This window comes from Salvelinus sp. IW2-2015, linkage group LG35, assembly GCF_002910315.2.
Source record: "Salvelinus sp. IW2-2015 linkage group LG35, ASM291031v2, whole genome shotgun sequence".
Taxonomy (NCBI): Eukaryota; Metazoa; Chordata; class Actinopteri; order Salmoniformes; family Salmonidae; genus Salvelinus; species Salvelinus sp. IW2-2015.
Genome location: NC_036874.1, coordinates 12,036,008 through 12,180,186, shown reverse-complemented (window position 1 = coordinate 12,180,186; position 144,179 = coordinate 12,036,008). Strand labels below are relative to the sequence as shown.

General features: G+C 43.9%; 5 protein-coding genes, 1 long non-coding RNA gene and 1 pseudogene across 17 annotated transcripts in view; 4 read left to right on the top strand and 3 right to left on the bottom strand.

Annotated features, from left to right (window-relative positions):
- The window catches only part of LOC139023685 (protein FAM110B-like), a 43,279-nt gene extending 40,093 nt beyond the window's left edge, over positions 1-3,186 (top strand). Inside the window, exon 2 of the transcript XR_011474830.1 lies at positions 3,126-3,186. The gene's annotated coding sequence lies outside the window, so the exon portion shown is untranslated. The remainder of the gene's footprint in view (positions 1-3,125) is intronic.
- A 24,187-nt stretch (positions 3,187-27,373) lies between these two features.
- LOC139023705 (putative transmembrane protein ZNF593OS) lies at positions 27,374-43,260 on the bottom strand. Of its 4 annotated transcripts, none has more exons than XR_011474839.1 (3): positions 43,144-43,260; positions 31,667-31,781; positions 27,374-28,617 (listed from the first exon to the last, which is right to left on the bottom strand). XR_011474839.1 is itself a non-coding variant. In XM_070437362.1 (3 exons), exons 1-3 carry the CDS (start codon positions 42,269-42,271, stop codon positions 28,453-28,455), a joined length of 375 nt encoding a protein of 124 aa, XP_070293463.1. In that variant the 5' UTR covers positions 42,272-43,123; the 3' UTR covers positions 27,374-28,452. The 4 variants fall into 4 exon arrangements, 1 of the variants encoding a protein (XP_070293463.1); XR_011474840.1 differs by lacking the exon at positions 43,144-43,260 and adding an exon at positions 32,863-33,179; XR_011474841.1 differs by lacking the exon at positions 43,144-43,260 and adding an exon at positions 31,957-32,854.
- Positions 43,261-48,459: 5,199 nt separating this feature from the next.
- On the bottom strand, positions 48,460-52,215 carry LOC111959154 (uncharacterized). Its single transcript, XR_002876622.2, has 6 exons — positions 52,047-52,215; positions 50,677-50,697; positions 50,242-50,271; positions 50,089-50,139; positions 49,715-49,765; positions 48,460-49,120 (listed from the first exon to the last, which is right to left on the bottom strand). It is a non-coding gene; the product is annotated as an uncharacterized lncRNA (long non-coding RNA).
- A 691-nt stretch (positions 52,216-52,906) lies between these two features.
- LOC111959143 (dehydrodolichyl diphosphate synthase complex subunit DHDDS) lies at positions 52,907-65,672 on the bottom strand. 3 transcript variants are annotated; one of them, XM_070437361.1, is made up of 9 exons: positions 65,281-65,672; positions 62,146-62,215; positions 61,897-62,013; positions 61,506-61,648; positions 57,214-57,330; positions 56,841-56,942; positions 56,563-56,677; positions 56,161-56,268; positions 52,907-55,931 (listed from the first exon to the last, which is right to left on the bottom strand). In XM_070437361.1, the coding sequence occupies exons 2-9, from the start codon at positions 62,206-62,208 to the stop codon at positions 55,692-55,694; spliced, it is 1,005 nt and encodes a 334-aa protein (XP_070293462.1). In that variant the 5' UTR covers positions 62,209-62,215; positions 65,281-65,672; the 3' UTR covers positions 52,907-55,691. The 3 variants fall into 3 exon arrangements, with proteins under 3 accessions (XP_070293462.1, XP_023836378.1, XP_023836377.1); XM_023980610.2 differs by having other exon boundaries at positions 62,146-62,226; positions 65,306-65,672; XM_023980609.2 differs by having other exon boundaries at positions 62,146-62,226; positions 65,294-65,671.
- A 240-nt stretch (positions 65,673-65,912) lies between these two features.
- Positions 65,913-85,096, top strand: LOC111959134 (protein argonaute-1). 6 transcript variants are annotated; one of them, XM_023980593.2, is made up of 19 exons: positions 65,913-66,330; positions 70,648-70,834; positions 71,934-72,054; positions 72,225-72,406; positions 72,995-73,131; positions 73,619-73,753; positions 74,680-74,767; positions 75,089-75,236; positions 75,363-75,482; positions 75,764-75,886; positions 77,097-77,230; positions 77,632-77,816; positions 79,262-79,421; positions 79,629-79,719; positions 80,509-80,703; positions 81,023-81,157; positions 81,358-81,459; positions 82,012-82,211; positions 82,446-85,096. In XM_023980593.2, exons 1-19 carry the CDS (start codon positions 66,306-66,308, stop codon positions 82,552-82,554), a joined length of 2,577 nt encoding a protein of 858 aa, XP_023836361.1. In that variant the 5' UTR covers positions 65,913-66,305; the 3' UTR covers positions 82,555-85,096. The 6 variants fall into 6 exon arrangements, with proteins under 6 accessions (XP_023836361.1, XP_023836360.1, XP_023836359.1 ...); XM_023980592.2 differs by having other exon boundaries at positions 82,443-85,096; XM_023980591.3 differs by having other exon boundaries at positions 77,067-77,230.
- Positions 85,097-85,601: 505 nt separating this feature from the next.
- Positions 85,602-121,389, top strand: LOC111958909 (protein argonaute-3). Of its 2 annotated transcripts, none has more exons than XM_023980250.2 (19): positions 85,602-86,636; positions 98,257-98,428; positions 98,671-98,791; positions 98,959-99,167; positions 99,846-99,982; positions 101,477-101,611; positions 101,748-101,835; positions 102,384-102,531; positions 102,709-102,828; positions 105,698-105,820; positions 109,171-109,304; positions 109,802-109,986; positions 110,924-111,083; positions 111,502-111,592; positions 111,921-112,115; positions 112,538-112,672; positions 113,511-113,612; positions 113,991-114,190; positions 116,284-121,389. In XM_023980250.2, exons 1-19 carry the CDS (start codon positions 86,618-86,620, stop codon positions 116,390-116,392), a joined length of 2,583 nt encoding a protein of 860 aa, XP_023836018.1. In that variant the 5' UTR covers positions 85,602-86,617; the 3' UTR covers positions 116,393-121,389. The 2 variants fall into 2 exon arrangements, with proteins under 2 accessions (XP_023836018.1, XP_023836017.1); XM_023980249.2 differs by having other exon boundaries at positions 105,698-105,841.
- An 8,630-nt stretch (positions 121,390-130,019) lies between these two features.
- LOC111958690 (tektin-2-like) lies at positions 130,020-140,383 on the top strand (annotated as a pseudogene).
- The last annotated feature ends 3,796 nt before the right edge of the window (positions 140,384-144,179 follow it).

Here is a 144,179-nt window from a genome sequence, read left to right as displayed (position 1 = left end):
AAATCCTGAGAACTCAATCATCGAAAGACCCATGGATTTTTTTGAACCTGATAGTATGTCTGATAGCGCTGATAGTTTGTCCATCATATTAGCTAACATAGGTTACAGTATGAGGGTGGGGTGAAAGTTCACATGAATAAACCAGTAGCTACTGCAGACAGAGTACTATAGCAGCGATTTGGGTTTCGAATTTGTAATTGAAAGCCTATGCTACAGTGATTAGCATGTTTTGGCCAAAACTATAACAAAGCACAAGAGGAACTGCTCTGTAGTTTCCTCAAAGTTCCAGCAGAAATAAGCCTTTGTGAGTAGAACAAAATGATATAAGTCCAACTTCAACAACAATGAATAAGCAAACCAACAGATCTGTCGCTGTGAGAACCCACAGCAATCCTAAATGAGAGGTTGTGTGTATCAAGCGTCTCAGAGTAGGAGAGCTGATTTAGGATTAGTTGTACCTTTTAGATCACAGAGCAAGACATCTTGCAGGGGAAATCTGCAGATGAAAGATAAGCTTTTTATTCTCTACCTCTTCCTCCGTGTACTCCTCTAGGTCCGGGTTCAGGGTCTTCAGCACTTTGCTCTTGTACACGTTCCATATGGGATTCATGCTTGTTCACCCTAAAAGACCTCTAGAACTGTTGCAACAACTCTCAGTAAGGCCTCAAAGCTTCTTGAGGCAGACCACCCTCCACCAAAGTCCCCTCTGCAGGTCTTCTCAGTTTGACTAATGCCCTTTTCCCATTCGTACACTTCCAGCTCTTAGACAACGACTCAGCCTTGACGGAACTTTGACCTGACTCACTCTAGGCCTGTCTAGAGTGTTGTAGGCCTGTGCTGTTTCATGTTGTATCCCGATTAGATTGTCAATGTCTCTTGTCAGGAACACGGGTTGCTGGTAACATCCCTATGAAGCATCTGATCAGTTAGAGGAATCAAGCAGTTGCCAATGTGAACACACACACACACACACACACACACACAACCCCATGCATGTACGCAACCACACACACGCACACACATCGTCACGGTTCAGGATTCAGGCTGCATCGGTTACCTGGAAACAGGTATGGGTTTCCTCATGTATTTTTCAGCAGGGCTCTTTTCCAGAGGTAGTGGGCCATTGTCGGCTGGCACCGCAAGACTGGCCACTGTAACCCTAACCCAGTGGGCGCTGGCTCCACACTGGTGCCATGTTTAGATGCCCGTTACACTCTGATACTGATTAGAGTGTATGTCCCATTTGGCCAACATTATGAGAAGACAGGCCCAAAGCCCAATGATGCTCCTGTTCAGTAGATCAGTACACAGTGCCTAATTGATTGTTGTTCATTTCTGTCACACGTTGTCATGTGGTAGACGACAAGCAAGATCAGCTCATTATAAAATGTGGCACAATTATGGCAGAAAGTTCAGGGCAGACTACTGCTACCAAATTGAGTTGTACCGTCGCAACATGTACGTCGATACACTTATAGTTTTGTTTAGGGTGGGGTGACTAAAGAGTAGAGTACTTATTGGACTCCAGATGCATTTGAAAAGTGTCGAGTGACAACACTGTAACATGTCTTTCTTGTTTCTTTTTTGTCATCTACCTAATTTACTTTTAGTGCATTTGTACAAAAACTGCAAACTCCAATCCTTACCTGTTCACTTCCTTGGAGAGCTGGTTTCCAAGTACTGGTTTGTTGGCAACCTGAGGAGGGCTTGCCAGTGTAATGTAGATGGAGACAGATATCATAAAGCTTTGATGACCTATACGGTTTCATTGAATACTGAGCACAATACAACCAGATATTTAAAGAAAATATGTTTCTGACAGATTTTAATAAACTCTTCTAACAGTTTTTCAAAGTTTCATGATCTATTATCTAATAAAATGTTTTTCGAATTTTCTTTCTAATTTATTACAAAAAAAGTGTTATATAGTTTTGCATACACCAATCATAATCTTAGTAAACATTGCCTCAATCCTAACAGCGCCTCTTCAACCTCAGGAGGCTGAAGAAATTTGGCTTGTCACCTAAAACCCTCACAAACTTTTACAGATGCACAATTGAGAGCATCCTGTCTGGCTGTATCACCGCCTGGTACAGCGACTGCACCGCCCACAACCACAGGGCTCTCCAGAGGGTGGTGCAGTCTGCAAAACGCATCACCGGGGGCAAACTACCTGCCCTCCAGGACACCTACAGCACCCGATGTCACAGGAAGGCCAAAAAGATCATCAAGGACAACAACCACCCGAGCCGCTGCCTGTTCACCCCGCTACCACCCAGAAGGCGAGGTCAGTACAGGTGCATTAAAGCTGGGACAGAGAGACTGAAAAATAGCTTCTATCTCAAGGCCATCAGACTGTTAAACAGCCATCACTAACACAGGGAGGCTGCTGCCTACATACAGACTTGAAATCAGACATTTCGCTACACTTGCAATAACATCTGCTAACCATGTGTATGTGACCAATAAAATTTGATTTGAAATGCAATGGTGTTGTTTTACCAATGTTATATTGGCAGCCTTTACAATAATCTTGATTATACTACACAGGGGTGTAACCTTAGCATACCTGTAGTTCTCATGTTGCCAGTTTTGATTACCATATAGAGTTCCGCTTTAATGAGGGGATTGCATACTTATAAGATAAACTTCAATAATGTATGTGCTTGTATGTGAGAAGCATCTACGCACGCGCGCACGCACGCACGCACGCACGCACGCACGCACGCACGCACGCACGCACGCACGCACGCACGCACGCACGACTGCACGCCGCACGCTACGCACGCACGCTACGCACGCACGACACACACACACACACAACACACACACACACACACACACACACAATAGGCTTGACTGCTGATGGATGTTTCCTGTTTGAACAGCAGCCCCTGTTCATGGCTGCCCGGGATTGGATTTCCTGCTGAAATATTATCTGGGTCGTATTCATTAGGGCACAAGGTTTTTCACTGCTAACCTGTGCATGTTGTACAGGCCTAAAACTCACTGATCCCCTTCACTCACAGTGTGTTGTTAGTGTTTGCTGCTCCTGATCATCATGCCTCTGTCTGCTGAATGGTTGTGTCCTTCTACATTAAAGTTCCATCTGCATTATTCAACAGGAAGACTACTGGCACAGCAAATCAACTCTTGCAGTTATTATGGACTTTGGATTCAATCCAAAGGTGCGTTATAGAGCAGTGCACTATACACACTATACATCCCTCTACCTTGCACTCAATCTCACATGGGCCCTATTCCATTAGATTTACAATGCATCATTCCTTCTTCCCTTCCTTGAAGTAATGGTGATCTTTAAGTGATTGGATTGGTGTAAGCAAGGTTACCACCGTATTACTTTCACCAATCCAACCAATTTAGATCTGTGATAACAACGAACGATCTTACATGTGTAGTACATCCTTTGGGCATTGCCTTTCATGGCCACTAGATGACTCAGGAAGTCTAAACTTTTCTATTTCACACTTGTTTTTTTGTTTGACTTTATGGATAAGAATGTATTGATTTACCTTATCCGGTTTTACCTCTGCTCCTTGACTCAGGATGCTTTACCCTTTATGTTATTACATATGGGGCATGAAACCAGTTGAAACCGGTGTATCTGTATGAGGCTACCAAACAAAAATAAATTGTGGTGGGCTAGGAATTTTGAGGAGAAGAAACACCAAATACTATTTTTGATGATTGTTAAAGGGGATGTTGCATGTGTATGTCGGCTAAATAAGTTAGAAAGGATCCTGCATCGATGAAGTGTGTTACACCTTGACAGTCGCTTACTTTCTGGTACATCTCAGTTTAAAGTGGCAATCAGCAGTTGAAACAATAACAAAACATTTCCCCTGCCCCTGTTTCAGTAAAAAGCTGTGGGGTGGGGTGGGGCTGGAGAAATGTAACCACTCTCAAATGCATAGACAGAGCTATAGTTTTAACCATGTTTTGCGGCCGTATAGTATTTGTTCACGTTTACTTTGTTTACAAACAAAGCTTATATTTTGACAGTTGAACTAAGCTCATGAGGCATTTATAAGTGATATTCTTCAATAGGTACATATCATTAATTTATAAGCCCAAACGTGTAGCAACTGCTGATTGCCTCTTTAAGGAAAAGTCTAAAGTAATTGAAGGAAAGGTGTCGGGGTGACATTATTAGTATGGAGAGTATCATATCAAGCTTTGTGAGTAAATGTTCACAAATCAATGATTATGGAACAATGCCTGCCTCTCCATATGTAGACAAGTAAAGTCCAACCACATAGCAGTAATCGTAATAGGTCATCTAATTCCTGGGACTAGGAACATCAGTAAATGTATAACATACTGCATGTGTGTGTGTGCACGTGTGTGCCTGCCTGCCTTTTTGTGTACGTATGTGTACATATGTGTGTATGTTCAGTATGTACAGTACATTTTAACCTCGAGGGCTCAGGGCAGATGCATTTCCACATCCAACCACCAGCTGGCGACAGGGAGCCATGTCACTCCTCTTAGCTCTGGGCATGAAGCGCTACCCTAAATGTAGAACAAAATGTACAGAACACAGAGTTCCATCCACACACACACACATCCCAGAGCTTCCCTCCTACCTCGTCTTCCTCCAGACACGCACATGTCGCAGTGTGGATGCGTATGTGTTCAATGTAATCACAGAGAGGGAGAAAGCCTCTGCCCTCTGCTCTCATCATGGCAAGCAGAGCCACCTTTAACATAGATCCATAGGGCTTTGTGATGTAAACATTAGTTGTTCTTAGATTGTTTTACTTGAAATGAAAATGAACAATTCAGTCATGAAAATCAGTCTTTTGATTGGCCCAGGATGGCATTTTGGAACGATATACAATGTGTGTATGTATATACAGTACCAGTCATAAGGGGCGGCAGGTTGCCTAGTGGTTAGAGCATTGGGCCAGTAACCGAAAGGTTGCTGGATCGAATTCCCGAGCTGACGAGGTAAAAATCTGTCGTTCTGCCCCTGAATCAAATCAAATGTATTTATATAGCCCTTCTTACATCAGCTGATATATCAAAGTGCTGTACAGAAACCCAGCATAAAACCCCAAACAGCATGCAATGCAGGTGTAGATGCACAGTGGCTAGGAAAAACTCCCTAGAAAGGCCAAAACCTAGGAAGAAACCTAGAGAGGAACCAGGCTATGAGGGGTGGCCAGTCCTCTTCTGGCTGTGCCGGGTGGAGATTATAATAGAACATGGCCAAGATGTTCAAATGTTCATAAATGACAAGCATGGTCAAATAATAGTAATCACAGTGAACAGGTCAGGGTTCCATAGCCGCAGGCAGAACAGTTGAAACAGGAGCAGCAGCACGGCCAGGTGGACTGGGGACAACAAGGAGTCATCATGCCAGGTAATCCTGAGGCATGGTCCTAGGGCTCAGGTCCTCCGAGAGAGAGAAAGAATGAAAGAGAGAATTAAAGAGAGCATACTTAAATTCACAGAGGATACCGGATAAGACAGGAGAAATACTCCAGATATAACAGACCCCGACACATAAACTACTGCCTGACCAAGGCAGTTAACCCATTGTTAACCGTCATTGTAAATAAGAATTTGTTCTTAACTGACTTGCCTAGTTAAATAAAAGTACATTTGGACACACCTACTCATTCAAGGTATTTTTCTTTATTTTGCTATTGTCTACATTGTATAATAATAGTAAAGACATCAAAACTATGAAATAACACATATGGAATCATGTAGTAACAAATCAAAATATATTTTAGATTTTAGATTCTTCAAAGTAGCCACCCTTTGCCTTGATGACAGCTTTGCACACTCTTGGCATTCTCTCAACCAGCTTCACCTGGAATGCTTTTCCAACAGTCTTGAAGGAGTTCCAACATATGCTGAGCATTTGTTGGCTGCTTTTCCTTCACTCTGTGATCCAACTCATCCCAAACCATCTCAACTGGATTGAGGTTGAGTGATTATGGAGGCCAGGTAATCTGATGCAGCACTCCATCACTCTCCTTCTTGGTCAAATAGCCCTTACACAGCCTGGAGGTGTGTTTTGGATCATTGTCCTGTTGAAAAACAAATGGTAATCCCACTAAGCACAAACCAGATGGGATGGTGTATCGCTGCAGAATGATGTGGTAGCCATGCTGGTGAAGAGTGCCTTGAATTCTAAATTAATCACTGACAGTGTCATAAGGAAAGCATCCCCACGCCGTCACACCTCTTCCTCCATGCTTCACGGTGGGAACCACACATATTGAGCTGTTCTTGCCATAATATGGACTTGGTCTTTTACCAAATAGGGCTATCTTCTGTATACCACCCCTACCTTGTCACAACACAACTGATTGGCTCAAACCCATTAAGAAGGAAAGAAATTCCACAAATTAACTTTTAACAAGGCACACCTGTTAATTTAAATTAATTCCAGGTGACTACAGCTCTACCCTTTAGCTCAGTGCGAATGCTGCCTGTAATCCATGGCTTCTGGTTGGGGTATGTACGTATGGTCACTGTGGGTACGACGTCATCGATGCACTTATTGATGAAGCCAATGACAGATGTGGTGTACTCCTCAATGCCATTGGAGTAATCCCAGAACATATTTCTGTCTGTGCTAGCAAAACAGTCCTGTAGCTTAGCATCTGCTTCATCTGACCAATGTCGCACATTTAACATGCTGATAGAAATTTGGTAAAAATGATTTAAGTTTCCCAGCATTAAAGTCCCCAGCTACTAGGAGTGCCGCCTCTAGGTGAGCATTTACTTGTTTGCTTATGGTGGAATACAGCTCATTCAATGCTATCTGACTGAGGTGTAATGTAATGTGGTGGCATTATTCTGCTTTACCAAATGAGGAGAGTTACAAACTACACACCAGTCAGAGTTATACTTAAATTACATTTTTAATAATAATAAGAGCTTTGCATTAACTTTTTTTGACTTTCAATGATGCGCTATCTCTAATGAACCATTGAAAAGTACCAACAGAAAAGTACAAAGATCTTTTATAGCCAAGATACACCCCTCTCAACTTACATGACGAATCACAGATCTTAGGAACAGTTCACAAAGGTTAAGTTTTGTATGAAAGATATCTATAAAACATAGCAGACAGTTACTGCTGTGTCAACAGTTCTCATTGTAAAAACCAGTGTCTGGCCCCCTCCTACTCCAAAAGGGAACCGTCTCTCCCTGATACGGTATAGAACAGAACCATTTGCTCATGTTATCTGGAATGCTCTTTAGGCTTTATTACCCAAAGACATCGTAAATCTCCTCGGTCAGTGCTATCTCATAGAGGCCCATCCTCAGTGGAACACACACACAATACTCTATTCTGTCGAATGTAACAACTATTATAATGTAATACAAACATTATAACATAATCTTACAATTTTCCACGACAGTAAACAGCTACGAAGAATACAGATGAGAACTCTCTCGGTAGGTAGTGTGGTCTACAGCTTATCATGAACCAGGAGCTGTGCTGAGGTTTCTGAGGAGTCACTGCCAAGAACGGCAGGGGGAGTGGGCCCGATTCCTTCACTGGGCAGAGTATGCCTAGAATTCATTGCGTCACTCCTCCACTGGGCTGACTCCCTTCCAGTGTGTTCTTGGTTCAGCCAGGCCTGGCTCCGTGGACCCCGAACCAGACCAAAGCTCCTGCAGTGTACGAGTGGTTCAGGCGAGCAGAAGAAGTTTGGAACAATGCCCACGTGAGGCTCCAACGCACCGTCTGCCACCTAAAGGAGCAGGCAGATTCGCCAATGCAGTAAGGCTCCCTTGTTCCATCCTGGTGAACGCGTCTGGCTCTCCACCAGGAACCTCCCACTTCGCCTGCCATGTAAGAAGCTGAGCCCCCGGGGTTGTGGTGCCGTTCAAGGTCCTCAGGAGGGTCAACGAGGTGACATATAGATTACAGCTCCACACTAACTACCAGATATTACCCTCTTTTCATGTTTCCCTCCTCAGGCCGGTGGTTCCTGGTGCCCTGGCTGAAGCCATCCCACATCACACCCCTCCATCTCTCCTCCAGGGAAGCCCCGCCTGCACCAGGGGGTCGGCTTCATTACCTGGTGGACGACATTCTAGATCCCAACATCATCCGAGATTTCCTCCTTCACCGTCTGGACCGGCCCGCTCCTCACCCTCTGGGCCGTCCCCCTGGCCGACGTCGTCCTGCAGCTGGAGCTGCGCGGGGGGGGGGGGGGGGGGGGGCAACCCTAGTCCTGGCAACCCTAGTCCTGGCAACCCATCATTACGCACACCTGCGCCCCATCATTAGGCACACTTGGACTTCATCACTACCCTGATTACTCCCCCTTTATCTAGCACTCCCTAGCACTACTCTTCAGGCAGTATTGATTCTGTATTCATGTCCAGAAGCTTCTCTTGATTTGTGTCGCTCCATGTTCTTTATTATTAAACTCACCAACTGCACCTGCTTCCTGACTCCCAGCGTCATTGTTACACACCGCTGCTGGGTTTTTCATGCTCAACAGTTTCCTGTGTGTATCAAGAATGGCCCACCAACCAAAGGACATCCAGCCAACTTGACACAACTGACCTTGTAGAGTCCATGCCTCGACGAATTGATGCTATTCTGAGGGCAAAAGGGGGAGGGGGACTCAATATTAGGACGGTCTTCCTAATGTTTTGTACGCTCAGTGTATATAGATAATAGGCTTCTTGTGTTTGGATTCTTTATCAAGACAGGACAAAAAATGCTTACAGAGGAAAGTGAACCAAACAGAATGGGTGGCATGTTGGTGACTGATGGTTGTCCTTGGTGGTCTGTGGTGGGTCACCTTAGCCTGCTGGGGGTCTGTGACCCTAGACATTAGGGCATCTCTGTTTCTCTCTACTAGGCTTTATTCAGTAAGATACACAGTCACCCCATGACGAACGTGACTAACGATTTGTAGACTGAAGAGACAGTGAGACAATTTAAGAGCATTGGAGTCCTGGGTTGGGGTTAGAAATCCCCACTAGGACAATGTACCGTATAGCCTTGAGAAAAGCACATTGTCGCCTCAAATATGTTATATGAAGAGTATATTGATATACAAGCCCATTTTTGTGTTGGTATCATCTCTCGAACAGCTGGTGTGTCCCTGGACGATAATGACTAACAGATCAACACATCTTTGAGGAACTTTATCCCAAACCCATCTCTTTATCCATGCACAGGTGGATCCTCAGACTACCGATGTATGGTGTGTTTCGCTCATCACCTCGAAACCAAAAAACTCCAACCAAACTGAAGTCATCTGATGACTCACCGTGCACTCACATACACCATGGTCCATTACCCAGAATACATCTCAGAGTTAGCAGAATACCCACACACCATGGGCTACTGTAAAACCAGTCGTTGTTTATGGCTGTGCGCAAAGTATCCACTTCCATACACCTCATAGCATTTCTAAATTGGTATGAGGACCTTTGCAGATGTCAATACATCTGCGCTTGTCCCTTTTCCCTTTCGTTATCTGAATCCCTAATCAAACCCCAGCTCCTTTCTAGTCTCTAGGTCCTAATGGACCACCATCAGTCACCAACATGCCACCCATTCTGTTTGGTTCACTCTCCGTAGCCGACGTGAGAAAGACCTTTAAACAGGTCAACATTCACAAGGCCGCGAGGCCAGATGGATTACCAGGACGTGTGCTCCGGGCATGTGCTGACCAACTGGCAGGTGTCTTCACTGACATTTTCAACATGTCCCTGATTGAGTCTGTAATACCAACATGTTTCAAGCAAACCACCATAGTCCCTGTGCCCAAGAACACTAAGGCAACCTTCCCAAATGACTACAGACCCGTAGCACTCACGTCCGTAGCCATGAAGTGYTTTGAAAGGCTGGTAATGGCTCACATCAACACCATTATCCCAAAAACCCGAGACCCACTCCATATTTGCATATGCCCAAACACATCCAAAGATGACGCAATCTCTATTGCACTCCATTGTGCCCTTTCCCACCTGGACAAAAGGAACACCTACGTGAGAATGCTATTCATTGACTACAGCTCAGCGTTCAACACTATAGTACCCTCAAAGCTCATCACTAAGCTAAGGATCCTGGGACTAAACACCTCCTTCTGCAACTGGATCCTGGACTTCCTGACGGGCCGCCCCCAGATGGTGAGGGTAGGTACAACACATCTGCCACGCTGATCCTCAACACTGGAGCCCCTCGGGGGTGCGTGCTCAGTCCCCTCGTGTACTCCCTGTTCACCCACGACAGCGTAGCCAAGCACGACTCCAACACCATCATTAAGTTTGCAGATGATCACCGACAGCGACGAGACAGCCTATAGGGAGGAGGTCAAAGACCTGGCTGGGTGGTGCTAGAGTAACAACCTATCCCTCACCGTAACCAAGACTAAGGAGATGTTGTGGACTACAGGAAAAGGAGGCCGAGCACTCCCCCATTCTCATCGACTGGGCTGTAGTGAAGCAGGTTGAGAGCTTCAAGTTCCTTGGTGTCCACATTACTAACAAACTAGAATGGTCCAAACACACCAAGACAGTCGTAAAGAGGGCACGACAAAGCCTATTCCCCCTCAGGAAACTAAAAAGATTTGGCATGGGTCCTSAGATCCTCAAAAGGTTCTACAGCTGCAACATCGAGAGCATCCTGACTGGTTGCATCACTGCCTGGTACGGCATTTGAATTAAWGGGGATCTGAAGGGATTGGATAGGGGCAAGCAATATGGCCAAATTCCACACAGTCTAATAAGGTGAAGCAAGGGTGTGGGGTGAAGTTTCCCCTAGATCTTGAGTCAGTTTAGCATTTTCCAATTAACGGATAAGGTTGGGATTGCGGGAGCTCGTGTGAGGTGTGTTACCAGTCGGAGCCACACGAGAAGCTAGCTATTCGCTGGCACCGGTGGGCACACTTCAGGCTGAGGACCACGTTTCACATCCCCATAAGCTACACCTTCACCTTTAGATCTAGGAGTGCCTAGGGAGCTGGAGCTGGAGGATGATTTGGTATTCAGCTTCTCTCTCCCTGTCTCCACTCCATCCCATATGTGTGCATTCTGTGATGTCGCTTTGACACTGTCCCACAGACCCTGTTATTGGTCCCCTGGCTGTCACTGGGATGTACATGCGGTACGTGCACTATCAGTACGTGCACAAAATGTTCCCCATCGAAATAGCACCTTATGTAAGGAGATCAACCCTGGGAGGATTCCAACTGGCTGACCCTCTTCTTCATACCGAAAACAGTATGGTTCCTATAGTCAAGGCCTAGTGGCTSGATTGGACTGGACTGATATCTTCCCAGGGGGTCCTTTATGACAGGGTGAGTCCCACATTGCACCCTAATCCTTTTATAGTGCATTACTTTTGACCAGGGCCCATAGGACTACCAAATCATCCTCCAAAAACACTCCCACAATCCATAAATCAGGAGGCAAAAATAAGCCTGGATGAAAGGTAAAGAGATTGAGGGAGTAARCAATTCTGGGTGAGAGCCTAAATGGCTGACATTAGTGCCCTTTCCATCACAATAATGACCACTCACATAGTCACTACAAACACAGGATACATTCCTCAAGGCCCCAGCTACTGATCTGTGGAGGTATACTCAAACACTGGCCAGCCTTCCTGCCCCTCCCCCTTTAGGGCCCCTGTGAGTTACATTATTAACCGTCCCCGATCTCGTCGACATTGACGTGAAATGTATGTAGCCTACAGTTGAAGTCGGAAGTTTACATACACTTAGGTTGGAGTCATTAAAACTTGTTTTTCAACCACTCCACACATTTCTTGTTAACAAACTATAGTTTTGGCAAGTCGGTTAGGGCATCTACTTTGTGCATGACACAAGTCATTCTTCCAACAATTGTTTACAGACAGATTATTTCACTTACAATACACTGCATCACAATTCCAGTGGGTCAGAAGTTTGCATACACTAATTTGACTGTGCCTTTAAACAGCTTGGAAAATTCCAGAAAATGATGTCATGGCTTTAGAAGCTAATTGACATCATTTGAGTCAATTGGTGTACCTGTGGATGTATTTCAAGGCCTACCTTCAAACTCAGTGTCTCTTTGCTTGACATCATGGGAAAATCAAAAGAAATCAGCCAAGACCTCAGAAAAAAAATTGTAGACCTCCACAAGTCTGGTTCATCCTTGGGAGCAATTTCAAAAGCCTGAAGGTACCACATTCATCTGTACAAACAATAGTACGCAAGTGTAAACACCATGGGACCACGCAGCCATCACACCGCTCAGGAAGGAGACGCATTCTGTCTCCTAGAGATGAACGTACTTTGGTGCAGTAAGTGCAAATCAATCCCATAACAACAGCAAAGGACATTGTGAGGATGCTGGAGGAAACAGGTACAAAAGTATCTATATCCACAGTAAAAACGAGTCCTATATCGACATAACCTGAGAGGACGCTCAGCGAGAAATAAGCCACTGCTCCAAAACCACCATTAAAAAGTCAGACTACGGTTTGCAACTGCACATGGGGACAAAGATCGTACTTTTTGGAGAAAATGTCCTCTGGTCTGATGAAACAAAAATAGAACTGTTTGGCCATAATGACCATCATTATGTTTGGAGGAAAAGGGGGAGGCTTGCAAGCCGAAGAACACCATCTCAACCGTGAAGTACGGGGGTGGCAGCATCATGTTGTGGGGGTGCTTTGCTGCAGGAGGAACTGGTGCGCTTCACAAAATAGATGACATCATGAGGAAGGATAATGATGTGATATATTGAAGCAACATCTAAAGACATCAGTCAGGATGTTAAAGCTTTGTCGCAATGGGTCTTCCAAATGGACAGTGGCCCCAAGCATACTTCCAAAGTTGTGGCAAAATGGCTGAAGGACAACAAACAACAAAGTCAAGGATTGGAGTGGCCATCAAAGCCCTGACTCAATCCCATAGAACTGAAAAAGCGTGTGCGAGCAAGGAGGCCTACAAACCTGACTCAGTTACACCAGCTCTGTCAGGAGGAAATGGGCCAAAATCCACCCAACTTATTTTGTGAAGCTTGTGGAAGGCTTCCCGAAACGTTTGACCATGTTAAACAATTTAAAGGCAATGGTACCAAATACTAATTGAGTGTAAGTAAACTTCTGACCCACTGGGAATGTGATGAAAGAAATAAAAGCTGAAATAAATCATCTCTTCTACTATTATAGAGAATGATTATACTATTATACTATTATACTATAACTATTGTATACTATATAATTACCACCTTCCGGAGACACCTGAAACCCCACCTCTTAAGGAATACCTAGGAAAGGATAAAGTAATCCTTCTAACCCCCCCCCCCTTAAAAGAGTTAGATGCACTATTGTAAAGTGTTTTGTTCCACTGGATATCATAAGGTGAATGCACCAATTTGTAAGTCGCTCTGGATAAGAGCGTCTGCTAAATGACTTAAATGTAAATGTAAATGTAATTATTCTGACATTTCACCTTCTTAAAATAAAGTGGTGATCCTAACTGACCTAAGAACAGGGAATTTTTACTGGATTAAATGTCAGGAAATTGGTAAAAAAAAAACGGAGTTTAAATGCATTTGGCTAATGTGTATGTAAACGTCCGACTTCAACTGTATATGTGAACTTGTTGACATGCAAGGGAAAAGTCTGCATAATGAAATCCTAGCCAGTCTCCATAGGCATGAGGCATGCAGCGACTTGCACCTTAACCTCCTCGAGTCCAGGCTGCAARCTGGAGCATTTCTCATACTCCTGGTAAAATTGTCACTTAAAGTCAAGCTCCTGAGTAACTTTCACCCCTCTTACATAAAACTACGAACACTTGGGAGAGCTTGTAAAAAGCACTCCGATTTGCCAGTGCTTGTAAAAAGCACTATATCGATGTATTTTTTACCTTTACTCTCTTTCTAGATGCAATGCAATAGAAGTTCTCTCGTTGGCCTTCTAGGAGAACTAATAGTCCTTCAGGGATTGCTCCTCTGTCAGAACTGGCATACATACATATCACCATAATGTTTCTGGCAGGTCAAAAGAGAACATTGGCATCAGGTTTGGCTGGGGAAAGCAGCTCAACCTTTGTGGGGGTGTTTATTTCGGTGGAGTTTACTGGGGTGCACACATGTGTCCCTGTGTTCCTGGGCAAGTTGGAATGACCTTTGCACTAATTTGCCAGCTTGTTGAGGGAAACAACGGGGGGAGATTCGGGGGTCGCAGTTGCAAAATAGCCCACAGTGAACTGAGAGACTCTGTGTTGGCATCTCTTCGTGCTCTAGCCCCCCTCCCCCCCACCCTCCTCTGCTCTGTTTTTCACTTTCGGGGAAAACTCGTTCAAACTGGTTGAGGAGGAGTGGGTTACACAGGAAGTTTTCCTGCGTAGTTACACGTACATACCCTACACTGGACCCTCTGTCTATGTCTCAGCACGGTTAACGTCTCAGTGGCCGTTATCGAAAAGAACACATACGTACTGCATTGTACTGTGCAGGCGGGCAGATACACGCACAAACACATATGTGTACAGTGAGTTATGACCGCAGCCTTGGCCAAACTGTTTACAGTAWTGTATGTTTCAAGGTGCCCAATGCCAGCTGAATMAAGGCGCTCTCCACACAGCACGCATACCGCAAATGAGCCCGGCTCCCCTGTCCATGTAGAACCCTTSCTCTACATACATACGTGTCTGAGGGTAATATTACCCTCACATGGATGTAGAATAAGGGTCGTACATGCGGGCAGTGACGTGTGTTATATTATAGACTGCATGCACAAAACATGAATTGGATTGAATATCTTGATATCCAATTCTAGAAAATGATTATCTGACCAGCCCTCTTGAGATTGAAGAGCACAAAAGGGCTATAKACAGAAACAACTATACTATATAGTTAAATTCAACCTATTTTGTGTTATGTAAGGCTTGTGACCTTTGGCRTTTGGGTGACACACTTAAAGCGAGCGTTCTTAGAAACMATCCAMGCCCTTTTRCTATGTTGGTATGCCTGAGGGCACTGGCTTACGCTTGTAATGYCATCACGTTATTCACTTTGATCCTTTGAAGGGATTGCACAAAGAATTTGGTTGTCCAACCTTTTTCTTCGTAGGTGACCTATCCATAACAAAATAAATAGTTTGTTAGAGAGACACTTGCTTTGGCAATGTTAACATATGTTTCCCATGCCAATAAAGCCCCTTGAATTGAATTGAATTGAACTGAACTGAACTGAGAGAGAGAGAGCGAGAGAGCGAGAGAGATCAGAGCCATGATAAAGAGACAAACCGGTGCAGACAATTCAACATCATTATTTACATACAAGACAGAGCCATAGATCAGATTAAGCAACACAACCATGTGATTCAACTCAACCAATCAAAGACCTCCTCTCCAGTCACACTGCATGTTTTCAACTGTTGTTGGCACAACGGAGCACATGCAAACACCAATTCCCTTCTATTCCCAGCCAGCCAATCCTGACAGGTCTGCTTTTAAACATATTCACGATTGACAGCTCTCTGGACCAATAAGGAGGCAACTCGGCCAACAACATAGGTATCGGCATCCAGTGAATGGCTGTAAATCCTTTGGGCCCACGTTTAGAGATCCCTGCTGCTGCTACTGCTGGCTGTCACATTTGGCTACTCTCCCCGGGTGAACACCAACTGCATCTCTGCCTCTCCCTCGGCATGCCTTCCCTACACACGGGTCTGATCCGATGTCTCTCAGATGGCCATCTGCGCCTGTCCCCTTCAAATGTGCTTTCTTAAATAAACCAGCGCTGGTGTGGAATAAATCACTCAATGGAGAAGTGCCAGGGTGGAGAAAGGGCTAATATGTGCCTTTCAACTCTTCATCCTCATCATTGTACCTGCATCTGCAGTTTTTTCAGGAGGGGGTTACTGTGTTGCATATTCAGGTCTTTGTAGAATGACCAGGTGCTATGGAAGTGGATGACATGATAGGAAATTGCAGGAAACAATATACTTGCACGCAAACACACACACACACAGTTAAAGATCTACACCCTAGAATCACAGTATGCTGTAGTAATTACACTCCACAATACAAAACCCACCCAATCCCGGCGGACTATGTGCCTTTGTTTTCCCCTTTGTCAGCAGTGAGGAAACCAGAGTACTCAGCAATGTCAGTCTATGTCACTCATTATGGGGAAAAGACTGACTGGCCTGGGGAGTGCTATATACTGCAMAATGGTCATACAATGATCACTGCTTACTGCTGTCCTTCATTTTTATACAGAGGGGAATGTTGTTGTAGCGATGGATGTTGTTAAGTGAGAAAAATCCTCAGTTTATGAAGCAATGTGAGTATTGCCACCCCAATGAAAGACTGTAATGGCATAATGAGGGGTTATGGCAAGTTGTGCTAACCACAACCACCTCAGYCATACAGTAATAAAAGGCATTGGTGCCACAGCCCAAAAAGGCCCAGCCTCCCAGGGGGTGAAAAGGTTCTAGTATCATTAGTAGAGACTACKGAGTCCCTGAATCTGCAGTTTATCAGTATGTTAGATTCTACCACATKTACAGTATATACAGATGAAGTTCTACTCTATACCGACACCTCTCTGAGCTTAATCTATTGCATGCCTTTGCTCACGATCCAGATCAAATGTCTATTCTAAGTATATGTCCTGCAAGTATAATGTAAACCTTTCTGTAACTAGGCTGACAAGAAGTATAGGGTGTGGTTCCATTTGATCGTATTAAAACAAATATAGGTCACATGTAGCAGGTGTRAGTGAGTGCTACTGTCATCTCATAACCAAATCAACTGGATCCAGATCATTTTTACCCTACTGTAGAAGCTAGGCTGCCTTCCTAAAGGGTATGTGGGCTATGTGTGTACTGTATATGTTAGCTATTGAAAATGACATGTTTTAGTCAAGGGGGAAAGATCCAGGCTGTATAACAACCAACCGTGATTGGGAGTCCCATAGGGTGGCGCACAATTGGCCCTGCGTCGTCCGGGTTTGGCCGGTGTATGCCATCATTGTAAATAAGAATTTGTTCTTAACTGACTTGCCTAGTTAAATAAAGGTTAAATACAAAAATCATTTTTTTAAACTGGCTTCGCTTATCTCCCTGGCAAGCAACTATGAAATAACACATATGGAGTCATGTAGTAACCAAAAAAAAGTGTTAAACAAATCTCTTCAAAGTAGCCACCCTTTGCCTTGATGACAGCTTTGCACACTCTTGGCATTCTCTCAACCAGCTTCATGAGGTAGTTACCTAGAATGCATTTCAATAAACAGGTGTGTCTTGTTAAAAGTTAATTTGTGGAATTTCTTTCCTTCTTAATGCATTGGAGCCAACAGGTTGTGTTTTGACAAGGTAGGGGTGGTATACAGAAGATAGCCCCATTTGGTAAAAGATCAAGTCCATATTATGGCAAGAACAGCTCAAATAAGCAAAAAGAAACGAYAGTCCATCAGTACTTTAAGATATGAAGGTCATTCAATCCGTAAAATGTCAAGAACTTTGAAAGTTTCTTCAAATGCAGTCGCAAAAACCATCAAGCGTTATGATGAAACTGGCTCTCATGAGAACCGCCACAGGAAAGGAAGACCCAGAGTTATTGCAGCCCAAATAAATGATTCACAGTGTTCAAGTAACAGACACATCTCAACATAAACTGTTCAGAGGAGACTGCGTGACTCAGGACTTCATGGTCGAATTGCTGCAAAGAAACCACTACTAAAGGACACCAGTAAGAAAAAGAGACTTGATTGGGCCAAGAAACACGAGCACTGGACATTAGACTAGTGGAAATCTGTCCTTTGGTGTGATGAGTCCAAATTGGAGATTTTTGGTTCCAACCGCAGCGTCTTTGTGAGACACAGAGAAGGTGAACGGATGATCTCCGCACGTGTGGTTCCCACCGTGAAGAATGGAGGAGGAGGTGTGATGGTGTGGGGGTGCTTTGCTGGTGACACTGTCTGTGATTTATTTAGAATTCAAGGCACACTTAACCAGCATGGCTACCACTAGAGATGGCTTGGGATCAGTTGGACCGCAGAGTGCAGCCAACATGTCCTCGGCATATGTGGGAACTCCTCAAGACTGTTGGAAAAACATCCAGGTAAGCTGGTTGAGAAAATGCCAAAGAGTTTGCAAAGCTGTCATCAAGGCAAAGGGTGGCTTACTTGAAGAGATTGTTTAACACTTTTTTTTGGTTACTACATGATTCTATACAGTGGGCAAAAAAGTATTTAGTCAGCCACCAATTGTGCAAGTTCTCCCACTTAAAGATGAGAGAGGCCTGTAATTTTCATCATAGTACACTTCAACTATGACAGAATTTTTAATGAATTTATTTGCAAATTATGTGGGAAAATAAGTGTTTTGGTCACCTCAAAACAAGCAACATTTTTGGCTTCACAGACCTGTAAACTTCTTCTTTAAGAGGCTCCTCTGTCCTCACGCGGTTACCTGTATTAATGGCACCTGTTTGAACTGTTATCAGTATAAAAGACACCTGTCCACAACCTCAACAGTCAACCACTCCAAACTCCACTATTGGCCAAGACAAAGAGCTGTCAAAGGACACCAGAACACAAAATTGTAGACCTGCACCAGGCGGGAAGACTGAATCTGCAATAGGTAAGCAGCTTGGTTTGAAGAAATCAACTGTGGGAGCAATTATTAGGAACATGGAAGACATACAAGACCACTGATAATCTCCCTCGATCTGGGGCTCCACGCAAGATCTCACCCCGTGGGGTCAAAATGATCACAAGAACGGTGAGCAAAAATCCCAGAACCACACGGGGGACCTAGTGAATGACTGCAGAGAGCTGGGACCCAAGTAACAAAGCCTACCATCAGTAACACACTAGCGCGCCAGGGACTCAATCCTGCATGTGGCCAGACGTGTGTCCCCTGCTTAAAGCCAGTACATTCCAGGCCTGCGAAGTTTGGCTAGAGAGCATTTGGATGATCCAGAAGAAGATGTGAGAATGTCATATGGTCAGATGAAACCAAAATATAACTTTTGGTAAAAACTAAACGTCGTGTTTGGAGGACAAAGAATGCTGAGTTGCATCCAAAGAACACCATACCTACTGTGAAGCATGGGGGTGGAAACATCATGCTTGGGGCTGTTTTTCTGCAAAGGGACCAGACGACTGATCCGTGTAAAGGAAAGAATGAATGGGGCCATGTATCGTGAGATTTTGAGTGAAAACCTCTTCCATCAGCAAGGGCATTGAAGATGAAACGTGGCTGGGTCTTTCAGCATGACAATGATCCCAAACACACCGCCCGGGCAACGAAGGAGTGGCTTCGTAAGAAGCATTTCAAGGTCCTGGAGTGGCCTAGCCAGTCTCCAGATCTCAAAACCCCATAGAAATCTTTGGAGGGAGTTGAAAGTCCGTGTTCCAGCAACAGCCCCAAACATCACTGCTTTAGAGGAGATCTGCATGGAGGAATGGGCCAAAATACCAGCAACAGTGTGTGAAAACCTTGTGAAGACTTACAGAAAACGTTTGACCTCTGTCATTGGCCACCTTGCCAACAAAGGGTATATAACAAAGTATTGAGATAAACTTTTGTTATTGACCAAATACTTATTTTCCACCATAATTTGCAAATAAATTCATAAAAAATCCTATAATGTGATTTTCTGGATTTTTCCCCCTCATTTTGTCTGTCATAGTTGAAGTGTACCTATGATGAAAATTACAGGCCTCATCTTTTTAAGTGGGAGAACTTGCACAATTGGTGGCTGACTAAATACTTTTTTGCCCCACTGTATGTGTTATTTCATATTTTTGATGTCTTGACTATTATTCTACAATGTAGAAAATAGTCTAAATAAATAAAAACCCTTGAATGAGTAGGTGTGTCCAAACCTTTGACTGGTACTGTATATCAAATGTGTGTTTGTTAGAAAAAGATAGATAGAGAGAGAGAGAGAGAGGGGGAGAGAGAGGGGGATCGGGAGAACATTTATTAAAATGCTCCTGGCGACCTAGACTCCCCCTATTTAACCAAATAAAAAGTGAAGAGGCTTCTTACACGACCCCATTGAGATTCACACAAAGCCTMCAACATTCCTATCTACAGTGCAATGCTAATGACCCTACTTAGAAACAGGAATATAATTTGACTTAACAAGCATGTCTAAAATAAACGGAATCTTAAAATGACTGCAAGCCACAATGATAAGACCGTGTTGATGCTATACTTAACATCCCTCCACTGGGAACTTGCGGAGAGTAAAATTCTCTAACCACTGTCTATCCCTGGCCCCGGCGTCTATAGCCACAAGTTCTGACAAACAGTATTCCCYAAAAATCTGGCCTGCGAGCCAATCAACTGTTGCTTTAGCTCCTGTCGCTTCCAGCTGTGAAATGACAGGGCTTGTAAAAAAACAAACATGGAATTGACCTACATTTCCTGGTATGGTTTTTATTATTATGGAGAGGTTTTAGTATGAATCAAGGTGTGAGCCCAGGTTTAAGAGAATAGACAGTGTGTACCTGACAGATGATACTCATAACACTTTTACGACACCACCTTTGAGTGTTTCAATATCATTCATAACAACCTTCATATCGCATTTATTCAGCATCATTCATAAGGTATCCTGCCCCAGTAAAGTGTTACGTGTCACCTGCTTAGGGTAGTTTGTAGACACGTGTATCTGAGAACAGCATCAAATGATGAATGATTGACTCTACTCTAAGTTTCCAAACTTTTTATATACTGTATCACTTGTTTATATATGAGCAGTCTAAGATGTCGCACAGTGTTTTTATGTTCCTCTCCAGTTGAGAGGAACTGAAATCTTGTTCTTCGGACAGAATTAAAAGCTGTTGTATCAGATTATAGGGTGTCCGGTGGTTGTGGTTTGTCATGTCAGAACGCTTCCTGATCAGGTTTAGCAACATCTCCTGGCAATGTCTCCCTGCCCCTTGTGTTTTCTCTCATTTCATGACATGTCTGTGGTGAAGGATTTGTCTAAGGTTAGCTAAACCATACACAGATATCTGGGAGGGTAACCCAGATGGTCACTTTTAGTATGCTCATACTTAAATACCTCAGTGCATGAATTCTTACGAAGAAACAGGGAAACATTGTAGGGACATTTCTCAGCCCAACATTGACATAAGATGTTTGTCATGTGGAATATTTTGTTAAGGATGGGGTTATCCGTGCCAAAGATGACAACTGGCAATACCCCATTCTGTCCTTAGGCATATCTGGACTTAGTTTATTGTTGGGGTAGATTTACAGCTAACCAAGAATCACTTTTATAACTCTTAAGGCACTGCATCTCAGATCTTGAGGTGTCACTCCAGGCTGTCTCACAACCAGCCGTGAGTGGGACTCCCATAGGGCGCGCACAATTGGCCCAGCGTCGTCCGGGGTTGCCCGGTGTAGGCCGTCATTGTAAATAAGAATTTGTTCTTAACTGACTTGCTTAGTTAAATTTAAAAAATAATGCCCAGTACGCTTTCTTTTTCTTTTTCCAGTAACAGGTTCCAGACAGTAGCTAACAGTAACAGGTACCAGACAGTAGCTAACAGTAACAGGTACCAGACAGTAGCTAACAGTAACAGGTACCAGACAGTAGCTAACAAGTAACAGTACCAGACAGTAGCTAACAGTAACAGGTTCCAGACAGTAGCTAAAGCAGTAAACAGGCTTACCAGACAGTAAGCTAACAGTTAACAGTTCTCCAGACAGTAGCTAACGTAAAACAGGTTCCAGACAGTAAGCTAACAGGTAAACAGGTTCCAAGACAAGTAGCTAACGGGGTTTAACAGTACCAGGACAGTAGCTAACGGTAAACAGGTTACCAGACAGTAGCTAACGGTTAACAGGTACCAGACAGTAGCTAACGGTAACAGGTACCAGACAGTATAGCTAACAGTAACAGGTACCCAGACAGTAGCTAACAGTAACAAGGTTCCAGACAGTAGCTAACAGTAACAAGTACCAGACAGTAGCTAACAGTAACGGTACCAGACAGTTAGCTTAACAGTAATCAGGTTTACAGACAGTAGCTAACAGTAACAGGTACCAGAGAGTAGCTAACAGTAACAGGTACCAGACAGTAGCTAACAGTAACAGGTACCAGACAGTAGCTAACAGTAACCAGACAGTAGCTAACAGTAACAGGTACCAGACAGTGCTAACAGTAACCAGAGAGTAGCTAACAGTAACAGGTACCAGACAGTAGCTAACAGTAACCAGAGAGTAGCTAACAGTAACAGGTAMCAGACAGTAGCTAACAAGTCTAAAAAGAAAAAGCTAAAAAGATGTATACATTTACATACATGGTTCTAATAAAACCATGGAAAAACCATAACAGGCCATAAATAAACGAGAACACAATGTTTGAGTCCGGAGAGATAAGCAGCTTTCACAAAATCCTGATGAAAAAGTAGTGATAGAGAGATGGTAATAAAACAGATAGATTATGAAGGGGAACATGCTGCCCTACATTAATGGCTCACCAGGCCAAAGGCTGCCATGGCAGAGGGTGGAAATGATCTAAGTGCAGTTTTTGTATTTCMCCAGCTAATGTCAAGATTGGGGAGAGTGCACTGATCCTCGATCTGTGTCTTGGTATTGGAGTAACAGTGGTGGGGATGCCGTCAGGGTCGTATTCATTAGGGCCCACCGTAGCAAAACATTTTGCAATGAAAAACGAAAACGAGCATGTCTTATTGGACTAGTTTAGGTAGTCACTCCCCTTTTCTGTCCCTCTTCTTCACTTGGTGCCTAAAGAATAACATCCTATAAGGACAAAGAAGGGCTCAGTTCAGTATGTTCCAGACAGAGTGGCAGACTGCAGTCACAACACTGGCAAACTGTCAACCGGGCACTGACTAGCCTCACTTCTACCCCAACTCATTACATGCACCAGCCCGACACGTGCATCTCGCCGTCTCTTCAGCTCCACTACACTGCTGCTAGGAGTGGAGGCTGCTGAGGGGAGAACGGCTCATAATAATGGCCGGAATTGAGCAAATGGAATGGCACCAAACACCTGGAAACCATGTGTTTGATGTATTTGATACGATTTCACTGATTCCGCTCATTACCACAAAGCTATTCTCCCCAATTAAGGTGCCATCAACGTGCTGTGGATGCTAGAGACTGACCAGATGGGGCGAGGGTGCATATTTGTGAAATAAAAAGGTCCTTTAAAACATTTATAGAATTAATAAGTACATGTCTGTGAGCAGATACGGTGTCCTTTTGAGTGGTATTCATTTTGCAAGCCTTTTCACTGTCCCAGTAGCTATGAGTTAACTTCATCCATTTGTTTTAGCCAGGTTATAATTTTGAAATAACAAAAACTCAGGACTAGAATCAATGATCACAGATACAGAGGACTAGCAATACAACAAATAATTTAGTAGGAAAAGGGACAGGGGTTGGCCAACCCACTCAGGCACCACAAAGCATTTGCAGAAAACACACACCCTTTCCTCCATCCCATCTTTTGGGGTGGTGTATATGGTGCTTACACACATTGGTGCCAAAGAGGCTGGGCTAACAGAGGAAGACCGATACTTAATGAGCTAGACAGGCCCATTTGACATATTTGTCATTTAGCAGACACGCTTAACCAGAGTGACTTACAATTAGAGACTGCCTAGAGACACCCTTGTGGATTATTCAGTGTTGGCAGTACAAACCAAATTCCCCCAAAACTCTCTCCATACTTCTAATTCAAACTCCACTGCTCTGTTTTATACAACTACAACAGAGAACAAACTTTTGACGTTGCAAACACAACATCTATACCATTCACACATATTTCAATGTCTGGGGATAGTTACTTCATTTAGAAATAGTTCAATGTGTTGGATACAAACATAAGCAGATGCATTTCAATGTGTTGGATACAGACATAAGCGGATGCATTTCAATGATTGGATACAGACATAGGTGGATGCATTTTTCATAATGATCTTTGCATGTTTTTCTTTTACCCCTTGGCTTCATGCGATGGACAGTTTTAGCCAAAGCTAAGCCACTTTTACATGAGTGAAATCGGGGTTGAATTTACATACCTACAAATATCTACAAAGCCATTTCTGGAACCTTATCTTACAAATCCTCTCACTCAAGAATTGTTACAATTAGACCACTTTGTTCTCACTTCTCTCCTAAGTGCCATTCTTTGACCTCCTCCCTCCCCTACGGTTAAAAAGGAAACATGTTGGAGCATAATAGCAGTAGATGTTTCCCCAGCCCTGAATTTCTCCCCCACCAACCTGAACCTCATCCCTTTGTCTCTGCGGCTCATATCTGGGCTGATTTCTGTGACGCATCACCGGATAGCCAATGAGAACGCTTCTTTTAGGTTTGTTGTCCCAGGCTTGCGTCATGGAGACACCAAAGTGGTGTTTTTGCCCAGTGATGGGCGAGACAGGACGTAGGGCGGAGGGGGAGGAGCTAGGGCCATGGGCAGAGGGGCACGTGTCACCCAACGAGGCCTCGTCCCTGGCCTGTCACAGGGCATCACATCTGCCAGTGAGCGTCTGAGCGAGCAATGAGCATGCATTCTCTAGCTTTAGCTTTCGCCCCCGCCCTGACTCGTTAAGGAGAAATCGTGCAGAATAGCAGGCTCCAATCTGCCTTCTCTGGGCTTGCGACGAATCAACAAAAGCGATTTTRGTGTGATCCCCAGTTGATCAAGCTATCCGCCTGACTGAAGATAATTTGGAGGGAAAGCGACAATATTTTGCTAAAAGTGTTAACAGTTCCATTATTGCTATTGGTGGCTTGGGCATAAACAACAGGGGCTAATCTATCAGACTGGTTTCTAAAAGACAACCAAAACAATGACAATTCAGACTTCTCTATTATGTGACAGGTTAAACCTAAACTATTTGAACACAAATTCAACATGGAACGTTCTAACACAACACATGCTTTCTCCTAGTTCTGACAATCATCCCTTAAAAGCAAGCAAGCCAACAAGCAAGCAATGATCCTTCGATCAGAAAAACATTCTTATATCTTTCATATGTTTTCAGAGCTCAATATCTATCTCCTTAATACTCATCATCCTAAACTTTAGAGGKGGACAATGAGGAAATAAACCATTCCTCAGATCCATTGTGCCAACTCTTGATGGTACCATTCAAAAATGTTCATATTTAGTACTGACATTCTTCAGCATTCTTCAAAATAATCTGTATAAAAGAACTGGACTGGTGAATCAACAAGCCATACACAAACAGCTTTCAACCCGTCCCTCTTATCTGAAGTCCTCACCAGTCACCACTACCCTATCCTCTCACCCTCCCGAACATGGCCATGCTATAAGTATCTCAGACGCATAGCTTCTAAACAGTCTACCCAGCTATAGAAGAGAACATTCTGTAGAGATAACATGGAACAGACAAGGAGGGGCCTCAGAATGGCTGATGCTTAACTGATGCATGAGTCTACCTCCAACCCTCAAATATACTGGGCTGGCAGGATCTCAAAACATGGAGTTTGTTTAGGGATTTGACCCTTTTTTCAATTTTTGCCTAAAATGACATACCCAAATCGAACTGCTTGTAGCTCAGGACCAGAAGCAAGGATATGCATATTCTTGATACCATTTGAAAGGAAACACTTTGAAGTTTGTGGAAATGTGAAATTAATGTAGAAGAAGATAACACATTAGATCTGGTAAAAGATAATACAAAGAAGAAAAAACATGTTTTTTGTAATCATCTTTGAAATGCAAGAGAAAGGCCAATATATGACTTAGGAATCTAGGCACAATTTATATTATGGCCACTAGATGGCAGCAGTGTATGTGCAAAGTTTTAGACTGATCCAATGAACCATTGCATTTCTGTTCAAAATGTTGCATCGAGACTGCCCAAATGTGCCTAATTGGTTTATTAATACATTTTCAAGTTCATAACTGTGCACTCTCCTCAAACAATAGCATTGCATTCTTTCACTGTCATAGCTACTGTAAATTGGACAGTGCAGTTAGATTAACAAGAATTTAAGCTTTCTGCCCATATCAGATATGTCTATGTCCTGGGAAATGTTCTTGTTACTTACAACCTCATGCTAATCACATTAGCCTATCTTAGCTCAACCGTCCCGCGGAGGGACACCGATCCTGTAGAGGATCATCTGTACACATTCTAAAATGAGTGCCATTGGAGAACATAGCAATTCAAATTTGCGACTGTCTGATAGTTACAGCAAAATATATATAACATGTTGTTCCCATGTTTCATGAGCTGAAATAAAAGAGCCCAGAAATGTTCCATATGCAAAGAAAGCATATTTGGACACAACATTTGTTTACATCCCTGTTAGTGAGCATTGCTCCTTTGCCAAAAAAATCCATCCATCCACCTGACAGGTGTGGCATATCAAGAATTTGATTAAACAGCATGATCATCACACAGGTGCATCTTGTGCTGGGGACAATAAAAGGCGACTAAAATGTGCAGTTTTGTCACACAACACAATGCCACAGATGTCTCAAGTTGAGGGAGCGCGCAATTAACATGCTGACTGCAGGATTGTCCACCAGAGCCAGTCAGAGAATTGAATATTAATTTCTCTACCATAAGCCGCCTCCAACGTCGTTTTAGAGATCTTAGCAGTACGTCAAACCGACGTCACAACTGCAGACCACGTGTAACAACGTCAGCCTATGACCGCCACATACTGCTTCTTCACCTGCGGGATTGTCTGAGACCAGCCACCCAGACAGCTGATGAAACTGAGGAGTATTTCTGTCTGTAATAAAGCCCTTTGTGGGGAAAAACTAAATTCTGTTTAGCTGGGCCTGGCTCTCCAGTGGGTGGGCCAGTCTCCCAAGTGAGACTGGCCAGAGACTGCCCAGCCATGTGAAATCCATAGATTAGGAATTCATGAATTTATTTCAAATGACTGATTTCGTTATATGAACTGTAACTCAGTAAAACATTTGAAATTGTTGTTTATATTTTTCTCCAGTATAGATTAAAACATTGCCCTGTGATTTTGCCACCACTGTTAAAGTGGTGCAGCAGGGGCTACGGATTTGAGGCCAGACTGGTACAGAGACTACAGACAGATACAGATGCACCAGTTATGAAGAAGATAACGGCTGTCTGGAGGCCTGAACACTTCCTGTTCTGTGCAGCCGTCATGCTCCTGCAGACACCAGACACACTATGATACAGGAAGTGGTGCTACAACACAGTCTAATATGCCAAATCCAACCAAACAGCTATTGAGCTGAACTGGTGTGGCAACAGCATCATTTCACAGAGAAAATGTAGAGATTAAGAGAAGTTTCCCTTAGCGAAAGATAAATATTGTGATAAAATGGAGCTTGTTCACGTCGGTTTTTCCAGAATTCCCAAACACCTTAAAATCATTACTAAACTGCCACTGTTCTTATCAAGTCACAGCTTTATTTGATTTTTCTAAACATCACAGAAATATACATTCATGGTGATCATTCTTTAAAAAACTAAAACGTGACAGTATTAATGAAATCTAAGTTTGGTAGAGTTTAAAAGCTGCACACCCATGCAACGTTTACTGAAGTTAGAATATTCTGTGGTAACACCTAGTAGCCATTGCAGATCGAGTTCTTTAAAGAAAGCCACCATTCTTTATCAAGACTTAAATCGATTAATCTGGAAACATTGTGGGAAAAACAAAGTTGCTATTTGGATTAAGTGCCTTTTTTCATAGATTTGGATAAGCAAGTTCCTAAAATGTTAAAATACGGCGTTTCACTTGTACTGTTGTTTTTCTGTGTCTGACATTAACAGATATTAAACATGTGTGGAATTATTGACCAGTTTGAGACTCCTCCTCCACCTCTAGTTCACATGGCTCACTTGTATTTTTTTAACAATAAGAAATTACAAAAACCTAAGAGGGTTACTTTCTCCTCACACTATGGGCCCGCCTTCAGTCATTACTAGATACATCTCAAATGCAGATAGCCTTCCCTTAAAAAAGAATGACTGTTTACACACAGTCATATGCTTGGAGCACTGGCAAGTTTCACAGTACACTAGAATAATTCGTTTGGCATTTTTCTATCCCTTTTTAGCTCAGAACAGTATTGACGGCATCTTGCACGCATGTACCTTGGCAACAACTAAAGCTCAGGCCCAGCCTGACCATAGACAGTTGGTAGTACTTTTTACCCCCCCAAACCTTATCAGGACCACACGAACCCCACCGTGGGCCTTTCTCACACACACACACACCCTCCTAASCCCCAATTGGTGTGAAAAATTAACAAGATACCCTTAAAAAGCAGCAGCCCCTGAACTCTCCTCACATTGAGAGTGATCCCAGTAAAACTCCAGTGTGTGAACGACGTGACCACGACTGATTGGTTGTGAAAAGGTGTTGTTCTGGACACCGACATCTCCATGTCTCCTCTCCACAACATCTCTGCATTGGTTCGTCTTCTCTCCAGGTTCAAAGCGGACCGGCGCATGGGGGGGTCTTCAGGGTGTATGGGGATCTCTTCTCTTCTGGAGCCTCTGGACCTTCTCGGTCATCCGTTTGGCACTGTAGTAGGACAGGCTTAGGCCCATGATGGCCAGCATCATGGCTATCTGGTTGACCGCGCGGTCCTGTGGCTGGGTCTGCACCTCACCCGCCACCTGTCTCTAGAGAGAACACACAAAAGGCAAAAAAGGTGAGTGATCAACGCATGGGTCGGAGAACATATCTGAACCAAATCTGGAAAAACAAAACCAATGCCTAAATTTTGCCTAAGTCAAAGATTGTATAAAAAGATAATTGAATGTGACGAAACATGAAAATGTACAGAAATAAAAGCTTCTTCCTTTCAAAAACAATACCAAAAACCCAACTTCCCCAACAACACCAGCGTTCCACATATCCACAGTGCCCTGTCATGTGCCCAGGGTTGTAGTTAGAACAGTTATTAAACATTTAGAGGGCAAGGAAAGATTTTAGCAAAAAAGGGGGAACAATGTTCTTGGTACACGAGACCAAACTCCTTGCACGCTATACCAAAGGGCAGGTGCAGAAAGTCCCCTCACAATACAGTTTTGCACTTTGCACTCCATTATCCCTGGAGGGCCTCAAAGCAAATAAGATAGGACTCCATTTTAAGCTCAGGCGTTTAGAAAGCACTGCCATATCTTCAGTGAAAAAGGCCTCTGGATACACCCGCAAGATAGCAAATACATGTTCAGAAGTATGTGGACACCTGCTCGTCGAACATCTCACTCCAAAACCATGGGCATTAACATGCAGTTGCCCCCCCCCCCCCCCCCCCCCCTGCGCTAAACGCCCCCCCGCCTCCGGGAAGGCTTTCCATTAGATGTTGGAACATTGCTGCGGCGACTTGCTTCCATTCAGCAACAAGAGCATAAGACAGGTCGTGCACTGATGTTAGGCGATTAGGCCTGGCTCGCAGTCGGCATTCCCATTCATTCCAAAGGTGTTTGATGGGGTTGAGGTCAGGCCAGTCAAGTATTCTACACCGATCTCGACAAACCATGACTGTATGCACATAGTTTTGTGCATGGCGGCATTATCAAGCTAGAACAGGAAAAGGGCCTTCCCCAAACTGTCGCCACAAAGAATCGCCTAGAATGTCATTGTATGCTGTAGCATTAAGCCCGAACCATGAAAAACCAGCCCCATTATTCCTCCTCCACCAAACTTTACAGTTGGCACTATGCGTTCGGGCAAGTAGCGTTCTCCTGGCATCTGCCAGATGGTGAAGTGTAATTCATCACTCCAGAGAACCTGTTTCCACTGCGCCAGAGTCCAATGGTGGCAAGCTTTACACCACTCCAGCCGACACTTGGCATTGCGCATGGTGATCTTAGGCTTGTGTGCGGCTGCTTGACCATGGAAACCCACTTCACGAAGCTCCCGACCAACAGCTATTGTGCTGACGTTGCTTCCAGGGGCAGTTTGGAACTCGGTAGTGAGTATTGCAATCGCTGACAGGCGATTTTTACACGCTATGAACTTCAGCACTTCGCGGTCCCGTTTTGTGAGCTTGTGTGGCCTACCACGTCGCGGCTGAGCCGCTGTTGCTCCTAGACGTTTCCACTTCACAATAACAGCACTTACAGTTGACCGTGGCAGCTCTAGCAGGGCAGAAATTTGACAAACTGACTTGTTGGAAAGGTGGCATCCTATGACGGTGCCACATTGAAAGTCACAGAGCTCTTCAGTAAGGCCATTCTAACGTTTGTCTATGGCTGTGTGCTCGATTTTATATACCTGTCAGCAATGGGTGTGGCTGAAATAGCCGAATGCACTAATTTGTGGGGGTGTCCATATACTTTTGTATCTATAGTGTATATATGGAAGTGGGATTGGAGAGGTCTGGGGCTCAGAGGGGTTGGGTTAAATGCGGAAGACACATTTCAGTTGAACTGACTAGGTTTCCCCACTTTCCCTTTCAATGAGGATGTTAGACATCTTTGATTGCCTATGCCCACCTGAAAGCAATCTCACTAATGGAGAGTATTGATTTAATAACCACATGGATAACTTATTGTATCTGAAAGCATTTTAACCATCATAAATCCAACCATAAATCCAATCAAGAACGCAGAGAAGTCCTCAATTCCATCACACATATTCAAATCCTCCAACTACAAAGAAAATCAATTGTCACAGCAACATGTGGAATTTTACGTAACAGCGAGTCACCTTCTCCTAAAGTCTATACTGGGGTCTTTGTTTTCCGAATTAGTAAAAATAGCAGAGAAAACACTTTACACAAATGACGACATGCGTCACATTCATGACTGTAAAGGATTTTTGCGGTGGAGGAGGAACAAAAGGGGGAGGAAATAATATCACCAACATTAGCGTCGATGCTAATCATATCAGTGGCTTTGTTGATGAAAGCAGATTGTGGGTGTCAGATAGGGGGGGGGGGGGGGTCTTCTGGGGCAAGCGGATACTATTATACATCAAGCCGAGATTCCCGCCTGGCTGAATTCAACATGGACTGACAAGTTAGCGTTGGTAATGCCGTTTTACCAACTGGTCACTTGCCTCGTTTAGAGTCTACAGTAGAACTCAGGCAAAAAGGGGGAAAACACTAATTCAATTTTAAATAGGATTAGAGAGGCAGTTTTCATTCGCTTTCAGCTACTGGGTGTGAGCAGGGAAACCATGGCCTTGGAGTAACGCTCAAATACTCTGAAGTGGTCCATTTTTCATTTCGCTTACATCCACATCTGAGCCAAGGGGGAAGTTAAACCTCGTCACACTACTCTTACATTCCAAGTCAAGTGAATCATCTGAGCTGGCATTTCCTAAGTCAACAAGTACTCTATTGAAAAATTGGTCATGGCCATTGTTGTTATTCAAGCCTAAAGATCAGCAAATACAAAACTGTTAAAGGGAGGATAGGAATTTCATTGACTGGTGTGGGAGTGGATATGGTGCCCAGATGATTTATTTCTAATGCATCTGCAACTCTAGAACACAATACTGGTAATCCGTTGTTCTGAAATGGAATGATATTGTTTTTTTCCAATCAAGTGTTGACGCTTCCACATGGACTGCRTCTTTACAGTATTCAGTGCTGACTCACCGTAACAAGTCATATCAATAAGTAGACAGAAGTGTCAATATATTTCCTGCCACATGAATTCATACAGTATTAGGCACACCCAAAACCCCAAATGAAAAGGTCATCAATAGTTTACAAACCTGTAGGAGGCGGAAGTATCCAGGTGTCAGTCTGCCCAGTCTGATGATCATGTCTGTAGTGGGTCTGGGGTTGGTTTCTTTGTGCGGTGTGTTGATGCAGCTCTGGTCTGGAGACCTGCAGAGAAAGAGATAATGGAGTCACTCCATCTGACCACTAAGCCAATAGGAAACCATAATTCATCCCATGTGTAGAGGCATACTGATACCTCAATAAAGAGTGTTTTCAGAAMCATCCAAGTAGCACTAAACTTCGTTAAACACGGAGGAAAAAAATAAAGAAATGTGCTTACAAATTAAACCAAAGCCTCTTCAAGTTTGATACCGGCGACAGACTGGCAAAATGAGAAACGAGGCCGTTCTCTATGCTTGCAAATAAACTCAAACCATCTGAACGGCTTCGAGGAAGGGAACAGTTCTTGCCTGAGGCGAGGACTATGAACAAACCCAGTCTCCCTGATCCGGTCCAGTGCAGTCTAGTTTCGTTACAGACMAACCCATCCAGAAAARRGTACCACCGTCAGAACTAACATCTGGTCTGGTTTTGGACCTGACACCGTTTCTCAGAACCTTTAAAAATGTTTTATAATAATCTTAAAATCAGCACATCTGAACTAGATCTGACGAGGKCAACAATGTTGCTATTCACGAAGCCGTGAACTTGACTCGAAAAACGTTAAATTCATTCAGCCTCTGAAGATAATGACATGTAATGAGTGGTCATCTTGATTATCATCATCATTCCAATTCAAGGAATTCCCTCCAAACACTAAATGCAGGACAATTTTCCAGATCATTTTCAAATGCGACATCCCTAATTGGAAAGAGCCAAATTCTAGCCTTTAAAGTGTTCAATTGTCTTTTTTCTTTACTTCCAACTGCTTGAGTGGCTTGCTTTGAAGTACATTCCTGCGAGATGCGGGAAACTGAGCGATAGTGCTCCAACTCACAAGTCAAGTAAACAGGACCAGCTGTGTGTGGGGGGGGGGGACAACAACACCACCACTAAAGAGATCCTAATGAACTCATTATGCCATCATCTAAATGCATCTCTCCATGACCAATAACATGGGTCCTATGTCAAAGTTCACCAATCAGTGAACATCGCATCAAGAACAACAATTTCACTGGGGAGGCAAGGGGAAAAAGCTGGCAGTGTGCAGGGAAGGTAGAAACATGCGAGGGATTCATCTGCCAACCTGGTTGCGATTACACCCTTTTGCTCAGGCTAAAAAAAAGAGGATGCACCAAAAACTCCTAGAAATTTCGGGTTTCCGACTTGCTCCTGGGCAAAAAGCRGTCCGGAATGCAGTCGTAAAAAAAAAAACGTTGGATCCTCCACAMCTTCCACAGGCTCTGTGGTGGTAAAGATCCTGTAGCTGCTACTCCAACTGGCCAGTCTGAATTCCAACCACCTAGCGCCCAGCCAACCAAAGAGCACCTGGTAGTTTGGGTACCCCACAGTGTGACGGGAGACTGGAACTACGGAGAAAGCTTCTGCTGTATGCTCCGCCCTATTATATAGCCCAGTCTCACCCAACCAGATCTGCAGACTTGCCCAACACACACACACACAGCTGTCAAAATGCATCACTCTCTGTGGCTTGCGCTCTAACACACTCAAGCCAAACCCTCTTCCCCACCACAATAGTATAAAAACTCGGTGACCTGTCAGATGGTATTTGCTCATCCAGCCAACACATTGGAAAGAGAGAGAGAAAAGTGTTCATAAGCTTAACAGCACACGTCTAAGGGAACATGTGTGTCAACGTGTTGGACTATGTAACAACGTTGGCCTGCCCTCTTAATCTCCTCCAACAGTAGCAGAAATATCAGGATTTGCCTTCCAGAACTGACCACTCCTTGTTCATGTTGACTTGGAAAAACAACATCATTCACATTAGTGGGTCATTTCGCCTTTATGATTGTGGAGTCTGTTTGTGTTACATAAGCTCCTTCCATTTCACTGGGCTAATATTTGCGGTTTCTCTTCCGGAAATCTTCCAAACAATGATGTAACCAATGTTTACTCCACCTAATCGTTGAGTCTTCACCAGAATCTTACTTTTAATTATGTTCATGGCTTCATGCCAAATTATGGCATTGCTCGACATCCATACTGTTGATGGACAATGACGTCACAACCTTGTAGTAGTATCCCATCATGCCATGCTAGATCAATGTCCTTTTGGGCAATGCTATTTGATGTGTTCTATATCTTTGAAGGGTTCCTTCACTACTCAACTATCAAAGATGTGTTACTACAGAGATTCATGGCCAAAGCCAGCTCCATCACCTTGTGGCCAAGATCACACAGTAGACCAATCCAAAGCTTTCTTTAAATCTGTCAGCAAAGCAGGGGTCCGATTAACAACCTTAAAATAATCTGGATTGTTGGGTCTCCATTCAAATAATCCAATTAGGAGATTAAATTAAGTCAATCTTTGGTTTTGAACAGGTTCTCTGTCGACATTCTCAAAGCTAATAAAGAACATACCGATATCAATTTATCCAATGTAATTAAATTTACAAAATCAGGGACACTTGTCTGGTAAACCAATTTTGGGAATTGGAACTCTAATGTTTTGTGGTCGAGGTTTGGATATAGGCTATATCTATAAAAAATATGAGTACAGTGAGAAGACATCCACCCTCATCAATACATCCTCTCAAATGACATGGGAATTCCCTGCCCTTTTTGGGTTCTGATCTTTGCTGTGAACATGGCTTCGGATCAAGCTATAAAAGGCCTGCTTAAGAGCTGCTTTCAGACCAGGAAGAGAGGGACAGAGGCCGTGAAAACACACAAAGGGGGGGATGGGTTGGGGAGAGAGYAAGAGCAGCAGCCCTCTGCAAAAATGACCTAATCGCTCTCTCGAAATTCCAATTTAAGGGCTTTATTGGCATGGGAAACATGTTAACATTGCCAAAGCAAGTGAGGATAAAAGTGAAATTAACAGTAAACATTACACTCACAGAAGTCCCAAAAGAATAGACATTTCAAATGTCATATGTCTATATACAGTGTTGTAACGATGTGCAAATAGTTCAAGTACAAAGGGGAAAATAAATAAACATGGGTTGTATTTACAATGGTGTTTGTTCTTCACTGGTTGCCCTTTTTGTGTGGCAATAGGTCACACATCTTGCTGCTGTGATGGCACACTGTGATATTTCACCCAGTAAATAAGTGTCTCTAATATGGTCATACATTTGGCAGGAGGTTAGGAAGTGCAGCTCAGTTTCCACCTCCTTTTGTGAGCAGTGTGAACAGCATGTCTTCTCTGGAGAGCCAGGTCTGCCACGGCAGCCTTTCTCAATAGCAAGGCTATGCTCACCGAGTCTGTACATAGTCAAAGCGTTCTTTAAGTTTGGGTCACACAGTGGTCAGGTATTCTGCCACTGTGTACTCTCTGTTAAGGACCAAATAGCATTCTAGTTCGCTCTGTTTTTTTGTTAATTCTTTCCAATGTGTCAAGTTTCATGATTTGGTTGGGTCTAATTGTGTTGCTGTCCTGGGGATCTGTGGGGTGTGTTTGTGAACAGAGCCCCAGGACCAGCTTGCTTAGGGGACTCTTCTCCAGGTTCATCTCTCTGTAGGTGATGGCTTTGTTATGGAAGGTTTGGGAATCGCTTCCTTTTAGGTGGTTGTAGAATTTAACAGCTCTTTTCTGGATTTTGATAATTAGCGAGTATCAGCCTAATTCTGCATGCATTATTTGGTGTTTTGCGTTGTAAACGGAGGATATTTCTGCAGAATTCAATCACTCCCTCTCTGACACAAGAGCAGTAAAAATTTCATTAGCCTTATGTTTCTGCTGCACCAGTCTTGTGAGCAGATACAGCAAGCCCCCGAACTCACAGCCAATGACAGCCTTCTAGAGCTCCTTCATCCCTCCTATCTTCCCACATCTTCACTCCCCGTACTGTTCCCATCTAAAACAACTTGGAGGTTTCTCCACTGAGTGACGTGGGCTGATAAATGGGGAGAGCTAGAGGCATCAGGTGCTGAGACGGTGCTACTGTCAGAGCTTCAATCTCTCCTCAGAGCCACCGATCTGACCTCAACGGCTCCGCGGCAGCATTACATCACATCATAAATCTGATCGATTTAAACGTTGTGTAATCTCCATTCTCCCCAGTGCTTACTGGGCTTAAGACCTACCTTCTACTTCATATGACCGTAGCGTGTGCACTAGTTTCCATATTTCCTCATTCGAGCAGCGATAAGCCATGCCGACGTAGAGCATGCTCGCATTGACTGGCTTCTCCTTGTTTCTGTGGCGTGGAATGGAAATCAGACCTGGTCAAGGGGCTTGCACAAAATGGTCAGAGTCATTTAATCTTTCATCAAGAKGGGGAAAGCATCACCACAACCCCCACAGTCAAGCCCCCTGTGTCTGTGATTGTCGTGATTCACAGGCAAGCCATCAGCTGTGCATGAAGGAGTCCCAGGCCCMAAATTAAATTGTGGGAGTTTTTCCAGAAGTGGCACATGCACCTAATCTGAAGTGAATCTTGCTCTGAAAAAGGAGGGCCACCGTTTCCATCACGTCTTTGCAGTGTGGCTTGTAAACAATGAAGACCATTAGCACAAGCCATTCGAAGTCAAATCAGAACCAACTGGGCCGGCCATAAAATTTGAATGCAGATTACGACACCTACCACGCAGAGTTGATATGTCAGTGAAAAAAAAAAAAAAAAGCAGGAAGGAGGGCGTGTGATGACAATCAATCGTCAATTGGCATTGAGACATTGATTACGTTGCTTAATTAATGAAAATGTAAAGATCACATAACGTATGATGCTTCTAGGAATCTCATATCAATACATTATCACCATATTATGCACTCTCGACTAGTGTGGGAGGGGTGGATGGGGGACGTATAGTCTTATCGGAGATATAGCATCAGAAGTTAACCAGAGATCAACGTGAAGGGTTTTATCAGTTTAGTCCTGCAAAAAGGTCAAACGTACACATGACTAGATGGTATAGTTAATATATACAGTCCATGGATGCAACCATATAGGCCTAGAGGCATTCTAAACAAGACCCAAGTAGCAACTTTTAACCAACATAGCTTGTACTTGGTGAGAGGTGAACATTTCGGGACGGCAGGTAGCCTAGTGGTTAGTGTTGGGCCAGTAACCGAAAGGTTGCTGGATTGAATCCCCGAGCTGACAAGGTAAAAACCTGTTGTTCTGCAWGGCAGTTAACCCACTGTTCCCTGGTAGGCCGTCATTGAAAATAAGAATTTGTTCTTAACTGACTTGCCTAGTTAAAAAAAACACATAGGCCTATTGTGCATTTTAAACACAACAGACAGCAAACTCCAATGACAAACACCCACATGTGTGAAATTATGCCCATCCCTGGCATGTAATTAACCAGAAACAGTGTTACAGAATTTCACATACCCCACCCTATGTGACCCCTCCCCTACAGACATGCCAGTGCAATTTTAAATCACCCCATTGTCCTCATTTCTCAGTCAAAGCCCCTATACCGCCACCTCAAACCTGGAATGGAGGATCGCTGCCGCCACCTGCCTCTTGCATGTGTGAACAACGACCATTACAGTTGTTACAGTATTTACACATATAGTAGTACTTTTCTCAGTTAAACTAACAAATGCAGTACAACCTTATTATTTTACATTGTTTTCTGAAGACATTTACACAAGATTTTAATAATCTTATGAAATGCATCAATAGCCACCTAATAAATCTAGTTTTGCCAGGACACCAGGGTTAACACCCCTAATCTTACGATAAGTGCCATGGGATCTTCAGTGACCACAGAGAGTCAGGACACCCGTTTAAAGTCCCATCCGAAAGACAGCGCCCTGCACAGGACAACGTCTCCAATCACTGCCCTGGGGCATTGAGATATTATTTTTGATTTTTATTATTTTAGACACAAGGAAAGGGTGCCTCCTACTGGCCCTCCAACACCACTTCCAGCAGGATCTGGTCTCCCATCCAGGGACTGACCAGGACCAACCCTGCTCAGCTTCAGAAGCAAGCCAGCAGTGGGATGCAGGGTGGTATGCTGCTAGCAAGAACCAGCATTCAGCAGTTTCTCCCCAAAAAGTTGCACCATATTTCATAAGCTGTTGAAACAAGATGCTTTTYAATTTCGCAGACATCCAACAAAATAYAATGAATACTTTTAGATAAGCAGTGCTGCAGGGTAATTGGGATCCCGAGTGGCGCAGCAGTCTAAGGCACTGCATCTCAGTGCAAGAAGCTTCACTACAGTCCCTGCTTTCAAATCCAAGCTGTATCACATCTGGATGTGATTGGGAGTCCCAAAGGGCGGTGCACAATTGGCCCAACGTTGTCTAGGTTTGGCCGGGTTAGGCCGTCATTGTAAATAAGAATTTGTTAACTGACATGCCTAGTTAAATAAAGTTAAGATTCAATGGTGACAAACTGCCAAAACTAAGGCTGTTCACACAGGCAGCCCATTCTGATTTTTTCACACCAAATTGGTATTTTGACCAATCACAAGAGTTTATTTTTATAGGGACAGTGCACATTAATCAACGTTTCAGTAAATGTTCCGGTTTTAGCCAGCCGGCTAATTTTCAACCGAAGTCTCTGGGCAGGTTATTAAAAACAATTACAATACAGACAATCAATGAGCAGTGAGCACACGCAGAGCAACATAGGACAAGCAAGACATAGCATGCAGACAGAGCAACATAGCATAAAAGCAACAACACAAAATTCATAAAAGCAACAGTGTTTCCACACCTCACAAGCAACAGACATGGAAAGCGGCAATACACAACTAGGGACGGCAGGTCCCCTCGCTCTGGATAAGAGCGTCTGCTCTTGGCCGGTAGGGATATCCTTGTCTCAGTATGTAAAAAAATAAATAATAATAATTAAAAAAAAAAAATATATATATATATATATATTATATATATATAGGAAAAAAATCGAATAAAAGAAACTAAAAAATATAAGCAAAAAAGATACAATTGTAAATAAAAAATGTATGCACTCTACTGTAAGTCGCTCTGGATAAGAGCGTCTGCTAAATGACTAAAATGTAAATGTAAAAATGTAGGGATTATGTTCACTAGTCTGACTGGCCTTTAGCCATGTATTCATGTTTTTTTTGTGAAAGTGTGATAGGTGGTGCAATTGTGTGTCTGATGTCAGTGTATCCAAACATGGGAAGAGCTCACAGAGAAAACAGATTGACTAAAGGTGCTTTTCCTTAAGGGAACTATACTGTCACTGCTCATGGCAGACCTTGTGGATCTGCAGCCATATGTTTRGGTTTTCTGTTTAACAAAAGTACTGAGTGGAGGGGGAGCCAGGCCATTTAGGATCTTGAATACAAATCATGCGTCGGTGTATTGCACTAGATTTTTCTGACGATGTAACAGTGATGGCTATTGGGCTTCCTATCAAGCACTTTGAGAGCCTGTTCATAGACAGACACTGGGTTTAAATGTTGTACAGCAAGCTTGGGCCCAACTAGTCAAGCAGTATCATAGATTTGAAGTACAGTTTTGCTACCTCTATAGTCAAACAATTTCGTATAAATCGGAATTTCGCTAGGTTGAATTTGGTTATTTGAGTTACCTTTTTTCACCTGCTTTTTAAAAAGAGAGGTTGGAATCAAGTATGATGCCAAGGTACTTAAAAATCAGATACCACCTGGAGCTTCTCCCCTGACACAGAAATCTGTCTCAGTAGCATCAGCTGCCCTCTTTGTGAAGAACATGCAGACAGTTTTCTTTCACATTTAGATGCAAACATGAGTCACTGAGCCACTTTGTCACCTGGACCATTACAGTAGTGAGTTCTTGTGTAGCTTGTTGTTTGCTTGTGTAACAGTATAGCTTCCGTCCCTCTCCTCGCCCCTACCTGGGCTCTCTGCAGACATCGACAACAGCCACCCTCGAAGCATCGTTACCCATCGCTCCACAAAAGCCACGGCCCTTGCAGAGCAAGGGGAACAACTACTTCAGAGCGAGTGACGTCACCGATTGAAACGCTATTAGCGCGCACCCCGCTAACCATTTCACGTCGGTTACACATGCACATATATCACTGTATCATCTGAACTTCAGACCCAGTACATACAGAAGACAGATCATTAATGTACAGGCTGAACAGGAGGGGCCCCAGTATTGACCCTTGGGGCACGCCCACATCATAGCTAAGAGTGGGCGACAGCTCATTGCTTACTCTGAAACACTGAGTTCTGCCTTCAAGGTATGATTTCATCCATCTCAAAGCATCGGGGGAAAAGTTGAACTTGGACAATTGTGAGGAGAACCTCATGGTTAACAGTATCAAAAGCCTTCCTTAGGTCCAGAACACAGCCCCAAAAACAACCCTTTGTTCAACAGGGTGGCAGGTAGCCTAGTGGTTASAGCAACGGGTCAGTAACCGAAAGGTTGCTAGATCRAATCCMMGAGCTGACAAGGTAAAAAAAATATGTCTTTCTGCTCCTGAACAAGGCAGTTAAACCCCCTRTTCCTAGGCCGTCATTGTAAATAAGAATTTGTTCTTAAAAGGTTGCCTGGTTAAAAAAAAAAATCTTGGTCTTCACATTTTCCAGAAGAAAGCAGTTGGCCGTTTCTGTGGAGTGTTTTGCTCTGAAGCCAAACTGTGTGGAGTGTAATGTGAAGGGGCTGTTGAGGTGAGCAATCAGTTGTTCTGCTACACACTAACAACCTTCGACACCACAGGTAGTATACTAGTGGGCCTGTAGTTACTCACGTCAGCAGGGTCACCCGATTTAAAGAYTGTCGTTATTATGGCATAACTTCAAGACACTTGGAAACACCCCTGACCAATAGATGTGTTGGTGACCTTAGCAATGGGGCCAATGAGTGACTCTTTGTAGTTTGTAAGAAAGGTAGACTGCAGCCCAAACACATATTTGGCTTTAGAGTTCTTTAGTGAGCTAATCACCTTGTTCACCTCTGACTCAGAAACCTCCCTTAGGTTGAGTGTCATTCACTAGCACTGAGCCCAAGAAACCAATGTGTCAGTATCCTGACAGAGTCAATAAAGTAGGAATTRAAGGCTATTGCTATTTCGACTGCATCCTGTGTTAGATTGTCACTCACCATGATTTCTAGTCTTTTTGCAGTGTTACTATGATCTTTCCCTGTTAACTTTTTTTTTTAGATTCTCCCAGATCAATTTAGAATTTCCCTTTGCTTTACCAATTATGTTAATAAAAAAAGTTTGCCTTGGCCTGTCTGATTTCTTTCATCACCTTATTTCTCAACATGGTAAACCTACATCTGTCATGCTCTAATTTGTACTTTATGGATATTTTTAGAGCATGATCTCATTCTTTCATCAGTTACCAGATTTCTCCATTTAGCCAAGGAATAGTGCTCTTTTGGCCAGGTTTAGTTTTGATTTTCTTTAGGAAGCCATTTATTGTAGTCTGGATTGTGGATAGAAACACCTGAATATTTGCTTCCACATCTGTATAGGACAAGAGATCATTCCAGCTCATTTCCTTAATTGCATTTTCAAAATAATTAAATTCACTCTTAGAAAGCCTGGTCGACTCAGAATACCTAACAGTAGAGGTTAAACCTGTTCTTAGAAAGCTTTCTGGCTATAAGTGTCAGACTATGATCAGATAGCCCAGTAACAATATTGAATGATTTAGTCAGTCACTCTCTCTGGTTTAATTACTGAACACCAGAGCAATCTGTGTTTTAGAGCAACAAGTCACCCTGGATTGCCCTTTAACTAGCTGTGTAAGGTCAAATGTATTAGGGATCAGTTTGAGGTTTTTCCTACAAGACTTGTCTTCATAATTCATGTTAAAATCTCCCATTAAGATGACCTCTTTCCCCAAAATCACATTCCCTAAGCATGTTATTAAACTGCTCAAAAGACACTTTTTGGTGGAAGATGGTCTATACATTCCAATAAGGGTAAAATAGATTTGGGGAGACAGTGTAACGTTTAGGCCAATACATTCTAGTTCATTATCACATGACAACTCAATTTGTTTACATCAGATATGTTCTTTAATGTAAATATGACCCCCTCTTCCTTTGATCATGTCTCTCCTGAAAACATTGTAGCCAGGCACAATCAAAGCAGCATATGGATATTTTTATGGAGCCATGTCTCTGAAAGGCAGAGGAAGTCAAGGTTGGAGTCTGTGAGAAGATGTTGAATTTATCACTTTTTGAAATGACACTGCGAATGTTCAAGTGCCCCCCTATTAGTCCCTTGGGCTTAGCTCGTGGGTCCCAGATAACTCGAGTGATTGACACATTGAAAAAAAGTTACATTTTCTGTGTTTTCTGACGGCTAGGTTTAGGCCGTTTTGATTAGGGGCAGTTCGGTAGTGCAATTAACTATCCCTTCCGCTTTGACTGGACGCGGGAACTAATTGCGTGCCAGAAGTAGTCAGGGATCGCGTATATCGACTTGGATATGTTTGGAGAGTCAAATTCCAACTTGGAGCCGGGTGACTCGAGAGAAACCATGGGACCATAGCACTCACCCACTTCCGCGACGACCCGTGGATCCATCCACTGCTTTCCACTCCGGTGAGTATCGCTGGCTCGGCGATACTAGGCCCAGGGTTGAGTTGCTCATCCCCGGAGATCCGGAGTGTAGTTTAACAGTTTCCAATAAATGTTGGGACTTGTTTGTTACTCCTAAATGGTTCAGTGGAATAGGGAGCGATGTATACTTGGCCACTATTCAGAACATTACGGTATGCTGTGTACTGTCCGCTCCCGTGGAAAGGYGAACCAATGTGTTTGGTGTTGGTATTCACCGGCAGTAGATTAATTGTGTCATCCCAGCAAGGACGCACTGAGATCAGTAGGGCAGTTACATAACTGACAATCGTGGCAATGTACTGGAGAAAAAACGCATAATTGCGCTTTAAATCTTTGCATTAGTTACTTAACTGGAGTCGGTGTACACCTGATGTTTTAGATCAAATAACAGCATCTGTAGAAGCCTCCCTCCCGTCTGCCGTCTATTACGCCAAATCTTTAACTGATCTGATGGTCAAAATATAAATTGTGGGGGGAAAAAATGATATTGGGCTGCCTGTCTAAGCAGCCTAAGTGGTTCCAGCACTAATTTAAAAACCACACCTATTAATTCCAAATGAAAAAAAGTAAAATAATTTCTTTAACTAATCAATAATATCTATCCCATTGGGCGGTTATACTTTAATTACACAAATCAATTAATAAAAAATAACTTTGCCTAGCGGCTCCATCCATATTGTTAACCAAACAAGTCATATTGTGGCGTAAAAATCTGTTATCTTTCCCCCAAAAATGTTATAATACAATTCAACCATTTTTCTACCCCTCCAGTACGTGCTCATTTCCATTGTTAGCTAATTAATCATTGAGTCAACCAATTACAAACGGTTGGAAATCAATTGTGGACACACAAACTAATTTTCGCGCAAAAGTGTCAGTTAAAAAGCTGTAGATTGAACTGACCTGCAACTGTGCTCGGATTGAGCTGGTTGAAATGTGCTCAAACGAGGGAGTACAAGCACACGATGGTCACGTATCAAGCTATATAGGAAGCCAGGCCAGCCTATAGATACATGGGGTGGGTGGGGCAATCTGAGCCATGAGTCACACAGACCCCTATGAATAGAATGTGCTCGCCTAGTGCGGTTTATAGGCTACATAATTGATTAATTGACTGTTGTTGGAGTATTGCTTTYGTTGACTGAAGATAGGTTATTGGCCCAACGAGCAACAGACAGACATTTAGCACACAAATGGTTAGTTTAGTGCTCTGCTGTGTAGGCTAGTTGTATGTAGTTGAACTCTAGTCTAACGCAGGGCTGGGCAACTCCAGTTCTCCGGAGCCTGATTGGTGTCACACTTTTGGCCCCTGGTCTAATGCCATGGTGATGGAAGACAGAAGCTATACATTATTATAAACTGGGTGCTGATTGGCTGACAGCCATGGTATATCAGACCGTATACCACGGATATGACAAAACATTTATTTTTACTGCTATAATTACGTTGGTAACCAGTTTATAATAGCAATAAGGAAGGTTTGTGGTATAAGGCCAATATACCACGGCTAACACCTTGCCCAAACCGGCTGCGCCATCGTGCGCTATCGTGCATAAATGTATTTTGCACCCCCACACCAAACGTGATCACGACACGCATGTTAAAATATCAAAACAAACTCTGAACCAATGACATTAATTTGGGRACAGGTCGAAAAGCATTAAACATGTATGTTAATTTAGCTAGTTAGCTTGCTCTTGCTAATTAACGTTCATTTGTCCTATTTAGCTAGCTTGCTGTTGCTAGCTAATTTGTCCTGGGATATAAACATTGAGTTGTTATTTTTTCCCCGACAATTAATCCACACATAAAACAGCCAACCGAATCGTTTCTAGTCATCTCTCCTCCTTCCATGCTTTTTCATCGTTTAAATTATATGGTGATCGCATCTAAACTTTCATTGTATTACCACGACTACCGACAAAACAGTTCGTCTTTCTATCACCCACGTGGGTATAACCAATGAGGAGATGGCACGTGGGTACCTGCTTCTATAAACCAATGAGGAGATGGGAGAGGCAGGACTTGCAGCGCGATCTGCGTCAGAAATAGGAACAACATCTATTTTAGCCCTTGGTGTCGCAGACGCTCRTTGGCGCGCGCAAGCAGTGTGGGTGCAATAATTGAATAACATGGATTTCTAAATTTATTTTGCGACGCTCGCGCACGCGACGTGTCCGGTCTGGTCAGCATGTAAGTCGCTCTGGATAAGAGCGTCTGCTAAATGACTTAAATGTAAATGTAAGGGTGGTATCCAGGCACTCCGCATTGCGTCATGCATAAGAACATCCCTTAGGAGTGGTATATTGGCCATATACCACACCCCCTCATGTCTTATTGCTTAAATAGACCTAAATACATTTGGAATGTTCATATCCATTCCTCTTGTCAACACTATCCTAGAACAAAAAGCATAGCTCTCAGCAACCCCCACCTTCCTCTTTCCTTTTAGGTTGCTTTCCCCTCCCCATAATTTGTTCTCCTTGTGAAAAACTTYCCCACTCCCTCCTCTTCCCAGCTAGTCCCATTTGGGTAGTCATCCTCAAATAACTGCTAGAAGGCCTATGTGTATAGCTTAACGTTTGTCTTTGAGGATGCCATCCCCTCACCCTTCATGCTCGTCACATGAACTCAGCGGATGAGGTTTGCAGGGTGAAGATGGACTACCATCCCGTGTGGTGTCTCGCTAGTTGTTGTTTCATAACAAATTTACGGTGGCTCTGTTTCTTTTCAGTTGAAAAGTCTGCTTTCACTTTGTTTTCATTTGTTAATTCCTGTTTCTTGTCCAACAAGTGCCTCCTGACTATAGGAAATTCCAATAGGCCTACACTATTTGAAAAGGGCACACCAGTCCAATGTGTGAGACCTGCGCGATAGAGGAGAGCACCTTCACTATCSCTTACCAGAATGACGGTGGAGTGTGAAATCCTCATCTGTTCATTATTTTGATACATGACATACAGGCCAACCCCACATTTAGCTCCAACCCCTCTCGTATAGACAGCGTCAAGGCCACATATTTCTATGTTTTGCTTCTCTGCTGACTGTTTGTACTGTCCTCCGCTGACTCAGGTTTGTACTGTATACTGTACTTGTGTTGTGGATAGCGACACTCACAGGTTTACATCTTTTTGCCAGTCATATTGGCCCCCTGGTTCCTGGAGTGAGTGTTGTGTCTGTGACATCCCACTGTAGGGAGAGGCACATCATACACTCTCCTATTTGGTTGAAAAGATATAGCCACTTGCCTCGCTATTTTTCCTAATTCCCACTTTGGAATGGGGAGGCTATCCTTCTAATTTACCAAAATGTGTTAGAGCCTAGCCATGCTGATGTTGCAAAGTTTGGGATGCAAATGTTTGGATGTATATTAACTCTAAGTACAATGTATGTAAATTGAAAACACTAACAGGTCTCTCCTTAGGTCAATTCTAAAGTGCTGGAGATAAGAAAGCCATCTGGTGGACAGGCAAGCCACTGATTAAAGTCCCTTAATTCTGGTAAGACACTGCCCTCTATTGGAGGCTAAAAGGTATCACACTGATGTCTCATGTCAAATTGAAATCTAGTCAAATTCTAGTGCACCTCTTCCCCTTTTCCACATTTTGTTACATCACAGCCTTCTTCCAAAATTGATTAAATAAAAATCATCAATCTAAACACAATACCCCATAATGACAAAGCGAAAACAGTTTTTTTTTTTTTTTGCAAGTGTATAACAAATAAAAAAGATAATTACCTTATTTACATAAATATTCAAACCCTTTGCTATGACCCTCAATTGAGCTCAGGTGCATCCTCTTTTCCATTGATCATCCTTGAGATGATTCTACAACTTGATTGAAGTCCACCTGTGGTAAATTTAATTGATTGGACATGATTTGGAAAGGCACACACCTGTCTAAATAAGGTCCCACAGTTGACAGAGCACGTCAGAGCAAAAACAAAGCCATGAGGTCAAAGGAATTGTCCGAAGAGCTCCGAGACAGGATTGTATCGAGGCACAGATCTGCGGAAAGGTACCAAAAAACTGAGCAATCGGGGGAGAAGGGCCTTGGTCAGGGAGGTGACCAAGAACCCGATGGTCACTCTGACAGAGCTCCAGAGTTCCTCTGGAGATGGGAGAACCTTCCAGAAGGACAACCATCTCTGCAGCACTCCACCAATCAGGCCTTTATGGCAGAGTGGCCAGAGGGAAGGCACATGACAGGCCGCTTTGAGTTTGCCAAAAGGCACCTAAAGAACTCTCAGACCATGATAAACAAGATTATCTTGGCTGATGAAACCAAGATTGAAACCTGGCACCATCCCTACGGTGAATCATGGTGTTGGCAGCATCATGCTGTGGGGATGTTTTTTAGCGGCAGGGACTGGGAGACTAGTCAGGATCGAGGGAAAGATGAACGGAGAAAAGTACAGAGATCCTTGATGAAAACCTGCTCCAGAGTGCTCAGGACCTCAGACTGGGGCAAAGGTTCACCTTCCAACAGGACAATGACCCTACGCACACAGCCAAGACGTGGCTTCGGGACAAGATTCTGAATGTCCTTGAGTGGCCCAGCCAAAGGCCGAACATGAACCCGATCGAACATCTCTGGAGAGACCTGAAAATAGCTGTGCAGCAACACTCCCCATCCAACCTGATAGAGCATGAGAGGGTCGGCAGAGAAGAATGGGTGAACTCCCCAAATACAGGTGTGCCAAGCTTGTAGCGTCATACCCTGTAATAACTGCTAAGGTACTTCAACAAAGTACTGAGTAAAGGGTCTGAAGACTTACACTACCATTCAAACGTTTAGGGTCACTTAGAAATGTCCTTGTTTTTGAAAGATACATTTTTGGTCAATGAAAATAACRTCAAATTGATCAGAAATAGTGTAGACATTGTTAATGTTGTAAATCACTATTGTAGCTGGAAACAGCTGATTTTTAATGGAATATCTACATAGTCATACAGAGGCCCATTATCAGCAACCATCACTCCTGTGTTCCAATGGCACGTTGTGTTAGCTAATCCAAGTTTATCATTTTATAAGGCTAATTGATGATTAGAAAACTCTTTTGCAATTGTTAGCACAGCTGAAAACTGTTGTACTGATTAAAGAAGCGATACAACTGGCCTTCTTTAGACTAGTTGAGTATCTGAAGCATCAGCATTTGTGGGTTCGATTACAGGCTCAAAATGGCCAGAATCAAATAACTTTCTTCTGAAACTCATCAGTCTATTCTTGTTCTGAGAAATGAAGGCTATTCCATGCGAGAAATTGCCAAGAAACTGAAGAGCTTGTACAACGCTGTGTACTACTCCCTTTACACAACAGCGCAAACTGGCTCTAACCAGAATAGAACGAGGAGTGGGAGGCCCAGGTGCACAACTGAGCAAGAGGACAAGTACATTAGTGTCTAGTTTGAGAAACTGACGCCTCACAAGTCCTCATCTGGCAGCTTCATTAAATAGTACCTGCAAAACACCAGTCTCAACGTCAACAGTTCAGAGGCAACTCCGGGATGCTGGCTTTCTAGGCATAGTTCCTGTTTTAKTGGCCAGTCTGAGATATGGCTTTTTCYYTGCAACTCTGCCTAGAAGGACAGCATCCCGGAGTCGCCTCTTCACTGTTGACATTGAGACTGGTGTTTTGCGGGTACTATTTAATGAAGCTGCTCCTTGAGGACCTGTGAGGCGTCTGTTTCGCAAACTAGACACTAATATACGTGTCCTCCATTTTAGAATAAGGCTGTAACGTAACAATGTGGAAAAAGTAAAGTGGCCTGAATACTTTCCTAATGTACTGTATAGCCCTCAGCCACGCACCACCTTTATGGACATCAAAGGGATGGATTGGTGTTMGAAAAATGGCAACACAGAACCACCACATAGCAGAGAACTTACTTTTGCTGACACAGTAGCAGATGCCCAATAGAGGTTGAATTGGTAGGTAATGCATTTTTATGGCAGTAGAGAAAAGGCCTCAATATTGTAATCCAATAGGATGAAAGTGGATGGATTTTATCTATGCATTTTTCTTACAGGAAGGAGAGCCCCAGGTGACTAGGAAGCAGTTGCTATCCCTGCCCAATAGGAAAGTATCAGATCTAGACAATGTATGGATTTGTGCACAAACTAGCATGTCAACAACTGTGACAAAGAATGTTTGATATACAGTTGCTGAATATTTATTTGCTACGTTATATTGATGTCCAAATTAAGCAAAAATAGCCTTTTTATCATTTTATTCAAGAACATTTAAAATTTCATAGGCGTCACAATAGCTCYTTCCACTGTTTTTACAGAACAATTTAATAAAATAAACAATAGAACAAATGATTAAGTTCACATTATTAATTTTGTGTGTTGATTGTGTGTTGACCTAATACAAGTTAGTGATTACTTTCAAACGGTGTCTTTTGTCTCCTGAATGAGAAGATCTGATGTTGATTCAAAACAGTTGGTAAGTAATTAATTAATATTACTTGTACAATAAAAAACTAAAAGGAGTGGCAAAAACCCTATTCCTCTTAAAACATTTTAGAAACACACTGTAGCTGCCTTTAATGTTTGGATTTATGTAGGAAAATAACATCCAGCAGTAAAAAAAAAAAAACAGGTCTAGTTTTTCGTGTGTTTTTTTTGAAAACTTTGACTGGATATGGACGGTATTAATTTAAACAAGGCATAAAAATGGATATGAATGTGACAACCTCTTGGAACAGCTYCATTACGTCAAATGCAAGCCCACAATGAACTATAAATGATACCTTTTAATATAAAAAAAACTTGGTAAAAAATACTTATTTTAAACTGTACAGTCACCAAGTACACAGAATGATCACAACTTCAAACAGTTCTTCATTTGGCGTCTCCAGCGGCCTCAACTTTCGCCTAGAAATGAAGAATGGACTTATTTCAGACATACAAAAAAAGAGAAGTTTATATGCAATGAATAACCCTGGGGAAATAGTCAACTTTGTTATATTCAAAAGAATAGAAAATAAGAAACCAACTATTTATGTATATTGAAGTGCATCTAACCCTGTAGGCCTACTGTATTGTTGCAGTGAAAATAATCTATTTTCTAGAGACCAGTTATTTTGTGCAACTCAATTCAATTACATGCACTAACTTATGCCAGAAGGGCAAGAAGCAAATAAATTACATAGAAGCCTAACACTATAATAACAGTGTAATATCAATTTCCACAGAACTGCTTGGTTAATATCATTCCACAATTCACACATAATTGAGTTGACTGCCCATCAAATATATAATGCATGTATGTACAGGTGGGCTGAATGAATCACATCCCCTAAGAGGTTGAATCCCCATCAAGGGGCAGTGCTGTTTGTTTCTGGTAAGGGTAACTGATGGATTGCAGACAAAGTCATGTACAGCCTAAAGTGAAACCAAATCTAAACCCTAATGGGGGAGAAGAATCACATTGAATAGATAGCAAACAGATCTTTTCAGGACACAAACCTCAGCCTTGGCATCACCGTTCTCAGCTGCCTTCTTTCCTTTGACTGGCTTCTGAAGAAGAAAAAACACGTTAGCCACTGGTGACTACTGAAAGAGTAAGTGTATTCTTTCCCCTCTCACTTCCTTCAAGATGTTATGCATCTTGTCAAATGCCCAGCAGTGCCAAATACTTGAGATTCTTTCCCTCATGTGGCTGTTAAAAAATATAATAAATAGGACAACTTCTGAGTTGATGCCAAAGGTCATGAATCAATAACGCTTAGGCTAAGAGTTAACACAACCGCTAATAAACTCTAGATGTGAAAACAGCACATTGAAGAACTCCAAGTTTAACTTTATTAACAAAAGACAGATCAAACAAATATTTAACATACTTTGGGTGCTGCCGCTTTTTTGGGTTTGGCCGCCGGTTTTGGCACAGGTCTCTGCCAAAAGATAAGACGGTAATAAGGGTAAGTAACACATGAGTTTGCAATACAAAGAAATGTACAGATCCTAAAGTAGCCTATTTCAATGGTAATACTTACAGATGACAAACGCGCGGAACGTCTTGCAGGCTAAAGAAAGAAACACATTTTACATATCTAACCATGACTCAACTACTACTATAACGACCCCACTTTAACAAACTACAACTTTTAAAGCATAAGGAATCCTTCATAAATAATGATTGCATAGATGTATCGACAAATTATCATTCATAAGCAAATGTCATGCTTTATAAAGGGTTTCAAACGAGTAATGCCACATTTGACAAAGCACCAACCTTTTATATCACCCTTTATGTATAAAATTGTGTTTACAAATTATCTGTGAAGCATTTATGTAGACCAAATTTCTCAAGACTTTATGAACATCCTATACAGCATTTGTAAGCTGTAGGTAAGTTAAAGTGTAAAAATTAGAAACAAATACACTAGTTAACAGTTTAGATTTAACATTGTGAATACTTGTATGCATACCTCATCGCCCTTGGTAGCACTCTGAAAGCAGAAGAAAAATGTTTAGAAACTGTGGAAATGGAATTCCTAAAGCACATTTTAAATACGTTGAATAATAAATAAATTCAGCTAATGTATCAGACAGTACTGCATATGCCTGGGTAGTAGAGCATAGGTCATTTTCAAAAAGTAAGGTAACTGGAGCGGATGTTATGTCCATTGTTGCCCTCTCTTATTCTATGTAGGCCCTTTGATCAAAATGAAGCATCACATCCCCAGAGAACATGCTGGGCTTTTGTATAATATAAATTTTGCATAACGGATTATATACACCACAGTGAGCGACTTAGCCACACATTTTTGATGACATACATTTCCACTGTTCTTGGCTACCTCTTACTTCGAAGAAATTCCCGCGCATATTCAAATTCAAATCTGTCCTGTCACAACAGTCGGGCGCGCTTGGCACTTCCTTTGTTTTGCGTCAATTCGCGCTCGACAGCCGTCAACAAGATGAAGTTCGCGCTCAATAAATTTACCTATCAACATTATTTCGACGAAGTTAAAGCGGCAAAAGATGCAGTGATGTGTGTTTTTTTTATTTTTTATATATAACTTTGAGGTTAAACGATAAACCCAATAGAAAAGGTAATTGAAAAGCACATATGCTGTTTGTGCATTCACAAAGATGCTAGCTAATGTTGGCTATGCAAAGATGGCAGCCTGACGTTGAAATTAGCAGGGCTGGGGAAAATGACTGAAGTTAACGTTAACAACTCTAGATAATGTTTGTTAAAAAAAATGCATTAGCAAGGAATTAGTATTTACTGGTAAAGTAGCGGATTCATAAGATTGCATTTAAGCGTTGCGTCGGGTGCAAATGATTGAAAAACGACCAAGCATCTTTTCCCACCAATTTTTGTGGCTCACCGATTCAAGCCTGCCTCAAACATGACTAGAAAACTAGACACCGAGAAGCTCGCAGGCAGCACATTGAACTAGATAAATCAATAGTTAAATCGTTATATGTATGAAATACAGCAGTTGAGCCCCGCGAGCTTCTTCACAACTTTCAAGAAACACCTAGCGTGTGATGCACAAATCGTACTTAGCTTGAGTGGATGAACTCGTCATAGGTATGCTCAACGTAGGACGAATAACCTTAATAAATATGGTTAATATCTTTACACTTTATTTCTTATGTAATTGTCCTTTTTTTATACGGTTTATTTGATATATTGATGCCTGCGTTGAGAGGATGACCCATTTTGCCGCCATTTCTAAACGACGACATACAGTACTGATGGAGACCAAATGCAATTTTAAAACGGAAAGATGCAAGCAAAAAAATACAAATATATTTGTTAGCCGGAATATTAAGCATTCCTTACCTTTCTTTTAGGCATATTGATGATTGTTCGGAAATTGCAACACAATTCCAAATATTTTTTTTAAAAATTGAAGTTGTTGGGTATCTCACTAAGCTCTTCTAGCCACGTTAGCAATGCAACAATGGTGAATGTAAAATAATGACCGAATGTAAAATATAAGATAGAAACCGGTTTGAACCAGTTTTTATATTTTAAGTCATACATTGGATGAAAACAAATCACGTGCTTGTGGGCGTCTCCATTTTCTTAAAGAGATAGTGCATGATATACCACCGCTGTAACAAGGTGGCGTGGTTTCTGCAGCAAAGACAGTAGGGAGAAACTGCTTCTCCAATCAAAATCCCCGATCACGCTTGTAGGCGATGTCATGGCGACGTTGGCTTGCTAAACTCATGCGCAGAAACACATAATCTTGTCTAAGGTTTGTCTCGCGCCGAACTGCGAATTTACAGGCCATCAAATCAAAGGCACCCCTTCCATATAAAGTACTTTTTTTGACAAATGAAAACGTGTCAATTGGTCAATTTCACGAAGTTGGAGTAATAACAAGTTCAACTACTTAATAGATTGGGTCGTTCATAGGTTGTACCTACATCTCCAGAAAATTAACAAAGGAAGAATGTTTCACTACTCTCACTGACTTCTTTAACCCCAAACCCCGGCCTTGTCTGCTTGATCTGCTTCACAAGCATTCCCGGCAGTCTCGCGATGTTGCCCCTCTGGGTTTAGAAACTTTGTGTCTGCAGTGTACATCACCCCGTCAATGATGCAAGATACAATATAAAACATCCTATAAAAAGTTACAAAATCATCCATCTGGATGTACAATTTGTTATGAATATAAGGAATGCACATTAAACTAAATTAACAATCACGTTTATTCTGCAAGATAAAGAAACTTGGTAAAAAATATAGTTGTTTTACATGTCAAATATGGGCATCCATGACCATAACAGTTATTGCACAATGACATTCATTGAAAATTTGACTTGACCAGTCCAGCACACATACACTATAAACTCAGCAAAAAAAAGGACCCTGTCTTTCAAAGATAATTCGTAAAAATCCAAATAACTTCACAGATCTTCATTGTAATGGGTTTAAACACTATTTCCCATGCTTGTTCAATGAACCATAAACAATTGATGAACATGCACCTGTGGAACGGTCGTTAAGACACTAACAGCTTACAGACGGTAGGCAATTAAGGTCAGTTATGAAAACTTAGTACACTAAAGAGGCCTTTCTACTGACTCTGAAAAACACAAAAATAAAGATGCCCAGGGTCCCTTCTCATCTGCGTGAACGTGCCTTAGGTATGCTGCAAGGAGGACTGCAGATGCGGCCAGGGCAGTAAATTGCAATGTCCGTACTGTGAGACGCCTAAGACGCTACAGGACGGACAGCTGATCGTCCTTGCAGTGGCAGACCACGTGTAACAACACCTGCACAAGATTGGTACATCCGAACATCACACCTGCGGGACAGGTACAGTATGGCAACAACAACTGCCCGAGTTACACCAGGAATGCACAATCCCTCCATCGGTGCTCAGACTGTCCGCAATAGGCTGAGAGAGGCTGGACTGAGGGCTTGTAGGCCTGTTGTAAGGCAGGTCCTCACCAGACATCACCAGCAACAACGTCACCTATGGGCACAAACCCACTGTCGCTGGACCAGACAGGACTGGCAAAAAGTGCTCTTCACTAACGAGTCGCGGTTTTGTCTCACCAGGGGTGACGGTCGGATTCGCGCTTATCGTCGAAGGAATGAGCGTTACACCGAGGCCTGTACACTGGAGCGGGATCGATTTGAAGGTGGAGGGTTCGTCATGGTCTGGGGTGGTGTGTCACTGCATCATAGGATTGAGCTTGTTGTCATTGCAGGCAATCGCACCGCTGTGCATTACAGGGAAGACATCCTCCTCCCTCATGTGGTACATCCTGACATGACCCTCCAGCATGACAATGCCACCAGCCATACTGCTCGTTCTGTGTGTGATTTCCTGCAATACAGGAATGTCAGTGTTCTGCCATGGCCAGCGAAGAGCCCGGATCTCAATCCCATTGAGCACGTCTGGGACCTGTTGGATCGGAGGGTGAAGGCTAGGGCCATTCCCCCCAGAAATGTCCGGGAACTTGCAGGTGCCTTGGTGGAAGAGTGGGGTAACATCTCACAGCAAGAACTGGCAAATCTGGTGCAGTCCATGCAGAGGAGATGCACTGCAATACTTGTTAAGTTTGCTGAAAATAAAAGCAGTTGACAGTGAGGACGTTTATATACACAAAAGTATCTGGACACTCCTTCAAAACTGGAGTCGGCTATTTCAGCCACAACCATTGCTGACAGCTGTATAAAATCGAGCACACCGCCATGCAATCTCCATAGACAAACATTGCCAGTAGAATGGCCTTACTGAAGAGCTCAGTGACTTGCAGCGTTGTACAAGTCAGTTCGTCAACTTTCTACCCTGCTAGAGCTGCCCATGTCAACTGTAAGTGTTGTTATTGTGAAGTGGAAATGTCTAGGAGCAACAAAGGCTCACAAATCACACTTCACCATCTGGCAGTCGGACGAACTAATCTGGATTTGGCAGAACTGTAAAGGTTGGAGAAATAATGGTCTGGGGCTGTTTTTCATGGTTCAGGCTAGGTCACTTAGTTTCAGTGAAGGGAAATCTTAACGCTACAGCATATGACATTCTAGACGAGTCTGTGCTTCCAACTTTGTGGCAACAGTTTGGGGAAGGCCTTTTCCCGTTTCAGCATAACAATGCCCCCGTGCACAAAGCGAGATCCATACAGAAATGGTTTGTCGAGATCAGTGTGGAAGAACTTGACTGGACTGCACAAAGCCCTGACCTCAACCCCATCGAACGCCAACTTCAAGACAGGCCTAATCGCCCAACATCAGTACCCGACCTCACTAATGCTCGTGGCTGAATGTTCCAACATCTAGTGGAAAGCCTTCCCAGAAGAGTGGAAGCTGTTATAGCAGCAAAGGTGGACCACCTCCATATTTTTTTATTTTACATTTTATTTAACTAGGCAGGTCAGCTAAGAAAAAATTCTTATTTACAATGACGGCCTAGGAACAGTGGGTTAACTGCCTTGTTCAGGAGCAGAACGACAGATTTTTACCTTGTCAGCTCGGGGATTCGATCTAGCAACCTTTTCAGTTACTGGCCCAACACCCTAACCACTAGGCTACCTGCCGCATATTAATGCCCATGAGTTTGAAATGAGATGTTCGACGAGCAGGTGTCCACAAACTTTTGGTCATGTAGTGTAGCTGGTGCTGTGGTAAATGGTTGCCTCCGATGTGTATCTTCTCAGGGAGTGAGTACTCCGATTTCATTGTGAATATCAATCCAACAAGAATATCTATGGCATGCATTTGACGGACAGATTTTACAGAATTTATATAATTATTAGCTCTTTACCAGGCTTATCTTTTTATTAGACTTTGATCAGACTTCTCTTTTAGAATACACACACAAATATCCCACATACAGCCCCATAGGGGTAAAAACACTCATACAAAATAAGAAGTTTCAAACCACTCAGCCTTTTAGGGAAGAGGAGGAGAGATGGGATTGCTCCACCAATTCAAGATGGGGAGCATTATGTTCCCCTCCTCCCCTCTTTATGCCAGAGCAGCTTGGCTGGTTAAGTCAGTAAGGAAGGAGTCTCTCTTGTGCTGGAGTGCACCAAGGAAGTTCTGAACCCGTTCCTCTCGGCTGGCAATGTAGTTGAGCAGTGCTTCCTGTCTCCTCTGGGCATCCAGGGGCTTTCCATTGCCGTGGTGCTGTAGGTCTGCTACACAGGCCCGGTCTGCCTCATGCTGCTGTAGGGCCTGTCCTTCTCTGTGTTGATCTCTGGCTTTCTGCAGTATACATAGGGATCAGTCATTCAAGCAGATCACAGTGTTCCATACAACACAGTAGTTTACTACAGGTATTCAGATGATCCTTCTAATGAATTCTTGCTCAATTCTGGAAATGCAACGTGAAATAGTGTGGCAAAAGTGCACACACGTTTAGAGATTGGGGAAATATCGTACAGTGGAATGTACGGTATGTGGGGGATGAATGAAGGAAAGAGAGAGATCCTACCTGAAGAGGTCTGTGATTGAGCTGATACTGCAGAATGGCATCACACAGGTTCCAGAAGGAGTACTCTGGCCACAGGACTGACTGGAACACTAAGCAGGAGTGGGACGTCTGCAGAATAGCACAGATTTTTTTATTCTTTTTTACATTTCTGTCTGCAGCGTTCTATAAACATTTCATACCACTGAATAATCCCTATGGGTAACACCAGACAGCCTACATTTACAAAGAATAAGTCACAAGGTAGTGGGGGAGGCAGCTAAACCAGAGGGTCCACTGTCTGTCACTGAAGTCACTGAACAGGAAGTAGGTCTTGTCCTTACCAAAGAGGATGCTAGGCAAGAGGYTAATCTCATTAGCATTCAACGTCACGCTGGAAACAGTAAGGAGTATCTTTCTCCTTACCTGCCACAGCAGGAAGTCACTGAGTCGCACCTCTCCAGACGTGCGAATGAGCAGGTCAGGATTGGGAGAGTTACTGCTGTATAGACACCGACTCAGCAGGGCCTCCGACACATCACTGGACACAACAACCGAGACAAGACAATAGAAACGAGCAGAAAAACAATTCAGAAAACAAATCTAGATCTGTGATAATGCAAATTTAACAATTATATTTGAGAGGGCCATGAATGCACTCTTATGTAATATTCCTCTTCTGAATCTCTGTTGAAGTAGTTTACCTGGATTTGATAAGTCCCTGCTCCACACCCCAAGCCATCTCTCTGACGGCATTAGCGATTTCATGTCTTGAGGTGTAGGCAAAGCACACATTCAGAAAGCATCTGTTGTCAAAAGAGGGTGGGCCATTAATAACTTAGTTATTACAGCTGTAAGAAGCCACTCCTGAAGACATCTTAGATGACTGAACAGAAGCCCATGTGTTGTTTTATGCATAGAGAAATTGCATTGCACTATAAACAACTGCAGTCCAGCATCTGCAATAAACCTTGACGCATTTGTCAGAACTGCAATGTTTTTCAGATGGCTGCACACAAGCTCACAGCCACCTCAGAGAAGTGAGGAGCAGCAGGATGATGAGGTGGCGGTGCCTACTTGTTATGAGTGCTGGTGGCCACCACAGCCCGGGCTATGTGCTGCTGCAGGTCCAGAGGCAGTAGAGTCAGGTCTCCCAACACCCGGATGCACACCCCATGCTTCTCCAGATTCTCCCTGGGTTGGAAGAGGGCAGGCATGACCAAGTCAGGGTTTCCTTCAATTGCTGGCTTTTGGTCCCCCCCACCCCCCCCCCCAAACAACAAATGATAAAATAAAACTAGTTGCCGGCCAAATTGACCCGTTTGGTAAAATAATTTATGGAGATACCAGTCGATCTATAGGTTAATTTGCATAATTTAGTGGAATTCAAATTGGTGTGTGTTATTTTCGTTAGTCGTCATGTTATCTTATCAACAACTACCACACGCATACAGAATAAAGGACTATTTTGGAGGAGGGGATGTTCCTGCGACTACTCAGCGGTTGCTGCATTTATAAGCTCATTCCTTGCATAAACAATCTTAAATGCAAATCCCATGTAAAAAAATATAATATATATATAGATATACAGTGGGGAGAACAAGTATTGATACAGACTGACAATTTTGCAGGTTTCCTATTACAAAAGCATGTAGAAGGTCTGTAATTTTTATCATAGGTCACTTCAACTGTGAGAGAAGGAATCTAAAACAAAAATCCAGAAAATCACATTGTATGATTTTTAAGTAATTAATTTGCATTTTATTGCATGACATAAGTATTTGATACATCAGAAAAGCAGAACTGAATATTTGGTACAGAAACCTTAGTTTGCAATTACAGAGATCATACGTTTCCTGTAGTTCTTGACCAGGTTTGCACACACTGCAGAGCAGGGATTTTGGCCCACTCCTCCTATACAGACCTTCTCCAGATCCTTCAGGTTTCGGGGCTGTCGCTGGGCAATACGGACTTTCGGCTCCCTCAAAGATTTTCTATTGGGTTCAGTTCTGGAGACTGGCTAGGCCACTCCAAGGACCTTGAGATGCTTCTTACGGAGCCACTCCTTAGTTGCCCTGGCTGTGTGTTTCGGTCGTTGTCATGCTGGAAGACCCAGCCACGACCCATCTTCAATGCTCTTACTGAGGGGAAGGAGGTTGTTGGTCAAGATCTCGCGATACATGGCACCATCATCCTCCCCTCAATACGGTGCAGTCGTCCTGTCCCCTTTGCAGAAAAGCATCCCCAAAGAATGATGTTTCCACCTCCATGCTTCACGGTTGGGATGGTGTTCTTGGGGTTGTACTCATCCTTCTATTCCTCCAAACAGGCGAGTGGGAGTTTTAGAGCAAAAAGCTCTATTTTTGTCTCATCAGACCACATGACCTTCTCCCATTCCTCCTCTGATCATCCAGATGGTCATTGGCAAACTTCAGACGGGCCTGTGACATGCGCTGGCTTGAGCAGGGGGACCTTGCGGGCGCTGCAGGATTTTAATCCATGAGCGGCGTAGTGTGTTACTAATGGTTTTCTTTGAGACTGTGGTCCAGCTCTCTTCAGGTCATTGACCAGGTCCTGCCGTGTAGTTCTGGGCTGATCCCTCACATTCCTCATGATCATTGATGCCCCCACGAGGTGAGATCTTGCATGGAGCACCAGACCGAGGTGATTGACCGTCATCTTGAACTTCTTCCATTTTCTAATAATTGTGCCAACATGTGTTGCCTTCTCACCAAGCTGCTTGGCTATTGTCCTGTAGCCCATCCCAGCCTTGTACAGGTCTACAATTATCCCTGATGTCCTTACACAGCTCTCTGGTCTTGGCCATTGTGGAGAGGTTGGAGTCTGTTTGATTGAGTGTGTGGACAGGTGTCTTTTATACAGGTAACGAGTTCAAACAGGTGCAGTTAATACAGGTAATGAGTGGAGAAACAGGAGGGCTTCTTAAAGAAAAACTAACAGGTCTGTGAGAGCCGGAATTCTTACTGGTTGGTAGGTGATCAATACTTATGTCATGCAATAAAATGCAAATTAATTACTTAAAAATCATACAATGTGATTTCTGGATTTTTGTTTAGATTCCGTCTCTCACAGTTGAATGTACCTATGATAAAAATGACAGACCTCTACATGCTTTGTAAGTAGGAAAACCTGCAAAATCGGCAGTGTATCAAATACTTGTTCTCCCCACTGTATATATATATATATATATTTCTCAACTGATAATTGAAGCGCGCCTCCCATTCAACATTTAAGTGCAGGCAACAGGATATCAGCGATTCAACATGTAAGCTGGAGGCAGTATGCATTTTGAAAACATACTTAAATTGTTTGAACTCTGCATGTTTTACTTCATATTATGAGGCATGTCCCATAGGGCGGCGCACAATTGGCCCAGGGTCGTCGGGTTTGGCCGTCATTGTAAATAAGAATTTGTACTTAACTGACTTGCCTAGTTAAATAAAGCTAAAAAATAAATAAAAGATTGCTGCAATGTAGCCTATAGGCAAAATCCGACCATGGAAACGTGGAGGCAATTCTTTTACAAATATTTTATAGACAGCGCGTGATTTTAAAGTTTGGGGAAGCTTACAATTTATCCAACCATTTCTACCAATTCTGATTTTTATATGTGCATTTTCGTTTAACAGTTTCATTTCAATAATAACGTTATCGTTTCTCAAAATCATTGTCACGTGGTTAATCATAAAAATCGGAATTAAAATGATAAAAATCTAAGTTAAAATTCTACTAACGCGAGAGCACCAGCCTCTGCCATATGGACACATTGATGATCCATTAGCAGCTAAAGAAATGAGCGCATTGAACTCATAGCCTATAACTCAAATTGTCAGCTAAGTAAAAATACAGTCGACAAATAAAAACAGAAAATATGATACATTCAGGTTCTTTCAAATCACATTCATCTCTCTACTCAACCTCTCCTGCCTCCCTTTCTATCTTCTTGACTTGAGTTATAGTAAAGTGCAACATTTGTATCAAATCCATCAACTGGGTCTGGCCCGAAGCTTTCGCCAGTGAACTTGCAACATCTTATCAACTAGCCTATTCCAGGCCCTTAGAGTTTCCCGTGCTAATGAGACAGCTATTTTTGCCTAAGGGGAAAGTGTTCAGGTATTTTATGAAGATTCAACTGGATATATGGGCTTATCCGATCATTATATTTTTCTCTTTCACACCGACGCTTGGTGATTATCGAGGGGGAGATTGTAGGGAAGATTGTTTAAATAGCCTACTGTGAAGAATTATAGTTTTAGTAGTCTTTTATTATCATTCGGCAATGGATGTTAAAAAAAACGATTTCGTTGACTTTACTATATTTCCGTATTTACCGCCCCTTTTTTGTCTCAACATTTTAAATTATACCCAAGACACTTTATCGTCACACATATTTGAGATGCTTTTCACTGACAACCGCAACTCAATATTCAGGTAGGCCCATTGCCACGCGCACTGCCCACATTGAATGAGTCCCAAATAGGCATAGGCCTACTAGCTTGTGATTTGAAACAATCCACAGCAATTTTTTTAAAGAAGATAATGATCCTCGATTCTTCTGCGGCTAAGTCATGCTTTCTGGTGAAGTATTTTGAATGATTTTAGTCATTTCTGTATTGACAGGAGTAGTTATATAATTGTGGCACATTTATTTCAATTTACTTCCCTAGTCATAGCTTCAGTATGTTGGCTGAGAGCTTCTCAAAAAGGTTAAATTCACCTTCCCTTATGCCATTTCCTGTTCTATTGGTTCATACTTTATTTTGTTGTCCAGAAGCCAAAGGCACAATCATAGTCATATTAACAACCCATCCTAGTTGTTGCATCTTTAGATCCCCCCTCTTTCCACAGTATGTTTCTAAATTAGATTTTCATCTCGCATATGGAACATTTAGGCAAATGTCTCAAAATTAAGTTTTATTGGCTGCTTCATTACAGGAGTTGCATGTTCTGTTAAGATGAATTACCATAATCTAAGTGTGATTTCTGTTATTCTGAGTACCATGGGTGGATGCCCTAATGGTTTACGCACCCAATGCATATAGGTCCGGTAAATTTCTCAAATGGCCGGTGAATTTAAATCTTCCCGGTCACGTTGTCCGGCGCCAAGTGAAACCCTGGGCCAATTACTRAAACATCCTCCTTGTCGAGATTTTAATTAAAGTATCTGTAAAACATCTGTAAAACATCTCCCTTGAGCCCTTTTAGCTTTTCTCCCAGTCCCTCTGACTGTGGAAAGAAAACCCTTAATTTAGCAGGTAGCAATGCTGCTTTCTCTCCCACTCACTGGGACTCCTACACCTATGCATCTTTAAAAGGCAGCACTCTGGCTCCTCTGTTCTGACACTCACTGTTCTTCTAGCAGTCGGATGAATTTCTGCTTGGCCAGCTCCATTAGGCCGTCCACCTCGTCTTTAGACCGCTTGAAGTTCTCGATGCTGAAGGCGTACACCGTGACCTCATGGATGCTCAGGTTCAGGCACCAGCGTAGTGTCTAAAGGAAGGAGCCACCACGGTTGATCATCAGTAAAGCCAACATAAGAGTAGTATGTATTTCTAATGTATTTGGTGACAGCCCTATACAAATACATGTTATGATGGTAATGGTGAAGAATATGGTTGAAGTACAGTTGCCTACCTGTGAATGCTCATGCAAAAGGGACAGTATGAATGAGAACAMCTATGATAGAAAGAACAATAACGACATCATGACATGACAYCGATGTCCCCTGGGAACCTCACCTCTGCCAGTTTGTCAAAACCCTGTGTGTGTCCCTCCTGGCGCTCCACCTGACGCTTGCGGGCATAGCGCCGGTTGCCGTCCATGATAAAGGCCACATGTTTGGGCATCGGGCCAGCCTGGGAAAGACCAAGGAGGGGGGGATGGATTCCATACAGATAGAACCATATTACATATCATATAAATATGGTTGTGATTTAATTAATTCAAATATCCTCAGAAGGTGTGCATTTGCAAATAGATAGTCATACCTTCAGTATGTTGGCTGAGAGCTTCTCAATGAGGTTCAATTCATCTTCCCTTATCCACGACATATTTAAACTCTGACACCCCTGTGGAGATGCATGCAYTACATCTTATTACATATATTAGAGATGCATATAAACCGATACCTATAAACAAGCAATTTATGAACAAGGTTAGCCGTTAGGCTTGTATGACAAATTCAGCAGTCCCTGGTTTGTATAGCCACGGGCTGCATTAGACACAGTAGTGAGAGGTATGTAGCATAGTTACACATAGAGCATAGGCCTAGTTCAGTGGGGTGCATCAACAAACGTAACGGCAGTGCATTCATTGACAGTTAGTAGGATAAGGTCTTCAGAGGCCACTACTTTCTAGTCTTGAGCTGTGCTACAGGGGCCTTTTACCACATACCAGACGTACAGGGAGGTCTGAAATGATTGACACCCTTGATAAAGAAGAGCAGAAATGACTGTATAAAATAAATAATTCAAATACTGAGCTATATTGTATGCTCCAAAAGAAATTGGGAAATTATATAATTTTAGACTAATACAATTGCTCAGAGAAAGAGATTTTGTTTAACAAGTAATATWTTTTTTCTCAATAAAAGGTAGGGGTCAAAATGATTGACACCCCAGCTGTGAATACCTTTCAATAGCTCAACTTGCGGGGATAATGGCACGGAGMCCTTTTTGGAGAACACATTGGGAGGGATCTTAGACCATTCCTCCATACATAATCCTTCCAGATCCTTGATATCCTTTGTCTGCGCTTATGGACTGCCCTCTTCAATATACCCCCACAGTGGAGGTGTCATAATACCCATAAAACCTAGAGGTCAAACAGGGAAATGGTTCTGAGCAAAACGATGCTGCCAACATACTGACTCAATTCTAGCCACTTTAATAATGGAAAAATTGATGTAATAAATGTATCACTAGCCACTTTAAACAATGCCACTTTATATAATGTTTACATACCCTACATTACTCATCTCATATGTATATACTGTACTCTATACCATCTACTGCATCTTGCCTATTCCGTTCGGCCATCACTCATTCATATATTTTTATGTACATATTCTTATTCATTCCTTTACACTGTATAAAGTAGTTGTTGTGAAATTGTTAGGTTAGATTACTTGTTAGATATTACTGCATGGTCGGAACTAGAAGCACAAGCATTTCGCTATACTTACATTAACATCTGCTAACCATGCGTATGTGACAAATAAAATTTGATTTGATTGGAACCATTTCCCTGTTTGACCGCWAGGTTTTTGGGTATTATGACTCATACTCTTGTACTCTATTCAAACCACAGGTTTCCAAATGGGGTTTAAGTCCGGAGACTGAGATGGCCATTGCAAAATATAGATTTTCTGGTCAATTAACCATTTCTTTGTGGATTGGTTGGGACTGGTTGGGGTTATTGTCTTGCTAGAAGATTCACTTGCAGCCAAGTTTTAACCTCCTGTCAGAGGCAACCAGGTTTTGCTGTTGACCTTAACAAGGAAGCAGTGGAAGCAAAATAGCCCCATAACATCAAAGATCCACCACCATATTTTACCGTAGGGGTTATTTTCTACTCATGCATTCTCATTTAGACACCAAACCCACCACTAGTGTGTGTGTGTGGCCAAAGAGCTCTATTKTCATGCCTCGAGTTTGCTAAACAGCACTGGCACTTGGATTGGAACCAGGAGTTGGGTTAAAAGGTTAGGGGAAGGGTTTGCTAAAAGGGTTAAGGTTAGGCTTAGCTAACATGCAAAGTAGCCAAAAAGTAATAAGTAGCTGATAATTAGCWAAAATTGTCCATGATGAGATTCGAACCMCCATCCACCTCGACCAACCACCCTGCTTTAGTTTTTTCCTATCTTATGTAACCATTCCAAACCTAACATCATACTAATTTGAGTGTCCCGGATTCACGTCTAGTCTATGAGACCAGCCTGAGCTACTGGTATCTTATTGCATTGTAAAGTGTTCTAGCCTGTAATGAACATTGTTTTGTGAACAGTAATTAACAGTTGCAACATTTCTAAATGCTGTGTTGCATTATTTAAGTGTGTTAACTTCTGTGCAGCATAAGTGTGGCGCTGACGTGATGCAGCCAAGAATCTCAGTGAGTGCAGTGGTTCCTSAGGACAGGCTAGAACTAGCAATGAGTAAGTGAAGCAGGCATGAAGCGCTCGCGCTATAATGAGACATCAGCTGCGCTGATAGACAGACTTGTTCCTCTCTCAATCAGTAGATGACGTCAGACAATTTATATAATTTCCGAAAGTTTAAAACAATTATAGTACCAAACCTTTTTTCATGTTCTAGTTTTTTTTTTTAAGTAGTGACGTTTTGGTTTACCGTGCAACACTAGTTTGGCGTTAATGAGAATGCATGAGCAGAAAATAACCCCATACCTACTGTAAAATATGTTGGTAGACATCCACATCATCGGCTCCTGGGGAGCAGTTTTTGATGGGGGTTAACTGCCTTGCCCAGGGGCAGAACAACAGATTTTTACCTTGTCARCTCCGGGATTAAATCCAGCAACTTTTCGGGTTACTGGCCAAACGCTCCTACCCGCCAGGCTACCAAAACAAGGTTGTCAATAATTTTGACCCTTGCCTTTTTGAGAAAAACATCTATTTCTTGTTAAACAACATTTCGTTCTCTGAGCAATTGTATTAGTATAAACTAATATAATTTAAAAAAAATGTTGAGCATACAATATAGCTAGTACTTGAATTATATATTTTATAGCCATTTCTGCTGATCTTTATGGGTGTTAATGATTTCRGACCCCACTATCTGATTAGTTCTGATACACACGCCACTAGTCTACATGCATGCATGCATAAACGGGATATATTTACCAAATAATATTCTGATAACTAGCTAAATTATATGAGTATGCATCTCTGATTCATGTGGATCAGGTCTTGGATAGCTACATAGTAATMATAGCTAATGTAGCTAACTAGCTAACAAAACTCAAGCAAACCGGACAGGGAAAGATAACCAATGAATGAACACTGTTTGAAATGTACAAAGCAATTGCACTTTGCACTAAAATAGTCGATTTCATTCATATTGTTGAAAGAGATCATGAATTATCAACATCATCAGCTGCATTTTTACATATTTCACATACCTTCCAACTCACAGTTTAAGATGACGTCCCCTTCCTTATTCGACGGAGTGACGTATTCAAAAGACCGACCACTTCCTCCTGGAACTGTTTGTACAGATTTCTCTGCATGTGGATTGACATGAAAGTTGTTCAGGTAAATTGATGTTCTGTTGTTCGAATAGGATGTTTAAACATTTACTGGATAGGTTTCAAATTGGACTCAGTGCTATACGGGATCTTGGGACGTCCCTACTGAAGTGGAATTTAAACTAGGTAAGGGTTATGGTTAGGGGTTTCCCAAACTCCGTCCTGGGGACCCCGTGTTGGTTTTTGCCCTAGCACTACACAGCTGATTCAAATAATCATCAAGCTTTGGTTGTTTGAATCAGCTGCGTAGTGCTGGGGCAAAACCCCAAACTTACACCCCTTGAGGTCCCCAGGACAGAGTTTAGGAAACGTTGATAGGGTAGGGACGTCCCAAGAATTCTGGATAGCACTAACTATGTACAGCTCAGCTGCTACGCCAAGATAACCCGTACAGCAGCCTCCAGTAGAGGGCGACTACAACAACTCGTGTACAGAATGCAACATCATTCAAAGTCAAAGAAGAGATTTCAGAATTCGGGGAGGGAGGGAGGGGAGGGGAGGGGGGGGGGGCTGACCGACCGACCGACCCTTTTTTGTTCCACTGGAGAATCGTTCTTGAACGGTGAGCAGGAGCATAACAGACCGATAAGAAAGCATAGCGCCTCGGTAAATCGTATCAGGCCAGGCAAAGAGAGGAAAGAAACCCGATGCAAGGTATCGCACAAAAGCCGTTCAGACAGCGATTCTCGGGTCATCACAGGCAGCTTTTGTCKTTACAACTCTGCGTGTCTGGGGTACTGGAAGGGGTGGGGGTTTAGCGAGTACGGAGAAGACTACACACCGAGAGGAGGGGGCTGGAAGTCTGCAACTCTACCAGCCTGAAAGGGCTGGCGCTGTGGCCATAGAACCCTGGACTGTCTAGTGCCCGCKCGGTTACGTGGATGGGATGGAGCCGGGACCGTCTGGCGCTGGTAGGTCTCTCTCTCTTCTCTGTCAAGGGTGTAATTTTTGCTTATCTTCAGCTATAGCAGCATATGGTAACATGCAATTGCCCATATTTTTGAATAGCTGGTGCAGCATTCTCTTATGCTAGCTGGCTGGCTGAAAAACCCGTCCATCACAACGATTGTGGGTATTTTTCAACCATAGCTCGTGCACTATACGAAATTAGTTATAGCGAGAGACGGGTCTTTTGGTGCACTGAAAATGTCCAGGGTCAGGGGCGGGGGCAGGGGGGCCGTGGGAATCTCTGGCGTGGAGACACGAGGTAAAGCCCGCCTTCACTACTCAGCACCCCTCTCACTCACACACCCCAAATACTAGKCTCTCTGTTTTGGCAGTCTGTCTTCAACACACATTTTTGGAATGATAGAAAAGTGCACTGATCCAAACATAATTTCTTCACACCCCACCAAAATGAATCCACAATGAACTAACTCAAGTCTATGTGAACACCACAATTAGTTATGTTTTTGAATACTGAAATGAGTGGCTATTGGACGACCTTACATTGTGATTATTATTTAGATTAGTACATGCTGTAGAAATTAAACCGCCATGGAACCTCCTGTGTCAAAWTTTTTACATCAAGGTCATTTCAATTTAATATTGGGTAATGCTAGAGTTATTTACATGTTAGTAATTTAGCAGACACTTATCCAGAGCGACTTACAGTTAATGTTTTCATCTTAAAATAGCTAGGTGGGACATCCACATCTTAGTCATAGTAAGTACATGTTTTCCTCAATGAAGTAGTTATCAGCGAAGTCCGTGCTAGTAGAGGTGGGAAGTTAAGTGTCAGTGTTAGTTGACGAAAGGCAAGTTATGGCATATCAAAAAGCATGTGGTGTTTCACTTTTGTTACTTAGTTAAAGTGGGCAGACAGCCATACTACTCTAAATATTATGATGACCGGTGATATGACGCTGTGCTTTAGTCTGGTCTGAAGTCCRGTCTGTGCATAATCAAATATTTTAGTGACTCCCTAACCAAGTCTGAACTTGATCACGAACATAGAAGATTTAGTGACCAATGGAATGCGAAAAGTTGATATCACAAAGATTGGTCCCCAGGTATTAGTATTAATCACTGTTATGTTAGCTAAAATTCACTGTCATTCAAATGGGGTAGGCCAATCGTTTGACAGCTTGTTGACACTTAAGTATGGAGTTGATTGTCACCCCCCCCTCTCTAAAAACAAACATCTTATGACCCCCAGACCTGCCCATCTCCAGAAGTCTTCTTCTCTGACCAAAGCTACATATTCTTTGTTGTGTATCTTTACGCAACTACATTGACTGACTGGCCTCCAGATATGGGACTAGTAGGATTTTACTGAACCTGTATAGGAAACCATTTACACATTAATATTAGTCAGTTAATCAGCAACACTTCAACGAAAATTCCACTATCTTTTGGTATTTGTTTCATTAGTCCACTGTTGATCATATGATGCAAAACGCAGCATACTTTGACACTTTCTGAATTTTGAAAGTTCTGTATCTAGAAAACTTGATTGATGACATGCGAAACATTTTGGGACTGTATGAACAGTGGATTAATGAAACAAATAGCAAAATATAGTTTGAGTGGTATTTTCCTTTAAAGGTCCAATGCAGCCGTTTTATCTCAATATCAAATCATGTTTGCGTAGCAATTAAGTACCTTACTGTGATTGTTTTCAATTAAAATTGTAAAAAATATACAAAAATAGTTTCTTAGAAAATTGTAATTTCTCAAGCTAAATTTTTGCTAGGACTGTCAGAGAGGGGCCAAATTGGAGGAGCCTAATTGGAAGGATGTATAACCTAAAAAATAGCTGTTATTGGCAGAGAGAAAGACAAACTGTCTTTGTTATTGGCCTATTAGCTTATACCATCTGGTGATGTCACCAGGCATTCCAAAAACCCCACCCAGCCAAACAAGTTGACATTTCAGGCGGTCTTTTCAAAMAGCTCTTATACTAAAATGCATAATCATAATTTTCACAGTATTTTTTTCAACCTTAGTGTGGAAATATAAAAAAACACAGGAAAATCACGTGTTTGACTGCACTGCCCCATTTAACACGGACTCTGTCCTCAAGACTAGAGTTAAGCTACTAGAATGTTTTATATCTGTACCTCAGGACAGCATTTGAATGAATAATTTCAACTTAAACCTATAAATGGTTAACTCTTAGCTATATAACCATTCCAGACTGCTATTAGACATGGGATCATCTCTAGTGATGTCAGCAGGGAATAGTGTGTGTAATTCCATGTTTCAATGAAAAAGGACCCTGGCCTAAACCAGACTCCAGGGAGAAACGCACACAGTTGACATGGAAAGGGCYCCAGTGCCAGGGAAAGACTGCTATTGTCTGTGGATGTGTGAGCCCTGGCTCCACTTCTCACCATCTGCCTACACTGGGGTGGGGCGGGCTGCCGGTGTGTGTGTGTGTGTGTGTCTGCAATTGTGTGTGTCAGTGTGTTTAGCCGACTCTGTGTCAAGACTGTTGAGACTTATGCCGTAGGCGTAACAAACACACCTTCAGTAGAATCTACCTAGTCTTATGTGGTTTATCATGCCAGATTTGCCAGTCCATAGTTGGCTGCTTTTTCAAGGCATAGTGAGCGTACACATCCTTGACGGACTGCTATGCTTGACTACAGGATTTCCAATGCTTGCCTTTTAAACCACAAGATCTCCGCTCAGCTCAGCTATAGGCCTCGCATGAGAGAGAGATTAATGACTGGGGAGGAGGCCGCTCGGACCTAATGTGGAAACACTAACGCTGCTTCAGGATGAAAAAGGCCAAGGTCCAGACACAGACACACAGACTACCCCTCCACACACACTACCCCTCCACACACACACACACACACACACTATCCCTCCACACACACGCACACTACCCCTCCACCCACACACTGCCCCTCCAGGTTTCCTGATCTCCATGACAATGCCAGTGTTGCTGTGGAGTCTCCATGGTAAGCCTGGGAATGTTGGGGGGGACCCCTGTGTTTGTGTGTGGTAGTGGGGGCTCTCCCTCTCTCCCTTGCCCCCCTGTCTGTGTGATGGAGGAGGAGGGCAGCTGGGGTCTTTGTTGTGATTGTGAGAGGGCTGTTCTCTGGGGAAGCAGAGGTTAAGACATGGGCTGGACAGGGCTGGGCTGGGCCCCCTCTCAGGCAGGGAGGAAGGCAGGAGTCTCACATTTTACCAGGCCGATCTGAAGTCATACATCTCTTGAACTTCACATACTTGTTTTCCTCACTGCAGTTTGTGTATTGTATTCACTCTCCGCTCAATAACAAAGTTTCAAATGATGTTTGACAAGAGGCTAGCAGTAGCATTCATGTCAAACGAAAACATCTCAAATGCAGGCTTTTAGTCGTCTTCTGTGACCGTTGGATTGTATGCCTATGCTACTGTCGCTAACTAGCTAAGGCACATTTGTGATCGTTCCATCTTATGTCGGCGGAGGTCATTAGATTATTTTCAATACAAAATCACACTAGAAGCCCTTGTGAGGCTAGTAGGCTAGCCTACTCCTCCGCTACCAGTTTCTCACCCTGCCTGCGTGTTTAAGGAAATGTCTGTATCTTTCTTTCAGTGTCTGTCTGGCTTGGTGTATCCAGCGTCGCCCTAATGTATTCTTTTTCTCTCTCTCTTACCCTTTAATTATCATTGAACCACCAACCACCCCTCTCCCTTCCCTTCTCTTTCGTTCACACCCTCCTTCCTCTCACCCTAATCGCTTTGTTCCTCCTCCCCTATCTCCCGCTATTCTCTCTCTCTCTCGCCACCTACCCCCATTCCTTCATTCATTATCCCCATATTTTGCCGCTCAACCTTTTCCTTCCTGTCCGTCTGTTGCCCTTTTCTTCCCCTCTACTTCTTCCCGTCTCTTCCTCTGACTCGTCATCCAACTTATGCCCCCTCTCTCTGCCCGTCATCCAACTTATGCCCCCTCTCTCTGCCCGTCATCCAACTTATGCCCCCTCTCTCTGCCCGTCATCCAATTTATGCCCCCTCTCTCTGCCCGTCATCCAATTTATGCCTCCTCTCTCTGGCCGTCATCCAACTTATGACCCCTCTCTCTGGCCGTCATCCAATGCCCCCTCGCTCTGCCCATCGTCACATGCCCATGCCCCCTCTCTCTGCCCATCACATGCCCGTGCTCACTTTTCTTTCCTCATTACTCCATTTATTTATTCTCCCATACCCACATCCCTACCGTTTCTGCCCTTGCCTAAACTTCTGACACCCTTTCCCTAAATTGCCCATGTCTACCACTGCCCCTCCAGTGCCCAYGGGGCCCTTCCCCCCACCTCTGCAGCAGGTGTTCCAGGCACCCCGCCGGCCTGGCATGGGCACTGTGGGCAAGCCCATCAAGCTGCTGGCCAACTACTTTGAGGTGGAGATCCCCAAGATGGACGTGTTCCACTACGAGGTGGACATCAAGCCTGACAAGTGCCCCCGACGGGTCAACAGGTAGAGTAACGTGCCACCCTACATAGTCTCGTGTACCACACCTCGTCCCCTGTGGGCAATAGCCTGGGGATTGAGGTTACCCAACTCAACACCTGTCACCCAGGTGTCCCCAACTATAAGTGAAGCAGTGGTCCTCTTGATCACTAACATTTCCCCAATGTTTTTAAGAACCACAGAATATGGACTTTAGAACTGAGCCATAGCCAGAACTCGGAGGACCACACTCTATGTAGAAGTCTGTAGAGGTCAAACAACTTCTCAAGATGATTCAGAGAGAGACTCACAGTTCATTAGCACACCATGACTATGACTCTCTAGTCCAGTATCCACCATTATCTAGCCAGGATATGATTAATGGTCTTCGAGAGATCCCCATTGTAGGGTGGTCATCATTGGCCAATCCATTCCATTCATTTCAATGGTTGGCCAATTGAGCCGCCTGCGTTTCTTTCCTTTGATTTGACTGAGGATTTCAGCCTTTGTACAACCTCATAGAGTGTAACTCAACTGTTTTATATCGAACCACAACAAAAAAAGCATCTCGCTCTCTCTTTCTCTCTCTTTTACTTGATTAACAGCAAAGCTGAGTCAAATCCGAAGTTTTACTTTGCCCGATGAAAATGTTCCATACGAAGTACACACACCGAACACATCTTAGAGCTTCCTGCTTCGTTCTTACTTAGTAGGAGTTTTTTTTTTCTCAAACAAAGGGTCCATGAGGCATGCGAAAGGTCAACCCCACATGACCTCTCCTTTTCAAACCCGTCCACTCTACCCCCACACTTAGACGAAAGCCAAGGCACCATGTATTCAGGGGTGCTGTGGCCCCACAGCTACCCCCCTTTGTCCTAGGGATTCCCCCACGACCATGAGACCATCACCTCTCACCAGCTGTATCCTGCTTGATCCATAACCAATCCAATTGGGTCTTCCCTGCTCCCCAAAAAAACACCCATCCTAAATCCAGATTTCTGATAGGATGTTGGGTTTAATTTGGACCACTACATTTGTTGACAGATGGTAGTCTTTTGTGGTTTTGTCACCTCTGATGGCCATGATGGTGAACCTGGTGTGTTTGACTCTGTGTCGCCCCCTGCAGGGAAGTGGTGGAATACATGGTGCAGCACTTCAAGCCCCAGCTCTTTGGCGACAGGAAGCCGGTGTACGACGGCAAGAAGAATATCTATACGGTGCTAGCGCTTCCTATCGGAAGTGAGAAGGTAGGCATAAGGGAGAGAAAGTGTGTACTATACATTTTGAGCAAGTCCCCTTCTACTCCCGTCTGTCCATTTCTTTATCCTGTAACCCCCCTCCCATCTCCCCTCCGCCTACACTCTCCTCCATCGCTCCATTTTCTGCTCTTGCTCATCCCCCCTCTTTCTCCCTGAAGGTGGACTTTGAGGTGACTATCCCCGGGGAGGGGAAGGATCGTATCTTCAAGGTGTCTATCCGCTTCCTGGCCACGGTGTCATGGCGTCTGCTCCAGGAGACACTGGTCAGCGGGCGCCTGCAGGTCCCCCTGGACTCTGTCCAAGCCCTGGATGTGGCCATGCGCCACCTAGCCTCCATGAGGTACGATACACTGTGTACACTAAGCACATCCACCAGTGTACACACACACACACACACACACACACACAAATGCAAACACTATGAAAGCAAGGGCAGAGAAGCGTGTAGCTAATTGCAAAGCTAGGATCTATGATGCACAAACAGTCAGAACACACAGCACACTCGCCACAGGACACACCTCTGTGTGCATGTTGTCTTCAAACTGATTGAAAGGCATATGTTTGCCTTGAGGTGTGAATATTTTATTATTTTGGATTAAAAAAAATCTCTAATAATAGCAAGACATTCCTATCAAACTTGTTGAACAGCGATTTAGTTTTAGATTCTGTTATATTTACATATCTAGAGGAGATGACAGGAACAACAGATGCCTGATAGCTGAGAACTGTGTAAAGGTGTCACATGAACTAAATCTAATAATCAGACATTGACTTGGAGGCTTGACTAGATCAGACACAAGCTGTTGAATCATTCTGAGCTTATGTCTGCGAAGCCTTATAGGTGACACATAATTACTGGACATTGAGTCATGCTCTGGTGCTGAGACTCAAATGAGTCATTCTCCATAATGTCATTTTTGTCATCTAGGTACACTCCAGTGGGACGATCATTCTTCTCCCCACCTGAAGGATACTACCATCCCCTGGGAGGGGGGAGAGAGGTGTGGTTTGGTTTCCATCAGTCTGTACGCCCCGCCATGTGGAAAATGATGCTCAATATTGATGGTGAGTCGGCTGAGTCCCACCAGGCAAGATATACTCGAGGGTATGAAGTCACATGAAGTCACAGACCTGCATAAAAAGTTGCATTTACATGATGGAATGAAAATCTGATCACGAGGTTATATGTTAGGTCTGCTCTTAAAGTTACATTCACAGTGGTCTATGATTTAACATTTGTTTTGTGTGGTGTAAAAATTCACTGCAGATCAATGCTTAGAAACAAATTCATTCTATAGTATTGGGTTGTGTTCATTAGGCACCAAATGGAAGAAAACGGACCGAAACAGGCGGGAACTAAGTGGATTTGTCCTATAAGAAACTCTCATTTTCCTTTTCCGCTGAAACATTTTCAGATATGTTTTCCCTTGCATGCCCTAGTGAACACAACCCAATGATTAGGAATAACATAATCCTATACCACTGGGCTTCTGTCTCCGCTGCACTTCACTTCCATTCAGACTGAATGCATTACTTACCCCTCTCCCTCTAGTGTCTGCCACGGCCTTCTACAAAGCCCAGCCGGTGATCGAGTTCATGTGTGAAGTCCTGGACATCCGCAACATAGACGAGCAGCCCAAGACCCTGACCGACTCGCAGAGGGTCCGCTTCACCAAGGAGATCAAAGGTGGGCCGTTGAACAGTGAGTGAGTACCTTCCACACGCCATGCCGCCTGCCTCTCACCAATGCCCCCCCTCCCCTCAGACGATCCCCTCACATCACTCCTCACTCATCTCACCACTCCTTCCTTCCCCACTCACTCCTTCTCCCATCACTCCTTCCTCCCCACTCACTCCTTCTCCCATCACTCCTTCCTTCCCCACTCACTCCTTCTCCCATCACTCCTTCCTTCCCCACTCACTCCTTCTTCCCATCACTCATCTCCTTCCCCACTCACTCCTTCTCCATCACTCATTACTTCCCCACTCACTTCCTTTCTCCCATCCACTCAATGTCCTTCCCCACTCACTCCTTCTCCCATCACTCATTCCTTCCCCACTCACTCCTTCTCCCATCACTCATTCCTTCCCCACTCACTCCTTCCTCAATCTCTTCACTCCTCCACCACTCACTTCACTCCTTATCTTCTCTTACTGACTCACTCAACTCCTCAATTTTCTTTTCTCCACCTTCTTTTGACATTCATCCTAATGGATCCTTCTCTCCACCATGCCCCCTGTTATTTTCTACCCCAGGGCTCTCCCCAGAATGTTTTCATAGTGTAAAGCTCATCTTCAGAAAGTAGAAATCCTCATCACCTCTCTGTCGACTCTATCCTCAATTCTGCATTCCTATAAAACGGCGTGATTGAAAGCAGTATTATACGTTTTGGATGAGTTTTCATAAAGAAATACATTTGAAAGGCCACACGATGGCGCTAAAGAGTAAAGCGTGAACGACTGAAAGACTGTGCACACAGCCTATGGGGAGAACTCTGTTGTCCTTCCCTTCTCCTCCACCCTCTCCCCATCTACGTCTGTCCCCGTGCCGCCACTACTGCTGGCTCTTATCTTTGTGTGTGTCTGTGCCCTGCTGTCGGTGGGCGTTACCAGGTCTGAAGGTGGAGGTGACCCACTGCGGTCAGATGAAGAGGAAGTACCGCGTCTGCAACGTCACGCGACGCCCCGCCAGCCACCAGACGTGAGTAGCGTCACGGTTGATCCTACTGATGCTCCCCGGAGAAGGGATGTTTTGGGTGGATGATATGTCTGCCATAATTCCAATAAAAGTCATGACCCATAAATCATCGGTGTCAGTTGGGATATTGGTCTTTGTGATTCTGAGTAAGGATATGTTCCATGACAAGGATGGATGTTTTTATTATCCACCTTTTTTTCTAGCATTTAGTGAAGACACCAGTGGTTTTCTAGAGGCACCTGCATCAATGTGAGGCATGTGGTGAGTTTTCTCAGGTCGCTGTGTTAGTCAGTTTTGACATCTTTATTACACATTCCCTACCAGGTTTCCCCTGCAGCTTGAGAGCGGACAGACAGTAGAATGTACGGTGGCCCAGTACTTCAAGCAGAAGTACAATCTGCAGCTCAAATATCCCCACCTGCCCTGCCTCCAGGTTGGTCAGGAGCAGAAGCACACCTACCTGCCCCTGGAGGTGAGAAATATGGGACCGCTGACTCTTCTAGAGTGAATACATTCAGTCCAGTTGCTTTATGTGTTTGAGAAGGAAATTCCTGCTTATATAATATGCTCAATGGTTTTTGGTTTTGTGTCCCTGCAGGTGTGTAACATAGTAGCAGGGCAGCGCTGCATCAAGAAACTGACAGATAATCAGACGTCCACTATGATCAAAGCCACCGCTCGCTCTGCACCTGACAGACAGGAGGAGATCAGCCGGCTGGTGAGTCAGTGGTGCCGCCTGGTGGCTGGAGGCTGCAATGCRAAACTACCAGCTATGAGCATGAGAATTGGCATTAATGAATTGAACACAAAACCATCCAACACAGATTAACACATACTACTACTACTTCTACTACTAGACTTGAGGGAAAAGACAATACATAGTAAATTACTTCCTATTATTCTCTCCACAGATTAAATGTGAATTGACAGCACAGCAGTGTGAATGTGACATGCGAGAATATTTAACATATCCTATCTGTTSTCCCCGTCTATCCACAGATGAAAAATGCCAACTTTAACCTGGACCCGTACATCCAGGAGTTTGGGATCAAGGTGAAGGATGAGATGGCGGAGGTGACGGGAAGGGTGCTGCCTGCCCCYATCCTACAGTATGGAGGACGGGTAAGAGACATCGCTCTTATAGTACGGCCCCATTAATAAGCATCCTTTCAATTGTGTGTACTTGGTGCAGGAAACATGTGTCCAGGAAAGTAAATTGAGGAGTAATTAATTTGCTAATCGCATTGGGCTATGTTTTCTTTAGCACAATTTACTGTCCAGATTGTGTGTGTAAAATATATATATATATAATATATGTCTTTATCAGTAACAACAGGAGTAGCTCGCATAGCTACTCACCAGTAGGCTATAGAGTGGTGAGGAGGACTTCACCGTTCATTTTCTGGATTCGGGTTCACTCGAACATCTTTTTAAGCTTTGTTTTACTATTGTCAGTTACTGCTAATTTCGGGATTGTATATCGATTCGCTCTCCTTAAATATTTGTCATCTGATGTATTCGTTTTAGTCTCTGAATTGTTTAATCAAACTTTTTGCTGCCAGCTTCTGATATCAGGGTATAAAAACTGCAATTTATGTCCTGAATTAATCTAGTGTGCATGTGCACCCAGCYATAACCTGCTGGCTAGCTGAACTATGCTAGTTTGTCCTCATTGCCAAACTTCATAAATACTGCACCCTCAACTTCAAAACTCCTTTGCTAGTTATACAATCATGTAACTAAGAAATTAGCTGAAAATGATTTGTTTTGTTGAATAGTCATGACTGGTTCGCGTGATCTGTCATAATAAACTGTGGTGAAGGATGCCATTGCTACTTAACACTGATCCAAGTTCAGTTTTGAGATCCACCATCATTGGCGTAGGTTTAGCTGGAAGTTTCTGACTGGTCTTGGAACTGTGACAAGGGGCAGCCTCTCCCCGCTTTGCTAGATGGGATATGTAGTGATTGTGCCAACACGGCCATGTACACAGTCTTGTACCCTTAACCTTTTAAAAATGGACTACTGTTTTTGTTGATTAAATCAGACTTTATTAGTTTTATGAGTAATCCAGGAACGTCACGAGTTTATTGACACGAGACAACCCAAGAAAATAGCAACTCCACAGAGCACCAACGGCTACAATGAATGACTAAATTACTTCCGGACACAAAGGGTCCACAGAGTTCCTCCTCACCACTCTATATCTAGCCAGGTTTCTGGCTTCAGAAGTCAGTCCCCACTACGGTAGTTGTGGATTTCACAGAGTGCAAACAGCCCTGACATTGATCTGGTTCTGAAGCTTTTGTCTCCCACCTGTTCCACCTCACAGAACCGGGCCATCGCCACGCCCAACCAGGGGGTGTGGGACATGAGGGGAAAGCAGTTCTACAACGGCATTGAGATCAAGGTGTGGGCCATCGCCTGCTTCGCCCCCCAGAAACAGTGTCGGGAGGAGGTGCTCAAGTAAGTACCCTTCTGGGAGTCGGGTTAGTGTGGGTATCTTCAGGCATCGTATTAGAGATTCCTGCCAGAGTGCAACAGTATTTATCTAAATATAAAATATGTACTGTTCTTGGCTTTGCTAGGTGGTTTTGTGTGTTTAGAGTAGTGTTATTTGTTTTACATTTAGAGCTTTACTTGCTGTGGCATGGGTTTTGTTCATTAGTGCACATTACAGGGAAGCGTTCTAAAACATTTTGCAATTGGAAATGACCATTCTGTTAGAAGTCCCGATAGTACATCCCTGTTTCAGTCCATTGTCTTCCGTTTGGTGCTTAAAAAAACACAGTCCCGGGCTCTACATACAGCACCACCATGTGAACCAGGTTTCTTTCCTAACAAAACATTTTCACCACTCTCCTCAGGAACTTCACAGACCAGCTGCGTAAGATCTCCAAGGATGCTGGGATGCCCATCCAGGGCCAGCCGTGTTTCTGTAAATACGCCCAGGGAGCCGACAGTGTGGAGCCCATGTTCAGGCACCTGAAGAACACCTACTCTGGACTGCAGCTCATCATCGTCATCCTGCCCGGAAAGACTCCCGTCTACGGTAAGATTGGCCTTATTCATGCTGAGTTTGATTTTGTTTATTCTTGCTCACAGATAAAACTGAAGAAATGCRGAATTTACATGACCTATAATTTCAAAACAATCATTTAAAATACATAACACATAATACGTGACATAAATAGAATATTGAGCAATTGAAAACATTACAGGGCATTTTTCATAATGGAAATTTAAATATTAAAATGTGAAAAAAAAAGAAGAAAGAGCTGAGTTCTTATACAGTCTGATAGCAGAGGGTGGAGTGGCGTGTCGCAGGCGGTTCGGTTCGTACGGGCAATTATACAGGACAGTTTCTCAGGAGCCTGGTGGTGCAGTTACCTCTTTTTGGAGGGAGCAGGTCATTCAGTGGATGGTCAAGAGTGTTCATGTCCTTCACCAGATGCACTGCAGCCTGCTCTCGCCTGCTCTGCAGTGAGGGGAGCTGTGATTGGACTGCTCTGCAGTGAGGGGAGCTGTGATTGGACTGCTCTGCAGTGAGGGGAGCTGTGGTTGGACTGCTCTGCAGTGAGGGGAGCTGTGGTTGGACTGCTCCACCTCTGGAGATGATTCTCAAGGCCCTCCTCTGCACCCTGTCTAGTTGTTGAATGATTCACTTACAAAATTCTCTAAGGTCAAATGGTTTAACCAAAATATCAGTTTACTCAACTTGCTTGACCACCACCATTACAAAAATATATTTTATATAATGTATTATCTTTACCTTGACATATTGCAGTAACCGAGACGTCTATGATACACTGAGTGTACAAAACATAATGAACACTTGGTCTTTCCTTTATTGATAACACTTGTTAAATCCACTTAAATCAGTGTAGATGAAGGAGAGGAGACCGGTTAAAGAAGGGTTTTTAAACCTTGAGACAATTGATACATGGATTGTGTGTGTGTGCCATTCAGTGTGAATGGGCAAGACAAAAGAGTGCCTTTTGAACGGGGTATGGTGTAGGTGCCAGGCGCACCTACACCATACCCCGTATGACCTACAGTCAAGAACTGCAACGCTGCTGGGTTTTCCACGCTCAGCACTTTTTAAACTTTTTTTAATTATCTCGACCATTTAAAAAAACAAGCACACATAAAACTTGAAAAAGCCATACATGCACATGAGAAAGATAATCAAGGATAACACACAAAGTCTGGGACTTATTTCCGTTGTGGTTCTCTAGAGACAAGATAGCTATGCAAGATCGAACACTGTTGAACACGGTATGACAGCGAGAAAATAAAACATAAAACAAAGAGGAACATCCACCTGATCATTGCAGTTACTTTCCCGTGTGTATCAAGAATGGTCCACCCTCAAAGACATCCAGCCAACTCGATATTAGGAAGGTGTTCTTAATGTTTTGTACTCCGTGTATAATAGCTTCCGTTTAGCATTTATGGATCTGTACTTAATTTCTGCCTGTTACTGGTCCTGTGTAGCGGAGGTGAAGAGAGTGGGAGATACTCTCCTAGGAATGGCCACTCAGTGTGTCCAGGTGAAGAACGTGGTGAAGACGTCCCCCCAGACCCTCTCCAACCTCTGCCTCAAGATCAATGTCAAGCTGGGGGGAATCAACAATATCCTGGTGCCTCACCAACGGTAAACTTTCACCAACTCTCTCCACTGGGTTGGGTTCATTATGGCACACACAGTCCCTTTTTCAGTCCGTTTGGTACCTAATAGATGCGACCTTGGTCTGAATGTGCTCTGGATGGAAACCCATTTGTGTATGTGAGCGCTCTTTAAAATAAGACAAACTCCTGTGAATTTGACTGAATTTGTCCCTTCTCCCTTCCTGTCTCACAGGTCAGCAGTCTTCCAGGAGCCTGTCATCTTCCTGGGGGCCGATGTAACACACCCCCCTGCTGGAGATGGGAAGAAGCCCTCCATTACCGCTGTAAGGCTGCTTCTCCAATACTACCACTACACCATGTTAACACAAATTATTATGTATTAAGAGTACATCGTATTTTAAGAGGGAGGGATGAGAAGGGGAAGAGAGCGGCTCAGCGCTGACTCACAGTCAGGGAGGAAATGACGTCACCCCGATCCTCGCTGTCCCACAACCCGGGCCTGGCTGTGGTTGGCTGTGTAGTTGCCAAGCAATCATGACCGGCTGTTGAGTCATACAGCCCTCTGTGTGCGTCTGTATGTGCTTCTGTGGGTGTGTGTGTGCGCTTATAGAGGTGGTCAGGAAGGATGACAATTTTTCTCACAATAACAAGACGTAAGGCTACAAGGTTACTGTTATAGATGCTGACGACACAGCTTCCCACACTGCCTATCCTGTGCCTCTAGAGGATGCTAGTGCTCACATTGTATCATTAGCTAGAGGTGAATCAAAGAACACTTAATTAAATATTGATGTTTTGGGTTGTCTTTCTGGTCTTTGTTTTTCAGCTCATCTCTGTATTTTCAAAGCTTTTGCTTTTTAGGAGTGGTTTCTGAGGTTTGGGCCTGGATTCACAAAGAGTCTCAGAGTAGTAGTGCTGATATAAGATCAGTTGCCTTTTGGCTAATAGTGAATAAGATTACGTGGACAGGGGGGACCAGATCATAGATCATCACTCTTACTTTGAGACGCTTTCTTAATACTGGTCTGTGTCTGTATGGCTAGTCCCCTCATTTCTCTCTTATTTTCATCCCTCTCTCTGTTCTTTTTCTTTCTCTCCCTCAATCTCTCCAGGTGGTAGGCAGTATGGACGCCCACCCCAGCAGGTACTGTGCCACAGTCCGGGTCCAGAGGCCCAGGCAGGAGATTATCGAAGACCTTTCTTACATGGTGCGAGAACTGCTGATCCAGTTCTACAAGTCGACCCGCTTCAAGCCCACCAGGATCATCTTCTACAGGGACGGAGTGCCTGAGGGGCAGCTGCCACAGGTACTTACTGGTCTCTGTCGCTGGGGGTTATAAATGGTTGTCAATAGAGATGGGGATCCATTTTTCATTATTTATAAGTGACAGAGTTGGATTGGCCAGATCACTATATTTTCCATCACTTTGACCAATAGGCCTAGTAGTTTATAGCACTAAAGTAATGGTACGTAGTTCATCTCTGAATAAGTATGATTTGATATAGTATAGCGTGACAATAATACACAATACTGGGAAGAGTTATAGAAAGAGAGGAGCAATGCAACTACCTCTAAAGATATCATTTGGACAGATAACGAGTAAATTATATATATTTTTTGCATAGATACTCCACTATGAGCTTCTGGCCATCAGGGATGCGTGCATCAAGCTGGAGAAGGACTACCAGCCTGGTATCACCTACATCGTGGTCCAGAAGCGCCACCACACACGCCTCTTCTGTGCCGACAAGTCTGAGAGAGTGAGTCAACAGTCAGCGCTATTCTAACCATAACTGTATCATGCTTTCTAGGTTTCACTCTAGAACAGGGGTCTCAAACTATCGGCACGCCGGCCAAATGCGGCCTGTGAGCTTATTTGATGTGGTCTGCGGTTGTAATGTTAGGATAAGCGTTTGGAATTAAATATCGTGGTCCTGTATTGTCTTTCCTTTTTCTGTAGATCGGGAAGAGTGGTAACATTCCTGCAGGGACCACAGTGGACACCAGCATCACTCACCCGTTTGAGTTTGACTTCTACCTTTGCAGTCACGCGGGTATACAGGTGAGTGGGGAGATGCTTCCTGCTGCTGTCCAGCTGTTTTTGTCTAACCTGAGGCATTCTAAACCTCCTGGCTCTGGAGTCACATGCAGCTCTTTAACGCTCCTTTGTGGCTCCATAGCGAATGTAACTTGTATACTTTTATTATTTATTTAACCATAGAAATCACATTGAGATTTACATCTCCAACAAAGCAGCATGCATATATTTACACGATACATAACAATGAATGTAAGTTAAGAGTGCATATGAAAAATGTAAAAGAGCAGGTTTAAAAACATATAGTTAGGGCCCTGTGTTTTGCACAATCATGTGACATAGCAAGATTCTATTCTGTATTTTAAGAATTATTCAGAAATGAGAATTACACCAAAGATTAAACCATTGTCAGAGGATGGTGCTGGACCATCTGACAGGAGAAGGGAACCGTTTGAAGTTAAAGCTTTAAACAAAAGGTTAAAATCCAGGCAAAACACAGGGCCCTAATACTAGTTATTCATGTTTTCAAGTAATCCTCCCCCTCTTGAGTGTTGAAATGGTCTCTCCACTCTGCAGGGGACTAGTCGGCCCTCACATTACTATGTCCTGTGGGACGACAATCGTTTCACCGCCGACGAGCTGCAAATCCTCACTTACCAGCTGTGCCATACCTACGTGCGCTGTACCCGMTCTGTCTCCATCCCCGCGCCAGCCTACTACGCCCGCCTCGTGGCCTTCCGTGCCCGCTACCATCTGGTGGACAAGGAGCACGACAGGTGAGCATGGTGGTCTAGTTAACGTTTAAAGGGACGTTACACTTAAATCTGTTGTCAGATGTTGATGATTTCAAATGTAGTCTAATGTTATGATGAATTCAAGTTCCATGCCGTCGGTTTTGTAGATCCAGCTGTATGCCTCAACCTAAAATTTATGAAAAAGATGAGCACCATATAATTTCCAGATCTTATTTGGTACTTATTGCGTCCTGTGTGTTTCTGTCCATACTGTAGTGGGGAGGGCAGCCATGTCTCTGGGCAGAGTAACGGTCGGGACCCCCAGGCTCTGGCCAAGGCGGTGCAGATTCACCACGACACGCTGAGGACCATGTACTTCGCSTGAGCACCACCCCACACCACCATCACCACCACTGTCCTTAAGACTCACCATCCCTCGGTGAGGGGCTTGGGAGCCCACAGGAAGCCTTCCACCTCTCCTCCTCCCTCCATGGCTGTGACCACCCACACACTCCACATACCCTCTCTTGACTGACCCACCACAGCCAAACCACCCCAGTACCAGAACTATACATCCCTCACCTGATCAACCCAGGCAGACTCTGCAGCGTCCTGCACAATGGTTACTATTATCATTATTGATATTATGTTTGTTTTTATTTACTTTACCAGGACTGTGTTTTTATGTTGACTTAAAAAAAAAGGGTATTATTGTATTGTATGCGACCTTCCACACTCCTATGTATGCAATACGGAGGGGAGGAAAACGGGCGCTGAGCTGCCCCGAGACCTTTGACTGCCACCACAATGCTGCCTCTTACCTATCCGCATGGCGGATGTCAGTGTTCTGTTCCAAGCCCCTGGTACAACAGGAGTCATGGGACCCCCGGGCGGGGCGGGGGAAGGGTGACAAAAAAGACACACTTATTATGAACTTTTTCTCATGAACTCCATTCTTATGTTGCCGTTCTTTTATTTTTTATTTTTTTTATTTTTTTTTGGCCTTGATGCGCGCAACGGGACGTATGGTACATTAGCACTTAGAGATTAGCATGTAGTCAACGCCGCCCACCCTGCACCTATATGAAGTGTCTATGTCTGTGTGAGACTAGCCCTCTGCTCTTAATTGTGGACATGGAGCAGAAATACAAAGGGCAGGTGTAGCATGTCGTAGATACATTAGACTAAGTCCTTCTTCACTGTATCTGTGCAGGTTGAATTAGCCAGTAGAGAGAGGGCAATGTAGAAGTTAGAGGGACCATTGCATTGAGTGTATTGAATATACTTGAATATACTCACACCCCATGCATCTAAACCAGCATTATTATTATCAACCAGCCTAATGTGATGCCTACCAATGGAAAAGGGGCACCTATGTAAACAGGAAGAAGATAATCTTTTGGTGTCAGAATGCATTTACCTGCGAGGATTACGAGGCACTTTCTTTACCTGATTGGTTGATGTTACTTCCGAATGGGGAGATTTGTCTTCCCTCAGGCTTCACACGCAGGCCTACCCCCCCCCCCCACACACCTACCTACATATACATGTTCTCACACCTACAACCTCTCTAAGCTTGCTGAACCAATAGAGTGACAGTAGCAATACAAGGTCGCATATTTTCTTTGTAGGTGTGAAAGCAGCAAAAAGACGCGGGCCAGAGAACACTGAATGAAGTGTTTCTTCCTCCCTTTTAGCACTTGACCTTGGCTATATGATCATTTTACACATTCTAGGTACACATTCCAACCTATGTCAATGGAGATGACGTACACACCAAAACACTACGTTGACATACACACAAATACTGTACTCACACATAGCGTCTCCTACCTACAGACATCGACCACAGCATCGCCTCCTCACCCCCTCACATTCTCCTACTGAGTGTGTACCGAGCTGCCTCCACGCATGCACTTGCCCCTTAAAACCCCCACATGAATACTTGCCCCTCCTTCCAACAAACACCACCCATTTTCCCCCTATCCATACCCCGCTCAACCTCTGCTTCAGCTCCCCTCCTCCCAGCCTAGTGTATGATTCCCCATTGGTGCGCTGTGTGCATGGACAACACAGATAGGGGTTTGCTACACAGGTTATTGGGGGGTACTTACTCAATATGCCCTGCCTTCACTTCTGATCACTTTCTGACTTTATGAAACGCATGTAACACATTTTTATTGTGACTGGATATTCTGAGCCACCTTCGTTTTCCTAGAGATAGGAGCTTATTACGCTCACTTCTGCCTTTCAGTCATAGCCTCATTTGTGTAAACGGTGAACTGAAAGGCTGCTTTTTGTTTTCTGTATTGTGTTGAGTAGAGTCAGAGTGTATCCTCAAGGTGTACTATGCGAAAAGTAGTCTGGCGACTTTCATTTCTTGGCCTTCAAGCGCCTCCAAACATGTCTGATGGGTTGTAGAGCCCCTTTTTGTTGGAAGGGAATGACGATAGAGATTTAATGATATGCCATTTTTGGGGAATTCATGTTTATGAACTTACGCAATCAAAATGCTTTTGTACACCATTTTACTGACCCCACGTGTCCAAGGTAATTTGTATATAACCTGTAATGAATATTTGGTCTCATCAATGTAGCGGGGCCTTTGCAGTTGGGGTTAGTCCCGTCCCCCCCCCCCCAGCCCCTTGTGTTCAAATTCAGCTTGGGTAAGCTCAGCGCCACTGATCCAGATGCAGTTCTTATCTTCACTCTGGGAAAAGCATCATGATGAGGACACAAGCGAATCCGCTCCACACTGACTAAGCAATATAAAAAGCCACTGATCAAGAACAGTCTTTGTCATAGCACTTCCCATAGGTTGAATGAAAGGAAATGGAAGCAACTTATTTTGGCTCTGTATGATGTAATAGTACGGGACTCTGTTGGGGAGGGCTATTTTTTAAAGAAAATACATTTGTTTTTTATTACTCTTGTTGATTGTTGTTGTGTACAGACAAACCAAGTGCATTTATGGTCAGTCCTGGAAGACCCATGTGTATGTAGGTTTGAATTTTTTATGACAGATACTGACACTTCTGTAGCCTAGCCTAAATCACATCAGAAAGCTCCAACTACTATCTCTGAAACCTTAATCCATTTAAAATAAATGTATGTCAGTCTGTAGAGAGGAAAGGGGAAACATTTAACATAAGAACTGATTTCTGGTTTCTGTGTTACTGTAATATAATTTATTCCCATTGGCTAAAGTCGAAGCCAGAGTTTGTAAACTGAGGCGCAACATCACGAGGCTTGCAGGACTGCTTTCGAAACTGGCCAAGCAGACCAGGCCGGGGTTTGGGTGAGAGAAGTGGGGGGGAAAAAACTTCATTCGTTGTTAATTCTTCGAAATCTAAAGGCACAACCAAGATTCGAGCCAATGTCTTAAGTAATTGAACATGTTATTACTCTGACCTCGTGAAGTGACAAACTGACTCGTTTTCATTTTCGTCAAAAATAACTTATAATGAAGGGGGTGCCTTTGATTGACGGCGTGCACATGCGCAATTAGGCGCGAGACGACCGTTAGATCGAATGACGTATTTCTGCGCATGAGTTTAGCTAGCTAACGTGATCGGGGATTACTATTGAAGAGGCGGGTTCTGCCTATCTTCATACTGTACTGTCTTTGGCGAAGTGCTTCATTCTGACGTTTGGCGTTTCCTATTGAGATAGAACACACCTCTTCCTGTCGGTGTCAGAGTAGTAACTTCACCATATTAGTTGGTCAGAGCCCCACAGAGTTGAGCACAGGCAACCGGGCTGAAAATCTTGGTCATATCGGCGAATGCAACCGGAGGTTGACAGCCTAGAAACAGCGAGACTGGCCGCTGTTGGAAAGTGACATCAGTGGGGAAACCAAGGCTGCACATCAAAACGGGTGCAAGCTGCCTATCGTTAGCAGACTTTGAGTGATAAGTAGCTGTCCATTGTCGGATGAGAATTCTAACTAGTAGTCGTATGTAGCTAGATGGATAGCTAGCTAATTATCGCCCAGCCTTAAACTCGATTTCTGCTGGACGTAAAACCGAATTTATCAGATTTTTATAAAACAAACTGGTAAGAAACTAAAGAGCCCAGTGAATCTGCAATTATGATATCTTGACAAGTGACAGTTCGCTGTGTTTCTCTCAATCCATTTGCTAATCTAGCATCTAGCTAGTTGCTAGCTAGTTTATCAGCGTMGTTAAGGCTCGAGYAAGTATCGCCGTGGCAGTGAAATCTGATTGGATACCTTGATCGTGTGAACGRCTTGAAGACCCTTGTCCAAAGGGACTGGAACAGGGGCTCGTTTGACAGTGAGCGGAGAGGAGAACTCAGGGGAACCCGTAACTACTCGGCTGCATCGCCYGTGAGGCGTTGAACTGCCGATAAACCAGATTGAACCAAGCAAGAGTTCCTGACATTTGACATCTGTGATCCGGGGAGTAAACCGGGCAGGGACCTCATGAATGGAAATCGGAACTACAGGTAACTAATTGGCTGTCATTGCTCATATCATGCCAAAATGATCTACTAAATTGTTGCATGTGATGTTTCCCAACACTGCCATTGCAACCAACCTTCCTGTCCATAGGCACAGTAAATTGAAATGGAATTGTATTTAACTTCTGGCTTCTCACGGACTGTTTTTGTTAAATACAATTTAAAGTAGTGGTCAACCGATTTATGATTTTTCAACACCGATACCGATTTATTGGAGGACAAAAAAAAAAGCCTATACCGATTTAATCTGCTGATTTTTATATATATTTTTGTAATAATGACAGTTACAACAATACTGAATTAACAATGAACACTTTTATTTTAACTTAATATAATACATAAATAACATCTATTTAGTCTCAAATAAATGAAACATGTTCAATTTGGTTTAAATAATGCAAAAMCRGTGTTGTAGAAGAAAGTGCAATATGTGCTATGTAAAAAAGCTAACGTTTAAGTTTCTTGCTCAGAACATKARAACATATGAACGCTGGTGGTTCCTTTTAACATGAGTCTTCAATATTCCCAGGTAAGAAGTTTTATGTTGTAGTTATTATAGGACTATTAATCTCTATACCATTTGTATTTCAAAGACCTTTGACTATTGAATGTTCTTATAGGCATTTTAGGATTGTCAGCCTAATCTCTGGAGTTGATAGGCTTGAAGTCATAAACAGTGCTTTGCTTCAAGTATTGCTAAGAGCTGCTGGCAAATGCTGTAAAGTGCTGTTTGAATGAATGCTTACGAGCATGCTGCTGCCTACCACCGCTCAGTCAGACTGCTCTATCAAATCATAGACTTAATTATAATATAATAAACATACAGAAATTCGAGCCTCAGGTCATTAATATGGTCTAATCCAGAAACTRTCATTTCGAAAACAAAATGGTTATTCTTTCAGTGAAATACGGAACCGTTCTGTATTTTATCGAAGGGGTGGCAACCGTAAGTCTAAATATTGTTGTTACATTGCACAACCTTCAATGTTATGTCATAATTATGCAAAATTCTGGGAAATTAATTACGGTCTTTGTTAGGAAGAAATGGTCTTCACACAGTTCGCAACGAGCCAGGCGGCCCAACCTGCTGCACATACCCTGACTCTGCTTACTCTGAACGCAAGAGAAGTGACACAATTTCAGGCACCGCATTGATTATATGCAACGCAGGACACGCTAGTTAAACTAGTAATATCATCAACCATATGTAGTTAACCAGTGATTATGTTACGATTGATTGTTTTTTAAAAATAAGATAAGTTTAATGCTAGTTAGCRACTTACCGTGGCTCCTCGCTGCCTGCACTCACGTAACAGGTGGTCAGCCTGCCACGCAGTCTCCTCGTGGATTGCAATATAATCGGCCATAATCGGCTTCCAAAAATGCCGATTACCGCTTATGAAAACTTGAAATCGGCCCTAATTAATCGGCCATTCCGATTAATCAGTCAACCTCTAATTGAAAGCAATGCTAGTGTATGTAAATACACCCGCTGTTGCTAAAAACACATGGGTAAATTCATGAATGGCTGCTGGCTACTATTTGTTTAACTGTAGCTAGGGGAGTTCCTCAACAGTTGTCTGTTGGCCATGTGTGAGTCACCAGTGAAATGTAATTCTATACATACACCATGTGGGAGTACAGTGTCTTTGATGAAGTCTTGTAAAGTTAGGCTAGTCATAAGTGGAGCAATGCTATGAAATGGAGACTTAAGAAAAGTTTTGTGGCATCACATTTCACACTTCAACCTTCATGGGTATCTTCCTACTCACGCCGTTTAATCGTTAGTCATAGAAAAGTCCACATGGTTATGCATGAGTCGTTCAGYAAACAGGTGATTGGCSGCACCTTAATTGGGGAGACCGGGCTCGGGGTAGTATCAAACACATGGTCTCCAGGTGTTTGATGCCATTCCATTTGCGCTGTTCCGGACATAATTATGAGTCGTTCTCCCCTCCGCAGCCTCCTGTGGTTCAGCAATGGGGTCATCTTGTTTGTCACAGCAGACATGTGCCACACTGTTTATCAGAGGTCAGTAGGGCCCTATAAAATCAGTTACGAAACATGCGGATGAAATCCAGACATTAAAACGGAATTCGACAATATTAAAAAATGTATTGAACTTATTAGAAAATGTATTATTTTGCCCAAGTTAATCATAAGACATGAACAAAATACATCAGTGGTTTGTATTTTACTTCAACTTTCTGAAACAGGAATTCCCCTGTGTGTGCCTTTTTTAATTTATCCCTTATTTTACCAGGTAAGTTGACTGAGAACACGTTCTCATTTACAGCAACGACCTGGGGAATAGTTACAGGGGAGAGGAGGGGGAATGAATGAGCTAATTGTAAGCTGGGGATGATTAGGTGGCCATGATGGTATGAGGGCTAGATCAGGAATTTAGCCAGGACACCGGGGTTAACACCCCTACTCTTTTATAAGTGCCATGGGATCTTCAGTGACCACAGAGTCAGAACACCCGTTTAAAGTCCCATCCGAAAGACRGCACCCTACACAGGGCAACGTCCCCAATCACTGCCTTTTAGACCAGAGGAAAGGGTGCCTCCTACTGGCCCGTGAACCCTCCAAGCCAAACAACTGTCTCTAGCTGGTGCACACTTTGCATTAAAGGGTAATAACCACATCAACATTTCTTAGCTTTTTCCCAGACCTCAAAAGTGGTCTCCTGATGTTTGAGCATTGTTATGGACTTAGGGGGGGGGAGAAATAAATAAATAAAACTATTCTATTAGAAAAGTTTGATTTTGATTTTATAGGGGCTTAGTTCAGGAGAGGCAAAGTTACTGACWACTTTTCCTTATTCAAAGCTTTTCAGTTTGAATAGTAAGTGGGACTGCATGGTCCTGTTCGTCATGTTTTCTCATGAGTAGACTGCAAAACAGTGGTGACGTGTAGGCTAGGCCTAAATCAAAAGGGAAAGCATCCATAGTAGAGGAGACCCTGTATAACCTAGATGGTAGCCTAGGTCAGACAGTTACTTCTTGCMGTTTACAGTGGCAGCCAGAGAAACCGTTTTTTACAGTTTGCTTTGTCTGTAGTCGTAACGGAAGCTTTCCACTTCTCCTGCAACGATACCCTAGCAGGTAGACCCAGTGAGTGACACTTGATACGGCCAGGCCAGACAGAGCTATATTGATTCCCTCCAGAGGAGGYCCCCCCCCCTCTGGCAACTGACCTCCAAACCTCCTCAGGTTGTAGAGTTTAAAAGGGGGATAACTGGGGATAGTTCATTATGCACCAAATGGTAGAATGCAGACTACAAGGTAGGACTATCTGAACTTCGACTGATAAGAAGCTCTCTTTTTTTGCTTTTCTGTTTCAAAACATTTTGCTACAGTGTGCCCTAAAAAACAAACCTGAACAGAGCAGGTGTTTTCTGTCCATCAGCTGTGTACCTAATGGTTAACAGCCATAAGGGGGAACAGAGCAGTGGACTTGATTCCTCAGTGAATGATTGAAAGGGGGCCCTCGTCGCTAAGAAGAGTGTGGCGTGATCAAATGCTAATTGATTGCCTGGCCTGCTTATTAACACACTATTCATTCCAACGGTAGTCTGGCAGCATGCAAGGATTAGCTAGTGCTCATAGGATATGACATGAGCTTTTAACCCTTAAAATCCCGTCCATCATACAGGTCTGTATGGTATTTGAAAGGCAACACATGATCATAAAACTTTGTTCATATGCGTTTGGATATTACACTGAACAAAAATATAAATGAAACATGTAAAGTGTTGGTCCCATGTTTCATGAGCTTAAAAAAGATCCCAGAAATCTTCCATATGCACAAAAAGCTAATTTCTCTAAAATGTTGTGCACAAATTTGTTTACATCCCTGTTAGTGAGCATTTCTCCTTTGCCAAGATAATCCATCCACCTGACAGTTGTGGCATATCAAGAAGCTGATTAAAAAGCATGATCATTACACAGGTGCACCTTGTGCTGGGGACAATAGAAGGCCACTCTAAAATGTGCAGTTGTGTCACACAGCACAATGCCACAGATGTCTCTAGTTGAGGGAGCATGCAATTAGCATGCTGACTGCAAGAATGTACACCAGAGYTGTTGCCAGGGAATTGAATGTTCATTTCCCTTCCATAAGCCGCCTCCAAAGTCGTTTTAGAGAATGTGAGGCCGGTTGGACGTACTGCCACAAACGCAGGTCATGTGTGTGGTGTCGTGTAGGCGAGCGGTTTGCTGATGTCAACGTTGTGAACAGAGTGCACCATGGTGGCAGTGGAGTTATGGTATGGGCAGCCAACGAACACAGTTGCATTTTATCGATGGCTATTTGAATGCACACACATACCGTGATGAGATCAAGGCCCATTTTTAGAAAAAAATTTTTTTTTCCCCAACAAGTTTTATATTTTTATAGTATGTGGTGTTAAGATGAGTTCTATTGTCAGTTGGGTTTGGATGTGTAACCTGGCACGCTTGATAGTCCATGGGAAGTGCAGCTGCTTCCTGTTGTAATGGATACGCCTATGACATACACAGCCTCATCCACACACCTGTGTGGGTCTTACTGAAAGACAAAGGGACACCACACAGGCAGTACAGGGGACCCCCCCCCCCCCCCACACTCTGTCCCCTCACACTTTGGCTAGTTGCCAACTATCAAGGGGGTCTTCTAGGTAAATGTGGTTGAGGTACTTAAAGTTTGTTAGCAGTAGCTAATTTTTAATTGGCATATATGGCAGTTCTTGTCTTTCTGATTCATACTCTCCTTCTATTCTCCTTCCTGCTCTTTTTTTGTTTTGTTTCACCTAACCCTCACGCCCATCACCTTTCYTATCCTCCCTCCTTGATCTCTCTCTCTTTCTCTCCTGCCTCCTGTAGCGCCTCACTTTACTTGAAGAAAAAAGGCGGGAAATCGAGAACCACCTTTTTGATTTTCAAATCCTTTTCCTAAGCTAGCCCATTTGGGACACATTGCAACACTCCCATTAGTATGATGTTGACGATCAGCTGGAATATTCACACACAGGCTAGGCCTGAGTAGTTAGTATTCATTAGGCACCAACCGGAAGAAAACAGACAAACGGGGAGGGACAACCTAGAGTTGTCCTATGAGAAATACTAAATTTCTCTTTACCGTTGCAGGGCGTATTTTGTTGCATGCCCTAATGAACACGAGCCTGTGTTCGTTAGGATCTTGCAGCCTGTGTCCCCATAGCCTAGAAAGGAATGTTATTTTTCACTTGTAACAAGTTTGAATTAAAACAGCCCGTGCATGGGTGCGAGATTGAGAAGCATCTGTCTGTGTCGACCTTCACATGTTGTGAGCGTGGCTAGAATTGAACTCATGTGGGAGAGGGGGAGGGAGGCAGATAAATCAGCGGAAGAGGGAGTGGGAGAGCCAGAGAGTGAATCACTGAGCCAGAGAGGGAGCCAGAGAGGGAGGGAGAGAGCGTGGGGATAGATGGAGAGGACTGAAAGAGTCAGTAGGAGTGCCCAGTAGGAGTGGGCTGTAAAGGCTGGGGGATGTCTGTCTCAGCTCTGTGGGAGGAGGAGGAGGCCTGGATTGGGCACTCTTCTCTCCTTCCTGAGCTCTGTTTTGTGAAGACCATTTAGCCTAAATCTATAGAACATAACACGAGTGGCACAGTGCAGGGTGGGTTCAGATGGGAAGAGAGGGACCCAGGGCTGATGTGAGGGGAGTGTCTTAAGGGGGTAACCAAACTTTTTGTTTTTGTGGGAGAACTGAGGGAGAGAAGACAGAGCCTGACGTCGTTGAAAGTGAGAAATTATCCCAGAAAAGTAATCTTTGTGTGCTGTCTTGAAACAACGCATTTGATTGGCTGGCACTAGTGTCTTTTTTCTTTTTTTGTATCTCTGACTGATTTCATTGAGATGAGCCTACAGAGGTCGCGTTTGAGTTCAGAAATCTGCATTTTCAAAAWSCAGACCATCAAAAACCTGCGTTTTTAAACCATTTCACCTGCGTTTTGTTGGAAGTTTTCACTTCAATAGAGTGATCAGGGGCCTGCAACTGTAGTTTTCCTTCATAGAAAATGCATTAGAGAAACACCATTCGGCAGAAAATGGCTTCGTTTTCAGAAGTGCGTCGATGTATGGCCATTATATTTCTAATGTTTATCATGGAAAGAATGTAGCCAGCAAAATGTCCTAATGTTTTGCAAGATGTTCATCTGGCATTTTACTGGAGAAAAGTAGCTAAACATCAGTCAGAGCATTGTCTGCTGATAGAATGCCCTTTCATGAATTCTCATGCCAAGCAGAAATTACAATAAGCAGTTTAGATCTGCATTTACAAAACGCAGCAAGATATTTGCTCTGCGTTTWAATTTTTTGTTGTTACAAACACAGAATTCTGGATTAACGTGACCCCTGGCCTAACGCCAGTCCATATCTTTCCCCTCCCTCCCTCCCTCCTAGTCCTATTCACAGAGTTGGAGGTTCTCCCTCACCACTAAACATGTTTCAATTGTGCCCTCCGCTAGTACCCTAAACTTCCGACCAGGCTGGGCTTGCCCTGGTTTACACAGTGTTTCATTTAACATTCCCATGTGGAATCCTCAGCCAGGCTAACAGGGCTAGCTCATTCACGTGTGTGTGTCCACTCTAGGTCCAGCCTGCCTTGCTTTCCCCCCTGCCATCCATCCTCAGAGTACTTCATGTTGCCTCTCCCTCCTCGGTCTCACTGTACAGCTTTGGCTTGTGTTTTGGTTGTGGAGTGAGTGGCAGCAGCTGTGGTGGCTCCGGTCGGTGCCCGACACTCTCTGAGCACTGAGGTAGAAGGGACAAGTGACAGAGGGGGGAATAAACTATTTGTTTGACACGCATCAGTCCCTCCCAGCCTGCGGCGCTCTGTCACTGTGTGCGTCCGTCCTCGTGTGCCTGGGCCGCTGCCTGCTGTGACTGACGCCTTTGTGCCCCGCATCGGAGCGCTCGCCCTGTTCCCACAGCCCAGGCCTATCCGGATTAGACATACAACAGCTGTATTGTGTGTGTGTGTGGGCCTGCCCTGCGTCTGTGAGTACATTTGCAGCCAATCATTGTTGAAGGCAGCGGGAGTGCGAAAGCGAGAGCCCAGACTTGATGTGTACAGTGTAATGGTAACTAGGTCATGTTCATTAGTGCACACTGTTGCAATATGTTTTAAGTTTCTTGTTAGAGTTCATTGAGTTCAGGTAGTAGAATGCATCTGAGTCTGTTTTCGTCCATTCTGTGCCTACTGAACATGACCCCAGTCAGTGTAGGTATCCACTGCTTTTCAGGGGTGTGGTAACTGGTTTCTCTCCTAGCCTGTAATAATATAGCCTAGTAAATTTTCACCTCAGAACGTTAAACAGCATCCAACCTATGAGTGTGGCAAGCTGAGGTCGCCTGAGATCGAACGCCGGCTTGCTCATAAAAGACACTTAAATAAAATAAATGATGGWACAATTGCACAAAGCCAACCTTGCAGAGTTTATTGCTTTGTACCCATTTTGGCACGTCCACTTCAGTTAGTTTGACTGAGAAATTGTCATTACAAGGTCAGTTCAGTGATGTCTCCTCATACCCACTGACTTGTTCTTTCTTAATATCAGGGACATATTCATTAGGCACCAAACGGAGAAAGCAGTTCTTTCTGTTTTCTGACCATCTGACCTTGTCCAATAACGCTTGTTTTTGTTTTCTGTTGTACGCCGTTTCCCTACGGTATGCCCTCACGAGTACTACCCAGTTAACTGCCTCTTTTAGTTGGTGTCTGTACTGTAGTCTGTAACATTAAGGTCATAGKGTCAGGAAACAAAACGAGACAAAGCGTTGAAAGACTGAGTAGCTAGAATTTTTCTGATTGGAAAACAAGTTCTTCCTTTACGAATCTTCTGACCGCACAGTCTTTCAGAGTAAACACACGAGGGGGAGGTTTCCTTGAACCTGCTACCTCTCTCACCGCTAAATGACGCAGACCACAAGCCTTTGATTCTTCCACATGGGCTTTTGAGTAGGCCGTATGTCATTGCCGGCAATCTCGTTRTGTCTATGGGAAGACCTATAGGTCACAGGTCATCGTTTTTCAGGATAGTTTAGTACTAATCTTGGTGTGCAGTTTAGGCCTCAGCTTTTTTGTTTGAGTTTTTGTTTGATCTTTTGGTGTGCATCTCAGGTCGAGTTCATTGGAGCAGTTAGTTCAGCTTCACGTGTGTGTGGGCGCGCTTACAATTCAGCTTTTTTGTGTTTGTGTGTGTTCCACTGAGCCACTGGTCTCTCTGTGCTGTGTTGCTTGCTTGGTACTGAACATGCCTTATATGGGCAGTGGGTGACCTGAGGACAGGGCCAGCTCGGGGCCACTGGGGCCAGCACAGTGTCAGAGAAACCTCAGACTAGAGTAGTCAGCTCCCCCCTCTACGTAACTCCCTGGCCCCTGACAGCCGCATCCCTCCACAACGTTCCCCTCACTCTACAGTTCCCAGGGGTGTGCTTGTACTTGTTTTGTCTGCAAGGGGCTCAAATAGTTTAGACGGGGGGGGGAAGAATTGAGATGCTAGGCCGTGTGTGTGCTTGAGAAGCATTCTGAATTATCAGTGACAGAGAAAATATGCTAGCATGCCTTGGAAGGGATTTTGCGACAAGGCTTTTTGCCATCTAGTTTAGTTCTGCACACAAGTGTGTTTTGAATCCATTTCTTTGAAAGTCTGAAGGAGAAATAGCCAGGAGGGTTAGGTTTAATATCCGGAAGCGTGGAAATGTTGAGTCGTTTCTGCCTTTTTGTTTTTTTTTCAGTGTTCTGAATTTCTGAACCGGTGTGTGTTATCCTTTTCTCTCTGTGGCCTTGGTGTTTCTTTGTGTTTCGCTCGCTGCGTGGTGGGATGATGACGTTGCAGCTGCTTTCCTGTGTGTGGTTGTTCGAGCTTGCTTGCGTGTTTCGTTAAGGGCGTGTCAGAAGGCACCTGTGTGTGTGTGTGTGTGTGTGTGTGTGTGTGTGTGTGCGTGTAAGACGGCATCAAATTGTATTTGTCACACACACCGAATACAACAGGTGGAGACCTTAATATGAAATGCTTACACATACACACACACACACACGTCAGCAGGACATGTATGTGTGCGTGAGAGAGCGTGTGTGTGTGCGCGCAAGATCTTGTCAGAAGGGGGGGGAGGGTGTGTACAAAAGAACATCAGGACTAGGAGGAAAGTGTCGTTTTACATTTTTTAGAATGCCTGGCACATTGTCCAGAGGCAGGACGCTCCTCCTCCTGTGTTTYTCTCGCTCTGCGTTGGCCCAGTGACTCATGCAGTGTGGAGGCTAGTTCTACAGTATGAGTGCATGAGAGGAATACCAGCCATCCCTGCCCACTCCCCCAGCCATCCTACACCTCCCTCTCCTTCTCCTTGGCTTACTCACCCCCACCGCAGCACAGGAAAAGCAATGTTTGTGTGGCGGTATGTGTAAACCCGTGTGTGTCTCTCTGTCTGAGACCTGCACTAGTCTACCACCGGCCCCCTGGATAATTTCCATCACAAAGGGCTGGTGTGTGTCCATGGGACAGTTACGGCTGGAATTCCAGACGTCTCTCTCTATCGATCCCCCTTTCTCTGCTGTCATCGTGACCCACCAAGGTCTAGCCTTAGCCTACACCCAACCTGCATCCGTCACCCCTGTACCTACCCCTCAAGGTCCACCAGACGAGAGAAACGGAAGGGGAGAGAACCATGAACGCTCCAGCTTCTGAAAAKACAGCCCTAAACAAACATCTTCACTCATGCACCAATCCCATGAGCTGGCAGCACCTGAGAAAGGGTTCTGTTATTGTTTTTATCCCCCCCTGCGCTGGGGCTCTGAATGAACTGACACCCACTCATGTATGCCCATCATGACTCAATAGGAGGTGAATCATTCATACCACTGACACTCATTGATCAATGACACATTGGGGCAGTTTGGTTTTGGTGGTGGAGAGTACCAGAGAGAGGCTGAGGGGAAACTCCCATGGTTTACTTTCTGCCTGACTTCTTGAGTTGAGAGATGGAGATGGAAGTGTTGAATAGCGGTGATGAGGATGTGTATACTGAACAAAAATATGAACGCAACATGCAACAATTACAGTTCATTTAAGGAAATCAGTTATTTGAAATCAATTCATTAGGCCCTAATCTATGGATTTCACACTCCTGCCCAGTCCATCTGAATTTTTCCCCACAAAAAGKGCTTTATTACAGACAGAAATACCCCTCTGTTTCATCAGCTGTCCGGGTGGCTGGTTTCAGACGCTCACGCAGGTGATGAAGCTGGATGTGGAGGTCCTGGGCTGGCGTGGTTACACTTGGTCTGCAATTATGAGGCTGGTTGGACGTACTGCCAAATTCTCTAAAACTATGTTGGAGGCGGCTTATGGTAGAGAAATTAACGTTCAATTATCTGGCAACTGCTCTGGTGGATATTCCTGCAGTCAGCATGCTAATTGTCCGCTACCTCAACTTGAGACATCTGTGGATTTGTGTTGTGACGCAACTGTACATTATAGAGTGGCCTGTTATTGTCCCCCAGCACAAGGTCCACCTGTGTAATGATCATGCTGTTTTAATCAACTTCTTGATATACCACATCTGTTAGGTGGATGGATTATTTTGGCAAAAGAGAAATGCTCACTAACAGGAATGTAAGCAAATTTGTGAAATCAGGTTTTTGTGTGCCTGGAACATTTCTGGTGTCTTTTTTTATTTCAGCTCATGAAACATGAGACCAACACTTTACATGTTGCGTTTTTATATTTTTGTTCAGTATGGTTTAGGATGGAAAAACAATATACTGACTCCCCTCATCTGAACTCAGTTGTTAGACTGAGTGTTGCGCAATACTTAAGCTGCTCACATAGGCCAGCTGAATAACGTCATAGCAAATGTCTGGCTAAACCAGCACAAAGCTTCAAAAGGCGGGTTTCTTTCCCCCTTCACATCAGCTGCTCCTGATGTTGATGGGCAGGCCACGAGATGGCACTGGGATGAGTGTGGCACATCGGGCTGTTTTTAAAATAACTCGACATCCTGTGTCTGGGGGTGGCAATGTGTGTTACGTACCGCTGTGTACACACGCGTACACACGTCTGTGTGTTTGTTTCTGTTGGGTTTAATTTTTTTTTATAGTGGAACCAAACCTTTTGTATTACCCCCCCATAGCATTCCTCGCTGTCTCTGTACTTTCTAAAGTGGTTCCTTCCAGTAGATTCTTTCAGCCGGTWTCTCTATCTTCTTGACACACAGGTAACAAGTGACTTTACATGTGTTTTTATTTACCTAGGCAAGTCAGTTAAGAACAAATTCTTATTTACAATGACGGCCTAGGAACAGTGGGTTAACTGCCTTGTTCAGGGGCAAAACGACAGATTTTTACCTTGTCAGCTSAGGGATTCGAWYCAGCAACCTTTTRGTTACTGGCCCAACRCTCTAACCACTAGGCTACCTGCCGCCCCAGTTATACCTAACTTTTTAGTTTAAAAAAGTGGCCACCTCAAAGCCGATTTTTAGCAATTTACTAATCTAAGCCTTTTCCTCAAAGAGCTGGTCTGTTGTAATTGAAGTTGAATGATTGTTCTCTATTTCCACCCCCCCCCCCCTTCCATCTATAGGAGCCATTGGAGCCCAGCCCCTGTTCACTGTGCCGCGGCGGCCTGGCTATGGCACCATGGGAAAGCCCATCAAGCTGCTGGCCAACTGCTTCCAGGTGGATATCCCAAAGATAGACGTCTACCTCTATGAGGTGGACATCAAGCCCGAGAAGTGCCCGCGCCGCGTCAACAGGTACGCCTAGAATAATGCCTTTCGCTAGGATCTCAAAATGGTTCACGTGGTTGAAGTTGACTAGAGGTAATTTAATGTGTGTATTCTACTTCTATTATATTTGATTTATTATTACTTTGAATAGTAATTATAGAGCCACATATGGGCAGTTAAAGAGCCGCATGTGCTACCAGAGCCACAAGTTGCAGACCATTGGACAAGTCTAAAAAGAGGTTAACTTGTTTTGGTCTTGTGTTCTGTAGGGAGGTGGTGGACTCCATGGTGCAGCACTTCAAGGTTACCATCTTTGGGGATCGTCGGCCAGTCTACGATGGGAAGAGGAGCTTGTACACAGCCAACCCGCTGCCTGTGGCAACCGCAGGGGTAAGATGGATGTCGACTGCCACCCAGCCACACACACACACACACACACACACACACACACACAGTTAAACCTACTAGCTGGCGCTCCTACGAGAGTAAGACTGAAAACACACACACACTCTCTCTCACGCTCCCACACTTCTTGATCTGTTAACGCACACACACAGGTGGATCTGGACGTCACTCTACCAGGTGAGGGGGGCAAGGACCGGCCCTTTAAGGTCTCGATCAAGTTTGTGTCCCTGGTGAGCTGGCACATGCTGCACGAGGTGCTAACGGGCCGCAGCGTGCCTGAGCCCCTGGAGCTGGACAAGCCCATCAGCACCAACCCAGTACACGCTGTGGATGTAGTGCTGCGACACCTGCCCTCCATGAAGTGAGTTGGACAGTCGCCGCCCAAGTGGTCATAATGGGGAATGTTATAACTTTGTGATTGGGTTAATTATTTGATCAACAGGTTGCATGTATTTCTGAAAAGTTGAGCATTTATTCCTGGAAACCTCAGTGAACTGATTTTAAAAGCAAACGACGCAACTCTGCTACATGTTAATTTGACTTTTGAGGCAGATTTATTTACTGGAGATGTAGGCCTAATAAATAATAATACATTTCATTTGCTGGTGCGAGAGACAGATTTTTTTATTCCAAGATAATTTCCTAAAATTACAAATCAAGTACTGAATTTCAGTGACGACTCACTTCTTCTGCTTAGTGCCACATTGGAAATGAAACGCGTGAATGTAAGCTCTTGCAAAACAAGTGTGGTTGTTTTTACGGCATGACGATAATTCGGCAGGAAACCAGATGTATAGTCAGTCCTATGCCGTCATACCTGACTTCACTCAGAGCCTCCTCCACTCCTTCACTCAAAAGCAAAAACCCTCTCGTTTCGTTGATGTTCAGTGTCAACTGGAAAAATAGCTTGTTGTCAGACTGCCGTTGACCAAGATCCTGGTCCAGGTTGTGGATACTAATTTCCCCATTCTCTTATCTGTCTGTCCCCTTTCTATTCTCTCTCCTTATTTTGTCGCTCTTCTCTCCTCCCCCTCTCCAGGTACACCCCGGTGGGTCGCTCCTTCTTCTCAGCCCCAGAGGGCTACGACCATCCTCTGGGAGGGGGGAGAGAGGTGTGGTTTGGTTTCCACCAGTCTGTACGTCCCGCCATGTGGAAGATGATGCTCAATATTGACGGTGAGGACGGCGCACATCACGTTGCAACCAATCCTAACCTTAACCATTTAGGCGGATAAAAAAAAATCTGGGGCCATATGGATCAGAGTAGGAGTTCTGATCTAGGATCAAGTCCCCCTGTCCATGTAATCTTATTCAATGTGATCTAAAGGGCTAAACTGGTGTTAGATCATCACTCCTACTCTGAGACGCTTTATGAATGYAGGCCCTGAACCTGTATCGGTGTTTGAGGCAACTTCTACCTAATATGGGAGGACTCCATTGTGGGTGTTGTGCCGCATGCTGGCAACAGGGTGGTTTAGAAAGAGGGTTCTGGTTATAGGTGGGTGGGCTGGCCGTAGGCTTTGTAGAAAGTGGATTTTGGGGGGGGGTGGCTCTTGCTTTGTGGAAACTGCCTAGGCTGTTGCTGTGGAGACGGAGGCACAGGGATCTGAAGGGCCCTGTGTGTTTGGGAGCTATTTTTGGTGGGCTGCTTTTGTTYTGKGGAGTGCCTGACTGTTCTCTCTGTCTTCGGGCCTCTCTCWCTCAGGCGGTTTTCCCGCTCTCCCTCTCTCGCAAATYATTTTGCTTCCTCTAGCCCCTCCCCCATTCGCCACCAAAGGGCAGAAAAGTCCAGCTGTCTGCAAATGATTCTTTTTCATTAGTTATTGTGTGTTCAAGGAATGAGGAGAATAGGCTCTAAAAGAGCRCGAAAGCAAAWAGGMACCAATGATCTGTTTTTATATCTCACCAGGGGACATGTATATAATCACACACACACACATCCTAGCTGAARATATAGCAACACTGAGAAAATGTACCGGTATATAAGCAACAAACAAAAATGTGCTCTATTTAAAACCCTTTCATTTTCACTCTCCCAAGAGTAATGTATCAGCACTATCGCAAACAGGCATCAAAACAAACATGAAATTGCTGATGTAATTTCCTGTTTATGGGGATAAGAACCCTACTGTCTCTGGGGAGAGTGACCGTGACCTGCACTCCCCATCATTTCTAATCGCATGTATGCTCCGGTCGTCAGCGTCGCTGTCAGACGTGGCCCTGACGTCACTGTGAAGTCAGCACAGTGTCAGTGCAGCATCTGTTTCCTCTCTTCTCATCTCTCCATTCAGGTGGAGAAAGCATTAGGGCCTTCAGCTAACGGCACATAAAGCCAGAGGGATGTTGGATGTTCCTCCTAGGTTTTATATCATGTTTGAGAGCCGTGTTGGCGTGTCCCTACCCTGAGGTACTTAGTGGTGTCCCTGGCTACAGGCCTTGAGCTGCTGTACTTGGTTTGATTTGAGATATAGGCCTAAATAGCAAAAGAATTATGATGAATGACAAATGGCTGCTTCTGGTGTGATGTATTTGGCAGACCAAGATCAATTCACATTTTGCATCTACAGTAAAGAGTTAGGGAGATTACTCTCGGTTTTGGCAGGTATTGCCAGTGATTGGTAATTCTGAGTGAGTGTGATCGAGTGTTTGATGGCCCTGTCTGTCCTGCAGTTTCTGCCACGGCCTTCTATAAAGCCCAGCCTGTGATCCAGTTCATGTGTGAGGTCCTGGACATCCACAACATAGACGAGCAGCCCCGACCTCTCACAGACTCCCACCGGGTCAAGTTCACCAAAGAAATCAAAGGTAGTGTATTTTGTGCGTGCGTTTGTCTGTGTGCGTGAAAGAGGATGTAAACTAGGCTTTTGGGCGTGCCTCTGTACACACATTTGTGTCATTCCCACGTCCCGGAGGTCCTAAAAGCTGCCACTGTCCTGTCCAGGTCTGAAGGTAGAGGTGACACACTGTGGAACCATGCGGAGGAAGTACCGCGTTTGCAACGTAACTCGGCGGCCCGCCAGCCATCAAACGTGAGTCAAGAGAGCCCCAGAGGGACGGTGGGGTGGGACTAGAAGTAGATGAGGTTGGGTGGAGTGGAACTAAGGAGAGAGTGGGGTGTGGTGGGACTAGGAGAGGACAGAGAGAGACTGGGAGATGCACATGGAGCCTGGGGTTTGTGTGGGGCGGGATGGGAGAGGAGCGTGCACTTGAATGTAGGATGACCTGTTCACAAGAATTCACCAGAACCACAAAATGTCTGAGTCAGATCCTTGTCTCGAGGTTAATGGGTGTTAGTCATCGTTGGCTAATATGCTATTACATGCAGCTGTTTATCTACTGCTGCTGCTGCTTTGCTTTCCAGCATCTACTGATGCTCAACATTTGAGAAGGATTTGTGAGGCCGTTTCTGTATCTTCACTGTATTGATCTTAACTAGAAATTGAAGACCACTTTAATTCACATTTTGATAACCTTAGTCTACGTAGACCCAGACTAGCCCCTCTTGCACAGCCGCCCCTTTCAATGTTAGTAAAGGTTGTTCTTAATGCTTGCCGTTCCATCTACCTGTTGTGGTCAGGTTCCCTCTGCAGCTGGAGAATGGTCAAACGGTGGAACGCACGGTGGCCCAGTACTTCAGAGAGAAGTACAGCCTGCAGCTCAAATATCCCCACCTGCCCTGCCTCCAGGTTGGTCAGGAGCAGAAACACACCTACCTGCCCCTGGAGGTGAGAAATATTCATTTCTTTGCCTGATTCACACTATAGGGCCGACCCAAACCGTACTGTGATGGCTCGGATATTGTCTTTTCACATTGTCCTTTTTAGCGTGGCTTCAGTTTGGCCAAATAGTGTGAATAAAATGCTTTGCAATATACTCAATGCTTTGGTGCTGTGTCCCTGCAGGTGTGTAACATAGTAGCAGGGCAGCGCTGCATCAAGAAACTGACAGATAATCAGACGTCCACTATGATCAAAGCCACGGCTCGCTCTGCACCTGACAGACAGGAGGAGATCAGCCGGCTGGTGAGTCAGTGGCGCCGCCTGGTAGCATGAAATCTTATTTACTTTTATACAACGTGTCGGTCTAATCCTGGATGCTGATTGGTTAACCCCATTCCAGACGGTGTCTATTCCACAAGTTAAAACCGGCTAAATCTATGAAGTTGAAATGCCTATTGACTCTGTTCCATCTGACTGCGCAATCCACGGTCTTGTCAGTTCAGCCAGGCAATTTATATACTAGATCTTCACTGTAAAAAGCATCTAGACATTATCTCCCATTTTCTTTTAGACTAGCGTTTAGTTTTCAACAGCGAAGATTTTCAATAACCTTGCTGTCTGACATTTGCAACATTGTTTCAATATTGAAATTCGATTTCCAGTTGTACAATGGTAATGAATGCTATCGGGGTGGGTGAGACAGACAGGCTGGCAACTTCTCTCAGCCAGTCGAAATCATTAATCAGCATCGTGTGCGTGTGTGCGCACACAGTACCAGTCAAAAGTTTGGACACCTACTCATTCAAGGGTTTTTCTTTATTTTTACTATTTTCTTCATGATATGGAATCATGTAGTAACCACAAGTGTTAAACAAATCAAAATATGTTTGAGATTCTTCAAAGTAGCCACCCTTTGCCTTTGACAGCTTTGCACACTATTGGCATTCTCTCAACCAGCTTCATGAGGTAGTCACCTGCAATGCTTTTCCAACAGTCTTGAAGGAGTTCCCACATATGCTGAGCATTTGTTGGACTGCAGAGTGAAGGAAAAGCAGCCAACTTATCCCAAACCATCTCAATTGTTTTGAGGTCGGTGTGATTTGTGGAGGCCAGGTAATCTGTTGCAGCACTCCATCACTCTCCTCCTTGGTCAAATAGCCGTTACACAGCCTAGAGGTGTGTTGGGGCATTGTCCTGTTGAAAAACAAATGATAGTCCCACTAAGCGCAAACCAGATGGGATGGTGTATCGTTTCAGAATGCTGTGGTATGCATGCTGGTTAAGTGTGCTGTGAATTCTAAATAAATCATTGTCACCAGCAACGCACCATCACACCTCCTCCATGCTTCACGATGGGAACCACACATGTGGAGATAATCCTTTCACCTACTCTGCGTCTCACAAAGACACGGCGGTTGGAACCAAAAATCTCAAATTTGGACTCATCAGACCAAAAACATTTTCTGGATTGACTGACCTTCATGTCTTAAAGTAATGACGGACTGTCGTTTCTCTTTGCTTATTTGAACTGTTCTTGCCATAATATGAACTTGGTCTTTTACCAAATAGGGCTATCTTCTGTATACCACCCCTACCTTGTCACAACTGATTGGCTCAAACGCATTAAAAAGGAAAGAAATTCCACATTCTTTTTAAAAGGCACACCTGTCAATTATAAATGCATTCCAGGTGACTACCTCATGAAGCTGTTTGAGAGAATGCCAAGAATGTGCGAAATTGTCATCAAGGAAAATGGTGGCTGCATTGAAGAATCAAATATAAAATATATTTTGAATAATTTAACACTTTTTTTGGTTACTACATGATTCCTACATGTGTTGACTACATGTGTTATTTCATAGTTTTGATGTCTTCACTATTATTCTACAATGTAGAAAATAGTCAAATACAGAAAAACCCTTGAATGAGTAGGTGTGTCCAAACATTTGACTGGTACTGTATATGAGGAAATGTCAATAGAAAAACATAATGCAGCTGGTTTGCTGTATTTTGGCTACACTGTTTGACGTGACTGTGTTAGCCAAAGTTGGCTGGCTAGCTAGCAAGGGATAAAAATGTGGCCAGCCATCATGGCAACGGAACATTTAGAACAAACGACTGGGTTGCGTCCATAGATTTAGAACAAAAAGACTTAGCGACTGGGTGGCTGGCCACCGAACCGATAGAACGAATGACCAGCCGGGTTGGGTAGCAACCATAGATTTTTGTCGGGACTATATCTTGTGAAAGGATGAAATGGTATGAATAAGTTGATCTAAAGAAAGGTCATGAAAATGTCAATCATTATTTGAATATGTTGGTAATGCCCTCAACCGGTGTTTTGGAGGATGTGTTGGTACGGTTTGCCGAAACGTCTCAGAGTAGGAGAGCTAATCTAGGATCAGGTCCCCTGTCTTGTTCTTTATGATCTAAAAGGCTAAACTGATCTTAGATCGGCACTCCTACTCTGAGACGCTTAATGAATACGGGCCCAGGTCAGTTTTAATTGAGGTCAGTGAAAGGCCAGGTCGGAGATGGTATTGTTGGCTAGTTGTCACCAGCACACTGCCTGGCCATGGTGTTTTCTGGAGGATGAGAGAGGCTAACACCGCTGCCATTAGACTCCATCAGATGGCATTTCATTCAGGCTCTGCTTCGGTCACCTTATTAAATGGACTTCCGATCTCCCACCTGGGATTAAAACATACCTCTGGCTGATAGTACACTGCCAGAGACAAACTTCTAATTTAGATGCAGAGAAGCGTCAGTGAATAGTAACTGAATTATAGTGTGGGTGGAATAACTGTGAAATATGCCGAAGGATTGGACAAACCGAGGGGGAAGTTTGACAATGTTTTAAAGATGTCTAAGGTTATTTCAGGATGTTGCGTGTGATAGAATTCTGGGGAAAATGTGAACTAAAAACAATCTACAAACTTGTGAGTTGTCTCACCATCAAAACCTCCTCAAACCTGGGTCATATTCATTAGGGCATTCCGTACCAAATGAATGTGTTTTTATTTTTGGACAAGTTGAGTGTTTCTAATAGGAGTAGTTTGTTTTTTCTTCTGTTTTAGTGCATTGTGAATATGACACTACCTTCTGGATACCAACTTACCTCACCACCCTAAACACCCCTTTCTCTGTCTCTCTGTGTGTGTGACCCCTGCAGGTGCGTAGTGCCAACTACGAGGCTGACCCCTTTGTGCAGGAGTTCCAGTTCAAGGTGCGCGACGAGATGGCCCACGTGACTGGGCGCGTGCTGCCCGCCCCCATGCTGCAATACGGCGGCAGGGTGAGCACAGAGCACTTTATGGTACCCTTCCTTTAAATCACGCTCCATACTCTGTTTGACACGCTACCTACCCTTGCTATATGAGGGAACTAACCCCCTTGCTTTGGTTTGATTTGATACGTTTGTCTTTCCCCTCTGTGAATCGTCTAGGAGTAGGTGTGCTGATCTAGGATCAGGTCCCCCTCTTCTTCATAGTGATTTCAAAGACAAAATTGATCCTAGTTCGGCACGCCTACTCTAGGACACTTTGAATACAGGCTTGTCTGTGTGGATTAATATAAGCTAGTAGTCTTTGCTCAATGCTAACACGGCTACAGCATTTCTCATTTCTGCTTTTATTGAGAATGCATAGTACAGATCGTGATGACATAATATGCTATGACTCCATTTAGCTTCCTTTTGTGGTGTTTATGCTTTTAATTTTGTAAAGAAAAATTGTAGCTCACTCACTTTGGTTTGCAATTTCACTTTTTGTGGTTTGTGAGAGTAGATGACACATTAGTGGGATTTTACTGAAAACAGTCAAATCAAATTTTAAGCCTTAATCCCAGACCCAGTTTTGCATTCAAACATTTTAAAGTGATTAGGACTGCCCAAGGAGAACTCCAATAAATCCGTTTTTCTGGATGAGGTCAGCCAAAACATTCTGGTTTCATTTTGTTAAGACACTCCAGGACCTGACTTGTTTTCATATTTCTACCTTGTCTGTAAGTTACTAAACCATGTACGTAAACAGCATATTTGGTGCATATTTTCAAATAAAATTTTATCAAATTCAGATTTTTAACTATATAAACAAATTTTGTGAAGGCTAAATTTGGAGAATGCAGATGATTCTGAAGCTGGGAAATGAGTTGGCGTGTTGGAAGAGTCTGACTTTCAGGAAATAAATGGCCATTAAAGTGAAGTACAATGAATTTACCTTACCAATCGCAAAACACCTATTGAGACCTAATCACGATCTCTTCAAATGAAGTTACTACGTATACACTGCCTTCGGAAAGTGTTCAGACCCCATGACCTTTTCCACATTTTGTACGTTACAGCCTTATACTAAAATGTTTTCATTTGTTTGAGGAAAAACCATCTACACACACTACCCCATAGTGACAAAAGGAAAACTGGTTTTTAGAATTTTTTGCAAATTTATATATATTTTTTTAAATCACATTTACATAAGTATTCAGACCCTTTACTAAGTACCTTGTTGAAGCACCTTTGGCAGTTATTACAGCCTCGAGTCTACTTGGGTATGACGCTAAAAGCTTGGCACATCTGTATTTGGGGAGTTTCTCCCATTCTTCTCTGCAGATCCTCTCAAGCTCTGTCAGGTTGGATGGGGAGCGTTGCTGCACAGATATTTTCAGGTCTCCAGAGATGTTCGATCGGGTTCATGTTCGGCCTTTGGCTGGGCCACTCAAGGACATTCAGAGTCCTGATGCCACTCCTGCGTTCTCTTGGCTGTGTGCTTAGGGTCGTTGTCCTGTTGGAAGGTGAACCTTCGCCCCAGTCTGAGGTCCTGAACCTGCTCGAGTGCTTTCATCAAGGATCTCTTTGTACTTTGCTCCGTTCATCTATCCCTCGATCCTGGCTAGTCTCGTAGTCCTTGCCGCTGAACAAGAACCCCACAGCATGATGCTGCCTTCACCGTACGGATAGTGCCAGGCTTCCTCCAGACGTGATGCTTGGCATTCTGTCCAAAGAGTTCAATCTTGGTTTCATCAGACCAGATAATCTTGTTTATCATGGTCTGAGTGTCTTTAGGTGCCTTTTGGCAAACGCCAAGCGGGCTGTCATGTGCCTTTTACTGAGGAGTGGCTTCCGTCTGGCCACTCAACCATAAAGGCCTGATTTGGTGGAATGCTGTATGGTTGAGATGGTTGTCTTTCTGGATGGTTCTCCCATCTCCACAGAGGAACTCTGGAGCTCTGTCAGTGACCATCAGGTTCTTGGTCACCTCCCTGACCAAGGCCTTTCTCCCCCGATTGCTCACTTTGGCCAGGTGGCCAGCTCTAGGAAGTGTCTTGGTGTTTGCGAACATCTTCCATTTAAAAAAATGGAGGCCACTGTGTTCTTGAGGACCTTCAATGTTGCAGAAATAGTTTGGTACCCTTCCCCAGATCTGTGCCTCGACACAATCCTATCTTGAAGCTCTACGGACAATTCCTTTGACCTCATGGCTTGTTTTTTTTCTCTGACAAGCACTGTCAACTGTGGGACTTTTTATATAGACAGGTATGTGCCTTTCCAAATCATGTCCAATCAATTGAATTTACCACAGGTGGACTGGACTCCAAGTTGTTGAAACATCTCAAGGATGATCAATGGAAGCATGATGCACCTGAGCTCAATTTCGAGTCTCATAGCAAAGGAGCTGAATACTTATGCAAATAAAGTATTTCTGTTATTTTTAATACATTAGCAAAAATGTCTAAAACCTGTTTTGTCATTATGGGCTATTGTGTCGATTGCTGAGGATTTGTTTTTAAATGTATACATTTTAGAATAAGGCTATAACGTAACAAAGTGGTAAAGTCAAGGGGTCTGAATACTTTCCGAAGGCACTGTAGTTTGTAATGGCCTTTTAAATGATTTAGAGTTAATTACATGTAGTGAGCTTTGAAATGATGTCCATTTTTGAATGTGGTTAAAATTCATGACATTTTGATGTTAGTATGATGATTAGACAAACAAAATAAAATATGTGTACATAGTTTTGGACATTTGTTTACTCTTTGAAAGTACTAATATTAAAGACCCAAATATATAGATGCAAAAAAAATGTAATTTCAGCCTGTGGTGCCTTGACTTAAAGGGTTAATGTAAAGGTTAGGAGCAGTATATTTTTGCCACTTTCATTGTTGAAATGCTCAAATATTCGTACAACATTTTCAGGACATTTTGAAGCAGTTTTGGGGGGGGGGGACATTTTAAAACACAGCACCTGTCTTTCAGTCTATATGTGTGTGTGTTTTTAAATTGGACTATGTACCCATAAAGTGTTGGTGTCTACATGCAATTTTGTGTCATTTCTACATGTGTGCCTGCATGACTTTCTGAAGTGTCTGCATGTCCTACTCCATTGGGTGTATGTGGTTACTGTGCACTTTTTTCTATCCTCGTAGGGACCTGAAATCTCCAAATGTCCCCAATGGGGACATTTCCCACATCCCCATGATGACAAATGCTATTTTATGCTGTTTCGGCTTACAATTAGGGTTAGGGAAAATAGGATTTTTAATGGAAATACATTTTTAGTTCCCCACAAGGATAGAAAAACAAGTGTGTGTTTGCGCAAAAGTGTGTGTGTGTACACGCAGCAGATCAACCGTACTACACTGTGATTTCAGAACCGGACAGTGGCCACCCCAAGTCACGGGGTGTGGGACATGAGGGGCAAACAGTTCCACACGGGAGTAGAGATCAAGATGTGGGCCATCGCATGTTTCGCCACACAGAGGCAGTGTCGCGAGGAGATCCTCAAGTAAGAACCAACCAGTCTTATCTGTTTCACCCACTTACTATGTGTACAACTGGGTTATGCTCGTTAGGGCACACCGTGGCAAAATGTTTAACGGAAAACAAAAATGAGCGTTTCTTATTGGTCCAGTTAGTCCCGCCCTGTTTCAGTACATTTTCTTCCATTTGGTCCCTAATAAACATAACCCCCCTATTCATTAAGCAGCTTCTCACATAGCCACAGGGATATATGGAAAGGAATCCCTCCCTGCTACGGATGTGTTGTTGGAGGTGGCCTTCCAGATAAGAAAGTGATCCTTGTGTAATTAGTTTGTCCTCTACGCCTCCGATACAACCTTGTTAGAATTTACACAGCCACTCTCAAGGATGACATTACTAAACCACTCCCTAACCAACCAGATTATATTTGGTCTTTACAACCTTCCTTTTTTCCCTCCTCCCCCTCCCTCATTCCTCTTTCCCTCCTTAATTCCTCCATCCATTACCCACCTCCTTCTATAGGGGTTTCACAGACCAGCTGCGTAAGATCTCCAAGGATGCTGGGATGCCCATCCAGGGCCAGCCGTGTTTCTGTAAATACGCCCAGGGAGCCGACAGTGTGGAGCCCATGTTCAGGCACCTGAAGAACACCTACTCTGGACTGCAGCTCATCATCGTCATCCTGCCCGGAAAGACTCCCGTCTACGGTAGGCGGCACCCGTAGACATACATATTCACATGATGTTCATTGGAATCAATCAAATTTATTCATAAAGCCCTTCTTACTTCAGCTGATGTCACAAAGTGCTGAACAGAAACCCAGCCTAATACCCCAAACAGCGCAGGTGTAGAAGCACGGTGGCTAGGGAAAAACTCCCTAGAAAGGCTGGAACCTAGGAAGAAACCTAGAGGGACCAGGCTGTGAGGGGTGGCCAGTCCTCTTCTGGCTGTGCCGAGGTAGACTCTTTGCGTTCACCTTCACACTCCTGGGCCAGACGACACTCAATCATAGGACCTACTGAAGAGATGACTCTTCAATAAAGACTTAAAGGTCGAGACCGAGTCTGCATATCTCACATGGATAGGCAGACCATTCCATGAAAATGGAGCTCTATAGGAGAAAGCCCTGCCTCCAGCTGTTTGCTTAGAAAATCTAGGGACAGTAAGGAGGCCTGTGTCTTGTGACCGTAGCGTACATGTAGGTATGTACGGCAGGAACAAATCGGAAAGATGGGTAGGAGCAAGCCCATGTAATGCTTTGTAGGTTAGCAGTAAAACCTTAATCAGCCCGAGCCTTAACAGGAAGCCAAAGTAGAGGCTAGCACTGGTCCTAAAACGGAGCCTTGAGGAACACTGAAATTTACAGTCACCTTATCCATGCTGATTCACTGTAACATTTTCTGTATCTATATATAATAGTTCTAGCAAAGCATCTACTATTCTTTGAAACTCTTGTGTTGCTGAAGCAGCTTTGATAAGGGATGTGTACTGTTGTATGTTACCAAACAGATGTACACTCTGTTATCTATCAATACCTTCCCTTTTTAAAGCATAGGTGGTACTTTACTCTTTACTTCCCTAATCTGACTGACTGTTAATTGCACAGAGGTTGATTGATCACTGCCTCTTACTGGTCCTGTGTAGCGGAGGTGAAGAGGGTGGGAGATACTCTCCTAGGAATGGCCACTCAGTGTGTCCAGGTGAAGAACGTGGTGAAGACGTCCCCCCAGACCCTCTCCAACCTCTGCCTTAAGATCAATGTCAAGCTGGGGGGTATCAACAATATCCTGGTGCCTCACCAACGGTACGTGGCCACCGTGGCTGGAAGATAGAAGGACTGGAATGACCATACAAATATTTTTAATCAGCTGAAGAAAGCACATTTTCTTGAGGAAATGTACGTACCTTTTCTAATTTAGGCATACTTATCTTCCATTAGAAGTGTGCACCACTTCGTTTTGAGACGTGAAGTGGGGCATCCGTTTAAACTGTAAATTAACTTTGTTAGGCCTTAGAACTTACTACAATAGTCCATATCTGTTTCAAATACTGTATGTAAGAGAATGTTTTATTTTTTTGTACACACAAATTACATCAATAGCAATCTCCCAATCAAGTGTCCTCCAATTTATGATTCACATAATGTACTAAACTCTTAATCATATTAGAGACCCTTTGTTTGAACTCTGTCCTCATTGGTCCTTCCCTCTTCCTCCACCCAGACCCTCAGTATTCCAGCAGCCAATCATCTTCCTGGGGGCGGACGTTACACACCCCCCTGCTGGAGACGGGAAGAAGCCCTCCATCGCTGCAGTGAGTTCACTTAACTCCTATTGGCCTATACCAGGGATTCTTGAACTCATTTAGCCCAGGGGCCAAATTTTATATCTTTTTTACTATTCCAACCATGGGCTACATTTACTAAGATAACCGCAGGCTGCATTTAAATAGGCTCGCGGAGCCGCATCTGGCCTGCGAACTACATGTTTGAGACTTCTGTGGCCTGGTCTATACTGTATCGCCAATGCATTCAAGTTCATAATGTTTGTGCAGAGCTATTCAATTTGCGCAGCGCTGGTGTTTGTGTGTCTCACACACACACTCTCTCTGTCCCACCCTGTTTCTCTCTATACATCTCCAGGTGGTCGGCAGTATGGACGCCCACCCCAGCAGGTACTGTGCCACAGTGAGGGTCCAGAGGCCCAGGCAGGAGGTGATCCAGGATCTGGCCTCTATGGTCCGAGAACTGCTGATCCAGTTCTACAAGTCGACCCGCTACAAGCCCACCAGGATCATCTTCTACAGGGACGGAGTGTCAGAGGGCCAGTTCAGACAGGTGAGCAAAGGCCAAGTGACTATCCTGGGGGGAAAAATGAAAGTCGCTCTCCGCCTCCAGAACTTCAGAAACTAGAGGGTCAAAGGTTGCAAGTCAAATGTTGCGTGCCTCTTTAATTAAACTGATAAAGTTCGGTAGATGTCCTATCTGTCTAAGTAAACCATTGATGCCCATCATGAAGATCCACTAAGAGGACATTAGAATAACATGCATGGGCTGTGACCTGTATGTAAGTGTAAACACTTATTTACCTGCCCCTTAGTCAGATGGTGGTTAAAGGGTGCAATGTTAAAGCCTATATCATCCGCCTCAACAGGTGCGAACTAGGAAAAACTTGCCCATAACGGAGATGGAGGACATTCAAAGTCATATCGTCAATAAGGAATGTTTTTAACCCCGTTTTATCCCTCTGCCCACCCCAGGTGTTGTACTACGAGCTGCTGGCCATCCGCGAGGCCTGCATTGGCTTAGAGAAGGACTACCAGCCCGGCATCACCTACATCGTGGTCCAGAAACGCCACCACACCCGCCTCTTCTGTGCCGACCGCAACGAAAGGGTGAGTGGGCCCACTTTTCCTTCCGGCCACCCTCCCAGCTACCTTAGAGTCATTCTGAGATAATACCCATGCCTGAGTCACACTATGGGGCCAAATCACACCCAAACTGGGCTGACTCTTACATTTTCTTCTAACACCGTTCCAACAGCTTTAGTAGATGCGTAACCAGGCCAGCTCACTACAGTTTGACTCAACTCTGTTTGGCACAGCAGTGTGATAAGCCCTTTATAGATTAGGGGGGGAACTGTGTGTTACAGAGTTGGTCCGTGGTCTTTATTTACCGCTCTAAATGGTTGTCCTAATTATCCAATTAGATTGTTGTCAATGGGCCTGCTCTCCTCACCCCTGGTAATTATATTCCATTATAGCATTAGGCCTGATGTGAATTGACGGACCTGGAGTGCCATTTGAGGCCTGGGAGAGCAGGGTTTTGGAGTTATCACCTTGTTTACAAGTGAAGTGAACTTTGACGGACAGGGAGAAATCAATTTAGTCATTATTCTGGTCATTTGTAGACTACATCATTCAGAGCTGTGGAGATAAGGCGGCGCGCAATTGGCCCAGCGTCGTTAGGGTTTGGTCGGGGTAGGCCGTCATTGTAAATAAGAATTTGTTCATAACCGACTTGCCTAGTTAAATAAAGGTAAATATAAAAAATAAACACTACACCTCCCTCCGTTCGTTCACTTTCTTACGTCATTAAATGAGTCCAAGGGGAAAGTTCAATGAATGGATGTGTGTGTCTGGTGTTGAATTAGAACAGGACAGATGGAAAGATTGTTTTTAACATTGGCAGTTATTAATAATAACTCCAAATCGACATCTTCTCTTCGTTCAGGTTGGACGTAGTGGAAACATTCCTGCTGGCACCACGGTGGACACGGACATCACGCACCCCTACGAGTTTGACTTTTACCTCTGCAGTCATGCTGGAATACAGGTACTGCAGCATTCACCATCTGTTCATCTAGCCTGCTTCCTCACTGCACTTTACTCCCAGGAAATGACTTTATGAATTCTCAGGAAATATGCCTGCATTTTAGAATTTAAACACACTTTATTCATACTGTTTTGGTTTTTGGTAGGTGAACAGTTCTTTACTGAAACTAAGCTACCAAATCCTCTATGGTTTTCAAGATGAAGAAAATTTGACTAAATTTGTAAATAAGTAGGCCTATAGTTAATTCTAAAACCCAATTGTCCCGAATTTTAGTTGAAAGCCATTGTCTTTCTACATCAGTTTTTATACCACATCTCTATTAAATCCCCAAATTGAGGCTGTGTAGTATCTGTAACGTCTGCTGTCTACTGTCCCCAGGGCACCAGTCGGCCCTCCCACTACCACGTCCTGTGGGACGACAACTGCTTCACGGCCGACGAGTTCCAGCTGCTCACCTACCAGCTGTGCCACACCTACGTGCGCTGTACCCGCTCCGTCTCCATCCCTGCGCCAGCCTACTACGCCCACCTGGTGGCCTTCCGTGCTCGCTACCATCTGGTGGACAAGGAGCACGACAGGTGATTGGCAGGGATGGGGGGTGGGGGTTACTCTATCACTGCACAAAACAGTCTGGTTTAGTCTTTCTGCAAGCTTCGCCTCTGTTGTGCTCAATTCTACGTTTCATATTTCCTATCTATTTTGGGCGAGATGTACAGTATTGCAGTACTATTTTTTGTGTGTGTTCTACTGCCCCAAGGCAGCGCTAGATATTATACTGCCCCAAGGCAGCGCTAGATATTATACTGCCCCAAGGCAGCGCTAGATATTATACTGCCCCAGAAAGCAGCGCTAGATATTAATACTGCCCCAGACGGCAGCGCTAGATATTAATACTGCCCCAGACGGCAGCGCTAGATATTATACTGCCCCAGACGGCAGCGCTAGATATTATACTGCCCCAGACGGCAGCGTCGTAGATATTATACTGCCCCAGAGGCAGCGCTAGATATATACTGCCCCAGACGGGCAGCGCTAGATATTATACTGACCGAGACGGCCAGAGCTAGATATATAATGACCCAGCGGCAGCGGTAGATATTATTACTGACCCAGACGGCAGCGCTAGATATTATACTGACCCAGACGGAGCGCTAGATATATACTGCCCAGACGCAGCGCTAGATATTATACTGACCCAGACGGCAGCGCTAGATATTATACTGACCCGACGGCAGCGCTAGATATTATACTGACCCAGACGGCAGCGCTAGATTTATACTGCCCAGACGGCAGCGCTAGATATTATACTGCCCCAGACGGCAGCGCTAGATATTATGCTGCCCCAGACGGCAGCGCTAGATATATACTGCCAGACGCAGCGCTAGATATTATACTGACCGAACGGCAGCGCTAGATATTATAATGACCCAGACGGCAGCGCTAGATATTATACTGACCCAGACGGCAGCGCTAGATATTATACTGACCCAGACGGGAGCGCTAGATATTATACTGACCCAGACGGCAGAGCTAGATATTATACTGACCCAGACGGCAGCGCTAGATATTATACTGACCCAGAGGCACGCTAATATTATACTGACCCAGACGGCAGCGCTAGATATTATACTGACCCAGACGGCAGCGCTAGATATTATACTGACCCAGACGGCAGCGCTAGATATTATACTGACCAGAGCAGCGCTAGAATTATGACCCAGAAGGCAGCGCTAGATATTATACTGACCCAGAACGGCAGCGCTAGATATTATACTGACCCAGACGGCAGCGCTAGATATATAACTGACCCAGACGGCAGCGCTAGATATTATACTGACCCAGACGCAGCGCTAGATATTATACTGACCCAGACGGCAGCGCTAGATATTATACTGACCCAGACGGCAGCGCTAGATATTATACTGACCCAGACGGCAGCGCTAGATATTTAACTGCCCCAGACGGCAGCGCTAGATATTATACTGCCCAGACGGCAGCGCTAGATATTTATACTGACCCAAGCGCAGCGCTAGATATTATACTGACCCAGAAGGCAGCGCTAGATATTATACTGACCAGAAGCAGCGCTAGAATTATACTGACCCAGAAGGCAGCGCTAGATATTATACTGACCCAAAGGCAGCGCTAGATATTATACTGACCCAGAAGGCAGCGCTAGATATTATACTGACCCAGAAGGCAGCGCTAGATATTATACTGACCCAGAAGGCAGCGCTAGATATTATACTGACCCAGAAGCAGCGCTAGATATTATACTGACCCAGAACGCAGCGCTAGATATTATACTGACCCAGAAGCAGCGCTAGATATTATACTGACCCAGAAGGCAGCGCTAGATATTTATACTGACCCAGACGGCAGCGCTAGATATTATTACTGACCCAGACGGCAGCGCTAGATATTATACTGACCAGACGGGCAGCGCTAGATATTATACTGACCCAGAAGGCAGCGCTAGATATTATACTGCCCCAGAAGGCAGCGCTAGATATTATACTGACCCAGACGGCAGCGCTAGATATTATACTGACCCGGAAAGCTAGCTTGCTCTGTAAAAAAATGTAGCTTCAAATAAGTGTGTGTATTATAGTTGACTTGTCTTTCTGATCCGTTCATGTATGTCTCTGTCCTGATGAATCTCTTCTTCCAGTGCGGAGGGCAGCCATGTCTCTGGGCAGAGTAACGGTCGGGACCCCCAGGCTCTGGCCAAGGCGGTGCAGATTCACCACGACACGCTGAGGACCATGTACTTCGCCTGAGCACCACCCCACACCACCACCACCGCACTTAAAACACACACACACCCCCTGCCTGCCAGTCAAGGAGGGTTGCAGCCCCCCACAACCAATCAATCCGGACCTGACACTGTGTAGAGGGGGGGTGGGGGAAGCCCCCCGCAATGGACTGAGGATGCAGACAGACGATGCTTTAAAACAAGAGAGGAAGAACTTGGCACTATTATGCAATATTAAACCAGCCCGCTGCTTTTCCTGTCCTGGGCACCCTAACTCCGCCCCCACCTCCTCCAGGCCCTCCCTCCTTTTCTCCGGTCATGAAGGAGATCTGTGGTTTTGATTCCGAATGTGTATGGTCGACGTTGCAGAATTCATTCCCTTTCGTCATCATGCCTTTTACCTCAACTCAGTTTAACGGCAGCAGTTTGTTAGTTCTGTTTTGACTTTTCTTTATCAAAGGTTGAGAAGAAGAAAAAGATGAGGAGTTTGAAGGGTGGATCTTGATCTGTGCAGAACTATCACGGCGCACCAGCTTGCCACTTATTTTCCTCTCCATCTTTTTTTTTGCCAATGGTGACTTATCAAAAGTGTGAACGTGTCAATGGACACTGTGTACAAGGAGACAACACAAGCTCTTATTTTGAGCACAGTGCCACCTGGAGTCTGAACGGTGTAAATGCTCTCTTCAAAAGTCCCAACCTGTCTGGGGAATAAGCTATGATGCTAATCATATGATTTCTTACTCGTTATCATTTGACTTGAACCAATAAGTGATGTGCGTATACAGTGGCACACATCCATAGAGGGTAATACAATGATATCAAACCCTAGGTCAGTCCCAGTCCCCTATGACATAGGTCTAATGTGCTGTCACATCAACATTGCAATGTGACCCTGTTTTGAATTTTCTTTCCTGTACATCATGTTTGATATTTAAGATGCTTGTTATTTTTTTTACCATTCTTTCCAGTATTTATTAGTACGCTCAAGATATAGTAATTTAATGAGACAAGCATTTATTTCTGCATTCTTTCATGCTATCTGCTCTCTTGCATTTTAATTTTGTTGTGTAAGATCCTAAATTGAATGACAGATCATGTTGCTTTCCTCTAGTGCAATAATATTTTAGCTGAGGGAAGGAAGCATCTTCTAGAGGATACGACTTGAATGTCTGGAAGTCTGTAGCGGTGAGTTACGAGAATGTTCTAGAACCCAGATCTCTTACGAGAGCACTTACCCCGTTGCTCCTCTTTATGAAGGGAGTATCGGGGGGTTCAGAGGTCTAAGGGTTGTGCGTTATGAGTTAGAAATCAAGTGCCTGGTTTTGGAAATGAACGGTTAAATTGAGGTTGTACGGATGGATTATGACGTGGCGGTCCTAGCTTTCAAAATGTATTCGAACAAGGAAGTTAAAGGGCAAAGTTTAGCTGGAGAAGTTGACTTCAAGCTACATTTTGCCTCATTTTTGACAGAAGTTGCATCACATTGAAATCATTGCGATAGAAAATATATAATGTGTGTGTGTGTGAGTTTCTCCTATCGTCTTTGCCTAATAGCAGCGGTATTTTAGCAGATCAAGTCGTGCTGCACTCTGCCTCTATCCTCATCAGACATGGATCTAGCTGCTTTATCTACATGTACTCAAGGTGACTAAGAATCGAGGCATGCCTCAGTCATGAGCAGCAGGAGAGCGAAGCTGACAAATTCATTTTCCCATATAACTGACCATCCAAACCAAATAGTAGCTAGCTGTCTTCTAGAGTCAACAGTTCGATGAATCTTGGAAGTCCGGGAGACTGAGCGAGTGACTTGTGTGGTCGCTGCTTAGCTCCTATGTGCTCTGTGACATGAGGCATGCCTAGTGGTGTTCAAAAGAGAGACAATTATCTGCACTAAAATAAGTGTGTGTTGGACCGAACACATGCCTCTGGTGCTGTGGGGGGGGGGAATTACCGTTGGGAGGTTTACCGTAGTAATCCTCCCAATGAAGTAGACGAGAGGGTCTGTGTTATGTGGGGCACTGTAGGGATTTCTCGTCCTAACTGTTAGTTGGAAACGGTTGCCGTTTGAGAATCTCTTGTTTTGACAGTACAATGATACAGTTCTCAAGGCAAGGACTGCCCCAATAGGTGAACGGTAGTGAGGGCCAATGGTAGAATCCTGTGTCCCCCCTATAGTTGCGTTTGACTGCCTTCCCAACTCTAGCCTTCCCCTGGCTGGAAGCCAATGAGTTTGAGCCTTCATGATCTTCACTAGTGTCCAAAAAGCCTTTTTCAAAAGCCAGATTGGAAGAAGTAACTTATATATGTACATTTCACATTATTGTAATGCACACACCACTTATTTTTGCTAACAAAAAAATCAAACCTATGTAGTTGTTTAGTTATTCATCATTAAATGGTAATAAAATATGCAGAGTTTTTGATAATGCAATAGACTGTTGTTGACTCGTGGCAATGTATAACATTATTTGTGTATTTTGGCGTGCGTACAGTGGCGGTAGCTCTATTTCGACATGTAACGTGTGTCTGGGTTGTTATACTGTTATGGATCGGGATGTGGTGGACTTCTATAAGTAAGAGGTGCTTGTATTTCTGTCACTCTTGGCAGCTGTTGACAGCTCCTCCCTGTTGTCAAAGAATACAAATAAATCATCAGACTTAGAGCATTGTAAGAGCATTGTTCTGATCCTGCCTGATCGTCTTTCTCAGGCGAGGGGAGAGCGGGAGAAACCGGGGCTTGTCAAAGTGTTGTAGACCCACCTTTAAAAAGATGTAGTTGATTAAAGAATGAGATGATTACCTTGACTGGTCATCTTGAACGTTTAGTACCAATGTGGCCCGCGGTGTTTTAGGTTAAGCCTTGTGGGTTATGAGGCCCCTTAAAGGCCAAGTTGCTTTTCTCCTTTCTCCTAGCGCAACCACGGGCACTTCTTGTGCTCAGAAATACAAAGCCTTAAGGCCTCCAGTAAGTCTGCAATGTGACAAAGTATATAATCTAATTTAGTTTTTTCCACTTTCTCCTTACTTTTGATTCCCGTTGCCAGAGGACTACATTCCATAGCCTGTAGATCTGCCATCAGATTCCCCTGAGACCTAAGTGGAGAAAATATGGAAGACTAGAGGACAGAAGAAGTTAAGTTTGCTCTGTAAATGTATGATCCAATGGTGTCTTGGATCAGTTTGTTAGTGTTGTGCTTGGTTGGTAAAGATTCGTTTTTTTTTGTTAGATGGGTTTTTTGTGCATGTGGCTGGTTCTGGTGTATGTAAAGTGAGAAGTAGGGCTAAATGACATTTGAGGGAGGTGGTGTGTATGGATCAGTACATGGTTTAGCAAGCGACAAGCGTAGTTATCATCCAAGACATGATGATGAACGTCAAGGACTGTATAGAACATTCTGATTTTCCTGGGCAGAAGAACACATGTTTACATATAGCAGATGTGTTTGCCTAACATCCTTACGTTACAATTCGCTAAATCGTCAACGTTTTTCAGATGTTCGTTTGTATGTTAAGCATTTTTTTGTTGTTGCATAGTTTATAGATATTTATGAGCAAGGCCTTTCTAGTTCTTAAACATCACCCCAGAGTTTGCTATACTCTATGGAAAAGTAGCTATGTGTGTTCATTCCATTGCCTGTGACGCACAGATATACTGGATTTTGAGTTGTATGTTCTTTTCGGTGCGGAAGGTAAATCTGGCAGAGTGAAGAAGTCCACAGAAAGTGCCTTTCTTTATGGTGGTGCTGTAAAACAAAAGTCAAATGGCAAATGAAAAAGACGTCATCTCATTTTTCTTTGAAAAAAAAAAGATGCATTGCAATGCAGAAACACATGCGTTTATGCACAGTACACACACACATGCACGCATACCAAGATGCATACTGCAGACACGCAGTCTGTTTTATTAAAGACGGAGTATATGATTGTGGTTGAGCGTTCACTTAGTGGTGCATTTTGAGTTTGGACCAATCGACTCGGTTGGTTGGTACAGTGGAACTTGCGTTGACAAGCGAGGTCATAGTTAAAACCGATGTGTGTGTGACAGCCTGGTCCACGAATGACGAACATAGCACAGCACTTTATAGACTGCCACTCTCACTCGGACACAAAGCCACAAGGTTTTCTGTCTTTGTTCCTCCTCCAATCCCCGCCTCCCAGATACAGTGGAGTGTCGAGGACTTGTTATTATGTGCTTGAGGAGATTTTCCTCCTCTGGGAAAGGGAATTGGATTACGACACCAAACGAAACGGTTGCAATCGCTACTAAGTGGTCATTTAAAGGTGTGCCTCCAACTCATGTGACGCCGCTGATGATGACTGTCAGCCTGCGTTTTGTGGTTTCTCCTTAATCTGAAACCACAAACGGTTTTGAAGTGTTCCAAAGTAAGGCATCCATATTAGGATGTCGGCAGTTGTCTGGCCCATGGCATTCTCTCATCCTTGTGCAATGCCTCGCCCTGCCATGTGTCTGTCTTGTACCTAATGGAAGGATAGTGGGCCTACTTTCATTGGGGTTTTGGGGCAGTTCGGCTGTGGAATAAGACTGTATGAGTCATTTGGGGTACCCGTCAGTCCAGGGGGGTGATACCTTTTACAAGAGATTAAAAAACAATGCGCCTCACTTACCTTTTGTATGCTGCATATGTTATACTACATGAGAGGAAAAACTGCAAATATTGCTTTGGTTATTACAGTATAATGCTTGATTAATACCTGATTATGATATTCTCATAACTGTTTTAGAGACGGAAGTATAACTAAGATATTCTCTTGTTTAGTTTTTTTTGTTGTCTTAACACTTATCTGACTTGAGCCGAACATTTAATTTTGTCGTCCTATTTAAATGTTCTTTTTAATATATATATATTGCAAAATATTTTATGCTGTATTTATGGAGTGCATAAACGAGCAGCTAGCTAGAGTCTCCGCAACATTGGCAGCATGGTGGAGGTGGAGCTAGGGGACGAGGCCTTAAACCCCCCCTCCATGTTGAAGCCTTATCCTCCCCAAACACGCAAGCACAGCAACGTGGTGGTGGGCGGACAGAGGGGCACAGTTGAGCAGGGGCATCTGTTTTAAATTGGGTATTAATTGTAGACCCCTGCGTTTTAGCTTTCTGTTAGGTTCCTCGTGAAGGGAAGAGGCCTTCTCATATGTCCTCATCACCTTATTGTACACTCTAGTCCCTCTCTCCTCCCCGGTTCTCTCCTCCCCGGTTCTCTCCTCCCATCCTGATGAGCACACTCCCACCCACCACTCCCACACGTTGCATCTCATCTCTGTAGGGGTAGGGAAACTTCACTGAACCACACGGACTGAGCTGAGCCTTGTAAAACCTGACTTCCTCATCCAGAGCTGCTAATATGTTAGCCATGTAAACTCCTCTGGCCTGGTGGAGTACAGGTGGGTGAAAATAGAGGAGAGAAAAGGAGGGATGGATGGTGCTAAGGCAGAGGATGTTAGGTGTGGCTTCTGTCCTTTCATGTCTCCTCTGTGGAGTTTTTTTCCTTGTGCCAGAGACTTTTACACAGTAACGAGTAGAGACTAAAGTCCCATTCCACTCAAATGCAAGCCTCCGCCTTAAGTGTGTTCTTACTTCGTTGGTGGGCTTTAATTACAACTACAGAATGCCTGAGTTGAGTACAAAAAAAGGCCCAACTCCAAAATGGCATCCTCGTGTTTCTTTTCAAACCACTAACAGTGCTACAGTAGTTGGTGAGCCCCAACGTACAAAAGTGTATGTTTCCCCACGTGTATGGATGTAAGAACAGGAGCCCGAGGGTTCTGTGTGCTGTACTTAGACTTGTACCTGTGTAACGAATCAAGGTGTTGTAATAATGAGTTGCTGTTCTGTTTGCCCACTGTCCGTTAGTCGTTCCCACCTCACTCTAGGGTCAGAGGCATGGAGCTTTGAAGGGGTCGTCAACCCTGTTCAGAACTTCAATAGGCTTTTTCTACCTATTACCCACAGACAAATCCTTTAAGACATGTTGACTCCATTTCGCTATCTGTTTGATGTGCAAGCAGACGCTGCTTGCTTTCAGTCCATTCACAGTCCATGTTAAAATTTTGAAATAACGTTTGCCCGAGAGATTATCGGATGCTTGTTTTCCCAGTGTTAAACTGGTTTGAAGACCGATCTCGTCAGTGGCCAAGGATGCTGGACTTTTTAAAATGTTTTCCTATATGTTTCATCGGTATCTTGAGGTTATTTTCTATTTGACGTGCGGCCGGTTTGTGTCCTTACTTTTTAATTGAATGTCAGTCAGGATTGTGTGCTGTGATACCATTTTGAGTCCTGAGGCACCAGCTAAAATCAATGGGTGTTTGATGATACGAACAAGGTAGCCACATGAGTTCCATGCCTCTGGCTTTGTTTCAGTCTCTGTCTCTGTGTGTCTCTACTCTGTATGTTTCAAACTCTCTGTTGTACCAACAGGTCTTTTTATATTTTAGTTTTAAATGTCTTTGTTTTGTAATTCTCTTTTAGGCCTTTAGTGTTGCTTTGCTTAAGTTTGAAGTGTATCTTTCACGAATACTTGCAATAAAAAGCTTTGCTTTCAAACCTTTCACGTTATGATATTTGTTTCTAGACCGCGCACGCACACGTGATCACACACACACACACTCACCCCTCTTTAATTTATGGTGGAGTATAAATAAAATAATTTGGCTATACCGCTGTAGTCACTAGCCAGTTCTATTGAAGGTGGGTTCAGTGCAGATGTAACGTTACTAAATGATTATGATGTCATTGCACCGTGTTCTAATTTTATTGTTCTATTATTCTTCTGATTTTCTGTTGCACCAGACAGTTGCCTGTAGTCTAGACCCATTGTGCTATTAGTCTCTTCATTTCAAGGAATGTAAAGAAGTAGTCTCGAGAAGTAGAAGTCAGAACATCTTTTTTGATAAGTAACTCCTGTATAGTGTGGCAAAGGGAGTGTATATTACTGGAAACGGTCTAAGTTTTACTAGTAAACGACTAGAATTTTGGTAACTTTCAAGGAGTATATGGAATTTGATCATGACAGCTAGTGGCATTTTTGGGTACTTCAGATTATCACAAGTGTCTAATCTCTGGAACTCTGTGTGGCTTTATCACATGTAAAATATGTTATCTAATAAGGATGTAAAATATAACTTTGAATGACAATGGTATAAAACAGGAACCCTAAATATAAACCAATTTAGTGAATTAATGAGGGTTTCACCGTGAGATATCCTTCTATTTTTTTACACTTTTTACGTTGTCAATATGTGTTATGAAAATGTTTTGTGGCAGTATTTGGAAGAGTTGCAGAGTTGATTGTAAATAATGCCATTGTGTACTAGTTGCTTTCATTAATTTGGTAATTTTCTCATAAACCATATGGTTTATCCACTTGAAGCTCATGGCAAATATTAGACACAGAGAGATATATATATATATATACATACATACATACATACATACATACATACATACATACATACATAAACACACTCAAGCAAACATAAGTACTTCGACAACCCCTTCAAATTAGTGGATTTGGCTATTTGCTGACCCTGTATAAAATCAAGCACACAGCCATGCAATCTCCATAGACAAACATTGGCAGTAGAATGGCCCGTGCTGAAGAGCTCAGTGACTTTCAATGAGGCACAGTCATAGGATGCCGCCTTTCCAACAGGTCAGTTCATCAAATTTCTGCTCTGCTAGAAATGCCGTGGTCAACTGTAAGTGCTGTTATTGTGAAGTGGAAATGTCTAGGAACAACAACGGCTCAGCCGCGAAGTAGTAAACCACACAAGAACGGGACCTCCGAGTGCTGAAGCCTTGGTCCTTGTCCTTGGTTGCAACACTCACTAGCGAGTTCCAAACTACCTCTGGAAGTAACGCCAGCACTAGAACTGTTTGAAGGGAGCTTCATGAAATGGGTTTCTGTGGCCGAGCAGCCGCACACAAGCCTAAGATCACAATGCCAAGCGTTGGCTGGAGTGGTGTAAAGCTCACCGCTATTGGACTCGAGTGAGGAATCACGCTTCACTATCTGGCAGTCCAAAAGACGAATCTGGGTTTGACGGATGCCGGTAGAACACTACCTGCCCAAATGCATAGTGCCAACTGTCAAGTTTGGTGGAGGAGGAATAATGTTATGGGGCTGTTTTTCATGGTTTGGGGGAGTCCCCTTAGTTCCAGTGAAGGGTAATCTTAACGCTACAGCATACAATGACATTCTAGACAATTCTGTGCTTCCAACTTTGTGGCAACAGTTTGGGAGAAGGCCCTTTCCTGTTTTAGCATGACAATGCCCCCGTGCACAAAGCGAGGTCCATACATAAATGTTTTGTCGATCAGTGTGGAAGAACTTGACTGGCCTGCACAGAGCCCTGACCTCAACCCCACCTTTGGGATGAATTGGAAAGCCGACTGCGAGCCAGGCCTAATTGCCCAAAGTCAGTGCCTGACTTCACTAATGCTCTTCTGGCAGAATGGAAGCAAGTCACATTAGCAATGTTACATCTAGTGGAAAGCCTTCCCAGAAGAGTGGAGGCTGTTAAAGCAGCAAAGGGGGACCAACTCCGTATTCATGCCCATGTTTTTGGAATGAGCTGTTTGACAAGCAAGTGTCCATATACTTTTGGCCATGTAGTGTATACTTATACTTATATTTTAAGTTATTCAAGTATAAATGACCATAGATTACCTACTAATTATCAAAATTACCTAAGATTACAGAAACTTTAGGAAATTACCAGTAGCTTTGCAACCATACACCTGTACAATGCATTATGACGCCGTTATAATGTATTGTAAGATTTGTCATAAGCATGTATGACTAGGACTAGGGTACAGTATAGCCTAGCCTACTTTGGAAATCTGAACCTGTCAACGTTTCAGGTTAAGAACCACGGGAATGCAGAATGCAATCTAGTCTACCAACTGAACTTTATTTCATTTTCCACCATTGCCTCAAATTAAATGAATCATAACAAACTGGTTGTAATGAAAATGGAAAGTGTACCCGAGTGCACTGAACCAGTTCAACCCTCCTGGAAAATATGGGATGGATTGAATTGAAACTCCTAAAATCCCATTTTTTGTCACATTTATCCTTCACTAAGTCTATGGCAGAATGAATCCTCAAGGACACTCATATCTCTCCGTGGAACAGTCAGTGCACAAAGATGGCGTAGCAATCGGACGTGTGTTTGCTTTGTCCCGTGTTAATTAGTCTGTAAATAGTCTGTTTTTAATTTCTTTATATATTTTAATCACACTTTCCATCTACGAACTAAACATACTTTCCTTCAACCCGCCTCGCGCAATGTGGTACGGATCTGCAATTTTTTGCAGCCAGCTTTAGCTCGGACAATTACCTGCCAGTCTGCACAGCGCGATATCAACCCGGAGCATATCGGACTGCTTTTCTCCACCACATCACCGGATTCCTGCCGCAAGCTCTGGACCATTACACCGGATCATCGCAGCTAGCTAGCTGCAACCAAGTGGCTACTGTTGGCTAATGCTTCTGTGCCGAAGCAAGCGCCAGTTAGCCTTGAGCTAGCCTAGAGCTAGGCCCATCTCCCGGCCAGCCGACGGAGTATACCAGCTAATTCTTGGGCTGCAATACCTCTTTTGCCAATTGGCATGGACCCTTTATTGTCGACACGGAGCCCCGCTGATCCATCACGACTGGTCTGCCGACGTGGTCTCAATAGGCTTTTCCGTTGTGATGTCGCCAAAGAGCCATCTGCTAGCCCCGGCCCGCTAGCTTTCTGAACGCCGTGTCTCCCGCTCGCCTAGCGTAGTAGCGACTACCGAACTGCTCCCTGACTCACCTATTGATGCTCATTGGAACCTATGATCACTCGGCTACACAGCTGATGCCTGCTGGTCTGTTCAATAACACTGTACATCATTTTGTTGATCTTTCGGCCCCAGCCTCGAACTCAGGTCCTTTGTGTACCTAACTGACCCTCTCTGCCCATTCATCGCCATTTACCCGTTGTTGTTTAAGCTCTCCCGACCAACACCCATGATTGCTTTATGCCTATCTCTAATGTCAATATACCTTGTCTACTGCTGTTTCACTTAGTTATTATTGTTTTATTTCACTGTAGAGCTCCCAGTCCTGCTCAACATGCCTAAGATAGCTCTTTTGTCCCACCCCTCACGCATGCAGAGACCTCACCTGGCTTAACTGGTGCCTCCAGAGACCCAACCTCTCTCATTGTCACTCAATGCCTAGGTTTACCTCCACTGTACTCACATCCTACCATACCATTGTCTGTACATTATACCCAGAATCTATTCTACCACGCCCAGAAATCTGCTCCTTTTATTCTCCGTCCCCAACGCACTAGACGACCAGTTCTTATAAGCTTTAGCCGTACCCTTATCCTACTCCTCCTCTGTTCCTCTGGTGTTGTAGAGGTTAACCCAGGCCCTGTAGCCCCCAGTTCTACACCTATTCCCCAGGCGCTCTCATTTGTTGACTTTTGTAACCGTAAAAGCCTTGGTTCCATGCATGTTAACATTAGAAGCCTCCTCCCTAATTTTGTTTTATTCACTGCTTTAGCACACTGCGCCAACCCTGATGTCCTAGCCTTGTCTGAATCCTGGCTTAGGAAGGCCACCAAAAATTCAGAAATTTCCATCTGCAACTACAACATTTTCTGTCAAGATAGAACTGCCAAAGGGGGCGGAAGTTGCAATCTACTGCAGAGATAGCCTGCAGAGTTCTGTCTTACTATCCAGGTATCTGCCCAAACAGTTTGAGCTTCTACTTTTAAAAATACACCTTTCCAGAAACAAGTCTCTCATTGTTGCTGCTTGTAATAGACCCCCCTCAGCCCCCAGCTGTGCCCTGGACACCATATGTGAATTGATTGCCTCCCATCTATCTTCAGCGTTCATACTGTTAGTTGACCTAAACTGGGATATGCTTAACACCCCGGCTGTCCTACAATCTAAACTAGATGACCTCACTCTCACACAAATTATCAAGGAACCTACCAGGTAAAACCCTAAATCCGTCAACATGGGCAACCTCATAGATATCATCCTTACCAACTTGCCCTCCAAATACACCTCTGCTGTCATCAACCAGGATCTCAGTGATCATTGCCTGCGTCCGTAATGGGTCCGCAGTCATTCGACCACCCCTCATCACTGTCAAACACTCCCTAAAATACGTCAGCGAGCAGGCCTTTCTAATCGACCTGGCCCGGGTATCCTGGAAGTATATTGATCGCATCCCGTCAGTAGAGGATGCCTGGTTGTTCTTTAAAATTGCTTTCCTCACCATCATTAATAAGCATGCCCTGTTCCAAAAATGTAGAACTAAGGACAGATATAGCCCCTGATTCACTCCTGACTTGACTGCCCTTGACCAGCACACACTGTGGCGTACTGCATTAGCATCGAATAGCCCCCGCTATATGCAACTTTTCAGGGAAGTCAGGAACCAATACACACAGTCAGTTAGGAAAGCAAAGGCTAGCTTTTTAAAACAGAAATTTGCATCTTGTAGCCCTAATTCCAAAAAGTTCTGGAACACAGTAAAGTCCATGGAGAATAAGAGCACCTCCTCCCAGCTGCCTACTGCACTGAGGCTAGGAAACACTGTCACCACCGATAAATCTACGATTTCAACAAGCATTTTTCTACGGCCGGCCATGCTTTCCACCTGGCTACCCCTACCCCGGCCAACAGCTCTACACCCCCCGCAGCAACCTGCCCAAGCCACCACGCTCCTCTTTCACTCAAATCCAGATAGCTGATGTTCTGAAAGGGTTGCAAAATCTTGACCCCCTACAAATCAGCTGGGCTAGACAATCTGGACCCTCTCTTTCTAAAGTCATCCGCTGCAATTGTTGCAACCCCTATTACTAGCCTGTTCAACCTCTCGTATCGTCTGAGATCCCCAAAGATTAGAAAGTTACCCCGGTCATCTCCCTCAAAGGGGGAGACACTCTAGACCCAAACTGTTACAGACTTATATCTATCCTGCCTTGACTTTCTAAAGTCTTTGAAAGCCAAGTTAACAAACAGATCACCGACCATTTCGAATCCCATGTACCGTCTCCACAATGCAATCTGGTTTCCGAGCTGGTCATGGGTGCACCTCAGCCACGCTCAAGGTCCTAAACGATATCATAACCACCATCGATAAAAGACAGTACTGTGCAGCCGTCTTCATTGACCCGGCCAAGGCTTTCGACTCAATCAATCACCGCATTCTTATCAGCAGACTCAACAGCCTTGGTTTCTCAAATGACTGCCTCGCCTGGTTCACCAACTACTTCTCAGACAGAGTTCAGTGTGTCAAATCGGAGGGCCTGTTGTCCGGACCTCTGGCAGTCTCTATGGGGGTGCCATAGGATTAAATTCTCGGGCCGAATCTTTTCTCTGTATACATCAATGATGTCACTCTTGCTGCTGGTGATTCTCTGATCCACCTCTACGCAGATGACACCATTCTGTATACATCTGGACCTTCTTTGGACACGGTGTTAACAAACTTCCAAATGAGCTTCAATGCCATACAACTCCTTCCGTGGCCTCCAACTTCTCTTAAATGCTAGTAAAACTAAATGCATGCTCTTCAACAGATTGCTACCCGCACCCGCCCGCCCGACCAGCATCACTACTCTGGACGGTTCTGACTTAGAATATGTGGACAACTACAAATACCTAGGTGTCTGGTTAGACTGGGAACTCTCCTTCCAGACTCACGTATTTACGTGAGTATTCCAGACTCACGTTGACTGAGAACACGTTCTCATTTGCAGCAACGACCTGGGGAATAGTTACAGGGGAGAGGAGGGGGATGAATGAGCCAATTGTAAACTGGGGATTATTAGGTGACCGCGATGGTTGAGGGCCAGATTGGGAATTTAGCCAGGACACCGGGGTTAACACCCCTACTCTTACGATAAGTGCCATGGGATCTTTAATGACCTCAGAGAGTCAGGACACCCGTTTAACGTCCCATCCGAAAGACGGCACCCTACACAGAGCAGTGTCCCCAATCACTGCCCTGGGGCATTGGGATCTTTGTTTAGACCAGAGGAAAGAGTGCCTCCTACTGGCCCTCCAACACCACTTCCAGCAGCACCACTTCCATCAGTCCCCTGGTCTCCCATCCAGGGACTGACCAGGACCAACCCTGCTTAGCTTCAGAAGCAAGCCAGCAGTGGTATGCAGGGTGGTATGCTGCTGGCCCATACATACATACATACATACATACATACATACATACATACATACATACATACATACGTTAAGCATCTCCAATCCAAAATTCTATCTAGAATCGGCTTCCTATTTCGCAACAAACCCTCCTTCACTCATGCTGCCAAACATACCCTCGTAAAACTAACTATCCTACCGATCCTTGACTTCGGCGATGCCTTTTACATAATAGCCTCCAACACTCTACTCAGAAAACAAATGTAGAAACTTAGGCCAGTTGGTTCACATCAGGAAGTGCTATAACAGCCTGTGCACATTATGGTTGTATTATAACACTCTCAAAAATGTAATTTTAGTGGAAAGGAATTTCCCTTTGCTGATGGGAGGATCTAGACCTGCATAATACACGTCTCTACAACCTTTGACTGACTAACTCAATTCAAGCTGTCTATTTATGTTGGTAGGAATGGCCATTACGAGTAGGAAGCCCGGTCAGTGTTACTGGGTGACAGACTGGGAGACCAATAACAAGCTGCTCACGGACACCGCCGAGCACCAACGCCACCATTCACAGCAGACAAGGCAGGAGGGGCGGGCCCTGAGGCACCAGACAGCCTGTAAGGTACAGAGACGGAGAGACAGGGACTGTTATGGATGCCTGATGCCAGCCAGCAGGCAATGCATTGACAGAGAGATGACCAACTCATGTTCACATATATACCCCATAATAACAAAGTAATACTGTGTGTGACCGTGGGCTCTTCTCCGTCTCTCTGTCAGACACGCTGGGATGAGAGTGACAGCCGAGACAGGCTGGTTGACAGGATCAATGAGGTCACCGAGCAGAAGGACAGACTGCAGTTCTGCATACAGGCAATGGAAAGAGAGATCAAAGCTCTGACACAGGTCACTAATACTTGTCATGGCAGGAAATGTGGGAGAACTACTTAATGTTCAACTCACTTTACTATCCAAAAACATCATCAACACTTATACTGTAGTACGCATGTCACAGAACACAATCTGTCAGTGTCCCTAATTTGTTAACTCTAGGGACCTTAGGGAATCCACATCCTACTATGCTTTTTGTATGCATTGTTGTGTAGTCTGGTGCAGTCTACTCTACCCAAATCCTACCCTTATTAAGTAAGATAATCATAATCTAATTGTGCCTGAGGGGTGTTATTTTTGTTCTGTCTGGAAGTATGTGTGCTTGTTGACAATGAATGATAGCACACATGTTTAATCATCTAGCGGATCTACCTTGGGCGTTTAGTACAATCTGTATTGTCAACCCTGTCTGTCTGTCTGTCTCTGTCTCGCTCCCAGGTGAAGGAAGAGACGGAGAGGGCCCTGGCGGAAACGGTCTTGCCCCTGGAAGTGGTAGTGGAGTGTCTGACCCAGAGAGAGGGCCGGCGGGGGAGCGAGCTGGTCAGTGACCCCCTGGACGGCCAGCTGAAGAGGGAGGCCCAGAAGATTGACACCATGCAGCAAGAGCTGCAGCAGCACATCAGCAAGGCCTTCGAGCAGCTCTGGTAAGACAGGATAGAGATTTAACTGCCGAAGGTCTTTGGTTGTGTCTCGGGATATGGTTTAATTGAACCATGGAACATAAAGGGTTTCTATCTAACAGGCAGCTGTGTTGCTCTTAAAAATAAAGGATAATGCGATTTGAAACCGAAACGGGTGGATGGTACTGACAATTTGAGGCATGTGTGTCATCTTGATTTAATTTCACCATTGCTTCATTAAGATGAATTGCTTCATTAAGATGAATTGCTTCATTAAGATGAATTGCAGCAAATTTGACAGGATTCGTTAACTGCGTTCTGTAGCCTATGTGTGCTGATGTTTGCATATAATTAGGAAATCGAACACTAGAATGGACATTAACTATCTTATGACGGTATAAAAGGTTAGCCATCTTGGTCAGGGAGTTGGGCAGCCAGTGCTGTGATTAAAATATTGTGAAAACAATCAATTTAAAGATCATCTTCACAGTATGTTTATTAGCTAACTAGCCAAACAGTTTTATCTTTTCAAATTAACTGCCAATATGCCAATGTTCCATACAAACAATGCAGTCAGTCCACAGCCATACACTGGCTGAAATCAGTTGATGATATTTTAGAGGCTATTTATACAGAAAATTGGTCTAAAACCTGTGTAAACTGTACTCATAATGATATGACAATATTTTAGGTTGACAATTCTTTTACACAATTTCGGATACATCACATGCCTTTCTTTTATTTTCCTGCATAAGTAAAAGCAGGAAATGTATCATTTATGCCTCTACTGCCATTCATTCCATTTGGATTTCTCCCTGACCAAAACGGCTGCCATTATCATACCGTTCTGGAGCTATGAGGGTTTATGACATATCCCCTCTAGTAATTTAATAGGATCTCTACTGATGTATACTTGTGTGTCTATATTTCTATGCGGGTGATTCATCTAATTTCCCTTCTTAGCAATGTAGCATCAATAAAGTTTATTCCATTTAACTTCAAGCTGTCTCAAGGAAGCCCACCAACAGCTGAACTTTGACCTAACCAACAAGACTGAAGCCCTGGATGTGGACCTATCATGCCTGTCACTCACAGACAGGTCACCTGACATATCCTTCAAGCTTGACCCCACCTACGTACCCACTAGGTAAGGACGGGAGCAGAGTAGTGCCTTGTCAACCTACTGAGTCAACATGTGTAGAATAAAGGAGATGATCATGAGTGAAATTATACTGTATATTTCTAGGATATATCTTGGAATTTTGTTTTACATAATCGTCACCCCTAAATACTTTGTATTGGTGTTCAGATAGCAGAACACTCAATGGCAGACAAATTCTCAGCCTTTACCTAAATCTTGATTTATGTTCTTTTGAACCACTAAACCTCTTCTGATCCTCTAAACCTGAAACCTTTTCTAATTTATAACACAGTACTTATAGTGTACAGTACTTACCAATGTATAACTGTGGCTGATGTATTGTCTTGTACCCTGCAGTGCCTCCACACAGCAAGAGTGGGAGCAGTTCACCCACTACAACGTGACCCGGGCTGAGGAGGAGATGCAGGCTTCCCTACAGCTGAGGGAGACCATGACCTCTACAAGGATACAGGTGCTAGAGGACTGATCTAGGATCAATTTACCCTCCCCAAATCATAACCTTAACCATTAGAGGTAAAAACACAAGACTGAGCTTAGATCAGTGTCTAGGGGCAACTTCAACCTACTCCTACAAAATAATGTGTGGGTGGAACTATCTGTGTATTAGGGGAGGAGGAGAGCGATACATGTTATTAGTAGCACAGGAAGTCAGGGTCGGGGAATGGAAACTGGGGAGGGTGGGGGCTCGTGTGGATGTACAGTCAGAGACCATTTTACGAAGTATGGAAACTGATACCATTAGGCGTATAGGGCAACTCCCATAACAAACGAATAAAAAAAGGATGTTGCTAAGTGTTTTTGGACTGCATTTTAATAATATGCTTGCTGCCAATTTCAAACTGTAGGCTGGTCTAACCTGAGGCTGGTCTAGCCAGAGTGGGTACAAATCCCGGCCCGTACCATATTCTGCATCTCCCTCCTTCTCTGTCCTCTCTCATTTCATGCTAGCCCCGTTTGAATAGAATGAAAATACTTTAAAAATCAATATATATACCACCGAACAATAATATTAACGGAACATGCAACAATTTCAAAGATTTTACTGAATTACAGTTCATATAAGGAAATCAGTCCATTGAAATAAATACATTAAGCCCTAATCTATGGATTTCACATGACTGGGAATACAGATATGCATCTGTTGGTCACAGATACCCTTAAAAGAAAGTAGGGGCTGGATTAGAAAACCAGTCAGTATCTGGTGTGACCACCATTTGCCTCATGCAGTGCGACATCTCCTTTGCATAGAGCTGATGAGGCTGTTGATTGTGGCCTGTGAAATGTTGTCCCACTCCTCTTCAATGGCTTTGCGAAGTTGCTGTATATTAGCGGGAACTGGAACACGCTGTCGTACATGTCGATCCAGAACATCCCAATTATGCTTGATGGGTGACATGTCTGGTGAGTATGCAGGCCAGGGAAGAACTGCAACTTTTTTTATGTACAGATCCTGATGACATGGGGCTGTGCATTATCATGCTGAAACATGAGGTGATGGCGGCGGATGAATGGCACAACAATGGGCCTCAGGATGTTGTCACGGTATCTCAGGGCATTCAAATTGCCATGGCTAAAATGCAGTTGTGTTCGTTGTCCTTAGCTTATGCCTGCCCATACCATAACCCCATTGCCACCATGGGGCACTGTGTTCACAATGTTGACATCAGCAAACCATACACGCTGTCTGCCATCTGCCTGGTACAGTTGAAACTGGGATTCATCTGTGAAGAGCACACTTCTCCATCGTGTCAGTGGCCATAGAAGGTGAGCTTTTTCCACTGAAGTCGGTTACAACACCGAACTGGTCAAGACCCTGGTGAGGACGACGAGCACGCAGAAGAGCTTCCCTGAGATGGTTTCTGACAGTTTGTGCAGAAATTTTTCGGTTGTGCAAACCCACAGTTTCATCAGCTATCCGGGTGGCTCATCTCAGACCATCCCTCAGGTGAAGAAGCTGGATGTGGAGGTCCTGGGCTGCCGTGGTTACACGTCGTGGTCTACGGTTATGAGGCCTGTTGGACATACTGCCAAATTCTCTAAAATTACTTTGGCCTCCAATAAAGAAATTACATTGGCTTATGGTAGAGAAATTAACATTCAGTTCTCTGGCAACAGCTCTGGTGTACATTCTTAGTCAGCATGCTAATTGCACGCTCCCTCAACTTGAGACATCTGTGGCATTGTGTTGTGTGACAAAACTGCACATTTTAGAGTGGCCTTTTATTGTCCCCAGCACAAGGTGCACCTGTGTAGTGATCATGCTGTTTAATCAGTTTCTTGATATGCCACAATTTAAAATATATATATACAGTCAGGTCTGTAATTATTAGCAGCCTTGATAAAGATGAGCAAAAAAGACAGTATAAAATAATTAATACAAGTACTGAACTATATTGCATGCACATTTTTGGGGTGGAAAATGTATTATTTTATACTAATATAATTGCTCAGATATAGAGATTTATGTTTAACAACGAATAAAAAAACTCACAAAGATGGGGTTTAAAATTATTAGCACGCCTGATTTCAGTACTCCAGCACCCTCCCCTTGCGAGGATAACGACTCTGAGCCTTTTTCTAAAATGTTTTAGGAGATTGGAGAACATATTGTGAGGGATCTTAGACCATTCCTCCATAAAGAATCTTTCCAGATCCTTGATTTCCTTCGTCTGCTCTTATGAACTGCCCTCTTCAAATCATACCACAGGTTTTCAACGGGGTTCAAGTCTAATTGCTCCTGTAACTCCCTCTGGATAAGAGCGTCTGCTAAATGACTCATGTAAATGTATGTCCAGAGACTGAGATGGCCATTGAAAAATGTTGATTTTGTGGTCAATTAACCATTTCTTTGTGGATTTTGATTAGTGCTTGGGGTTATTGTCTTGCTGGAAGATCCACTTCCGGCCAAGTTGTCAGTCTCTTGGCAGAGGAAACAAGGTTTTGGGTTAAAATGTCCTGGTACTTACTACGAGGTAAAAAAAAGTTTGTGATTCCATTGACCTTAAAAAGGGCCCCAGTACCAGCAAAATAGCCCCATAACATCAAAGATCCACCACCATATTTTACCGTAGGTATGAGATACTTTTCTGTATACAGTGCATTTGGAAAGTATTCAGGCCCTTTCACTTTTTCCACATTCTGTTAGGTTACAGCCTTATTCTAAAATGGGTTAAATAAAGAAAATTCCTCATCCATCGTCACACAATAGCCCATATTGACAAAGCAAAAACTGATTTTTAGAAATTTTTGCAAATGTATTAAAAATAAAAGCATAAGTATTCAGACCCTTTGTTATGAGACTCGAAATTGAGCTCAGGTGTGTCCTGTTTCCGTTTGTCATCTTTGAGATATTTGTACAACTTGATTGGAGTCCACCCGTGGTAAATTTAATTGATTGGCCATGATTTGGAAGGGCACACTCATGTGTATATATAAGGTCCCACAGTTGACAGTGCATGTCGGAGCAAAAACCAAGCCATGCGGTCGAAGGAATTGTCCATAGAGCTCCGAGACGGGATTGTGTCGAGGCACAGATCTGGGGAAGGGTACCAAAACATTTCTGCAGCATTGAAGGTCCTCAAGAACACAGTGGCCTCCATCATTCTTAAATGGAAGAAGTTTGGAACCACCAAGAATCTTCCTAGAGCTGGCCGCACAGCCAAACTGAGCAATCGGGGGAGAAGGCCTTGGTCAGGGAGGTGACCAAGAACCCAATGTTCACTCTGACAGAGCTCTAGAGTTCCTCTGTGGAGATGGGAGAACCTTCCAGAAGGATAACCATCTCTGCAGCACTCCACCAATCAGGCCTTTATGGTAGAGTGGCCAGACGGAAGCCACTTCTCGGTAAAAGGCACATGACAGCCTACTTGGAGTTTGCCAAAAGGCACCTAAAGACTCTCAGACCATGAGAAACAAGCTTCTCTGGTCTGATGAAACCAAGATTGAACTCTTTGGCCTGAATGCCAATAGTCACGTCTGGAGGAAACCTGGCACCATCCCTACGGTGAAGCATAGTGAGGGCAGCATCATGCTATGGGGATGTTTTTCAGTGGCAGGAACTGGGAGACTAGTCAGGATCGAGGGAAAGATGAAGTACAGAGAGATCCTTGATGAAAACCTGCTCCAGAGTGCTCAGGACCTTAGACTTCACCTTCCAACAGGACAATGACCCTAAGCACACAGCCAAGACAACGCAGGAGTGGCTTCGGGACAAGTCTCTGAATGTCCTTGAGTGGCCGGAGCCCGGACTTGAACCCGATTGAACATCTCTGGAGAGACCTGAAAATAGCTGTGTGGTGACACTCCCCATCCAACCTGACAGAGCTTGAGAGGATCTGCAGAGAAGAATGGGAGTAACTCCCAAAATACAGGTGTGCCAAGCTTGTAGCTTCATACCCAAGAAGACTCAAGGCTGTAATTGCTGCCATAGGTGCTTCAACAAAGTACTGAGTAAAGGGTCTGAGTACTTATGTAAATATATTTCAGTTTTTTATTTTTAATACATTTGCAAAAATTTCTTAACCTGTTTTTGCTTTATCATTATCGGGTATTGAGTGTAGATTGATGAGGATTTTTGTTTTGGTATCCATTTTAGGAGAGGCTGTAACCTAACAAAATGTGGAAAGAGTCAAGGGGTCTGAATTCTTTCCAAATTCACTGTATGCTTCTGTATATGCTGTATATGTGGCCAAATAGCACCGGTTCCAATTCAAGTGCCAATGGCGTTCATCAAACTCCAGGCGGTGCTATGGTCAGACGCTACGGTCATATATTATATACAATATAGCTCAGAATTTGTATTATTTATTTTATACAGTCTTTTTTGCTCATCTTTATCAAGGGTGCCAATAATTATGGACGTATTGCAAAGACACCAGTAAGTGGACTTCAGTAACTGTTGTATTGGAATGCTGGTGTAGGGGATTGTTTAAGCTGAGGAGGACATATGGGTTTATTTCAAAGGCATGAGGTAGCACTTGTTTTATTTGCCTCAGGCTGAAGCGGTGTAAACTGTATCCGGAGAATATCATCCTGATCGATATACAGTACAGAAGCATTCAACAGGAACGGGACTCTGATCAATAAATGCTGTAGATCATCTTTACGAGGGGATTGTAATGTGTTCCAGAGGGTTGTTGGTATTCTCACTCACACAGTCTGAAGAGGACATTGTTATCCCCTTTTGAAAACATCATAAGCATGTTTTTGGGATAAGTTTGAAAGACATGTTACACCCCAAAAAATTGACATGATTGGCCATTTTCATAAACTGACGTGTATCTAAGTATAGCAAGATCATCCTCTCCAAGAGTGTCTCAGAGTAGGAGTGGTAATCTACTGTAGGATCAGGTCCCCCTGGTCCATATAATCTTATTCATTAGGATCTAAAAGTCAAGACTGATCCTATATCAGCCCACCTTCTCTGAGACTTTCTGAATACGGGCCACATATTCCTTATAACTGCACCGTAAGACTCTTACTCATCTCTCTCCTCTGTGTGGTGACTCTTACTCATCTCTCTCCTCTAATGCCCCCATCTCTTATGTCCCTTTAGAGCCAGAATGACCTGGAGGGGCAGCGGATCACCACTGGGTTCAACCTGCGCAAGAGGGCCCACCAGCTCCAGCAGGCCTGCAGTCAGCTGCACTGGCAGCACACGGCTGTGAGTACAGAGTCCTGCTCATTAGGGCGCACAATGGAAAATGTATTTCAATGCAAAATACTGTTTTGACTAAATGTACCACCATGTATCCAGAGCTAAGCCTTAGAAAGGCTCTTGTTAAGTGTTAATGACATGCTTAGCTCTTACACTGGGTCCTTCTCATGCTATACATCCACTAAACCCATTAGACGTCTCTCTGAGACGCACTGACCTAAAGCTGCTCTCTCCACCCTTCAACTGATCTCCCTTCTAATCAGAGCAGTACAGCCATTTTCCTTTGTTAGCGCTCCACTGGGCCCTATCCATCTCCATAGACATGAATACATATAGTCCTGGTAAGGAAGTCCACTCCAGAGGCAATAACAATAGCAGTGCCTGGAATGCACAGGGAGGGATTAGATAAGACTGGGGTCAATGCAGGGAAGGCAGATCGCCTAGGTTTCTCATGAATGTGTTCTGGATCAGTAACATCATATATACAGTAGAGTACAGTAGGCCCGAACAAGAAGTGGAATCTATGAATCAGCTATTGTGTGAGAGCTAGAGGCTCGACCAAGAACCATAGAGAGCATAGATCGTGATAAGGTAGTATTGACTAGCATAGAGTTTAGAAGGCAAAGAGGACAATTCTAGACGGCCCTTCTTAGCTGTGGGAGGTTTCTCAGGCTTCTCAGTGCTAACTCTGTGATTCTTTGGCTCTGTATGTCCCACCAGACCAGAGAGGAGATCACAGAGCTGTTGAGGGACATCAATCATCTTGAGCAGGAGCTGCTGGCTACGGCGTGTCCCCTGAAGCTGGTCCATACCAGGCTGGAGAACAGGAACTCGAGGCCCGGAGTGGACCTCTGCCGAGACCAGGTAGAACCATAATAATAGAATTACTGTAATGCGGAAAAAGCCCCTCAATCCAGGGCAATTTGACAGTACACTCACTATGACCGCTGGTCCACACGTCAAGGGAAATTGACTTGAATGGTAATGTTCGTTCTACTCATTCTATTTCTATGGTTGATTCTAACTTGTAAAGCAGGAATGGGTATTCTTTGGTCCTGGGGGTCGTTGTGTGTTCAGACGTTTGTTCTATGAAAGCCTGCACAGATTGACCCTTCAGAGGACCTGAGTTGTTGTAAAGGTTGATTTTGTCATGGAAAAGGAGCAGTGTCTCTGTTTGTCATAGGATACTAGACAAAAGAAATAAACGCAACATGTAAAGTGTTGGTCCCGTGTTTCATGAGCTGATGTAAAATATACCAGAAATGTTCCATGTGCAATTTTTATTTTATTTCTCTCATTGTGTGCACAAATTAGTTTACATCCGCATTAGTGAGCATTTCTCATTTTCCAAGACAATCCATCCACCTGACAGGTGTGGCATATCAAGAAGCTGATTAAACAGCATGCTCATTACACAAGTGCACCTTGTGCTGGGGACAATAAAAGGCCACTCTAAAATGTGTAGTTTTGTCACACAACACAATGCCACAGATGTCTCAAGTTTCGAGGGAGTGTGCAATTGGCATGCTGATTGCAGGATTATCCACTGCTATTATCCACCAGAGTTGTTTCCAGAGAATTGAATGTTCATTTCTCTACCATAAGTCGCCTCCAATGTAGTTGTAGAGAATTTGTCAGTACGTCCAACCGGCCTCACAACCGCAGACCACGTGTAACCTCCACATCCGTCTTCTTCACCTGCGGGGTCGTCTGAGACCAGCCACCTGGACAGCTGATGAAACTGAGGAATATTTCTGTCTGAATAAAGCCCTTTTGTGGGGAAAAACTCATTCTGTTTGGCTAGGCCTGGCTTCCCATAGCTGCGCCATGCCTTGTCATGTGAAATCCTTAAATTAATGAATTTATTTTAATTGACTGATTTCCTTCTATGAACTCTAAATCAGTAAAATCATTGAAATTGTTGCATGTTGCGTTCATATTTTTGTTCAGTATATAATGTGTGTCCATACCTTGACTCTGTGATCTCTGTAGGTGCATTCTGGACTGGTGGAAGAGGCTAAACAGTTGGGAGCCACCATAGAAGCATTACAGCAGAATCTAGCCAAGTCTATGTGAGTGTATGTGTTATTGAGTTGCTATGAAAGTGAGCACATCATATATCCACCGCGTATGACTCGTTCACAGCATATTCAACATATGATGTGCTCCCTTTCATAGCATATTGCCGTTTAATGTAAGGACCCCCCCCCCCCACACCATCTAACCCTGTGTTGCTGTTCTGTGACCCTGTGTACCAGGCACTCTCTGCAGTCCCTAGAGGAGCAACAGGCCTGCATGGGAGAGGATCTGTCCAGGAAGCAGGAGGCCCTGGAGCTGGAGCAGCGCAGCGACCTCATCCGCCAGCACCTGGAGACCCTGTCTGAGGCTGAGACAGTCAAGATCATCCCTGGAGTCACCGTCCCCATCCCCGGCTTCACCAGAGAGATGTACTGATGAGGAGGACACGCACGAACGCACGCACCCTTTCATTCATGGCCGTAAAGCGTTTTGAAATCCACTATGTATGGAGCGGTTGTACTTTGACTCCCATTCCCTGACTGAATTGTGGATTTACAATAGCGACCAATTTAACTAAAGCCTCACACAGTTTAAAATGTGCTTTTTATTACAAAGAATACGCAGCAAAATATACAATATGTTTAAAATATATAAAAGTTATATATAAAAGTTACAGAATAAGGAATTGTTTTTAAAACGGATCATTTTAGAGCGTTATATAAAAAAAACGATCAAGTGTAGTTCGGCACAATGAGAGGCGGGGTAAAAATGATGGCTACTACAAAAACAGGCAACATACTGGGCAAAAGTTGATCTTTCCAATTTTAGAACTCGTCAATTGGCCAACAAGCCGTTTGGCTCCTCCCAAAGCGTTTTGCACACTTACTGTCCTTTTATGAATCCATCTTTGAGTAGGGGAGTGTAGCGAAAGTACTTGGGAACTGTAATCAATGGTTCACCATTACTAGTTGTCCTCAAAATGCTCCTGAAGCCTCTCTCCTCTGTATCGCCTGTGTCTCCTAAACAGAAACCAACAGAAGCTCTAATATGTGTAAATACAACCACACACGGATTTTTTAAAATGTTTCAGTCATTTAGCAGACACTCTTATTCAGAGTGACTTACAGGAGCAATTAGGGTTAAGTGCCTTGCTCAAGGGCACATCGGCATATTTTTCACCTCAGGGATTCGAACCAGCGGTCTTTCGGTTACTGGCCCAACGCTCTTAACCGCTAGGCTACCTGCCGCCCATATACTGCACTGATAGAATAAACAAAATAATTGTAATATCAACTGACTATGTCAAGCGTGAAATGCCTTGATGTGATATTGTAGCTTCCCATTCTGAGGTGTCCATCCCTTTGATTTAAAAAAAGTATTTGATCTTTTCCCTTCTGCCGTCTGTCAGCGACCTCTGTTTCCTTGCTATATACGGCTTTATCTTACAGTATGTACCGTAGCTCAAAGTGAAATTTGTATCTGCGGCTGTGTGACTGTCAGTGTGTTACTGTACCTCCACAGTAGAAAAGCGAGCACTGCTCCACAGACCAGCAGGACAAGGTCACGACAACACAGTACGGGATAATGTTATGTTGTCCATAGGACAGCCTCGGAGTCACTCGGACTTGGCTCTCGAAATATAGACAGTGTACATATTAACCCGAACGCTACACAGGGCACGCCACGCACACCCACGGAGAAGGCTGTACATTCAATGGATATGAATGGTGTGGCACTAGCTTGGGCGTCGACTGTTTCTGCATTCGACAAGGCCTTTGAGGAAAAGTTACTTACCTGTTCTGTCTGTCAAGGGGAGAGGAGATTTCTTACCCATGCTTTGCACTACTATTACATAGAACATTGGTCACCAACCTTGGTCCTGGAGAACTACAGGGTTTGCAGGGTTTTCTTACAACCTAGCACAACCACATCTGATTCAGCCTTGAGTTGCGCTAGCTAGAGGGACAGTCTGCGTACACTGTAGCTCTTCATGACCAGGGTGGGTGACCACCGGCATAGAGACTGACAGACAGATGGAGTTTGTGTAAACTTACGGCTGATTCACAATATAGGGCCAACGTGATCCTTTCACGGTTCCAAACAAAAACAGTATGGTGGATGCGTAACCAGGCCAGTACAGGCCAGTACAGCTTGGCTTGGTTTGGCCCTGTAGTATGAATCAGGCATGAGAGAGATGGAGTTTGTGTAGAGACTGAGAGACAGATGGGGTTAGTTAGTGCGTGGGGTTCCATACCTGCTGTGTAGGTGGCAGAGCTGTGGCCCAGCTTGTTGCTCACCATGCAGGTGAAGTGACCACAGATGGGGGAGGAGGAGATGAACAGGGTCTTCCCATCAGGCGACATGTGTCCCACAGCATCGGCGATGGCTGCCCGCTCGTGGAGCTGCTGAATTTACGGTCTGTTCCCCAGGTCTCCACACAGAACAGGGAGGAGTGGGATGCGTTCACTCTCACTGAGGGGTGGTGCACAGCCTCTGAGAGGAAAGACAAGAGACAGAGAAGGAGACCAGGTGTGAGAGAGGTGAGATTTGGAAATTGCAACTGAAAATTGTCTCAAAGAGGAGAAAGAGTGGAGAGAGAGAACAGAGGTTGGTTGTGTTGTGAAGTAACAGTGTGAGTTGAGCGTGTTGTCTACTGAGGCTTGGTGGCGGGGACTTGAGAAGTACGAGGCTGTGAGGAGAAACCACATCAGAAACTTGGAAAGAAGACATTTGACAGAGACAAATATAGAGCTTGGAACTATTGAAGAGTGATTGCGTGAGACAGTCATTGGACTGATAAACTGAAATATTACCGACTCAAAGTTGAGTGTTGGACTGCAGTGAAGCATACAGTTATATTATAAAGACAAAGAATGAGCTTAGGCAGAACTGACCCAACAGTTAATCGTCTATAAGAACATAACTCCAGGGGACAGGAAGGAATATCTAGGAATGTATTCAAAACAGCAACGTAATCCGAAAGTCTGTCAGCCGTATTGTCACATAACTAGCACGTCATTATAGTTACATTTAAGTCATGCGTCAGCATAGGTGACATAGAACAACAGTTAAAAGTCACAATTTTGATATATTCTGAGACCATGTTGACCGTCGTACCATACTCCTTGACGATACACTGCGCAGAGGTCTTGACGCCAGCCTGGCCAGTGACGGTCACGATGTACACCCCGCTGTCCGCCACGCCAAAGCCCTCCAGCTTCAGTATTGACCCCTGCTGCTCCAAACTCAGACGTCCGTCCAAGCGTTTTTCTTGACCGGGGAACGTAATCAACGTAATTTTCCCAGGATTCCCTGGAGTTTTTGTGTTCTCTGGCTCCCGCTCCCAGGTTATCATGGAGATCTTTTCTTTGGGACCGCGGTCGATCTGGACCGGGAGAACTAGACGTCCGGCTGGGAGTACATCGACCGGCTGCGTGGTCTGGAAGTGGACCGACACGCACTGGTACCCACAAGTCACTGGGGACAAAAACATGATCATAGGTTGCTATTGTATTGCCTGTGGTGATTGGAAATCAATACCTTACCAACCTTCAATGGAGGCTGATGGAGAGAGAAATTGGAGGAAGGGCTCATTGTAATGGCAGGAGTGGAATGAATGGCCATTTCAATGAGCCTGTCCTCCAATTTAAAATGACACCAGCCGGCACTGCTAACCACTGATACGGTTGGTTTCTATGCTTTTCATGACTTAGCTCCTGATTTCTTACATTTATATTTAGTATGAAGTGAAGAGGACTTTCATCAGGTAGTCAACCAGTGACTGAGAGCACATGACAGTTCTGTCTGAAGTGATGTTTGTCAAGCTTTGTTGTTACATCACATAACCTCTGTGGAAACCTCCATCAAACACAAAGGGAAGTTTACATCTCTTAGAGCGGAAGACATCATTTCCTCAGAAGACGCAGATTGAAACACCCTATTGTCTCAATCACCTCAGATGACCAGAGCTGCACGCTCCTTGTCTCGTTCTAGACATATAAACTCAGCAAAAAAAGAAACGTCCTCTCACTGTCAACTGCATTTATTTTCAGCAAACTTAACATGTGTAAATATTTGTATGAACATAACAAGATTCAACAACTGAGACATAAACTGAACAAGTTCCACAGACATGTGACGAACAGAAATGGAATAATGTGTCCCTGAAACAAAGGGGGGGTCAAAATCAAAAGTAACAGTCAGTATCTGGTGTGGCCACCAGCTGCATTAAGTACTGCAGTGCATCTCCTCCTCATGGACTGCACCAGATTTGCCCGT

Excerpts from the sequence above, each read along its gene's own strand:
- LOC111958909 (XM_023980249.2), top strand. Across the intron at positions 98,792-98,958 it reads TGCCTGTGGCAACCGCAGGG|GTGGATCTGGACGTCACTCT; the intron begins GTAAGATGGATG and ends GCACACACACAG. Across the intron at positions 101,612-101,747 it reads GTTCACCAAAGAAATCAAAG|GTCTGAAGGTAGAGGTGACA; the intron begins GTAGTGTATTTT and ends TGTCCTGTCCAG.
- LOC111959143 (XM_070437361.1), bottom strand. The coding sequence starts at position 62,208 with ATGTCGTGGATAAGGGAAGATGAATTGAACCTCATTGAGAAGCTCTCA. Across the intron at positions 61,649-61,896 it reads GTTTTGACAAACTGGCAGAG|ACACTACGCTGGTGCCTGAA; the intron begins GTGAGGTTCCCA and ends TCCTTCCTTTAG. Across the intron at positions 56,943-57,213 it reads GCCACCAGCACTCATAACAA|ATGCTTTCTGAATGTGTGCT; the intron begins GTAGGCACCGCC and ends TTTTGACAACAG.
- LOC139023705 (XM_070437362.1), bottom strand. The coding sequence starts at position 42,271 with ATGAGCAACTCAACCCTGGGCCTAGTATCGCCGAGCCAGCGATACTCA. Across the intron at positions 31,782-42,176 it reads ACGGGTCGTCGCGGAAGTGG|GTCTCCAGACCAGAGCTGCA; the intron begins GTGAGTGCTATG and ends CTTTCTCTGCAG. Across the intron at positions 28,618-31,666 it reads GATACTTCCGCCTCCTACAG|AGACAGGTGGCGGGTGAGGT; the intron begins GTTTGTAAACTA and ends TGTTCTCTCTAG.